At 45.7% G+C, this 144,179-nt stretch overlaps 1 protein-coding gene and 1 long non-coding RNA gene across 2 annotated transcripts; both read right to left on the bottom strand.

Moving 5' to 3' along the window:
* Nucleotides 1-29,104: 29,104 nt before the first annotated feature.
* On the bottom strand, nucleotides 29,105-31,453 carry LOC144692143 (uncharacterized). The gene is made up of 2 exons (XR_013579276.1): nucleotides 30,233-31,453; nucleotides 29,105-30,181 (listed from the first exon to the last, which is right to left on the bottom strand). It is a non-coding gene; the product is annotated as an uncharacterized LOC144692143 (long non-coding RNA).
* A 4,755-nt stretch (nucleotides 31,454-36,208) lies between these two features.
* Nucleotides 36,209-91,189, bottom strand: nat8l (N-acetyltransferase 8-like). Its single transcript, XM_078560721.1, has 4 exons — nucleotides 91,149-91,189; nucleotides 89,433-89,880; nucleotides 85,639-85,803; nucleotides 36,209-39,995 (listed from the first exon to the last, which is right to left on the bottom strand). The coding sequence occupies exons 2-4, from the start codon at nucleotides 89,851-89,853 to the stop codon at nucleotides 39,628-39,630; spliced, it is 954 nt and encodes a 317-aa protein (XP_078416847.1). The 5' UTR covers nucleotides 89,854-89,880; nucleotides 91,149-91,189; the 3' UTR covers nucleotides 36,209-39,627.
* Between the last annotated feature and the right edge of the window lie 52,990 nt (nucleotides 91,190-144,179).

Below are 144,179 nucleotides of genomic sequence, written 5' to 3'. Positions count from 1 at the left end.
GGTTGGTATTTGATTTTATTAAACCGGAAATGAGTTTGCACTGTTTAAATTTTCAGGACATCCCAATGTGCTTTACGGTTAATAATTATTTTTGAAATGGGTTCACTATTTTTGACACTCAAACAGTAAGGTCCTACAATTAGCAAATAAATGGACTTCAACAACAACAACTTATATAGCACCTTTAACATAATGAAACATCCCAAGACACTTCACAGGAGCCTTATAAAACAAAATATGACACCAAGCCACATAAGGAGACATTAGGTCACATAACCAAAGGCTTGGTCAAAGAAGAAGGCTTTAAGAAGTGCCTTAATGAAGGAATGTGAGCTAGAGAGGCAGGAAGGTGTAAAATGCTGTGGTTAACATTCATTTATAAAGCACCTACACAAAATTAAAATGGTTGTTGTTTTCTCGTCTTTTTAATCCTCACTTGGCAAATACTGTGAAGTCATTAGTCAGTAGTGGCTCAGTGCACAGCACTCTCACCTCTGAGTCATAGGTTGTGATCTCAAGTCCCATTTCAGAGACTTGAGCACAAAATCCTAGCTAACTCTCTACTGCAGTACTGAGGGAGTGCTGCACTGTTGAGGGTGCTGTCCTGTGGATGAAATGTTAAACCAAGGCCCCATCTGCCTATTCAGGTGAATGTTAAAGATCCCGTTGCACTATTTGGAAGAAGAGTAGGGGAGTTATCCCCGATGCCCTGGCCAATGTTTATCTCTCATAACCATCATTGTAAAAACAGAGTAGATGACCATTATCACATTGTTGTTTGAGGAGAGCTTGTTGTGCACAAATTGGCTGCTGTATTTCTTACATTACAACAGTGGCTGGACTTCAAAAACTTCCCCGTCTACCAGGCTTTTCACCCAGCGACAATGAAGAAATGGCGATATAGTTCAGGTCAGGTTGGTGTGTCACTTGGAGATGTTGGTGTTTCAACGATTTTGTTGCTTCTCAATGGTGGAGTTCACAGGTTGGGGAGGTGCTGTTGAAGTAAACTTGTTTAGTTGCGCAGTGTATCCTGTCAGTAATGCACACAGCCAGTGATGGAAGAGGTGGGTACTGAGTCCAGTGGCAAAAGCACCAATGATGCAAATTGCTCCGTGCTTGAGATTCTTGAATATACCATCATACTTCTGACTTGAGCCTTATAAATGGTCAAGGGGTTTTAAGAGATCGGGAGATGAGCTACTCCTCACAGAGTACCCAAACTCTGCCCTGTTCTTGCACTTACAATATCAACATGACTGATCCAGTTAAGCTCCATCCATTGGTGACCCCCAGAATGTTAATGATGAGGAACCCAGCAATGTGATGTTATTTAATGACCAGGCGGTCATTAGCTGGGACTTAGTTGGCATGATTGTTAAATGTGCCATGAAAGTATAATAATTTTCATAATATTTTTCCGGTTTATTGTGAAGTAGATTTATGGGGGTAAGTACAGTTGGGTCTGTCTGTGTGTGATTTAATTACATTTGGAGTCAAGTAGACTGTAAGTTTAAATCATCAAAAGCAGCTTGGTGCTTCACATGCTAATGAGTAAACATGGATGCTGGCTTAGCACGTTAGGTGTGAAGGGAATTTGCATTTTTAGATAAATGAATGGATATTTGGATTTCAGAGGGATCTCAGTCTGTTTACAACTAGCCAGATAAGCAAGGCTAAGGAATGTGTTTATTTTTCCCAAAGGTTACTGGAAATAGTAGCAACATGAAAGTTTTTGTATTTTGAGGAAGATGCAGTTTCAAAGACATATGAAACAATAGAATTTACATATTAAAAAGAGAGAAACATATATAAAGGAGAATGAAGGGCTATGTGAGAAGAAAAGGCCAAGTAAGATCTAGCAGGAGTGCGTGAAAAGCATTAATGAAGCCTCCAGCATTTGTGCACAAGTCTGCTGTCTAACGGAACTGAAGTTGGAGGAAAAGCCATTTGGAATTCCACAGTCCAGGGTACTGTGTTAACTTGCTGAGTCTGTTTTAAATCTAAAATATATTTTGGGCAGTTGCCTTAAAGGGAGTGTAACTGGGACTCAGGTTCATTACGAATTTTGGAAGTTATTATAATAGTAATGGTAGCCTTTTGTATGTGCTTGACATCTTTTATTTTGTTAATAAATATTTTAATATATTTTTTAAAAATCTCTAAAGGTTTGGTGGACTTATTACTTCTGAATTCAGAGCACACTTCTTATAATAAATACAAATTGCAAAACCATTGTGGTAGCAACCAAGTTTCCCTCATGGAATTGGTCCACCTGGCACATATTTAGATGTTCACTTGGGTTGCCATAGCCTCCAGGGCTATGAGCCAAGCAATGGAAAATGGGATTAGTGTAGTCAGATCTTTGTTGGCCGGCGCAGACACGATGGGCCGAACGGCCTCCTTCTGTGCTGTAGACGTCTATGAGTCTACATCATCCACCACATCATAACACATGGCACTTGTCAGCCCAAGCTTGGATGTTATCCAAGTTGCCCTATTGTCTGGCCTGGACTGTTTCATTATTGGAACAGTTATGAATGAAGATGAACATAGGGCATCATCAGCAAACATACCCACTTCAGACCTTATGATAAAGGGAAGGTCAACGGTAACCTTAATCAATGATTAAGTTGTGGAGAGAATATAAGGAATCTGCGAAGGGACATAGGTTAAGTGAGTGGGCAAAAAATTGGCAGATGAAGTATAATGTGGGAAAATGTGAACTTGTCCATGTTGATAGGAAGAATAGAAATCGGCATATTATCTAAACTGAGAGAGATTGAAAAACTCTGAGGTACATGGGGATCTGGGTGACTGGTACATGAATCAGGAAAAGTTAGTATTGCAGGCGCAGCAAGTGATTAGGAAGGCAAATGGATGTTGTCATTTATTGCAAGGGGAATGGAATATAAAAGTAGGGATGTTTTGCTACACTTGTAAGGGGCATTTGTGAGACCACATCTGGAGTACTATGTACAGTTTTAGCCTCCTTACTTAAGAAAGGATATAAATACGTTAGAAGCAGTTCAGAGAAGGTTCACTCAGTTGATAGCTGGGATGGGGGGGCTTATCTAATGAGGAAAGGTTAGACAGGGTGGGTCCGTATCCATTGGAGTTTAGAAGATTGAAAGGTGACCTTGTTGAAACATTTAAGATCTGAGGGGACTTGACAGGGTGGATGCTGAAAGGACGTTTCCCCTTGTGAGAGAGACTAGAACTAGGGGACACAGTTTAAAAATAAGGTGCCTCCCACTTAAGACGGAGATGAGAAGAATTTTTTTCTCTCAGAGGGTCGTGAATCTTTGGAACTCTTTTCCCCAGAGAACATTGGAGGCAGGGTCAATTAATATTTTTTAAGGCAGAGGTAGGTAGATTTTTGACCAACAAAGGAGTCAAAAGTATATTGGAGGGTTGGCGAGAATGTAGAGTTGAGGCCACAGTCAAATCAGCAATGATCTAATTGAATGGTGGAGCAGGCTCGAGGGGCCGAATAGCCTACTCCCGTTCCTAATTCATATGTTGGTATGAAACAGCTGAAGATGATTGGGCAAGGATACTACTCAGGAACAGTGATGTCCTAAAACTGGGATAATTTCCTTTATCCTTTGATGGGATGAGGGCATTGATGGCAAGACCAGCATTTGTTGTCCATCCCTAATTGCCCTTGAACTGAGTGGCTTGCTAGGCCATTTCAGAGTGAACCATATTGCTGTGGGTCTGGAGACACATGTAGGTTAGACCAGGTAAGGACAACAGATTTCGTTCTCTAAAAGTACATTAATGAACCAGATGGGTTTTTATGACAATCAATGATTGTTTCATGATCACCATCACTGAGACTAGCTTTCAATTTAATGAATTTGAGTTCCACCAGCTGCCTTGGTGGGATTTGAACTCATGTCCCCAGAGCATTAGCTGGACCTCTGGATTACTAATCCAGTCTCATTACCATGATACCACCATCTCCCCTTATCAGCCTGTGCTGCTTATGGACATGGACTGCTTCAGTATCTGAGGAGTCGCGAATGGTGCTGAACATTGTGCAATCATCAGCGAACATCCCCACTCTGACCTTATGATGGAAGGAAGGTCATTGATGAAACAGCTGAAGATGGTTGGGTCTAGGACACTGCCCTGAGGAACATCAGGACAGAGAAGATTGACCTCTAACAACCATGGCAATCTTCCTTTGTGCTAGGTATGACTCCAACCAGTGGAGAGTTTTCCCCCTGATTCCCATTGACTTCAGCTTTGCTGCGGCTCCTTGATGCCACACTCAGTCAAATGCTGCCTTGATGTCATGTGCAGTCATTCTCACCTCACCTCTTGAATTCAGCTCTTTTGTCCATGTTTGGGCTAAGGCTATAATCAGGTCAGGAGCTGAGTGGCCCTGGCGAAACTCAAACTGAGCATCAGTGAGCAGGTTATTGCTAAGCAAGTGCTGCATGATAGCACTGTTAATGACACTTTCCCACTTTCCAACACTTTGCTGATGATCAAGAGTAGACTGATGGGGCAATAGTTAGTTGGGCTGGATATGTCCTGCTTTTTGTGTACAGGACATGCCTGGGCAATTTTTCACAAAGCCGGGTAGATGCCATTGTTTTAACTGTACTGGAACAGCTTGGCTAGGGGCACAGCTAGTTCTGCAGCACAGAACTATTGCCAGAATGTTGTCAGGACCCATAGCCTTTGCAGTATCCAGTGCCTTCAGCCATTCCTTGATATCACATGGAATAAATTGAATTGGCTGAGAACTGGCATCTGTGATGCTGGGGACCTCAGGAGGAGGCCAAGATAGATCATCCACTCGGCACTTCTGGCTGAATATGGTTGCAAATGATTCAGCCTTATCTTTTGCACTGATGTGCTGGGCTCCCCCTGCATTGAGGTTGAGGATATTTGTGGAGTCTCCTCCTCCTGTTAGTTGTTTAATTATCCACCGCCATTGACGACTGGATGTGGTAGGACTGCAGAGCTTAGATCTGATCTTTTGGTTGTGTGATCGCTTAGCTCTGTCTATCATTTGCTGCTTCTGCTGTTTGTCACGCAAGTAGTCCTGAGTCGTAGCTTCACCAGGTTGACACCTCATTTTTAGGTATCCCTGGTGCTGCTCCTGGCATGCCCCCCTGCACGCTTCATTGAACCAGGGTTGATCCCCTGGCTTGCTGGTAATGGTAGAGTGGGGGATATGCCAGGCCGAGGTTACGGATTGTGGTCAAACACAATTCTGCTGCTGCTGATGGCCCACATCGCTACATGGAAGCTTAGTTTTGAGTTGCTAGATTTGTTCGAAATCTATCCCATTTACCACTTTAGTAGTGCCACACGACACTCAATGTGAAGCCAAGACTTTGTCTCCACCAGGGCTGTGTGGTGGTCACTCCTAGCAATACTGTCATGGACAGATGCATCTGCGGCAGGTAGATTGGTGAGGATGAGGTCAAGTATGTTTTTCCCTTTTGTTGGTTCCTTCACCATCTACCACAGACCCAGTCTAGCAGATATGTCCTTTGGGACTCAACCAGCTTATCAATAGCGGGGCTACTGACTATTGATGGTATTGAAGGCCAATAAATTCCCAGGGCCTGATAATCTACATCCCAGAGTACTTAAGAAATAGTGGATGCATTGGTGTTCATCTTTCGAGACTATAGACTTTGGAACAGTTCCTACAGATTGGAGGGTAGATAATGTAATCCCACTATTTAAAAAGGGAGGTAGAGAGAAAGTAGGGAATTATAGACCAGTCAGCCTGACGTCGGTAGTGAGGAAAATTCTAGAGCCCATCATAGAAGATTTAATAGCTGAGCACTTGGAAAACAGTGGCAGAATCGGACAGAGTCAGCATGGATTTACGAAAGGGAAGTCATGCTTGACAAATCTACTGGAATTTTTCGAGGATGTAACTAGTAGAGTTGATGAGGGGGAGCCAGTGGATGTGGTTTATTTGGACTTTCAGAAGGCTTTCGACAAAGTCCCACGTAAGAGATTAGTGTGTAAAATTAAAGTGCATGGGATTGGGGGTAGTGTATTGAGATGGATAGAAAACTGGTTGGCAGACAGGAAACAAAGAGTAGGAATAAACGGGTCTTTTTCCGAATGGCAGGCAGTGACTAGTGGGGTACCGCAGGGATCGGTGCTGGGACCCCAGCTATTCACAATATATATTAATGATTTATATGAGGGAGCTAAATGTAATATCTCCAAATTTGCAGATGACACAAAGCTGGGTGGGAGGGTGAGCTGTGAGGAGGATGCAGAGATGCTTCAGTGTGATTTGGACAAGCTGAGTGAGTGGGCAAATGCATGGCAGATGCAGTATAATGTGGATAAATGTGAAGTTATCCACTTTGGTAGCAAAAACAGGAAGGCAGATTATTATCTGAATGGTTATAAATTGAGAGAGGGGAATGTACAACGAGACCTGGGTGTCCTCGTACACTAGTCGCTGAAGGTAAGCATGCAGGTGCAGCAGGCGGTAAAGAAGGCAAATGGTATGTTGACCTTCATAGCCAGAGGATTCAAGTACAGGAACAGGGATGTCTTGCTGCAATTGTACAGGGCCTTGGTGAGACCACACCTGGAATATTGTGTGCAGTTTTGGTCTCCTTATCTGAGGAAGGATTTTCCTGCTATAAAGGGAGTGCAGTGATGGTTTAGCAGACTGATTCCTGGGATGGCAGGACTGACATATGAGGAGAGATGAGTCGTTTAGGATTGTATTCGCTGGAGTTCAGAAGAATGAGGGGGAATCTCATAGAAACCTATAAAATTCTAACAGGACTAAACAGGGTAGATGCAGGAAGGATGTTCCCAATGGTGGGGGAGTCCAAAACCAGGGGTCACAGTCTGAGGATACGGGGTAGACCATTTAGAACTGAGATGAGGAGAAATTTCTTCACCCAGAGAGTGGTGAGTCTGTGGAATTCGCTACCACAGAAAGCAGTTGAGGCCAAAACATTGTATGTTTTCAAGAAGGAGTTAGATATAGCTCTTGGGGCGAAAGGGATCAAAGGATATGGGGAGAAAGTGGGTGCAGGTTATTGAGTTGGATGATCAGCCATGATCATAATGAATGGCAGAGCAGGCTCGAGGGGCTGAATGGGCTACTCCTGCTCCTATTTTCCATGCTTCTATGTTTACTGAGTCACTCTTGGTGAAGTACATTGAAGTCCCCCACCCAGATTACATTCTGTGCCCTCTCCATCATGAGTGCTTCCTCCAAGTGGTGTTCAACATGGAGCATGGGCTCACCATCTGAGGGAGGAAGGTAGGTGGTAACCAGCAGGAGACTCCATGGGTCCAGAGTCGATGTTGATGACCCCCCCAGGGCAACTTCTTCCCGACTGTATAGCACTGTGGATCTGTCCTGTCAGTGGGACAGGACACACCCAGGGATGGTGATGCTGGTGTCTAGGACATTATCTGTAAGGTATGATTCCATGGCTATATCAGGCTTTTGCTTGACTAGTCTGTGAGACAGCTCTCCCAGTTTTGGCACTAGCCCCCAGATGTTAGTAAGGAGGACTTTGCAGGGTCGACAAGGCTGGGTTTGCCGTTGTGAAGCCCTGATTTTAACTTGAGAATGAGTGTGGAGTGGCCAGAGGTGGGTTGGGAGGGGAGGGGAATTAGTGGAGAAGGTGGTGGGAGGGGGGGGGAGGGGAAGTGGAGGAGGGATTAGGGTGGGCAGTGGGTTGCCACTGGCCAGCAGCTTAACTGAATGAGGGAGTGACAAACTCGCATGAAGGTGCCATGTGAAGGCCAAGCCGTTTTAACCTCTGGGCCACGTTGCCGTGGCATTGCCATCCACAAGGACTGACGGTTGCATGAACCCGGTGTGAATGATAAGCAGCCTGCCAGGATGGAGCAGGTTTTCAGGCAGCAAGATGCTGTCACTGGGCAGGGCCCTGAGTCAGTGATGCCCCAGTGACTGAGTGGAATGGGAAGGCGGGCAGGAGTAGAAGGTGACAGAGGTAGGAAGAGGGGACAGGGCAGGTGCAAACTTTCTTTACGAGGTCCAGCTCGTCTGGGCCTGTGAGCAAACTGGTAACATTATATATGACTGATTCTCTTCTGGGTCTATTTCCCACCAGCTTTTCCCCAGCAAGTCTGGCGATGTGTGACTTGCATAATCTGAGATTAAAATGCATTGGGGGTGACGAAGAGGTCATCGGACCCCCACTTTTGAAATATTTATGAGACCTTTGATTGCCAGTGGTTCACACTCCTCACAAAACTCAAGTTAAATTGGTGAGAAATGGGATTGTGCTGTGAACAGGGAGTTATATTCACAGGCCTGAGTATTTGTGCCGTTTGATGGGATTATTGATGACTCTCCATCAGTTTATCAATGAATGGGAGAAGGCTGATAAGGCCATCGTTACTGTTTTTATGGATGGGACATATCTGGACAATCATCCAGAGGCCTAGCCCAGTTGGTAGCGTTCTCAACCCTTGAGTCAGAAGATTGTGGTTTTAAATCCCCCTTCAAAGACTTGCGCAGATAATCCAGGCTGAGGGAATGCTCCACTTGTTGGAGGTGCTGTCTTTCAGATGAGACATTAAACCGAGCGCAGGGGGCTGAAATTTTCGCTGAGGGGGCAGGCACGCGTCCGACCTGTTCGAGTGTAATGTGACGCGCCATGACGTTGGGTGAGCATCCCGACATCATTGCGCACGCACGCAATCTTTCAGTCTGCGGGCGTGGGTGGGGGAGTCAGCAGTGCGCCTGCTGACAATTGATAGGTTTATTAAGGCCACCAAAGTAATAATTGAATGAAATTTTTCGCTGCCCCATCCAACCTTATGGTTGGCGGGCAGGCGCAAAGGCCAAGCGGCCTTTGGATTTTTTTAGGAAACCTCATCCGCGTGATTAAAAATTAAATTAAAATTTTCAAATTTCATTTATTACATGTCCTTGCTCATGTGACAGAGTCACACGAGGGGACATGTTTTTAACACTGGTAACTTTTTTATCTTTGAGTTTAAAAATCTTCCGCTCCCAGAGGCAGCTCCGTGCCTCGGGGAGATTTCGTTGCGCGTCACCGCGCACTTCCCTGCTCACCTTCCTCCTTCCCTCCCACCCCGACAGCGCAGAGCGTTGCAGCGCCTGTTTCTTGCCCAGCGTGAAATCAATGTCGGGGCCCGATTGCGGGCGGTGATCGGCTTTGCTACCGCTCCCGGGCCCGCTCGCCGCGCCAGACCGACAAGGTAAAAATCCTGGCCCAAGTCTGCCCTCTCAGGCGGAGGGGAATGATCCAACAGCGCTATTCAAATAACAGCGGTGGGGGGAGCTCACCCAGTGCCCTGGTAAACATTCATCCTTCCAACCCACACAACTTTTCAGCAAGTCCTGTTTTTGTTTGAGATTTCCAGCATCCGCAGTATTTGGTTTTTTTTTTAAAAGAAGCCTGTTTATCTTTCCTGTCATTTATCCTGTTGCTCTCTTGTTGAAGCTTGCTCTGGATAAATGACCTGCTGCCCTCAACAGTGACTTCAGACATGCTTCACTGACTGTGAAAAACTTTGAGATGTTTTGAGGATGTGATAAGTGCTATCTCAAGGCAAGATTTTCTTATTAAGTAGATGCCAGTGATTGGCAGTATTGGGACAGCTTGACTAAGGGAATAGACCTTAGAGTCATTGTAGCACAGACAGAGACCATTGCGCCATTGGGTCCATGTCAGCCTTCTGAGGCTCTGGAGGTAATAGTGTCAGGACCAATGATGGTCAAATATAGGAGAAATTTCTGGTGAGATTCTTGACTTTTGTTTGAGTTTACAGGTTATTTTTCTCTTAGTGTTCACATTTACCACAATAAACACCATTGGTGTTATAAAACATCATCCTCCAAATACCCGTGAGCAGTTTTACAAGAAACCTGCTAGTAATTAATTAAAAATGGACTGTTGACTACCGAGCTGTCACACTTCAGGAGTTATGCTTTATTGCAAGTACGGAAAGCTGTCTAATAGCTAGACACTTTGACCTGCATTTCTACCCATCTGCTTCAAACTGACAGGCACATTCCAATCTGCAAAATGCCCTGACCAAGCAACAATTGAACTCTAGATGACCTGAACCTCAGTTTACTTAACAACGGATTAGATTTTGAGCCTAGTGGTAATATTTCTCCACCTTAGTTGATTTATGTTGTGCGAATCTCACTTGTTTTACACAATGGCATGCTATGCAACTTACAGAGATGCCGATGGGAGATCTGCAAGTGTGTTAAATAATTAATGCTCCTACCATGCAGCATCATTAAAATCAAAATGAATTAAAGAATGGATTTGAGATTATTAGTAAAGCATTGTGGACAGAAGGTTAGAGCTCAAGCAATTGAAATTCACTTGGGAGCCTATTAGTAAGTGGTAGTTTTTCACAAGATATCATTGTTGTGTCTGCTCATTAAGGTGAAGGATGGTAATTAGGGAGCTGGGGCGGGTGGGGAGGTGGAGTGTTGGACAACTGACTCTCGCCAAATTGGCCTGCTGATTCAGCTCAGCTTGCGATGAATTCTGTTCCACACTCCTCATCACACACAATATTTTGCTTTCACATCCCTGCCTCACCCCAATCTTACTCTTGTCAAGAATGAACGTGCAGGGCAGTGAAGCAACATGTTCAAGTGCCTGCCTCTCAACCAGATGGTCATGTGTTCAAGTTGCCAAGGCTGCCCATTACTCAACTCCATCTGTCACTATTGGCTTCGTAACACCCTCCAGTCTACGATTCCTTTACGTATCACTGAATATCCTGACTTTGGATTGAAAATTGAAATTTCAGAATAGTACTGAATGAAGCTTTAGCTATAATAGGAGTGAAAATTTCACAAGTTAAAATTATAGGCAAAGGCAACAGTAAAATGCTTTTAAAATAAGTATTGCCATAATGGAATGTTTGTCAGTGTTTTTTTATTCTTTCATGGGACGTGGGTGTCACTGGCTGGGCCAGCATTTGTTCCCCTTCCCTAATTGCTCTTGAGAAGGTGGTGGTGAGCTGCCTTCTTGAACCGCTGCAGTCCATGTGGTGTAGGTACACCCACAGTGCTGTTAGGGAGGACGTTCCAGGATTGGCAATATAGTCCTAAGTAAGGATGGTGAGTGACTTGGAGGGGGAGTTGCAGCTGGTGGTGTTCCCATGCATCTGCTGCCCTTGTCCTTCTAGGTGGTAGATGTCACGGTTTCGAAGGAGCCTATGTGAGTTCCTGCAGTGCATTTTATATAAAATTCACACTGTTGTCACTGCGCATTGGTGGTGGTGGGAGTGAATGTCAAAGTTGGCAGATGAGGTGCCAATCAAGAGGGCTGTTTTGTCCTGGATGTTGTTGAGCTTGAGTATTGTTGGAACTGCACTCATCCAGGCAAGTGGGGAGTATTCCATCACACTCCTGACTTGTACCTTGCAGATGGTAGACAGGCTTTGGGAAGTCAGGAGGTGAGTTACTCGAAGGTGGTGGTGAGCTGCCTTCTTGAGCCGCTGCAGTCCGTGTCCTTATGATGGACGGAAGGTCACTGGTGAAGCAGCTGAAGATTGTTGGGCCTAGGCCACTAACCTGAGGAACTCCTGCAGTGATGTCCTAGGACTGAGATAATTGGTCTGCAACAACCACAACCATCTTCCATTCTGCTAGGTATGATGCCGGTGTTTAGCTGTACTGGAACAGATTGGCTAGAGGTGCGGCTAGTTCTGGAACACAAGTCTTCAGTGCTACTGCTGGGATGTTGTCAGAGCCCATAGCCTTTGCAGCACCCAGTGTTTCAGCTGTTTCTTGACATCATGTGGAGTGAATCGAATTGGCTGAAGACTGGCATCTGTGATGCTAAGGACCAGTTCGCCCTTCTGGTTGAAAATGGTTGCTAATGCTTCAGCCTTGTCTTTTGCACTGCGGAAGGGATATTTGTGGAACATCCTTCTCCTATTACTTGTTTAATTGTCCACCACCATTCATTTAAATGTATAGATCTAAAACAAAGGTCATCTTATCAAAAAATAGTAACAATAACACTTATTCAAAATAAATGCTTTCATTGTATTCTCCTCATGCTGCGGACGTACAACAATATAGCAAGAGAAAGATGCACCATGTCCAAGTATAAGAAATGATTTCACTGAAATAGGACTATTTTCCAGGAACTGGGAGTCACAGTAGGCTAACACTAATTTAACACTAGGGCATGGTCTTAAATCCAGCCTGAGGCAGATGGCGTGATAGTTCCCCTTCCATCTCTCTACTGGCTTTAATAATTCTACGTGAAATGAGTTTGGGGATCTCAGCACAGTTCATTAATGGGTCCACAGCACAGGGTTTAATAGCCGTTGAATTAACAGTGATTGATGCTAAACAGCAAAATCTCATCCAGAGAACCCTAATGGAGAGAGTTGTAAGAAATGGAATTGTTGCACTGCTGACTGTAAACCTTATTTAGGATATTTAAATTGATTGGCATAGTGCATACTCATGAGTGTGTCACAGACGCTGAGGCTGGAGTAACAAGAAAGACAATTTATATGAAAACGGTAAAGCTATTTTAATGGGGAACGTCAATCATTTGGGAATATTCATGTGGTTCAGACTCTGGTCAATAAACGTAATGCATGACCGCTGTTTGACCCAATGCATCAAGGAAGCACAAGAAGCAATGCACATCTCGACTTGGTAATAATAAATGACCCAAATAAAATAAAGGAATTGGAGGTCACAGCTCTTTAAGGGAGTTGCAACTGCAAAATATTCCATTCAACATGATCTGAGATTCGTAAGTGCTGAGTAGCAGGAGCACATTGTACAATTTTGAAAGGGTTATGTTCACAAAGATGTTCGACGAGATGAAGCAAATTTAATGAGGTGTGGGGACTGTTAAGCAACACTTCAGAGAACAACTGGAACTCCTTTAAAGGCATAATGCTGAATGAATAAGTTCATTCCTAGAAAGTGAACATACTGCATGATTGTGTCTTGACACAGTGCGTCAAGGGAGCAGATGAACACACCATTTTAGGAGCAGGAGTAGGTCATTCAGGCCCTAAAGCCTGCTCCGCCCTTCAATAAGATCATGGCTGATCTGACTGTAAATTCAACTCCACATTCCCACCTGCCCCCATAACCTTTCACCCCCTTGCTTATCAAGAATCTATCTACCTCTGCCTTAAAAATATTCAGACTCCGCTTCCACTGTCTTTTGAGGAAGGCTCACGACCCTCTGAGAGAAAATATTTCTCCTCACCGCTTTCTTAAACGGAAGCTATCGGAACCATACATGTCTTGACCTGGCAATGATGTTACCCAGACTAAATAAAGCGATCAGAATAACAACTCTTTTGGAAGGTAGCGACTATGAAATATCATGTTCAATGTGATCTTGTAAATGCACAGTACCAGGAGAGGTGATTATTATATATTTTTCATCTGAGCAAGCTCAGAAAATGATGGAGCGGTTTAAGCAAATTAAGTGAAATGTGGGAGTTGTTCAACAACGCCTCAGCACAGGACAAATGGAACATCTTTAAAGGCATTGGGTGTGAATTTCTACTGGGCGTCTTCTGATTCTCTGCTGTTTTCACCTTGCATGGTCTTTACACTGAAGCAACAGCAGACATTCAGGCAGAACGGGACAAATACAGATCAGAATTGGCACTCATGGGCTAAACAGATGGATTAACAAATTGATCTGAAGTGAAATATGAAGGAAAAATGACATCTGCAATCCTGTAGGGGGGTCATGCTGGGATGAATAGAGGAACATGTTAAACTTGTGATCAAGGAACAAAGAGTAACCTGAAAATAACAAGTACAAGGCACAACAGTAAGAAATTCTATCAGTAAACTAACAGCAAGAGGCTAGATTGGTGAGATTCCCTAAAAGATGAGCACGAGATAGTTAATTTACTAAAAGATTATTTCCCTAAGGAAGGCATTGGGAAAATGCCCTCCCTAAATAATGATAATCCAAGCAGAATAAATCACTGACTTAAATGACGCAGTAGTTCTAGGCAAGCAAAAAGGAATTGAAACAAACACATTCCCAGGATTTATTTTCAGAATGCTTCGAGAGACAATGGATAAGATTAGTGATGAATCGACTGGATGTTGATAAACACTGAAGACATGCTAGTAGATTGTAAACAGGCTAACATGATATCTGTTTTTAAAAAGGGCAGCCAATCAGACCCACGCATCTCCAAACCCATTAATCTTGCTGAAGTACCAGGGAAAATTATATTATTGGGAGTAATTTCTTCTTAGGCTGTCCCTCAGGGTCAAGGATGATTTGCTTCCACACTAAAAATGAGTTCTCAGGTGACTGAAGAGTCCAATGCACGACCGACAGTCTCTGTCAACGGGTGGGGCAGACAGTGGTAGGGGGAACGGGTGGGTGGGGTGCCCAGTGGTGGGTGGGTTGCCACGTGCTCCTTTTTCTACCGGTGCTTGGCTTCAGCTAGCCCCTGGCGATGAGACTCAAGGTGTTCAACTCCTTCCCGGATGCTTTCCCTCCACTGTGGGTGGTCTTGGGCCAGGGATTCCCAGATGTTGGTGGGGAGGTTGTACTTCTTCAAGGAGGCTTTGAGGGTGCCCTTGAAGTGTTTTCTCTGCCCTCCTGGGGCTCGCTTGCCGTGTCGAAGCTCCGAGTAGGGTGTTTGTTTCGGGAGTCTCGTGTCAGGCACGCGGACGATGTGACCTGCCCAGCGGAGCTGGTCGAGTGTGGTCAGTCTTTCGATGCTGGGGGTGTTGGCCTGAGCGGGAACACTGATGTTGGTGTGTCTATCCTGCCAATGGATTTGCAGGATCTTGCGGAGGCAGCGCTGGTGGTACCTCTCCAGAGTTCTGAGATGCCTGCTGTACATAGCCCACGTCTCTGAGCCATGTAGGAGGGCGGGTATCACTACTGGTCTGTAGACTGTGAACTTGGTGCCGGGTTTGAGGTGCAGGTCTTTAAACACTCTCTCCCTCAGGCGCCTGAAGCCTGTACTGGCACACTGAAGGCGGTGTTGAACCTCATCGTCGATGTCTGCCCTTGTTGACAGTCGGCTCCCAAGGTATGGAAAGTGATCCACGTTGTCCAAGGCCTCATCATGGATTTTGATTACCGGGGGGGTGGTGCTGGGAGGAGTTCTTCAGCCACAGTGGAGGGGGCAGGTTGGTAGAGGACCTTGGTCTTACAGATGTTTAGTGTAAGGCCTATGCTCTCGTACATCTTGGTGAAGGTGTTTACAATGGCTTGGAGCTCAGCCTCCGAGTGTGCACAGACACAAGCATCATCTGCATCCTGTAGTTCAATGACAGAAGATGGGATGTCCTTGGATCTGGCCTACAGGTGGTGGAGGTTGAACAGGTTTCCGCTTGTTCTGTAGTTTAGCTCCACTCCAGCGGGGAGCTTGCTGAGGGTGAGATGGAGCATTGAGGCAAGGAAGATTGAGAAGAGCATCGGTGCAATGACACAGCCTTGCTTGACCCCGGTCTGAATGTGGATTGGGTCTGTGGTGGATCCATTGGTCAGGATCACGGCTTGCCTGTCATTGTGGAGCAGGCGGAGGATGGTAACAAACTTTTGGGGGCAGCCAAAAGACTATAAGATGTAGGAGCTGAAGTAGGCCATTCGGCCCATCAAGTCTGCCCCACCATTCAATGAGATCGTGGCTGATCTGATAATCCTCAATTCCACTTTCCTGCCTTTTCCCCATAACCCTTGATTCCCTTACTGATTAACAATCTGTCTATCTCAGCTTTGAATATACTTAATGACCCAACCGCTACAGCCCTCTGTGGTAAAGAATTCCACAGGTTCACTGCCCTCTATAGTTACCGCAGTCGGACTTGTCACCTTTCCTGAAGATGGTCACGATTACGGTGTCTCTGAGATATCCTGACATGCTCTCCTCCTTCCAGATAAGGGAGGTGAGGCCATGTATTCACACCAATAGTGCTTTTCCGCCATGTGTTAGTGGGTCAGTGGGGATTCCATCTACTCCTGATGCCTTGTTGCTCTTTAGCTGCTGAATGGCCTTTTCTACCTCGTGCTGGGTTGGGGTTGTGCTGAGATGGTGGTGGGTAGCATGCTGCACGATGAAGTTACGGACACTCACATTGAAGACAGAGTCTCTGTTAAGAAGATCTTCAAAGTGCTCCCTCCAGCGGGTGCTGACTGCCTCTCTGTCCTTGATGAGCACCTCTCCATTCTTGGCCAGCAGGGGAGTGGGGCCTTGGGCCATAGGTGGTCTTGACTGCGCTAAAGAAACATCACACATCATGGTTGTCAGCTAACTGTTGGATCTCCTGCGCTTTCTCCACCCACCATCTGTTCTTTAGGTCGTGGGTTTTTTGCTGGACCTCAGCCTCCAGCCGTCTGTTGAGCTGCTTTCTTGCTCTCGAGTTGGGTTTGCTGTTTCAGGTTCAGAAATGCCTTGCGCTTGTGGCTTATCAGCTCCTGGATCTCCTGGTCATTCTCATCGAACCAGTCTTGGTGTTTCCTGGTTGAGTGACCAAGTGTCTCTTCGCAGGTGCTGATGACGGAGGCTTTGAGGGTGGACCAGGCGCTGTGGACACTCTGCGTCTCTGGGTCGCCGGGAGTCACCAGATTGAAAGTGAGGGTCTGGCTGAGTAGGGCTCTCTTATCAGGGTCCTCGAATGCCTCAGTGTTGATTTTCCTGCAGCATTGTTTCTATTGCCACTTTGGGGCTACATTGATGTTGATGACAGCGAATTAGGGGAGGGGGCGGCAATGAAATTGGAATCACAGAAAGTGAGGCATCCTCAGCTTCTTTATGAGAGCAAACTGTACAAAATCCTACAGGGAGGAGTCGGCATGAGGGAATTTAGTATAAGGATTGTACGTCCTAGGCCCACACAGCGGCGTGACGATGTCAGTGTCGAAACGTCTGAGCTCCCAGGCAGATCCAAGGTGGCTCCTGTTAGGCTGTCAGCTTCCTAGGGAGCTCCTCACCATGTCCATCTACCTATAGGCAGCTGCTGCCGTCCCTTGCTGTTTCACCCCTCTCAATCCTCACTTCTGCTGATTAAGTTCCTCTGATTCTAACCGCGGGGGGTTGCATTTTGACACAAACTTTCAAGTTAACTGTTATTTTAAACAGCCCCTGCCTCATGGTTCAAAGCCCATTTCCCCCCAAAGTGAGCTTCGCTACAGATCTGGAAAAGACCTGACCTGCAGATTTTCTCTCAAATCCGGTTTTCAATTCCTCGACTTCATCGGGCATCTAGACCATAATTTTGTGCTGGATTACACTGGGGGAAAAAAGTAAGACCCTGGGAGTAAATATAAATGCGTTGTGTGGTGGCTAAGGCTGGCGGCTCTCTTGTCTCAGAATGGCAAAGTCCTGGGCTCAAGTTCCCCTCCAGGATTTGAGCACATAAATCAAGGCTGACATTCCGGCGTCGTACTGAGGGAGTGCTGCACTGCTGGAAGTGCCACCTTTGGGATGAGACCTTTAATCTGAGGCCCTGTCTGCCTCCTCAGATGGATGTAAAAGATCCCATGGCCTCAGATGGATGTAAAAGATCCCATGGCACTATTCTGAAGAAGTGCAGGGGAGTTATCTCCGGAGTGTCCCCGGACAATAATTATCACTCAATCAGCATCACACAGTTAGATTACCTGGTCACTATCATATTGCTATTTGTGAGAGTTTGCTATGTGCATAAACCGGCTGCTAGTTAGATACAGTCCAACAGTGACTGAACTTCAAAAGTACTTTATTGGCTTTAAAGCTCTTTGAGACATCCAGTGGTCATGTGAAGTGTGATATAAATGTAAGTCTTTTTTTAAACTGATGACCATTGCCTGTACAATAATAATCTGGCGAACAATGATAAAACATGAATTTAGAAGAGAAAGACCCTGGTTGAATCATCTCCTATATTTCTCCGGGCAGTCTGAGAGCATGGATGTCCAAACACATTTGGCAATAAAATAAATACTGGTTAAAATGAAGCCAGTAAGGATTTAGAATGAGATTTGGGACTGGCGAAGGTAATTGGCTGCTGGGAAAGAGAGACCTGTTCAATAAATTATGTCAATGTGGAAGGATGGGAGTTGTGACACTGAGGGCCTCAGGAATCAGCGTTGAAACCATTGTCGATTGTTGTAAAAACCCATCTGGTTCACTAATGCCCTTTACGGAAGGAAATCTGCCGTCCTTACCCGGTCTGGCCTACATGTGACTCCAGACCCACAGCAATATGGTTGGCTCTTAAATGCCCCCTGAACAAGGGCAATTAGGGATAGGCAAGAAATGCTGGCCTAGCCAGCGACACCCACATCCCGTGAAAAAATAGGAAATAATTGTGGCCCCCAGCACTGATCCCTGTGGCACTCCACTAGTTACAGGTTGCCATCCTGAAAATGCCCCCCTTGTCCCAACTCTCTGTCTTCTACAAGATGCTAGACAGCCAATGTAAGTTCCACTTTTTGTTCATTTGAGGGTGTTAACTTTTATGAGTATAATTTGCTGCTTAGTGAACAGGCAGCATTTTGAGATTTTTTTTAATTGCTCATGAGATAGGGGTGTCACAGGCTGGGCCAGCATTTACTATTCTATCTCAATTGCCCTTGAGAACTGAGTAGCTTGCTAGGCCATTTCAGAGTCACATGTAGGCCAGAACAAGTAAGGGTGGCAGATTTCCTTCTCTAAAGGACACTAGCGAACCAGATGGGTTTTTACAACATCCGCAGTTTTTTGCTTTTACCTTAGGGTTTTTACAACAATCCCTACGTGTAAAATGATGGGCGTGTGTCCCGAGGTCACCGCGCGCCATCGCGATATTTGGGAAGGCGGGCGCGCTATGAGTTCGGATGCGCGCCCGCCATCAATTAATGGACCAGTTAAGGCTCTCGAGGCAGGAATTGAACTCGATTTTTCAGGGCCCGGACGATCTTCAGGACATCGCACGGGCGCAACGGGCAGGCGGGTAGGAGACATTTGTATAAACCTCATCCACGGGCAGGGTAAGAGGGGTGAGTGGGGTCGCAATTGTGATCTTTCAGGTATTTAAGTGTGAAAGCTACTTATACTTGCCTGTGTGAGCAGGAATATTTCAAAACTCATACCAGCTGCTAGGACATGAATAAAAACCTTGGTCAGGACTCTACAGTAAAAATCATTTCTGGGGCCTGCAGCCTTCAGGAAGCCTTCCCTTAGCCTGGGAATGGGAGTTGTGCTCTCCACTGGAGGCAGCTCCTCTGAGGAGGAAGGGAGGGCTAGAAGGGGGAGGAGGCCAGGAGTCTACATTCAGCCTCCAGGGGAGCCACCTTTGGGAGGACAGGCGCAGGCACAAGGGGTGCAGAGCCAAGAGGTAATCCAAGGCAGAAGGTGCCGCAGAAGACGCCACTATCCTGCTTCCAGGGTTTACAGGCGGCGAAGCAGCAACCTCAATATGTCTGAGGTGCAGTGCCGAAGGAGACTCCGACTGTCAAGGGAGACAGTCACCTCCATCCATCAGATGATTGGCCCTGTGATCTCCGCAAACTGTGTGGGTGGGCACCCCACCCAGTGGCTCTAAAGGTCACAGCTGCCCTCAACTGCTATGCCTCCAGCTTTTTCCAGGGGTCAGTGGGTGATCTCTGCAGAGTCTCCCAATCAGCTGTCCACACTTATGTCAAGCAGAAGACAGATGCTCTGTTCAGGCATGCATTGACTTTTATCCACCACCGCTGGGACGATGCCAGCCAGACAGAGCGAGCCAGAGACTTCGCGGCCATTGCTGGCTTCCCCCGTGTCCAGGGTGCTATAGACTGTACACATGTGGCCATCAAGGCGCCAGCAGGTGAGCCCGGTGCCTTTGTCAACAGGAAGGGCTTCCACTCAATGAACGTGCAGATAGTGTGTAACCACAGGATGCAGATTCTACAAGTCTGTACAAGGTATCCGTGGAGCTCCCACGATGCCTACATCCTCAGACACTCCCAGGTGCTGGGGCTCTTCAGTGCTCCAGCTCAGCTGGATGGTTGGCTGCTGGGTGACAAGGGCTATCCCCTCAGAAGGTGGCTCATGACGCCTCTCCGCCATCCGGGAACAGAAGCTGAGCAGCGGCACAATAGGAGCCTCCACAAGGGCTATGGTAGAGAGAACCATCAGTCTTCTCAAGATGCGCTTCCGCTACCTGGACCACTCGGGGGGTGCACTCCAATACCCCCAGATCATGTGTCACTGATAGTGATTGCATTCTGCGCTCTCCACAATCTGGCACTGGGAAGGGGTGACGCAGTGGATGAGGAAGACGTAGATGCAGTTGCTCCGGATGCACACGATGAGTCCAGCAGTGAGTCCGAGGATGAGCACACTCAGGAGAATGCTGAAGGGGTAGACGCTGACCCGGGCATACTCCAGGGAGGCAGGGACACCCAGGAGGCTTTAATCCAAAGAACCTTCAGCTGGCCCACCACAGACAGACCTTCAACACAGACCAGGGCTGCAGGCTCCATACTCGATACCTGAGTGCTAAATCTGCCTGGATACTAACATTAATTAAGGCCCTTGTCAATAAAGCTCAATGTCAAACAACTCACTCATAACATCATGGCTTCCCATCCACTTACAGAAGTAAGGAATCACCCTGAGGCATGGCAACATGTCAACATTTATTGAGTGAACAAATGTATCTTCATAAAGCAAAAAACAAACGGTGTTGGACACCACAGCAAGCCTTCCACAAAGTACTATGGGCCAATATAAAGGCACCAGTGAGAACCTGTGGTGTGCCTAAGGTGCCTTAAATGTATGCTTACAGGTGCTACACCTCGGTGCTGTCCCCTCACTGGCACTGGCTTCTGAGACAGCCTGCTTACTGCGCTGTCCTCTTGGCCTCGATGACCTTGGCGGCCGTCCTCTGGCCCGTGGAGCCTTTGCTGGCCCCATCTGGGAGGGAGCGGCCAGTTCCACAGCTGGCATCTCCCCAGTCGCCGCAGCCTCATCGGATGCCACGGTCACTGGGAGAGGGGCAGAAAAGCTGCTGTCCTCATCCGGAGCGCCCTGAGAGGAGCCCGCAGAGACGACAGGCAGCTGCTGCGCGATGTGAGGTCGCTTCGGACCTCCCTGCTCACCGTAGATGGCTCAGCACCGAGCTGGGATACTTGGTGCCCCAAACCATCTTCAACACTGGCACTGACCAGCTGAGGTCAGTGCCGCTGTGAGGGCTTGCAGGTCCGAGCGCAATCCCAGGAGGCCCCGGTTGGTCCCCTGGAGGAGCTTCTACACGAGAGTCGCCACTCTCTCCATGGAGGAAGCACAATGCTCAGCCATGAGGCTCATTGCATCGGTGATGCTCCGCGTGGACTCCTCCAGCACAGGCACCATGCCACGCATAGCCTCATGTATCTCTGCCAGATCCTCCCGCATACCCTGCTGCACTTCCAGCATTCGCTGCCTCACGGACGGCTCCAGAGGCACATCATCAGCCTCAGACCGAGCATGTTCCTGGTCCCCAGCAGCCTTCCGACTGGTGGTGCCCTGGGCACTCTCTGTCTCTGCCTGCACCTCAAGCGAGTGTGAAGTGCCCTCACCGCTTTGCCCTGGGACACTAGCCGAATATCTAATTCCCACCGAAGTGCTAGTATCTGTGTAGTGCCTGCCTGGCAGAGATAGTGTGATGCTGGTGAGTCGATATGTTCTGGGCCCTCAGGTGTGAGAGGTGGCCCCTCTGCCTCCTCCTCCCGGCCCTGCTCCAGTGATGCTGAAAAGAAGAACAAGGACATTTGACTAGTTAAAGTGGAGACAATGTCAATGTGCATGCCTGTCCCCCGGATATGCGCTAATCCTTCCATAATCAATGGTCAACCCATGTTGCAAACTTCAATCACTGAACATTCAGCAGTGCCATGGCTGCTGGGACACACATGGTGACCTCAGTGCTCGGCAAACATAGGTCCCTGTGGCACCCCAGCCTCACCAACACCGGGGGACCTGGGGGCATGGCGCCTCTCCAGATCCATGGCCTGCTGCTCGAAAGGAGTCAAGATGGCCAACTGGGCCTGTCCTCCGCTAGTCCGCATTCGTTCAGAGGTGTTGTGTGTGCAGTCTTCTCCTGAAAAGGAGAGAGGAGCATTAATTAGTTCAGCCTGTACCTGAATTCCCATCGCATCCCTGCCAACCCACCCAGAGTGGGACATTGCAGGACTCCAGTTCTTCGTCACCCTGCAGCTGCCGCACACCCAAACAAGGCTGACCCCACCCTCACCCCCCCAACCCCCACCACCTCCCCCCCCCACACCACCCCCATTGCCCAAACGCTGGCCCTTCACATGTGGCACCACAAGGTGCTAAGCAAGGAGTCACAAGCACGTGGAGCACAAAGACCAGCAGATGGATTGGTGCCCCACCAACTGGAAGCTCCCCTCCCAGCATGTTCGCACCCTGACTTTGACATGCTTCGCAGTTCCAGCACTCGGCCTAGGTGCAGACCCTTGAGTTTACCCCCGATTCTATACTCTGGGTGTCAGTGTCACACATGCTGAGGATGCAGAACACATCATAGCTCAACCCTCTCAGGGTCAACTGGGCATAGGCAATCTCTGCTGGAACACCCAGCGAGGGATACATGCCGTGAGGGATCCAGAGTTGCCAGTGGGGGTGGGGAGCGCAGTTGAGGGGAAAGGGTGACGGCTGCATTAACTGACTTGAGGCAACATGGTACTCACCCTTCCCGAGCGCAGAAGATCATTGAACCTTTAGTGACACTGGAGCCACATCACGGGAGCCAACCCTCTCGGCCGCCTCCTCCCAGGAACATTTGGTCAGGTGGGGAGGCCTCCGCCTCCCGTCCCTTGGAAGAAGGACCTCCCACCGCATCGCCGCCTCCTCCAGGAGGGCAGCTAGGCACTCGTTGGAGAAATGAGGAGCACACTGTCCTGCTGCCCTACCCTCCGGCCCGGCCTGCCCCCATGGCCTACCCTCCGGCCCGGTCTGCCCCGCTGACCTACCCTCCGGCCCGGCCTGCCCCGCTGACCTACCCTCCGGCCCGGCCTGTCCCGCTGACCTACCCTTCGGCCCGGCCTGTCCCGCTGACCTACCCTCCGGCCTGGCCTGTCCCCCAGCCCTACCCTCCGGCCTGGCCTGCCCCACTGTCCTACCCTCCGGCCTGGCCTGCCCCACTGGCCTACCCTCCGGCCTGGCCTGCCCCGCTGGCCTACCCTCCGGCCTGGCCTGTCCCCCAGCCCTACCCTCCGGCCTGGCCTGCCCTGCTGGCCTACCCTCCGGCCTGGTCTGCCCCGCTGACCTACCCTCCGGCCCGGCCTGCCCCGCTGGCCTCCCCTCCGGCCTGGCCTGCCCCAATGGCCTACCCTCCGGACTTGCTTCAGGCACATTGCCCCTCTGATGTGTTCTTCTCCCAGCCATTGTGAGCAGCCTTGCAAAGGCTGCCAGGCCTTCATTTAAACAGGCCTCCGGGTCACCATTGGACCCGGCGGTCTGTGCACGCCCCCCGCCACCCGCCCACTCTCCCGCTATCCACGGGGGTCGTGAACTATGCTGGGCGGGCTTTAATTGGTCCACCCGCATGAAATGGCGGCGCGGACCTGACCGTGTCCGTCCGCTCGACATGGGGGAAATTCTCCCCCATCAGACTTTTAATTCCACTTTATTTTTTTCCACCATCTGCTGTGGTGGGATTCGAGCCCCAATCCCCAGAGCATTACCCTGCATATCTGGATTACTAGTTGAGTGACAATACCACTATGACACTGCCTCTCCCTAATATCCTGTATTTTTTAAGTGATGCATTTACATTAAACTCCCTTTTCCCTACTTTCAGGCACCATAGTGACTGCTTATGCAGGAAATTAACTTCAGCGTTCCACTAACAGAGGAAATTCAGCCCACTGGTCACCGACATGCATTCCCATCCAGGAAGACTGGCCTCTGGTGTCTAATCCATGATCTAGATTTAGAGTTGGTCTGAATGAACTGCAGATCGCAGACAAGTGAGATCAGCCTTAGGCCAGAGATCCATACAGTTTACAGCACAGTAAGAGACCATTCGGCCCACTGTCTCTGTGCTGTCCCTTGTGCTAGCACAATCCGAAAATAAATCCCAAATTCCTGCACTCTCAATAGCCCAGTATCTTCCTCCCCCTGTGAATCATCCCTCTGACTTTACCGTAGAAGGAGGAACAGTCTCTCAACCCTGTGGTAAATCATTCCGCTCTCCAACGCACGGAAAACAAGAATTTCAGACCATCACAAAAATTAGGGGATGGATGGTTACTCGCATTTGATCCTGAAACTTGGCAAGTTTTATCAGTCATCACTGGAGGCTTCAACAGACCATCTTACCGATATTGCAATAATGAACTATGAGCGGCTGAGGTGAATGTTGACCCCCCCCCAGACAACATCCAATCTACTAACTTCACTATGATTCCTAGATGCAAACAACAATAACTTGCATTTATATAGCACCTTTAAGGTAGTAAAATGTCCTGTGGCGCTTCACCAGGGCATTATTCAGGCAAAAAAATTTACACCAGCCACGGATGGGGACATTAGAGCAGGTGGCTAAACCCTTGGTCAAAGCGGTAGGTTTTAAGGAGTGCCCTACGCAAGGAGAGAGTGCGACATACTTAATGGTGTTGGAAACTGATGTTATGCAGATGAGTTCTGAATTCAGCTGATTCGGCAAATGTGAATACTTGGGTTTCTTCCTAATCAGCAACCTGATCTTGTCCTTCACTGTGATGACACAGAATGCTGAATCAGAGGCCAAAGCAGTAAGTGTTATCGGACACGGACAAAAAAAAAATGCATACGCCGGACAAAACCGAAACAGGTTTTGAAACCAGCTTATAGGTTTTGAGTCGTTGGCCTAAGCAGCTCGCTCTGTCCAGAAGACCTCAATTAAGATATCCTTCGGCCAGCCCTTTTCTGGAGAAAAGAGCCCTAGCCTATTCTGGAATGCCCCACTCCAGTGTCTCTAAATCCTTTTTATAATATGGGGAGTAGAACAAATGTTCCCTCTAGGCCACGTGGCTGTGCACACGTCGGCCCCTATAAGGTACCAAGTGTGCAAGCCAGGCAGAAAATTTAAAGGTGCCGCACGCTTAAACTATTTGGCCGCTCACTCCCAATAACATTAGGAGGCAAGTTGCGAAAATTGTGCACTGGACTCCAAGTGTGGTTCTAAGCCAGGGGTTCTCAGCCAGTGATCCAAGGACCCCAGAGGTCTGTGAGAAGTTTTCAAAGGTCCCACCGAAAATAACTCTGGGTTTTTTACCCCTGTACCGGGGTCCCGTGGTCTGGCCCCAATCTAGTCTGAACAGAGGTACACCGAAATACATGAAGCAAAAGAGAGGGCAGAATGCGCATTAAAGAAACAAGTTTCGCACCAAGTGCCAAGCAGGCAATGGCGACAAGAGCTGCCAAATATTCCAGGCTCCCTCTCCCTGTCCTAGACTTAGGGAAATATGGCTGGTTACTGCAATCCACAGGCATGTCCAAACAAAATTCCAGGCATTGTATACTCATTCACCCACTCACTCACTCAAATTAAGTTAAAAAAAATACAAAAGCAAAATACTGGGTTCGCTGGAAATCCAAAATAAAAACAGAAAATGCTGGAAATTCTCAACACTTCAGGCAGTATCTGAGGAGGGAGAAACAAAGTTACTGTTTCAGGTCGATGACCTATCGTCAGAGCTTTTTTAAAATTCATTCACGGGATGTGGGCGTCGCTGGCTGGGCCAGCATTTATTGTCCATCCCTAATTGCCCTTGAGAAGGTGGTAGTGGTGAGCTGGCTTCTTGAACCGCTGCAGTCCATGTGGTGTAGGTACACCCACAGTGCTGTTAGGGAGGGAGTTCCAGGATTTTGACCCAGCGACAGTGAAGGAATGGCGATATATTTCCTAGTCAGGATGGTGAGTGGCTTGGAGGGGAACTTCCAGGTGGTGGTGTTCCCATGTTTCTGCTGCCCTCGTCCTTCTAGATGGTAGTGGTCGTGGGTTTGGAAAGTGCTGTCTAAGCAGCCTTGGTGAACAACGTTAGAGATGTAATATGTTTTAACAAATGAAAGGGGGGGGGTGGGTAGGAAAAAGAAGAGGGAAGTTCTATAGTAGGGTGGAGGGCACGAGAGATTAAATGACTGAAGGTGTCATGGTGGAAGGCCAAGTAAAGAAAGAAAAGATGTGTCTAGAGGAGGTGCGAATGGCGGAATGATGATCAGCTGCTGCCCAAAAGCAAAAATAAGAGAAAAACATGAGTAAAACCCAAAACCTGCAATGAGAAAGGAAACAAAGTGAAGGAAGAGGTTACTGTCTGAGATTGCTGAAATCTGTTGAGCCTGGAAGACTGGAAAGTGCCTAATCGAAAGATGATCTGTGGATACTTGAGCTTCCATCAAGCTGCATTGGAACAGTGTAGGTGGCCAAGGACAGAGAGGTCAGAGTAGGAGCAAGTGGAGAATTAAAATGACAAGAGAGCAGAAGTTTGGGGGGGTCACACGTTCGAACTGAACGAAGGCGTTCCACAAAGCAGTCTGCAATAATATATGTTTAATTGTATAACACAGAAAAAAACACTTGTGTTACGGAGGTCCCTGGTACTTTCATAACACAGAGGGTGGCCTCAGAAGCAAAAAATCTTAAGAACAAGGTTCCTTACTAGTTTAACATAAAGTCTCCACTTTTCAATCCTGTCCTACCTAGAACTAAATCCCAGTGTTTGTTTTGTCCGTAAGAGTTGGTCCAGCTACATTGTTTTGTTTTTAAAAAACTATTAAAACGGCTTCATTAGCTAATAGCTAATACTGATTTAATCTTTGCGGACACAAATTGTGCATTAAGTGATTGAGTCTCACATTTACATATAGCCTTGTGAGTTATGCTGACAGACATGACAATAGAAGCTGAAATAGAAATGTTGACTCCTGTTTAACAAGCTGGAAGACAAGATGTTTAACAAGCTGAATTTCCTGCTGTTTTCAATGGTGATGCAAGTTAGAAATTTATTGCGAGCAAAAACAGAAAACGCCGGAAAAACTCTGGCAGCATCTGGGGAAAGAGAAACAGAGTTAACGTTTTGAGTCCGTATGACTCTTTCGAAGGATCATACGGACTTGAAACGTTAACTCCGTCTTTCTCTCTCCACAGATGCTGTTAGACCTACTGAGTTTTTCCAGCATTTTCTGTTTTTGCTTCAGATTTCCAGCGTCCGCAGTATGTTGCTTTTATCTTGGAAATTTATTCTCCATTTTAATTTCTGTTAGCAGCGTGTAACCTGTGTCACAATTTCCTTCTGTCACCTCTAGTTTCCCCCGACGATTTCCTCATGGACTGAAATTGTAAGCAGGCTTCTTTTTGGTGCCTTAAGCCTTCGATAGAAACAGTAACCAGGTGAAATCTTCCTGCTTTCCTTTTATTATCATAGAATGATATAGCACACTCGGCCCACGACGCGCTTTGAAAGACCTGTCCATTTAGTCTCACTCCTCAGCCCTTTCCCTATAGCCCAGCAATTGTTTCCCCTTCAACTATTTGCCCAATTCCCCTTTGAAAGTTCCTACTGAATCTGCCTTTTCAGGCAGCCCATTCCAGATCACAACTGACCATTGCGAGAAATCTCCTTTCAGATTTGCTGTCTTGAACTTTCAATTCTCCCTCCATCCATCAGGGGAAGGTCTCCATAGACCAAAGCTGCAGCCAGAGACCCCCTGTCAGAAAGGAATACCACTTTCTATAAGGTGACAAATTAAAAACAGTAAACGATGAGGCAGTGGACGGCAGGGGAGTCAGCATCTGAAAGAGAAGAATAGGTTCATATTTTGAGTGGGATCTTTCTTTACAGTATCTGTCATTATGTTGTCCACTTTTACATTTTTGCGGGTAAATTTGAAACATTGACGGATAGACCAGTGAATACAATAGCACAATAAACCAGAGATTATAGTATTGAAATATAACAGCGCTTGTAATATCACAATGAATTAGTGATTGTAATATCACAATAAACCAGAAATTACAATATTAAAATATAAAATGCTTGTCATCACAATGAACCAGTGATTGTAATATCACAATGAACCAGTGATTGTAATATCACAATAAACCAGAAATTACAACATTAAAGAATAACAGTACTTGTAATACCACAATGAATTAGTGATTGTAATATCACAATAAATCAGAGATTGTAATATTACAATATACCAGAGATTATATTATTAAAATATGATAATGATTATAATATCACAATGAATCAGATTGTAATATTATAACATACCAGAGATTGTAATATCACAATGGACCAGTGATTGTAATATCACAATAAACCTGTGATTCTAATATTACAATAAACCAGAAATTACAATATTAAAATATAACAATGATTGTAATATTGCAATGAATCAGAGATTGTAATATTACAATATACCAGAGATTATCATATCACAATGAACCATAAGTTGTAATATTACAATATATCAGTGAATGTAATATCACAATGAACCCGTGGGGATAAAGTTCAATTTTTGCAAGTGCTTAAAACGGGTGTGCTAATCGCATTAAGACAAATGGAAAAGTCAGGTGGGGTCTATAAACAGCAGTCTTTACAATACCTGCTTCTCTCAGAATGACAATACCTGGTTCTCTTTTGGGAAAGAGTTTATAGAAACAGCAGCTGTTAGCTGTGTAATATTATATATGATATAAAATAATAACAGAAAATACAGGAAATACTCAGCAGGTCCAACATCACCTGTGGAGAAAGAAACAGAAGCTGGGGATTTTCTGGTCCTGCCTCTCATGCGACCTTTGTTTTTTTGCCGATTTGTCAAAGTGTCCATCCCGCCCCGCGATGCTTCTCGCCCTGGGTGGGACTGGAAGACCTGGCCAGAGTTTAACGTTGCGGGTCTGTCTGTGACCTTCCATCAGTTCAAACGTTAACCCTGCTTCCCCAGCCCACACAGAGGCTGCTGGACCTGCGGAGTCAATTTCCAGCACGTTCTTGTTTTTATTCCCAGATTTCCAGCCTCTGCTGGTATTTTGCTTTTTGTGCTTAGGCAATATTCTGGGGGAGCAGTACTCCCAAAGCATTTGGTCCCCGTGCAAAAACCGCGCGATTTAATTGGTGTTACAGCATGCAAAACATGAAATCATTCGCAGAACCTTTAATTTGCGTTTATTGATACAATATTTACACAGCATTGCTTCCAGTATACAACTAATCGTCTTTACAGCTTCCCTTATAAATATGCATCGAGAGAACCACGCAGTACAGCAAGTATACGCGAGGTACGACAGCGATCATCTTACAGTTACAGTGGCAACCTGCTGTCCAGTTAAAGTGCCTACAAACCATCAGCCTCAGAACAACACATCCTGCACACGTATTAAATCTTCTTACAACAGAACAGAAAACATTGATCGAGCAAAAACACATGAACACCTGGTATAAGCAGAAGTAATATGAGGCCAACTCCACTAATACTCTGAGCTCTTTAGTTTTTTTTTGGAAATCTTAACATGAGACAGCAATGGGTTGTCCTGTAAAATCCCTCCAATGCTCTCCACCCAACTCCCTCCCCCCCCCCCCACCCCCCCCGCACCCCCTCAAAAAAAATATTGAGTCCTGCTCAACACATCAGACAGCAGTTTCATTGGTAAGGACTGAAAACATTAAATCTATTCTGGAGAAGCTGGTTGCAATTGGAATTTCAGTATGGGAGGACAATTAGTTCCCCCCCCCCCCACCTTTATTCAAGGCTTGATGCTATAATTTGTTTTCTCGATCAGTGGGTTTTTTTTTGGTCGCTCATCACTGACTGTGCACCAACTGAGGACTGACTTGTGGAATGAACAATGCATCACCACAAGCAACAGCCCCGGGATATTCCAGGCAGTTCCAATCACAATGCAAACTTTCCACAGCCAGCCACACAGCACCATGGCACCGGGTTTCAGACTAGACTATGACGCCGAGCTTCAGTCTAGACCATGACACTGGGCATCAGTCTAGACCATGACACTGGGCATCAGTCTAGATGATGACACTGGGCATCAGTTTAGACCATGACAGTGGGCTTCAGTTTAGACCATGACACTTGGCTTCAATCTAGACCATGACACTGGCTTCAGTCTCGACCATGACACTTGGCTTCAGTCTAGACTATGACACTGGGCTTCAGTCTATACTATGACACTGGCTTCAGCCTAGACCATGACACTTGCCTTCAGTCTAGACTTTGACACTGGGCTTCAGTCTAGACCATGACACCAGGTTTCAGTCTAGACTATGACACTGGGCTTCAGACTAGATTATGACACTAGGCTTTGGTCTAAACTCTGACACTGGGCTTCAATCTGGACTATGATACTGAGGATTAGGATGGCCTGTATGGTGGGTGTTGCATGGTAGCTGTGGCTTTTGTGCCTTTGACATATTAGAATTGGTGGTATAAATATTCCACTGGTTGTCAACATGTTCGCTGAGCGTTCTTGTCAACAGCAATACCTTTCAGTTACAGACTTTGAACTGAAACAGTTACAACTGACCAGCAGCAGAAAAAAAGCCTGTAGAACAACAAACTTCTAATGAAAGGGAATGGATACACATCTCACGCCTAGAAAACCAGACATCTTCAATTTGTACAATTGTGCATTTTCACAGAAAGCTTTGATACATTCAGTAAAGAGACTGTACCCCATGTATAGGCATTAAACTGAAGAGTTCTAAACAATTAAAGATAGTTTTTTAAATATTTCTAATATATATATACTATATATAAAACAGCTTAATCACATATTTCATTGCAGCTAATCCATTGAGTTGACACCCTTTACTAATCTGTCACCTCCAGCACCAGTGGGAGGGGTGCATTGCTATTCTGGCGCTGTTAATAGTCTCATGCATCCATTGGTAGAGGGTATCAAACATAGAGGATGATCTGAAATCCTGGCCCTCGGGTCCACAGGAGGAGGAAGAGGAGCTGTTGGGGGTGTATCCAGCCCAGGAAGGGTGTGAAAATTCCAGTCGGACATAAACTCCACAACCACAAAAGTTAACACCAAGCGATTCACTGCCCATTGCACAGCAAACAGGGTGGTAGTTATTACATAACATTTCTTTTGAACAAAGTGGCAGCAACATCTCACCGAAACGAAAACTGCATATTATTAACTGAAAGGGTTTAAACCACATTGTTTATCTAACATTGTGCTGGTGGACGTTGAAAGGCTGAATGTCGTCCAACATCTTATTGGGGCTAACATCAACATATTGACATTCACTGCAGGGGCAGCTCACCTGAGCACTGGATCTTTGACCTTGGGGTTTTGCTGTCATACATTCCATACCCTGGTCTATCAGCACCAGGCCACTGAGAAGCGTGTTGGTCTGATTGTACCACAGGCACCATGTTCTAACCACTATAAGGAGGTTTACTGAGGGGAATTCTCTATCAGCCATAGGCAGTTCAAAACTAAGACTGGAGACCATGACATGGGCATCAATCAAGCAATACAGATTGACATTTCAAATCACTGTGCATCAAACTGAGAAATAATCGCTGCAGTAACAGTAATAATATTCTGATAGGAATAACATGTTAACAGTATTACAAAAGGTCAGAAAGCCATAATCCAGTCTTTATGCAGTGTTAGTGAGATTAATAATTAGATTCTTTCCTCCCCATCTATGATGTCCATTGTCATTGCTGAGGAATTTCGGAATTAAAAATGTGCACTTTGATAACAGCATGGTTTGGTTCATTGACCTGATGTTTGTGTGGAATATTCTGAATTCTGCAAGGGTAATGGGACAAAGCAAGAGAACCCCTTTGCTTCCAAACCCTCCTTTTAGATTAAAAAAATACCCCATTTCAAAGTTGATTTCCCTTTCATGTCTTAAAAAGGGTTCACACACAGTTTGAATTGTTTTACTCTGGTTTACAAGTTATTTCATAAGATTTTACTTGAGAATTTTGTTCAGACAGTTTGAAGAAAAATTGTAACCATGCTTGGGATTATTCTTCCCTCCTCCAAGTGAGATAATAAACTCATATAAGTACAGGGCTATCTAGACTGCAGACCGTATCTGTATCAGCTCAGTCAGCGTGTCCCAGCCCGTATTAATAAAGTATTAGCTAATATGTTAACAGGAGTAGAGGATTGATTGGTTAAAGTTTGGGAACTAGAAAGTAGGATTGGTAGATTGTTAAACAATGGGGTACCGCATGAATCAGTACTTGGGCCTCAGCTATTTACAATCTATAATGACTTAGAAGAAGGGGGCAAGTGTAAAGTGTCCAAATTTGCTGATGACACTAAACTAGGTGGAAAAGTAAGTTGTGAGGAGGACACAAAGGGCCAAATTCTCAAAGTGGGGGTTGGGAACCTGACACCCAGATGAATTTGTCTTGCAATGCTATTTTTAAATGTAAATTCCTCAGTTGGCCAGGAGGTGAGCTCCATTAGTGGCACCGAGCGCCATCTGTCTGGTGCCAGTGGTAAAGGCAGGCAGCAGCCATATTGAGGCAGCTTTTCAGAGGGCCATGGAGGATAAATGATTGCTTAAGAGGGCGACTGGACCAAACCAAGATAATGTGCACATTCCAGCACAGCTTATGCAAGGGCCCAATAAATTTTCCTTTGGCTCTGCCTGCCAGCTTTGCACTAATGTGTTGGGATGCATCGGAATAAACTTTAAAAATTGCATTCTCAATGGCACAGGCCCTTCAACAAGATCCTGAAGGACCGATGATGGGCCAACGATTGGCAGTGAGCAGGTTTCTGTTCCCTCCCTCATCCCCAGCCAGCCCTTTGAAAATTAAAACCTGTCCTGTAGGCGTCAGGATCCTGAGAAGAGCCCAGGGGGCCACAGTTTTTAGATAGCGGGTCCTGACCCCATGGCCACCTGAAGGTTCAGCCCCAAAGGGGCATTGACAGGTTAAGTGAGTGGGCAAGAAGGTGGCAGATGGTGTAAATTATGGAGAAATACACAAGGAAAATAACCAAAAAAAAACCAATCGTTTTTTTAATGTCTAGATGATTTTTCTCCAGGGTCGCATACAGCAGTGTCCTGGAGATTGATCTTCAATTCCTGGAGACTCCAGGGCAATCCTGGAGGGTTGGCAACACTAAAGACACCTGGAGTACTGTTTATAGTTTTGGTCTCCATGTCTAAAGAAGGTTATGCTTTCCAGAGAGGGGATGCCAAAACAGTTAACTAGATTGATTCCTGGGATGAGAGTACGAGGGGAGATTGAATGGAATAGGCCTTTACTCTCTGGAGTTTAGACAAATGAAAGGTGATCTCATTGAAACCACATAAGATTGTAAGGGAGCGTAATGGGGTCTCCTAGCTGGAGAATCTGGAACCATAGGGCATAGTCTTAGGATAAGGGGCTGATCATTTAGAACTGAAAAGAGGAGAAATTTGTTCACTCAAAGGGTGGTGAATCATTGGAATTCTCTACCCCAGAGGGTTGTGGATGCTCCATCATTGAGTATAAATAAGTCAGAGATCGATTGATTTTTGGGAATTAAGGGATATAGGTATCAGGTAGAACAGTGAGGATCAGCCATGATCTTATTAAATTGTAGAACAGGCTTGAGGGGCCAAACGGCCTACTTCTGCTCCTTTTTTTTATGTTCTTATGGTTTGGAGGATGCCCTCTCTGCCTCCTCCAAGCCAAGCCAGGACAGCCCTCAAAAGCTCATGCTAACTGGTATTGTCCTGGTGAATTTCATTGTGGGGAACGGGAGCAATTTTAACCTAATTGGTCAGGCATGGAAGCCATGGGGATTGGGGTGGATCACTCTCCACCAAATTCAATGCAGAATAAAATCAAGCAGGATGTCAACCCAGCTTTGCATGGAATCTTGGGATGGGTTAGGTTAAAATTGCATCCAATGGGTGTGGATGTTTAGGAAAGGACTCTTCTTAACCTCACCGATGGAGAAATCTGAATTCGGAACAGCAACAGCTTGCGATAGCTCCGATGAATGAGAATATGGGTTTGAAAGTTTAATGTGCTGCCAGGGTTTCTTGGTAAACATCCTGTAAGACAGAAAGCCACCCCCATCTCCAGCTCCTGCACCCCCCCCCACCTGGCCCCCTCTCCCGCCCAACTCCCCCTCAAGCTAAGTGAAGCACAGAGTAAGCGGGCAAGGCAAGACTCCCTGCTGATTTTTTTCACCTTTCCTCTGACTGTGAGCCAGGGAAACAGCCCAGGAGAGGGTAACTGTAGGGATGAGGCTACGATCTGAGCTCCAGCCCACCTGAACGCAGCGAGGGAAACTCTTCGTCGAAAGAGCTACTAGCCCACCTGAGGCTTCTGAAATATATGTACAAGTTAAATAGGTCAGCACTCACACATTGCAATGTAGATAGCCCACAAAGGTAACGTCCCTTTAAAGTTTGTATATCGATTCGGTGTACAGATAACATGAAGAACATTTACATGCATAAGTTCAAGTCACAATACAAAATTAATTTTTACTGTTAAGGACACTCAAAAGTTTCTTCATTGAATTGCAACCAGCCTCTGACAGGCTTAAAAGTCAATTATCAAAGTACTTATTATTACTGAAAAAAGGTATACCGTTGGCTGTAGTACTGTTTATTGTCTTCCCCCGATGTCAGTTTATTGCTGAATTGGACGGTTAAGGCTTAAAGGGACAACACAGTGAAACTCAAATTAAAGAGCAACTGGAGGAGTAAAATAAGAAATCAGACTGTGAGAAGACAAAGGTTTGGCATCTGGATGTTATAAATGCCCAGCACATCCTTACAAATTTCCTTCATTCGCTATTTCAGTCATTTATTAGTTTAAAATGTTTTTAAGCAAGTGTTTAAAACAAAATATAAATGATGGGTTGTGTAGCAAACGTAGCTGGAATTATACAGCAGATCCTGGTCTGAGTCGTGAAACAGCAAGCTGCCTTTTCTCTGTCTAGGTGCTGGCTGACTTGCCGGGTATTTCCCAGCATTTTCTTCATTTGAAGACAAGTATTCACATTTGACATGGCTTAGTGCCTCACTGGAATTAGCAAAGGAAGGAAGGATATACCATGGTGCTTAGAGATTGTGCTTCAAATATAATTTCATATGCTGTTAATTTTGTGATCTAATGTTCGCTTGCACAGTAATGCATTTAAAGTAACAAATTGAATGACTTTTCTACAGCTCGTCCCAAAGAAGATTAAGTAACTGCCTCCTCCCCTGCAAGTTTGTCTCTTGCAGGTAGTTAGTTACCAAGTATTCCAATCACTTGTACCGTCTCATCATTGCTCAGGTCTGAGTAACCATAACCGATTTGACCAGGGGTTCAGTTTTTCACGGCTGGGACCCACTCTGTCCTTTACCTGTAACGGCTATAACTCCCAGTACAGGTTGCTGGATAGCAATGAAAAGCTGGGACCTTGGGTGATTGCGTTCTCCCCATACCCTTGTCTAATATGGGGATTTTTCTCTTTATTCACGGGGATGTAGGCTTCGCGGGCAAGGCCAGCATTTATTGCCCCTCCCTAATTGCCTTTGAACCACTCCAGTCCATCTGGTGTGGGTACACCCACAGCGCTGTGAGGAAGGGAGTTCCAAGTCAGGATGGCGTGTGGGCTGGAGGGGAACTTGTGGGTGGTGGTGTTCCCATGCGTCTGCTGCCCTTGTCCTCCTAGGTGGCGGAGGTCGTGGGTTTCAGTCAGAGAGACATTATTCGTTCTTGAGGCCAGGCATTTGACCTGGGATCTTCACAGTCTACTCAACTCAGTACCAGATCATGTGAAACACTGATAACCAGAGAGCTCAATTATTGGCTTTTGAGAGGGCTATCCACCAGCTATTGGCCATGTCTGTTGCTACAAGTTCAGGAAGCTACAAAAATCTCTGCACTATGTCCAGAATGATAGAATTAGAGACTCCCCACTACAAAAATGCAGCACAGAATAATTTAAAGCACTCTTTGGGTGCCTGTGCCACGGCTAGTGAAGACAAACCACAATCTACGTTAGGTGTTACTTATTTGAACACATGAATTGGGAGCAGGAGTAGGCCACTCGGCCCCTCGAGCCTGCTCCGCCATCAATAAGATCCCGGCTGATCTGACTGTAACCTCAACTTCACGTTCCTGCCCACCCCCGTTAACCTTTTACCCCCTTGTTAATCAAAGAATCTATCTAGCTCTACCTTAAAAATATTCAAAGACTCTGCTCCCACCGCATTTTGGGGGAGAGAGTTCCAAAGACTCACGACCCTCAGAGAGAAAACAAATCCTCCTCGTCTCTGCCTTAAATGGGGCATATATACATTACAAAAAATGCATTAGTGTTTCAAAGTCTTATCTTCAAAGTGTGCCAACTAGCATTTAGCTTTTATTGCTTCTATATATAATTGTGAGGAAGGAAGCTGTTTCTGCCTTGCCTCAGTTTTTTTTTTAAAAATACATAAATTGGTAATGGAGCCGGTTTGTATTCTCACGGATGTTAAAACTTTTCTTGGTTCCAGGCTTTTCTGTTTCACTCACCCCTTCACCCTTGTGCATCTTGGTGGTTACATCAAGGCTGGAGACTGAGGGCAGGTTACCTCTCAATGCACTTGAGCAGGGAACCAACTGTGATTGGCCGAGGAGGTGGGGAAAAGACTTTTAAAAAGTCAGGATGAAGCAATAAAAGTGGAGCAACATACCCTCCTTTTTAAAGAAAAAATCTTCAGGTTGGATTTGGAGAGCCAAGGATAGTGGTGCGAATCTGAAAGAACAAGACCCTAAGTCACTCAAACTCTTCAAGCCCAACCTATTGGTTTGAATAGCAGAGCTCGTGTCTTAAAACAAGCACTGAAATCAATTAAAGGTTCACCACCAGGTTGGCAAAAAGTATAACCAGCCAAAAGTGCGGATTCTGAAAGAAGGACATTCAGAATCGAGCATCTTTTTCACATCTCTGAACCTGTTGTGTAATAGCATATTGCACGATGCAACAACTGACCAGATTGAGAGAGATAGCCCCAAGTTAGGACATCCCACAAGATCTATTAACGTTCTCATATCAGGTCTAATTTTAATTCATCTATTGAATGACCAGGCTGATGTAAAGCTAAAGGGTGTTTTAGGGATTCTTGAAAGCGACACACTATCCAATGCAACACCAAAAATAACCCACTTCTACTTAAATTAGAGTCAATTTCTTTTTTTTTTAAATGGAGCTATCTGAGATATACACATATTAACATACTTTATTCTGTAGCAAAAACTAATGATCCCACCACCTGTAGCAAACTGATACCACACTCGTGTTTCAACACTAACACTATGACAGGGGTTGAGACTCAAGTCCCGCTGCCCCCGACAGGCCACTTGAGCTCCTGATCTCGGCCGGGTGTCACCATGGGGAGGCGCCAAAGGTCATTCGACGATCACCCTCTTGCGCCTCCCAGTGGCCATCTTGGGTACAGCCCTGTTAACCGCCAGACCACGATCCAGGGAGACTGAGGAGAAAAACAGAAGAGCCTATTGTTACAAAAATTAACTTGAAAATAAAAATAAATTCATCGAAGTTCCACTAGGAGCGACACACAATAAAACAGTCCTTTCACTCGTGGATTTGGACCGTGCTTGGTTACAAGAGCTGCAGGACCATTGTAGACCAATATTGCGCTAGTTTGAGAACTGCAGCAAACTCACCATCGCCAGCGAGGTACAATCTATGTACAGAAAATGACTTAAAAATAATTTGGACTGATGTGAGAGATTTTCACTACTTCAGATATGCTGCAGCTTGAATGTACATTAAAAGCCAAGAGATATTCATTGCCAGTAAAATATTACTCTTAAAAAAGAAAAATTGGCTTGTGCCAGCTGAACTTCGGTATCTTTCAGGAAACATCAGCGTAACAAAAATAAACAAAGCAACCAATCTTTGTCCTTTAACCAGGAATGACTTTGTGAAAAAGTATCTCTTTTCTTTTTTTACACGCACACACACGCACACACATACACACACACACACGCACACGCACACGCGCGCACGCACACGCACACACACGCACACAGGACACACACAGCATTTCTATTACAAAGTACTGATACTAAAATCCTCCTTTACAAATCATCAAGGATCGGTGTCTCTGAGAAAGTAACTGAAGTGCATTTCCAGAAGTTTTTCTTTTATCTATATATATATATGTAGAACATTTCCATTGTTAAAACTAAAATTCAGCTACCCATTTTTTTTTGTTGTTGTTGTTCAGAATTCAAGACAGACATTCAGCATGCAAAATAAAAATGCTTTTAAAATATACACAGTTTTTATTTCATGTTTAAGGATCTATATCCTTTGTCTTATTGTTCAGGCAGGCACTGTACACATACACTTAGGGTACAGACACATGCCAATTGCATTGCTTCTGCATTCTACCAGTCACAAGGTTGATGTCATTAAAGCAACTACCATAGCAACACTAAGCAAGGCAGCAGAGACCAATCACGACTATTATTAGTAATTCATGATAAGATTTTTTTTTTTGCTTATGGATTTTGTGTTGTGATAGTATATAATCTTTTCATTGTTTGCAAGAGCCGTTCTGGTTCCCTACTTGCTATTTTTGGACTCTGCGTTTATCATTGATATGGTGGGTGGGGGAGGGTAGGGGGGCGGGGGGGGTGGCGAATGCGTTTCCCTAGAAACTGCAGCCTCCATTCTGCTCCAATGACATCATTCAGCTCAAGCAGAAAATAAAAATGAACTGAAAAAACCTAACAGCAGCATAGATACTTCAGTACGCATGCGGATAGTTTACTCACTGTCACCCAGGAGAAGGAACAAACTAAATGCTTATTTTACAATATGCAACATGGGATCAAGAACATCCAAATGACTAAATCTTGCTGGCTTGTGAAGACAATGGAAATAAGAGTCATGTTATTGGATGCACCTTTCTCTGATTCTCTCTCTCTCTCTCTCTCTCACTCTCTAGTTTGGCAGGATGCAGAGCACATCCACATATTAACATTTCCTTTTAGAAAAAAAAAGTGCATGTTGGAATCCGGGTGCGAGTAAATCAGGCCAGGCCAGGCCGGGAGTAATCCTCTCACCATTGCTGCACTTCCTTGGCATGCAAGCAGGGCAAACTGGGTGTGTTTCTTTCTCAAACACCATCATTTGATCTCGAAGCCTGTCACGGTAACACTGGCGATGAAGGGAGCTACATTCACTAGCATGGGAGGGAAGAGTTTGGCAAGGCGGGTGGTAGGGCGGGAAAGGGTACTGATCATTGATCATCACTGGCAGTACATTAAATGCATGTGCAATGATCCATCCCCAATTCAATCCATGCTCTCCTTCAAAAACCCACGCCAATACAGTGACTGTTACCGCATCCATGCTGTGTGACTGATGTACTGATGGAGGTCTAGTTGACGGTAACTTGGGTCGTGCTGAATGTTGACCCCAGCCAGACATGCTGCAGATGGTAAGAATATTAGCTGCAGGCAGGGTTGCTTTGATCACAGGCACCACCACCCGACAGCAAGTCTGGCGCGATCATAACTCCCATCTGCCATGAGAAGTTAAGTGGGGCAGCAGGGTGGGGAAAAAAAGAATCATCAAAGTATTATGAAGCGTTGGGCATTCGATTCCGGTGTTTGTCAGGGGAAGGGGGTGAGGGAGTGGGTAAGAGGTAAGCCGGGAAATGTTTACTCTTCACGGATAAGCAGTCGGTAGCGGTGGTAACGAAGCTGGAAAAACATTTTCTCCAAGACCGAGTGGTTCATCCCCGGGAGCACGTAGTGTTCAGTGATGCCCACGTATCTGAATCCCAAAGACTCGTACAGCTTGTGGGCAGCCGGCTTGACGGCAGTGGTCCCCAGCACCACGGCCGAGTAGTTGTTGAGAACCGCAAACTCCAGGACCTTGCGGCCCAGGGCCTTGGCAATGCCCTTCCCTCGCTGGTCAAAGTCCACAGACATGCGGCGGAGTTCCACTGTGTTATCCTCCTCGTTGCCTCTGGCAGCCACGATGCCCACAACATTCCCGTCCAGAACGGCAACCCAGAAGCAGGAACCTATGGCAAGAAGAAGAGCTGGCTGAGTATTTTGGGTTACCTGGGTTTCTGTTGACAAGGGTAGATCTTGACTGTGCGATTGTGTCCATTGACTTTAACGGACATAAACATCAGACAAATGAGATTTTTAACAGTCGCTGTAGACCTTAATGCGCCAAGTCAAAATCTACCCTGATAATATCTCACTAATGTCAGCAATAAAAACAAAGGAAGATCTTCAAGAGTTAGTCCTACATACCTGTCACTCAAAGTTATTTATGTAAACACAACACGATCCAACATTATGAATTTTATAAGGGATGGGAGCACATAGAAATCAACCCATATGCTTAATAAAACTGGGGTAAAATATTTTGGGTATTTGCGTAAACATCTCCCTCCTTTCCTGATCCACCCACTCTCATTCCCCATCCCCCACCCAATGACAAGCCCCAAACACTTACCCCACCTATTCACGTTTCCATAGGGCAGGATTTTCCTGTCAGTGAGCGGGCGGGCGGGGCCCGTTCGCCAATGCGTCAGATGACGCGTGATGACGTGGGGGGGAACTCCCGATGTCACCGCGCCCCATTTAAATTTTCCGGTAGGCGGGGGCTCAGCAAAATCAGCTGCGTGCCCGCCGACCTGTCAATGGCCAATTGAGGCCATTGACAGATCAATTAAACTAATTAATAGACCTGCCCGTCCAGCCTTAAGGTTGTCGGACAGGCCAGGAGCCCTGGCGGGAATTAGAAAAAGCATCAAACCTCATCCACGGGCGGGATGAGGTTTCATGGAGGTTTTAAAAAATTTAATTAAAGTTTTTTTTAAAATTATGGACATGTCCCAACTCATGTGACAGTGTCACGTGAGAGGACGTGTCAGGGAATTTTTTTTTTCTCTATTTTTGACAGTAGAGGCGATCTCCCTGAGGCAGCACTTAGCCTCAGGGAGATGAGTGCGCTCTTTTGTGCGCATGTGCGAAAGAGCGCACTCTCAGGTTTAGGGATTCCCCCCACCCCGCACAGGGAGAGCATAGCGCTTCTGTGCGGACGTCACACTGGGCGGGCCTTAATTGGCCCATCCACGTAAAATGGCGGCGCGCCCCTGATCAGGGACGCCGATCCGAGCGCCCGCCCTTCAACTTCACCCCTGACGGGGGGAAAGTCCTGCCCATAGTGTGTGAGAGGAGTTAAGATATTGGAAATAAAGATTTTACCCCAATTCTGCAGAGGATTAATTTTGTTTGATCTTGTGAACTGGAGGGTCCAAGATACTCTGCCATATTGAACCTCAAAGTTGCCATCTGCAGTGATCACTCTCCTTAGCCCACCCACATTTCTCAAACATTTCGGCTCTGTTGTTCCTTTACAGATCAGCATTTTTGCAAGTAACGAGTTACACTGATGCGTTTTCCCTTGCTCAACGAGTTCTCTGGGGAAGTTTTGGGAAATAACATTCTTAAACCACTTCAAGTGAGAATATCGCACAATGCAAGGCTTTTAGCACCATTATTTTGCATTCAATTCTCTTAAATATCCGTGAGGAATACAGGTCTAGAGCTGAAATTAACTGAATGAACAAGGATCTTTTCAAACAAATGCAGAGAGTAGAGGTCTTTATCCTGAACAAACTGAACGTTTAAGATGAAGACTTGTATTCAAACTGAACAAGTGCTCAAGCTGAAGATGTTCATGTCTTCACTTCAAACTGAATGAGTACAGGTCTTTACTTCAAACAAACTGAATGTCTGGACAGAGTAGATGGAGAGAAACTGTTATTTTTTTATTCACTCATGGGATGTGGGCACCACTGGCTAGGCCAGCATCTATTGCCCATGCCTAATTGCCCTTGTTCAGAAGGCATTTAAGAGTCAACCACATTACTGTGGATCTAGAGCCACATGTAGGCCAGACCAGGTAAGGACAGCAGATTTCCTCCCCTGAATTAGTGAACCATTGGTCGAAGGATCCGAGAACCAGAGGACACCTGTACAAGGGACTGCAAAAGTGCCAAATGAAGAAAAACTTTATTCCTACAGTGAGTGGTTGGATCTGGAATGCGCTGCCTGAGAAAATGTTGGAAGCAGATTCAACCATGGTTTCACAAGGGAATTCATTGGGGAAGCACCTGAAGAGAAACATTTGCAGGACTGCAGGGGAATGGGACCAGCTAAACTACTCTGACAGAGAGCCAGCAGAGACACGACGGGCCGAGTAGCCTCCTTCTGTGCTTTAACCATTCTTTGATTCCATCAGATCAATCAAACTAAATGAGTACAGTACTAACAATCTGGAAGAGTCCTGTGCATCACCTCATAGAATCATGGAAATTATAGGGCAGACGGTGGTCATTCGGCTCCCAGCACCTGTGCTATACTAATCCCACTCCCCTTTTACCTGTACTATATGAATCCCACCCCCCTTTTATCTGTACTATACTAATCCTACCCTGATTTTACCTGTGTTGTACTAACCCCTCCTTTTAAGTGTCCTATGCTAATACCACCCCCCCATTTTAGCTGCGCTATACTAATCCCACCCACCTTTTACCTGTACTATACTAATACCACCCCCTTGTTACCTGTGCTATATCATAGAGTCATAGAGGTCTGCAGCACAGAAAAAGGCCCTTCGGCCCATCGAGTCTGCGCCGGTCAAACAAGTACCTAACTATTCTAATCCCATTTTCCAGCACTAGGCCCATAGCCTTGTATGCCATGGCATTGCAAGTGCACATCCAAATACTTCATAAATATTATGAGGGTTTCTGCCTCTACCACCCTTTCAGGCAGTGAGTTCCAGATTCCCACCACCCTCTGGGTGAAAAGATTCTTCCTCACATCCCCTCTAAACCTCCTGTCCCTTACCTTAAATCTATGCCTCCTGGTTATTGATCCCTCCACCAAGGGCAGAAGTTCCTTCCTGTCCACCCTATCTATGCCCCTCGTAATTTTATACACCTCAATCATGTCCCCCCTCAATCTCCTCTGCTCCAGGCAAAATAACCCCAGTCTATCCAATCTCTCCTCATAACTAAAACTCTCCAGCCCAGGCATCATCCTGGTAAATCTCCTCTGCACTCTCTCCAGTGCAATCACATCCTTCCTAGAATGCGGATTCCAGAACTGCACGCAATACTCTAGCTGTGGCCTAACCAGCGTTTTATACAGTTCCAGCATAACCTCCCTGCTCTTATATTCTACGCCTCGGCTAATAAAGGCAAGTATCCCATATGCCTTCTTAACCACCTTATCTACCTGTCCCACTGCCTTAAGGGACCGGTGAACATGCACACCAAGGTCCCTCTGATCCTCGGTATTTCCCAGGTACTACCATTCATCGTGTATTCCCGTGCCTTGTTTATCCTGCCCAAGTGCATCACCTCACACTTATCCAGATTAAATTCTATTTGCCACTGATCAGCCCATCTGACCAGCCCGTCTATATCCTCCTGTAATCTAAGGCTATCCTCCTCACTATTCACCACCCCACTAATTTTCATGTCATCCGCGAACTTACTGATCAACCCTCCTACATTCAAGTCTAAATCGTTTATATATACCACAAACAGCAAGGGACCCAACACCGATCCTTGTGGAACCCCACTGGACACAGGCATCCAGTCACAAAAACACCCCTCGACCATCACCCTCTGCTTCCTGCCACTCAGCCAATTCTGGATCCAATTTGCCAAATTGCCTTGGGTCCCATGGGCGCTTACCTTCGTTATCAGTCTCCCATGCAGGACCTTATCAAAAGCCTTGCTGAAGTCCAAGTTGACTATGTCAAATGCATTGCCCTCATCTACACACCTGGTCACTTCTTTGAAAAATTCAATCAAATTGGTCAGACATGACCTCCCCTTAACAAAACCATGCTGACTGTCCTTGATTAATCCCTGCCTCTCCAAGTGGAGATTAATTCTGTCCCTCAGAATTGCTTCCAACAGTTTCCCCACCACTGAGGTTAGACTGACTGGCCTGTAGTTCCCTGGTTTATCCCTTCCTCCCTTCTTGAATAACGGTACCACATTGGCTGTCCTCCTGTCCTCTGGCACCTCTTCTGTGGCCAGACAGGTTTTGAAAATTATTGCCAGTGCCCCTGCTATCTCCTCCCTTGCCTCACTCAACAGCCTGGGATACATTTCATCCGGGCCTGGAGATTTATCTACTTTTAAGGCTGCCAGACCACTTAGAACCTCCTCCCTTGCTATGCTAATTTCTTTAATTATATCACAGTCCTTCTGCCTGATTTCCATACCCACGTCATCCCTCTCACTTGTGAACACCCGACACAAAGTATTCATTTAGAACCCTGCCTACGTCTTCCGGCTCCACACACAAATTACCACTATGGTCCTTAATGGGCCCTACTCTTTCCCTAGTTATCCTCTTACTCTTAATGTACTTGTAAAATAACTTTGGATTTTCCTTTATTTTATCTGCCAATGTTTCTTCGTGCCCCCTTTTAGCTCTCCTAATTTCCTTTTTAAGTTTCCCCCCTACACATTCTATATTCCTCTAGGGCTTCCGCTGTGTTGAGCCCTCGGTATCTGCCATAAGCCTCCCTTTTTCTCTTTATCCAATCCTGCATATCCCTCGACATCCAGTTTTCCCGAGATTTGTTAGTCCCACCCTTTATCTTTACTGGAATATGTTGGCCCTGTACTCTCCCTATTTCCTTCTTGAATGAGTCCCACTGCTCTGACGCAGATTTACCTAAAAGTAGCTGCCCCCAGTCCACTCTGGGCAAATCATATCTGATCTTATTAAAATTGGCCTTCCCCTAATTTAGAACTCTGATTTTTGGCCCATCCTTGTCCTTTTCCATAACAACCTTGCTCCCCCCACTGATACCTCTACCACTTGCCCGGCTTCATTCCCTGAAATTAAGTCCAGGACCACCCCCTCTCTTGTAGGACTTTCTACGTTCTGTCTTAAAAAGCTCTCCTGGATGCATTTTAAGAATTCCGCTCCCTCTAAACCTATCACACTATGACTAACCCAGTTAATGTTGGGGAAATTGAAATCCCCCACTATTACTACCCTATTATTTTTAGACTTCTCTGAAATGTGCCTACATATCTGCTCTTCTATTTTTCTCTGACTGTTTGGGGGCCTATAGTACACTCCCAGCAATGTGATTGCTTCTTTTTTGTTTTTCAGTTCTACCCATAGGGCTTCATTTGAGGAGCCTTCTAAGATGTCATCCCTCCTTACTGCTGTAATTGATTCCTTGATCAATATTGTGATACCCCCTCCTCTTTCACTTCCTTCACTGTCTCACCTGAAGACCCTATATCCTGGAATATTGAGCTGCCAATCCTGCCCCTCTCTCAACCATGTTTCTGTGAAAGCAATGACATCATACTTCCATGTGTTAATTTGTGCCCTGAACTCATCTGCCTTCTTCGTCAGACTCCCTGCATTAAAATAAGTACCACCCAACCTTGCCAAACTCCCTTGTGCCTTAACTGGCCTATAATTTCTATGCCTTCCAGACTCATTTGCTCTTTCTTCTAATTTTGGCTGTGCATCTCCCCCCTCCTTTCAGAATCCCATCCCCCTGCCAAGTTAGTTTAAACCCTCCCCAACAGCACTAGCAAACCTCCCCGCAAGGATGTTGCTCCCATTCCGGTTCAGGTGCAACCCGTCCGCCCTGTACAGGTCCTACCACCCCCAGAAATGGTCCCAATGTCCCAGAAATCTAAAGCCCTCCCTCCTGCACCATCTCTCCAGCTGCGCACTCATCTGGACTAACCTCCTATTCCTATACTCACTAGCGTGTGGCACTGGAAGTAATCCAGAGATTACTACCTTTGAGCTCCTGTTTTTTAATCTGTTTCCTAGCTCCCTAAATGCTGGTTGCAGGACCTCATCCCTCTTTCTGCCTATGTCGTTGGTACCAATATGTACCACGATCTCTGTCTGTTTGCCTCCCACTTTAGAATGCCCTGCAGCCATTCAGTGACATCCTTGACCCTGGCACCAGGGAGGCAACATACCATCCTAGAGTCATGTCTACTGCCGCAGAAATGCCTGTCTGTTCCCCTTAATATCGAGTCTCCTACCACTATTGCTCTTCCCCTCTTTTTCCTCCCCCCCCGCCGTGTAGCTGAGCCACTCACAGTGCCATGAGCGTGGCTGCACTCCCCAGAGGAACCGTCACTCTCACCGTTTTCCAACACAGAAAAACGGTTCTCGAGCGAGATGCATCCTGGGGATTTCCTGACTACCTGCCTGATACCTTTCTTCTGACTGATGGTCACCCATTCCCTCTCTATCTGCACTTCTGTAAGCTGTGGGTGATCACGTCTAAAAACGTGCTATCCAATCCCCCTTTACCTGTATTATACTAATCACCCTGCTTTTACCTGTACTATACTAATCCCACCCGTCCTTTTACCTGTACTATACTAATCCCACCCGTCCTTTTACCTGTACTATACTAATCCCACCCGTCCTTTTACCTGTACTATACTAATCCCACCCGTCCTTTTACCTGTACTATACTAATCCCACCTGTCCTTTTACCTGTACTATACTAATCCCACCCGTCCTTTTACCCGCACTATACTAATCCCACCCGTCCTTTTACCTGTACTATACTAATCCCACCCGTCCTTTTACCCATACTATACGAATCCCACCCGTCCTTTTACCCGTACTATACTAATCCCACCCTTTTATCTGTACTAAAATAATCCCAACCCCCTTTACCTACACTATACTAATCCCACCCCTTTTACCTGTACTATACTAATCCCATCCACCTTTTTACCTGCTCTATACTAATCCCACCCGTCCTTTTACCCGTACTATACTAATCCCACCCGTCCTTTTACCCGTACTATACTAATCCCACCCGTCCTTTTACCTGTACTACACTAATCCCACCCGTCCTTTTACCTGTACTATACTAATCCCACCCTTTTATCTGTACTAAGCTAATCCTAACCCCCTTTACCTATACTATACTAATCCCACCCCTTTTACCTGTACTACACTAATCCCATCCACCTTTTTACCTGTTCTATACTATTCCCACCCCACTCGTACCTGTAATATACTAATCCCGCCCCCTTTTACCTGTAGTGTACTAATCCCACCCACCTTTTACCTGTGCTATACTCAACCCACTCCCTTTTACCTGTACTATACAAATCCCACCCTCCCTTTAACCTGTACTATTCTAATCCCACCCCCTTTACCAGTGCAGTACTCATTCCACCCCCTTTTACCTGTACTATACTAACCCCACCCCTTTTACCTGTACTATACTAACCCCACCCCTTTTACCTGTGCTATACTAATCCCACCGCCTTTTAACTGTGCTGTACTAATCCACCCCCTTTTACCTGTACTAAACTAATCCCACCCATGCTTTTCAGAATCACAGAATCATATAGTGCAGAAGATGCCCTTCAGCCTATTGAGTCTGCACCGACACGTGAGAAACACCTGACCTACCTACCTAATCCCATTTAACAGCACTTGGCCCATAGCCTTGAATGTTATGACGTGCCAAGTGCTCATCCAGGTACTTTTTAAAGAATGTGAGGCAACCCACCTCCACCACCCTCCCAGGCAATGCATTCCGGACCATCACCACCCACTGGGTAAAAAGATTTTTCCTCACATCCCCCTTAAACCTCCTGCCCCTCACCTTGAACTTATGTCCCCTTGTGACTGACCCTCCAACTAAGGGGAACAGCTGCTCCCTATCCACCTTGACCATGCCCCTCATAATCTTGTACACCTCCATCAGGTCGCCCCTCAGTCTTCTCTGCTCCAACGAAAACAACCCAAGTCTATCCAACCTCTCTTCATAACTTAAATGTTTCATCCCAGGCAACCTCCTGCTGAATCTCCTCTGCACCCCGTCCAGTGCAATCACATCCTCCCTATAATGTGGCGACCGGAACAGCACACAGTACTCCAGCTGTGGCCTCGCCAAGGTTCTATACAACTCCAACATGACCTCCCTACTTTTGTAATCTATGCCTCGATTGATAAAGGCAAGTATCCCATATGCCTTTTTCACCACCCCACTAACATGCCCCTCTGCCTTCAGAGATCTATGGACACACACGCCAAGGTCCCTTTGTTCTTCAGAACTTCCTAGTGTCATGCTGTTCATTGAATACTTCCTTGTCAAATTACTCCTTCCAAAGTGCATGACCTCACACTTTTCAGGGTTAAATTCCATCTGCCACTTATCTGCCCATTTGACCATCCTGTCTATAACTTCCTGTAGCCCAAGACACTCAACCTCACTGTTAACCACCTGGTCAATCTTTTACCCGTGCTATACCTATCCCACCCCCTTTTAACTGTGCTGTACTAATCCCACCTCTTTTACCTGAACAATACAAATCCCACCACCCTCCACCATCCACCCCTTCCCAGTGCATTTCACTGTAACTCTTCAAGTTTCACATCCTTAAGTATCTGCCCAATTCCCTTTTAAAATTATTTATGGAATCAGCTCCCACTATCTTTTCATCTGGAGCGTTCCTGATCCCGTCAACTCTCGGTGAAAAACAGGCCTCTTCATCTCTCCTGTCAATTTTTTCCAATGATTTTAAATCTCTGATCTCTAGTTATTGACCCACTCGCCAAAGGGAATAGGTTTTTCCCTAGTCACTAAGTTAAAGCCTCTCATCATCTTAAAAGTTTCTATTAAGTTACCTCTCTGTCCCTTTGGAACATAAGAAATAGGAGCAGGAGTAGGACATTCAGCCCCTCGAGCCTGCTCCACCATTCACCTAATCATGGCTGATCTGCTACCTCAATGCCATTTTCCCGCACTATCCCCTTATTCCTTGATGTCTTTAATGTCTAGAAATCTATCGATCTCAGTCTTGAGCATACTCGATGACTTTCCACAGTTCTCATTTTTCCAACCTCCCCTCATAACTGAAGTCCATCTTCCCCGGTAAACCTCCTCTGTACCCTCTCCGAGGCTCTTACGCCTCTCCTGAAGGGTGGTGCCCAGAATTGCACACAATACTGCAGCTGCGGCCAAATCAGTGAAGTTCCAGAACACGACTTATCTGCTTTATTCCTCCATTTCTCAAACCAACAAACCCATTTGTTTTTCTAAACACAGTCTCAATTTGCCTTGTCACCTCTAAGGATTTGTGTGAATGGACACCAAGGTTCCTCTGCTCATTTACACTTTTCAAAATCATGCTATTTACAGTAATGCTGTCCTTCCATATTAATCTTCCTCAATGGCATCACTTTGCACTTCTCCACATCTACCATGCTTCTGCCCATCTCGCCATTATCACCAAACACTACTTTTCCGTATCCAGTATCACTTTCAAACTTAAAAGATGCTGCTCTTTACCGCCGAGTCTAGGTCGTTTTAATAAAACTGCGGAGAGAAGTGAAACCAAAGCTCCTAATTTTCTGCCTTCCATTTCCAGCTTTTTCAAAAATGTATTCCTTCATGGGCGTCACCGGCAAGGTCAGCATTTGTTACCCATCCCTAATTGCCCTTGAACTGGGTGACTTGCTAGGGCCATTTCAGAGGGGCAGTTAAGAGTCAACCACATTGCTGTGGGTCTGGAGTCACATGTAGGCCAGACCAGGTAAGGACGGCAGATTTCCTTCCCTACAAGGACATTAGTGAACCGGATGGGTTCCCACGACAATCGTTTCATGGTCACCATTACTGAGGCTAGCTTTCAATTCCAGATTTTTTTAATTAATTGAATTTATTCAAACCCGTGTCCCCAGGGCATTAGCCTGGGCCTCTACTAGGTCAGCGACATTACCACTACACCACCACCTCCCCCAATAAGAAGCTTTGCTTCCCTCTCTTTTGAATGTTTAAAAATAAGTTTAAAAATAAGGGGCTGTCCATTTAAAACAGAGATGAGGTGAAACTTTTTCACTCAGAGGGTCGTGAGTCTTTGGAACTCTCTTCCTGAAAAGGTGGTGGAAGCAGAGCCTTTGAATATTTTTATGGCAAAGATGGTTAGATTCTTGTTAAGCAAGGGAGTGATAGGTTATCAGGGGTGGGTGGGATGCAGATTTCAGATTACTGTCAGATCAGCCATGATCTTATTAAATGGTGGAGCAGGCTCGAGGGGCTGAATGGCCTCCTCCTGTGCCTTGTGTGTATGTTCGTATGAATCTACACTATGGTTCCCATCTCCCTACCAAGTTGGTTTAAATGCTTCCTAACAGGACTAACAAACCTCCCCCCATAGTGATAACGGTCCAGGTTCCGTTGCCCAGATCCCATCTCCCCCAGAACTGGTCCCAGTGTCTCAGGAATCTAAAGCCCTCCCTCCTGTGCCGTCTCTCCAGCCGTGCATTTAGCTGCTTTGTCCTCCAGTTTCCATACTCGCTAGCTCACGGCACCGGGAACGATCTTATTAATCTTTCCTGGCTCCCTAAAATCAGCCTCCAGGACCTCATCCTTCATTCTACCGACGTCATTGGCACCGATGTGGGCCACAGCCTCTGGCTGTTCACCCCCCTCCCTCAGAATGTCCTGCAGCTGCTCAGTGACATTCTTGATCCTGGCACCAGGGAGGCAAGACACCATCCTGGAATCATGTCTGCGGCTGCAGATACTCCTGCCTATTCCCCTATCAAAACCCCTATTGCTATTGCTTTCCTGACCTCTCTCCATCCCACACTGCACAGCTGTGCCTCCCATGCTGTGGTGGAGCTAGCTCTTACTGTATCCCTCCCAAAGGAACCATCACGCTCACCAGTCAATAACAGTTTGAAAGACGCAAGATGCAGGCAGGGGCTTCCTGCATTGCCTTGCTGGTCTTAATCTTAGACAAACTGATTACTACCAGCAAACGGAATGAGTATAGATCATCACTACCAGCCATGGCTCAGGCGATAGCACTGTTAGAAGGTTCTGGGTTCAAACCCCACTCCAGAGACTTGCAGACACTAACTAAGGCTGACACATCTAGTGTAGTGCTGAGGGACTACTGCACTGTCGGAGATACTGTCTTTTGAATGAGATGTTAGGCTGAGGATCTGTCTGTCTGTTCGGGTGGATGTAAAAGATCCACTGGTGTGACTTTGAAGAAAAGCAGGAGGGCTATCCTTGCTCTCCTAACCGATACTTACACATTCATTAATCACTAAAACAGATTGCTTGATCATTATCAGATTGTTGTTTGTGGGAGTTTGCTGTGCGCAAACTGACTCCGATATTTCCTACTTCACACAATCAGTACACTTCAAAAGCACTTAATTGGCTGTAAAGCACTTTGGGGCATTGGGAGATCATTAAAGTCGCTATATAAATGCACGTTTTTCTTTTCTGTCACTACAAACTAATTGAACGAGTGAATCCATTGCTTCCGTTCAGAGCAACTGAATGCGAATATATGTCTTCAGTTAATGAGACAAAGTGAAGTCTTACACATCTTCACTGACAATCTTTTGAATCCTTTTATTTTTAGGGGTGAAAATAAATCTTGAAATTGTCCACAAGGACTAGGGGACACAGCTTTAATGTTTTGGGTAAGAGATGCAGGGGAATGAGGGCGAATTTTTTTTTTTACACAGCAACTGGTAATGACCTGGCCCTCGCTGCCTATGTGGGTGCTGGAATCTGAGAAGGTTAATCTTTTCAAAAGGAATTTGAACGGGCATTTGAGGGAAACTAACCTGCAGGGCTAGGGGTATAGAATGGGATTGACTGGAATGCTCTACAGAGAGCCAACGTGGATTAAATGGACCAAATGGCCTCCTCCTGTGCTGTAATGACTCTATTATGGCAAAGAGCATTACAGACTTTGTACTCGAGTGAGTATTGGGCTGGGAGCTAACTTAACAAAACAGCGTCTATCTGGACTTACTGCCGAATGGAAAAGCAGGAAGATTGGACATCAGGCCACTGCCCTTCAATATGACCATCAACAAGTGAAGACCAGCGAACTGGGAAGGGCCCAGGTTTTGCTGCAGCGCTGAGTGAATAACAACTACACAAAATACCTGTAGACCGATGACAAAAGACAAGAATCAGGCTGCAGAACTTGTTCCATTGGAGACACCAGTTCTGTCACGGGAAGAGTCCTTTTAGGTGGGGAGGTGTTGGTGGTTTTCCGCTCCTGTGCTCGCCAACCTCTCATTTTCCACCCATCTGTTTTAAAGGACAGGGATCAGGGGGCTGCAAGCACAGAATCAGAAAACCTTTGTCAGCTTGTTCCGAGTCACACATGAAATTGGTTTAATTTTCACCAACTCCACTTTTAAGCCCATAACTATATGCAGACCATCTGGCCATTTGTTTAATCGTGGGATCTCACTGTGTACAAGTTGGCTGCCGTGTTTCCCCTGCACAACAGCGACTCCGGCCGGAATTTTCCAGCCCCCTCAAGCTGACGGGATCTTCCGGTCCCAGCGATGTCGGACGGAGACATCAATGGCTCGGCGCAGCTGGAAAATCCCGGCCTACATTTCAGAACGTTCTTTACCGGCTGTAAAGCGCTTTGGGATGTCCCTACGCCCATTTAATGGCAAGCGTAAGTCTGTTACGCTTTAGAAACGGCAACGCAACAATCCTTCCCCGCTTTTATTTTGCTTCAGTTTCATTTGCTCCCTTTCCCCAACTCCACCAGCCTTAGGAAATCCACTGCTACCTGAACTGAGGGGGGTCAACGTGAGATATGGGCCAAGGATCATCGTGAGGGTCTGGCCCAGTCTCGTCACAGCTTATCAGTGGGACCTTGAAAATTCAGGTCAATGCTCTCCTCCAACAGGCCCATCCTCAAGTTGACAGAACCCTTGTTCATAATCCCTCGAGCTGTACTCCACCACCATCAACGCCACGTGCGCCTTTGTGTTTTAGTTTCAGTTGGGTCACCCTTCTCCTAGTCGGATGAACAAAATAAGCCAGAGGTTTCTGCACCATTCTGGGCAATGGCCCTCTGGGACCACCTGACAAGAGCAGACGACATGGCTAGACAGCCTATGCTGCATTTAATTCCCTGCAGCGGAGGGAAATAATGATATAGAATTCACAGCACACAAGCAGGCCATTCGGCCCAACGTGACTATGCTGGTGTTTACGCTCCACATGAGCCTCCTCCCACCCCTCTTCATCAATCCTATCAATTTATCCTTCCATTCCTCTCTGTCCTCATGCATTTACCTAGACTCCCATTAAATGTATCAATGCTATTCGCCTCAACCAGTCCCTGTGGTACCACATTCTCACCGCTCTCTCTCTCTTTGGTAAGGAAGTCTTTCCTGCATTCCTCATTGGATTTATTAGTGACCGTCTTATATTTATGGCTTCTCCTGGTCTCCCCAACAGGTGGAAACACCTTCCCTACATCTACCCTTTCACAATCGCCCAGGTCAGCCTCCAGCCTTCACTTTCCACAGCTTATTCTGCCTTTCCTGACAAGTTAAAACATTTTTTTGCAGCTTTTTCACTGCCTCTGTATCCTTTTTACAACATGGAGCCCAGGACTCAGCACAACTCACGCCCACCAGGATGCATTCCATCTGCCAGACCGACCAAGAACCATTGCAAATGTGACTGGCATCGGCACGTAATGAGGAATTCACCAAAACAGCTCAAATTCACAGAGTTTGCAAGCTAGCTACTCCACTGAGAAGATCAGCAAGTCGACACGGACTGTTGCCTATCTTTATCTTTGGTTTGTTGGGAGTTGGAAAATGTTTGATCACCAGGCTTGCACATTCAGGAAAATACTGGAGCATGTGAACAGGAGCCGATCATCCCTCTGTTCTGCCACTCAAGTAGATCACAGCTGATCTTTATCTCAACCCCATTTATTTTGGCTCCCTATCCAATAACGCAAAGTGGGAAACAGTATTTGATTTAGAGTCTGTTACATCCAGGGTCTATACTATACAGTATTTATTCTGTTTGAGATTTCACACACACCTGGTGATCTCCTGCTTTAACAAACAATAAGGGCCAATTTTAACATATTGTAAATGGGCTTTGAGTGAGTTTCAAGTTGGCAAACTGTAACTAATGGAGTGCCACGGGGATCAGTGCCTGGGACTCAACCATCTATATTCATGACAGTCGCTGGGTCAAAATCCTGGAACTCCCTTCCTAACAGCACTTTGGACGTACCCACACCATATGGACTGCAGCGATTCAAGAAGACCACAAGCTTCTGAAGGGCAATTAGGGATGGGCAATAAACGTTGGCCCAGCCAGCGAAGCCCACATCCCATAAATGAATTAAAAAATGTGCAAAAAAGGATGAAGGGTCCAACTGGATTGTAGGTAAATTCACTGACGATACAAAGATAGGTAGGAAAGAGATGCGGAGGGCAGAAAGAGTCTGTAAAGGGATATAGGGAGGTTGCGTGAGTGGCCTTAAAAATGGCAGATGGAATATAATGTGGGGAAATATGAGGTTGTCCACTTTGGCAGGAAGATTAGAAAACAGATTATTGCTTACATGGAGAGAGACTGCAGAACGGCTGTGGTACAGAGGGATCTGGGTGTCCTTGTACATGAATCACAAAATGTCAGCATGTGGGTACAGCAAATAATGAAGAGGGCAAATGGAATGTTGGGTTTTATTGTAAGAGGCGGGTGGAGTATAAAAGTAGGGAAGTCTTGCTCCAATTGTACAGGGCATTGGTTACTTAAGGACGGATATACTCAACCTAGAGAGGGTTCTCTCGTCTGATTGCTGAGGTGAAGGGTTGTGTTATGAGGAAAAGTTGAGCAGGTTGGGCCTGGACACATTGGAGTTTAGAAGAATGAGAGGTGATCATATTGAAACATAAAAGATACTGAGGGGACTTGGGGGCGAATGCTGAAAGGATGTTTCCTCTTGTAAAGAAATCTAGAACTAGGACGCACAGCTTAAAAATAAGGGATCTCCCATTTAAGATGGAGATGAAGAGGAATTTCTTTGTCAAAGGGTCGTTAGTCTTTGGAATTCTTTCCCACAGAGAGCAGTGGAGGCAGAGTCACTGAATATGTTCAGGGCTGGGTTAGACAGATTTATGATCTACCTGGGGAGTGAAAGGTTATGGGGTGCAGGCAAGAAAGAGGTGGTAAGGTGACAATCAGTTCAGCCATGATCGTATTGAATGGTGGGGCAAACTTGATGGTTTAAATGACCTATTCCTGCTCCTATTTCATATGATCGAAGAATCTTATAGCATCATAGAATTGTAAACAGGAAGCGATCTGGCAGCTCATTATACACCCCAGCTGATTTTCTCTTCAAATTACGTCAATAAAAAGGAATAAAGAGCAGGATGTATACCAGGTTTATCATGAACCGGGTGCATAGCGGGTGTATCATGAACAGGGTTTATAATGAACTAGGTGTATACCGGGTTTATCATGAACTGGGTGTATATCAGCTTTATAATGAACCAGGTGTATATTGGGTTTGTAATGAACCAGATGTATATTGGGTTTGTAATGAACCGGGTGCGTATTGGGTTTGTAATGAACTGGGTGCGTATTGGGTTTGTAATGAACCGGGTGCATATCAGGTTTATAATGAACCAGGTGTATATTGGGTTTGTAATGAACCAGGTGTATATTGGGTTTGTAATGAACCAGGTGTATATTGGGTTTGTAATGAACCGGGTGCATATTGGGTTTGTAATGAACTGGGTGTATATTGGGTTTGTAATGAACCGGGTGCATATTGGGTTTGTAATGGACCGGGTGCATATTGGGTTTGTAATGAACCGGGTGCATATCAGGTTTATAATGAACCAGGTGTATATCGGGTTTGTAATGAACCAGGTGTATATTGGGTTTGTAATGAACCAGGTGCATATTGGGTTTGTAATGAACCGGGTGCATATTGGGTTTGTAATGAACCGGGTGCATATTGGGTTTGTAATGAATCGGGTGCAAGGGGAGGTGGTGGCACAGTGGTATTGTCACTGGGTTGGTAATCCAGAGAGCCAGGGTGATGCTCTGGGGACCTGGGTTTGAATCTCACCACAACAGACAGTGGAATTTGAATTCAATAAAAAAAGAATTCTGGAATGGAAAGTCTAATGATGGCCATGAAACCACTGCCAATTGTTGTAAAAACCCGTCTGGTTCACTAATGTCCTTTAGGGAAGGAAACCTGTCGTCCTTATCTGGTCTGACCTACATGTGACTCCAGACCAACAGTAATGTGGTTGACTCTTAAAATGCCCTCTGAACAAGGGCAATTAGGGATGGGCAATAAATACTGGCCTAGCCAGTGATACCACATCCCAAGAACGAATACTAAAAAAAAGGTTTATATTGGGTATATATCAGGTTCATAATGAACCAGGTGCGTATTACGTTTATAGTGAACCGGGTGCATATTGGGTTTATAACGAACCGGGTGTATACTGAACCATGTGTATCTTGGGTTTATAATGGAATGGGTGTATCTCGGGTGTATAATGAACAAGGTTTATAATGAACCAGATGCATATCGGGTGTATAATGAACCGGGTGTATATTGGGTTTATAATGAACCACATGTATATCGGATTTATCATGAACGTGTATATTGGTTGTGTAATGAACCGGGTGTATATCGGGTGTGTAATGAACCGCGTGTTTATCGGATTTATAATGAACCACGTGTATATCGGGTGTGTAATGAACCGCGTGTATATCGGGTTTATAATGAACTGCATGTATATCGGGTTTATAATGAACCTCGTGTCTATTGGGTGTATAATGAACCGCGTGTATATCGGGTGTGTAATGAACCGCGTGTATATCAGATGTATAAAGAACCACGTATATATCAGGTGTATAATGAACCGTGTGTATATCGGGTTTATAATGAACTGCATGTATATCGGGCGTGTAATGAACCGGGTGTATATCGGGTTTATAATGAACTGCGTGTATATCGGGTTTATAATGAACTGCGTGTATATCGGGTTTATAATGAACTGCGTTTATATCGGGTGTATAATGAACCGCGTGTATATCGGGTGTGTAATGAACCGGGTGTATATTGGGTGTGTAATGAACTGCGTGTATATCGGGTGTGTAATGAACCGCGTGTATATCGGATTTATAATGAGCCGCGTGTATATCGGGCGTGTAATAAACCGGGTGTGTAATGAACTGCGTGTATATCGGGTTTATAATGAACTGCGTGTATATCGGGTGTGTAATGAACCACATCTATAATGAACCGCGTGTATATCGGGTTTATAATGAACCGCATGTATAACGAACCACGTGTATATCGGGTGTATAATGAGCCGCGTGTATATTGGGTGTATAATGAACCGCGTGTATATCGGGTTTATAATGAACCGTGTGTATGTCGGGTGTGTAATGAACCACGTGTATATCGGGTGTATAGTGAACCGTGTGTATAATGAACTGCGTGTATATCGGGTGTATAATGAACCACGTGTAAATCGGATGTATGATGAACTGCGTGTATATCGGGTGTATAATGTACCCCGTGTATATCGGGTGTATAATGAACCGCGTGTATATCGGGTGTATAATGGACCGCATGTATATCCGGTGTATAATGAACCGCGTGTATATCGGGTGTATAATGGACCGCATGTATATCCGGTGTATAATGAACCGCGTGTATATCGGGTGTATAATGAACCGCGTGTATATCGGGTGTATAATGAATCGGGTGTATGATGAACTGCGTGTATATCGGGTGTATAATGAACCACGTGTATATCGGGTTTATAGTGAACCGGGTGTATATCGGGTGTATAATGAACCGGGTGTATATCAGGTTTATGATGAACCGGGTGTGCATCAGGTGTATAATGAACCGCGTGTATATCAGGTGTATAATGAACCGCGTGTATATCGGGTGTATAATGAACCGCGTGTATATCAGATGTATAAAGAACCGTGTGTATATTGGGTGAAAATTGAACCGTGTGTGTATAATGAACCACGTGTATATCGGATTTATAATGAGCCGCGTATATATTGGGTGTATAATGAACCGGGTGTATATTGGGTGTATAATGAACCGGGTGTATATCGGGTGTATAACGAACCGGGTGTATATCGGGTGTATAACGAACCGCGCGTATATCGGGTGTATAACGAACCGCGCGTATATCGGGTGTATAACGAACCGCGCGTATATCGGGTGTATAACGAACCGCGCGTATATCGGGTGTATAACGAACTGCGCGTATATCGGGTGTATAACGAACCGCGTGTATATCGGGTGTATAATGAACCGCGTGTATATCGGGCTTATAATGAACCGTGTGTATATTGGGTGTATAATGAACCGTGTGTATATTGGGTGTATAATGAACCGCGTGTATATCGGGTGTATAATGGACAATCGCTCCTGCCCGTTTGATATCTTTGCCATCTATGCTTGTGTGGGTGTAACTACCTTCTCCTCCCTTCTCTAAATTTGCATTTATACAGCTCCTTTAACCGAAGGAATTTCAGATGAAATTTAACACTGAGAGACAAACATATCAGAGCAAGTGACAAAACACTAGAGAAATAGAGTTAGAGAGTCTTAAAGGAGGAGAGTGAGGTAGAGAGACAGAGACGGAGAGATTTAGGGAGGGAATTCCAGAGCTTAGGGCCTCAGGAGTTGAAGGCATTGATGGAATGGTGTTTATCGGGAAAGCTCAAGATATTTAAATGTAACGTGCTCAAGTAAGTTATCCTTCTTAAAAAAATAAAATATTTTAGTGAATGATGCCATAATGCGCATTAGAAGTAGAGAACTCGAGTATTGGGTTATACTGGCTTAACCTTCCACACTAAATATCTTATTTGTGTTCCTGTGTCTCAATTATTCGGTAAACGTGAAATGATACAGCACAGAGAGGGAGACCATTCAGCCTGCCATGTCTGTGCCAGCTCTATGATAGAGCTATTCAATTAGTCCCACTCCTGTGCCCTTTCCCTGCAGCACTGAACAATTTCTCCTTCAAACATTTATCCAATTCCCTTCTGAAAGTTTGTTTTGCCACCCTTTCAGGCAGCGCGCTCCGGATCACAAGTCAGGTAATATTTTTTGCTTACACTGCCACTGTTCCTCCTTTACTTGCAATTTACTTGCTGCAGATGTTTAATATCATTATGTAGTGGAGTAAACCTTTCCCTCTGTCCCCCTGTGACTGCCCCTCTGCACTTTGCCACATTCATTCTGGCACGCATTGGCACTGCAGCCGGTCGCTGTGTGGGTTGTGCGGCTTATCAGCACTTTTGTCCTTCCCAAGTTACTGCCGATGTCCAGAAATTCCAGCAAAGTAACATAAGCTACAGCGCAGTTAGGAGGCTGATCTCGACTGAGCGCCGGTTAGGAGGAGTTCTCACACAGTGCTGTGAAATGACTTCACTGATAAAACACCTCTATGTCATAATCCTGAAATACATGTCTACTGAGAAGGCAACAGAGAAACAGGCCACCAGCTTGGTTATCTTCAAATTAAATTTTACACAGTGATTTGATAGACGCGTTCAAAACCATGAGGGGTCTGGACTGAGTCAATAGGGAAAAACTGTTCCCATTGGTGGAAGAATCGAGCATGAGGGGGCACAGATTTAAGGTGATTGGTAAAAGGGGCAATGGTGACAAGAGGAAAAACATTTTCATGCAGCGAGGGGTTAGGATCTGGAATGAAATGCCTGAGCGTGTGGTGGAGGCAGCTTCAAGAGGCAACGGGATTATTATCTGAAAAGCAAGAATGCACAGGGTTACGGAGAGTGGGTGAGGGGGTGGCACCAGGTGAACTGTTTATTCAGAGAGTCGGTGCAGACACGATGGGCCGAATGGCCTCCTTCTGAACTGGTAACAATTCTATGATTCCATGGTCAGCAAACGAACTTAGAGCTCATCAGTGTGAGAATAACTTTGTATTCTCCTAAAATGGATCCGATAGTTTTGCCTGTGCTTAACCCAAAGATTGTCTGGTGGCAATGCAGAGTAATAATGCAGAGTAATAATGCAGAGTAATAATGCAGAGTAATAATGCAGAGTAATGCAGGTTCAAATCTCACATTGTTTTGAGAATTTGAAGGCAATGTTTAAAAAAGGGAAACGAAAAGCTGGTATTGATAAAATTGCCCAAGAAGCTGTTGGATTGTCATTAAAAACTCGACAGTTCACTGCATGTCCTTTGGGGAAGGAAAAGCTGCTATGTTTACCTGGGCTGACCTGCATGTGTGACTCCATTCCCACGCCAACATGGCTGACCCTGAAGCGTCTGAGTTGTATCACACTGCAGTGATTCAAGGTGGCTGACCACTAGGGAGAGGCAGTGGCCTAGTGATATTGTCACTGGACTAGCTTTTCAAAGACGCTGGGTATGGCTTTGGGGTTCAACTCCCACTAATGGTGAAATTTGAATTCAATAAAAGTCTGATGATGACCACAAAACCATTGTTATAAAATCCCATCTGGTTCCCTAACGTCCTTTCGGGAAAGAAATCTGCTGTCCTCACCCGGTCTGTCCAACATGTGACTCCAGACCTACAGCAAAGTGGTTGACTCTTAATTGCCCTCTGAATAAGGGCAATTTGGGATAGGCAATAAATGCTGGCATCGCCCACAAATTTAAAAAAGCCATCTTCTCAGTCAATTTAGTTTTCATTCTTAAGGTGAGTTTGCTGTTTAATCGCTCAGCTCTTTCAACCTCTACACAGTTGCTAAATTATCAGGCTGCTTATTGGGCGAGCAGAAACTTCCTACAATATTGGGAAGACTGAAGCCATTGTTTTCAGTCTGCAGCCCAAACTCCATTCCCTGCAAACAGACACTACCCCTCACCCTGCCAACAGCCCGGGACTAAACTAGTCTGTTCGCAACCTTGGTGTCACATAACACCCCAAGATGAGCTTCCGAATCTCCGAATCTTTTTTATTCACTTACGGGATGTGGGTGTCGCTGGCTGGGCCAGCATTTATTGCCCATCCCTAATTGCCCTTGAGAAGGTGTTGGTGAGCTGCCTCCTTGAACCGCTGTAGTCCCTGTGGTGTAGGTACACCCATAGTGCTGTTAGGGAGGGAGTTCCAGGATTTTGACCCAGCGACAGTGAAGGAACGGTGATATATTTCCAAGTCAGGGTGGTGAGTGACTTGGAGGGGAACTTCCAGGTGGTGGTGTTCTCATGTGTTTGATGCCCTTGTCCTTCTAGGTGGTAGCAGTTATAGGTTTGGAAGGTGCTGCCTAAGGAGCCTTGGTGAGTTTCTGCAGTGCGGCTTGTAGATGGTACACACTGCTAACACTGTTTGTCAGTGGTGGAGGGAGCGAATGTTTGTGAATGTGGTGCCAATCAAGCGGGCTGCTTTGTCCTGGATGGTGTCAAGCTTCTTGAGTGTTGGAACTGCACTCATCCAGGCAACTGGGGAATATTCCATCATAATCCTGACTTGTGCCTTGTAGATGGTGAATTTGGTGAGTCAGGAGGTGAGTTACTCATCACAGGGTCCCTAGCCTCTGACCTGCTCTTGCCTGGATATTGTCCAGGTCTTGCTGCATTTGGACATGGACTGCTTCAGTATCTGAGGAGTCGCAAATGGTGCTGAACATGGTGCAATCATCAGCAAACATCCCCACTTCTGACCTTATGATGGAAGGAAGGTCATTGATGAAGCAGCTGAAGGTGGTTGGGTCGAGGACACTACCCTGAGGAACTCCTGCAGTGATGTCCTGGAACTGAGGTGATTGCCCTTCAACAACCACAACTATCTTCCTTCGTGCTAGGTATGACTCTAACCAACGAGAGTTTTCCCCCTGATTCCCATTGACTCCAGTTTTGCTAGGGCTCCTTGATGCCACACTCGGTCAAATGCTGCTTTGATGTCAAGGGCAGTCACTCTCACCTTACCGATTACATATTCCTACTATCAAGAAGACTGTCTATTTCCAGCTCCATAATTTTGCTCACCTTCACTTCTGTCGCAGCTCATCTGCTGCTGAAACCCTCATTTATGTCTTTGTTATCTCTAGACTCGTCTATTCCAACACATTTCTGGCATGTTTCCCATATTCTAACCTCTATGAACTTGAAGTCATCCAAAACTCTGGTGCCCGTGCCTTAACTCACACCAAGTCCAGGTCCCCTATTACTAATCCGTGCTCACTAATCTACACTGGCTCCTGTTCAAGCCCATGTCTTGATTTTAAAATTCTCATCCTTGCTTTCAAATCCCTCCCTGGCCTTGCCCTTCCTGCAATCCCCTATCTCTGTAATCTCCTCCAGCGCCACAACACTCGATGATATCTGCACTCCTCTAATTCTGGCCCCCTGAGCAAACTGATTTTAATCGCTCCACTATTGTGGGCTGTGGCTTCAGCTGCCTGGCCCCAAGCTCTGCAATTCCCTCTCTAAAGCCTCTCAATCTCATTTTCCTCCTTTAAGGTGCTCCTTAAAACCTACTTTCTTTCTTTGCCAAGGTTTTAGTCATCTGACCTGCCATCTCCTTAGGTGACAAAGTGTCATGTCTTGTTTTATAATGCTCCTGTGAAGCACCTTGGGACATTTTATTTTGTTAAAGGCGCTATGTAATTTTTAAAATCCTTTCATGGGATGTGGGGGGTCGCTGGCTGGGCCAGCATTTATTGTCCATCCCTAATTGCCCTTGAGAAGGTGGTGGTGAGCCAGCGTCCTGTAGGGTAGAGGTACAACCACAGTGCTGCTTGTTATTGCTGCTGCTGCTGCTTTTATGTTTGACAGTGGGTTGGGGAATTAAGTTATGCTGCATAAAACTTCCCAAGTCAAGGTTGATCTCATTTCGAGTTGTCTCGACCGTGTACAGTTCAAGAGAACATGCCTCCTCCAACCGTCGTGTCCCAGTTTGCAGTGATGTGCTCCCGACATCAGAGCGAGATTGAACACGTTGAAAGCTGTGGCTATGAACTCCCTCCCACTAGGAGATTCCCAATCCTGGGAAAGCCTGGGGCTAATCCCAGTGCTGGGATCAGAGGTAAATGGACAGAATGCATCCCTGGAACCTTTTCGAGTGAATCTTTTCTGCATCCTCTCTAATGCCTTCACATCCTTCCTAAAGTGTGGTGCCCAGCAACGGGTGCAATACTCCAGCTGAGGACAAACCAGAGTTTTATACAAGTTTAACATAATTTTCTTGCTTTTGTACTCTATGGCCTTATTAATAAAGTTTAGGGTGGCGTACGTTTTATTAAACGCTCTCTCAACCTGTCCTGCCACCTCCTTCTGTACCGAGATGCTGATTCCCTCCTGGGATCTGGTCATCTTCCAGTGTCTCCAATAAGACTCAGCCATTTCTCCATCACCATCACACCGCTCCCCTACCCCCCATCCACACACACACACACACACACACACACCCCCACCGCCTCCCCTCCACCCCATCACACTATCAACTTGCTGGGGCTCACCACTGACTGGAGGCTGAACTGGACCAGCCATGTGCCTATAACAGCAAAGCTCTATGATGTGTGGCTCGCCTCCTGACTTCTGAAAGCCTCTCCACCTCTACAAAGCTCAAATCAGGAGCGTTATGAAGTGCTCAACATTTGACCAATAGGAGCAGCTGCAAAAAAAAAAAATCACAAGAAGCTCAACACCATTCAGGGCAGAGAGTTCACTCAATCGACAGTGAGATGACTAAGCAACAAGAGAACTCTGGCTCATTAGGCTCACTGGATAGCATTCTCACTCCCGCTTCAGAAAGAGGGGAGGGAGGGGCATGGTCATAGACCCACTCCAGAGACTTGAGTGCAAAAATCAAGGCTGATTGAGGGCAGTAGTGAGGGAAGTGCTGCACTGCCAGAGAATCTGTCTTTCTGATGAGACTAACTAAGATCCTGACCACTCTCTCAGGTGAATAGAAAATATCCTAGGCACTGTTGCGAACAAGGGCAGGGGAGTTCTCCCCGGTGTCCTGGCCAATATTTATCCCTGAAGCTACATCACAAAAACAGATGATCTGGTCATCACCACATTGCTGTTTGAGGGAGCTTGCTGCGCGCAAATTGGCTGCTGCATTTCCTACATTCCAACAGCGATCACACTTGAGGTCATGCAAGGTGCTATATAAATGTAATTATTTTTTAATTTCCTTTTCTTTTTTTAAAGGGTAGCAGAAATCTGGAACTCTCTCCCCAAAAAAAGATGTTGAGGTTGGAGGTGTTGGGGGAAGAGATGGGGGGTGGGTGGTGCTCAACCGAATATTTCTAAACTGAGATTGATAGATTTTTGTTGGGTAAAGGAATTAAGGGTTATTGAACTAAGGCTTGTGGATGGGGTTAAGACAAGATCAGTGATGATTTCACTGAGAGATGACACGGACCCAAGGGGTCGAATAGCCTCCTCCTGTTCTACCCCAACAGGGGCTCAACAAACTTGCCTCATAATGAAAGTCTACGCTAAACAAATCACCCCAGGATGAGGTCTTAACTGTAAAATCTCGGCAGGTCTCAAACCCGTGCTGCTGGTACCTGTAACGCTCAGGGAATATTCCTTTTAGATTCAAAATGAGCAGGTAACAGGATTTGCTAATAACTTAATTGCCTTGCTCGCATCTACATGGCCCTGGCCTGCTACCATTTTTTTGAAAATGCGCACAATGGAATTCGGAATCGTTTGAAGATAAAAACACGACAAAGCAGCCAAGGGAAAATAGAGTCAAGCTGCCAAAGGTTAATTTACAAAAGCCTTTGAACCTTTTGGCCATTTTAAATGCTAAGCAGTGTGATTGCAAATTCAAAGTAGGAGTTAAATATTGGCAGGAATCGTCTTTCCTTTGCACTGACCTAACCTTCAGTTCGCAAAATGGAACTGATTTTGCTCACATTCCTATGCCATTTTTGTGCTGTTTATTGTTCTGAATTATCCAGTACAATTGCCTTGCGGGTGAGACCTTAAACCGAGGCCATAACTGCCCCCTGGGGTGGACCTAAAGGATCCCATGGCACTAGTTTGAAGAAGGGCGGTGGAGTGAAGGGCACTGGACTAATATTCATCCCTCACTCAGCATCGCCAAAACAAACTAACTGGCCATTTTCATATTGATGTTTGTGGGGATCTCACTGTGTGCAAATCTCCTGCATTACAACAGTGCCCATACTTCAGAAGTACTTCATTGGCTTTGTAAAGTAACCTTTGGCAGCTTGACTCTATCTTTCCTTGGCTGTTTTGTCATGTTTTTATCTTCAGTGCCCATGCCTCAAAAGTACTTCATTGGCTGTAAAGTGTTTCGGGATATCCTGAGGTCATGAAGGATGCTATATAAACGCAGGTCTTTCTTAATGCTGTTACAGTAAGGGACGGCAATGATGCACGGACATGGAGCAGCTCAGAACTGATCTGACGGGCAGAGCACTGGGATAACAATAGGTGAAACCAAAGTGCTCACAGTTTTAATTTAGGTTATTTTCAGACCTCATGCTACAGCCTCAAATGATCACAAAGATTAATCAGTACAGCTGTGGGAGGTCATCTGGTCCATTTAGTTTAAACATGCATTGAAATCTCTAGTCTCACTACCACAGCCAGTGGGTGACTCTTCTTTGCCACTACTGTCCTATCCTGAGCCCAATCCAGCTGTTGATTACTCTCTACTTGCATTTATATAGCACCATTAACAAAGCAAAACGTCCCAGGAGCATTAGCTAGAAAGTCTTACACTGAGCCATGTTGGGAGGTATTAGGACATGACCAAGAGCTTGGTCAAAGAGGTAGTTTTTTAGAAGCTCCTGACAGGAGTGGAGATCGATAGAGGTGGAGAGGTGTAGAGAGGGAATTCCAGAGCTTAGGGTCTGCAGTTGAAGGCATGGATGCCAAAGTTGAGGCAACGAAAATCAGAGATTCATCAGAGGCCAGTCCGCATCGATATACAGCAAGGCCCGGACAATATCCAGGCTTGGGCTGACAAGTGGCAAGTAACATTTGCACCAGACAAGGCAATGACCATCTCCAACATGAGAGAATCTAACCATCACCCCTTGACATTCAATGGCATTACCATCACTGAATCTCCCACTATCAACATCCTGGGGGTTACCATTGACCAGAAGCTGAACTGGACTAGCCATATAAATACAGTGGCTACAAGACCAGGTCAGAGGCTGGGAATCCTGCGACGAATAACTGACTCCCCAAAGCCTGTCCATCATCTACAAGGCACAAGTCAGGAGTGTGATGGAATACTCCCCACTTGCCTGGATGAGTACAGCTCCAGCTACACTCAAGAAGCTCGACACCATCCAGGACAAAGCAGCCCCGCTTGATTGGCACCCCATTCATAAACATTCACTCCCTCCACCACTGACGCACAATGGCAGCAGTGTGTACCATCTACAAGATGCCCAGCACATTCCAAACCCACAACCTCTACCATCTAGAAGGACAAGGGCAGCAGACAGATGGGAACACCACCACCTGGAATTCCCCTCCAAGCCACTCACCATCCTGACTTGGAAATATATCCCCGTTCCTTCGCTGTCGCTGGACAAAATCCTGGAACTCCTATCCTAACAGCATGGTGGGTGTACCTACACTACATGGACTGCAGCGATTCAAGAAGGCAGCTCACTACCACCTTCTCAAGGGCAACTAGGGATGGGCAATAAATGCTGGCCCAGCCAGCAATGCCCACACCCTGTGCATAAAAAGAAATGGAGGAATGCAGAGATCCACAACTTTATACCAGCTCCCACCTTTGACCCGGGATCTTGGTTTAACTTACATGTGCATTCCAGATTTGCACTTTTTTATATGCCCAGTATCCTGCAGTCCTGTCTGGGATCCCCCTCTCCTCCAGCTCCTTTGAAGGCTGAGAGCTATTGAGCTTCCCAAGCCCATATCCATACCTTAGTTTTCAAAGGCATCAGTGTCAACTGTGGCTCAGCGGTTGGGGACTTTTGACTCTGAATCAGAAGGGTCAGTGTTTCAAATCTGGCTCTGGAGCCAACGCCTCAGTGCAGGACTGAGGGAATGCTGCACTGGCTGAGGTGCTGTCTTTCAGAAGAGGCATTAACCAGGGTCTTGGCTTTCCCCTTAATTGTACGTGAAAGACCTCTAACCTCGATTTTGAAAAGGAATCCTAGGGAACGCGAAGGAAAATGTTTGATGGAAGGAGGAGCCTTTACGATTAAAGATAAAATCACTTCAATGGTAAGAAGGGATGTATCAAGAGGTGAGCGGGATGGATGGAATGAAGAAATGGGAAAGGATTTAAGACTTGTGCATAGGTCCCCTGTTAGCACCTGTGAAGTGGTAGATTGTAGAAATGAATGATAATTGTGTTGATTTTGATATCTCTTGCAAGGTTTTTTTCCTAATCCTTTTTGTAACTCTTGCCATCGGTTTTACTGTTCTCTATATCTCTCCCGCTTGTCAGGGTCTGTGCTATTTTCTGTATTTTTGTATGTTTCTTATCTTAGTTTTATGTTGTCTCATCTCTTTAGTCATCCAGGGTTTTAATGATAGATTTTAACTTTCACTTAGATTGAGATAAACAAACTGGCCCATGTCGGAGGGGTGGGGGTGGGGGTGGGTGTGGGGGTGGGGAGTGGGGAGTGGGGATGGGGAGTGGGGAGTGGGGGTGGGGGTGGGGAGTGGGGGTGGGGAGTGGGGAGTGTGGGTGGGGGTGGGGAGTGGGGGTGGGGAGTGGGGAGTGGGGAGTGGGGGTGGGGAGTGGGGGTGGGGAGTGGGGGTGGGGAGTGGGGGTGGCGGTGGGGAGTGGGGGTGGGGAGTGGGAGTGGGGAGTGGGGGTGGGGAGTGGGGATGGGGAGTGGGGGTGGGGAGTGGGGAGTGGGGGTGGGGAGTGGGGGTGGGGAGTGGGGAGTGGGGGTGGGGAGTGGGGAGTGGGGGTGGGGAGTGGGGATGGGGAGTGGGGGTGGGGAGTGGGGGTGGGGAGTGGGGATGGGGAGTGGGGGTGGGGAGTGGGGAGTGGGGGTGGGGAGTGGGGGTGGGGAGTGGGGGGTGGGGAGTGGGGGTGGGGAGTGGGGTTGGGGAGTGGGGAGTGGGGAGTGGGGAGTGGGGGTGGGGCGTGGGGGTGGGGAGTGGGGGTGGGGAGTGGGGGTGGGGAGTGGGGGGTGGGGAGTGGGGTTAGGCCATCTTAGTAATGAGTAATGGGCCAGGTTTAGTTAACAGCCCGAACAGGATCCATCAAATAGCAATCAGCATAATGTTTGAAATGCAACACAGCTACTGAGGCCAGAATTTTCCAGCCCTGGTGACGTCGGTGGTCTTGGCAGGTGGGGATTGGGGGAACAATATGGTGAGAAGACCAAAAATCGGTTTCACGCCGTCGTGAAACCAGTTTGCGATTGTCCGCTCCACCCGTCGATGGCGGGGCTGCGTTTCCCACCACCGCACGTTGGGAACCTCATTTCAATACTTTAGCATCTCATCGTAGGCCCTGCTCACCGGAATCATCCCCCTCCCCCCCCACCCCCCAAGCTGGATCATCCGAGCACCACACCAACCTGTTTCACAACAGCATTTCAGTGACACGCACCTGCTGAGCTGCACTTCACTCAGGGCTTCGAGGAGGCCTTGCAGACGGCACCACATCACCTTTAGCGGGGGTTCACGGGCAGGTCTCTACCTTACCAACCAGCCGTAAGGCGGGGGTGGCTTTTCAATGGCTGCAGGGTGAGGGCTTGCTTGGGGAAGGGGGAGAAGTGGCCTCAGGCAAGGGAAGAGGCTGCAGGATGAGAGCTGTATTGGGGAAGGAGGGTATCCCAGGGTGTGTGTTGGGGGCACATGTTGATCTGTGCAAGTGGCCTCAAGATGGTGAGGGCTGAGGAGGCAGCCTCCAGAGGAGATGTGAGGGTGTGGGTGAGAGAGTGAGTGGTGATGTCCCTTGAGCTGGCAGTGAGTGAGATGCCAGTGAATGTGTGATGGGTTTGTGAGTGTGGGAGTGATGAGATGGTTGCCCTACCCATGCAGCACGGATGAGATCAGTCATCAGTTTTCTGCACTGCTTCTGCCACTGCCTCCCGCAGCCAGAGCGGTGAGGCTGATGAGCCTCCTGCAGCCAGAGCGGTGAGGCTGATGAGCCTCCTGCAGCCAGAGCGGTGAGGCTGATGAGCCTCCCGCAGCCAGAGCGGTGAGGCTGATGAGCCTCCTGCAGCCAGAGCGGTGAGGCTGATGAGCCTCCTGCAGCCAGAGCGGTGAGGCTGATGAGCCTCCTGCAGCCAGAGCGGTGAGGCTGATGAGCCTCCTGCAGCCAGAGCGGGGGTAGGGGACATTGCGGTGGGCCTCCACACCATCCAAAAGACACCCCAGAGATGTGTCGCCGAATCTTCTTGGCTTTTGGGGCCATGTCTTCACCGGAGCAGTCCTGGGCTGCAGGCATTGAGAAGTGCGCGTGTGGCTGCAGTTTAAACATGGCGCCTGGCCTGAGGAAGCAGCGAGATGATGGCGCGGTGGGCAGATTGAAGACTGTCCGCCAGCGAGACAGGGTGTTCCCTGTGGATGCATAATTAATGAGGCGGGAATGGGACAGTACAGCGCGAAAACCCGCCATTGCGGCTGGCGGGTTAAAACAACCTTTTTCCCGCCCACTACCGCACTTTGTGCAAATCTGGGACAATTCCGCCCTAAATTTCTAGATTTAGGCAATGCTGACTTCAATGGGATGAAACAAAGCTTTACCCACAGTAAACTGGGCAAATCCGTTTATGGATAAAATGACAGAAGATCAGTGGGAGGTGTTCAAGAAAGAATTTATTGTGGTACAGAACCACAGAACCTAAGTGGACAGCGACCTTTCATCAACACTCCCATCTCCCGCTCTTTCTCCATGTCCTATTCCTCCGATAGACTCTGTAACCAGGAATTTTTTTTAATTCATTCACGGGATGTGGGCTTCACTGGCTGGGCCAGCATTTATTGTCCATCCCTAGTTGCCCTTGAGAAGGTGGTGGTGAGCTGCCTTCTTGAACCACTGCAGTCCATGTGGTGTAGGTACACCCACAGTGCTGTTAGGGAGGGAGTTCCAGGATTTTGACCCAGTGACAGTGAAGGAACGGCGATATATTTCCAAGTCAGGATGGTGAGTGGCTTGGAGGGGAACTTCCAGGTGGTGGTGTTCCCATCTGTCTGCTGCCCTTGTCCTTCTAGATGGTAGTGGTCGTGGGTTTGGAAGGTGCTGTCTAAGGAGCCTTGGTGTATTCCTGCAGTGCATCTTGTAGGTGGTACACACTGCTGCCACTGTGCGTCGGTGGTGGAGGGAGTGAATGTTTGTGAACGGGGTGCCAATCAAGCGGGCTGCTTTGTCCTGGGTGGTGTCGAGCTTCTTGAGTGTTGTAGGAGCTGCACTCATCCAGGAATGTTGAGTTCCTATTCCTGTCCTTGTTTGAACCAGGTCTCTGTTATTCATGTCTCTGGATACAGATGTATTTTAAACAAATGGGTGTGCCCAGTAAATGTAAATTATGCAGCATTGCTCACTTTCTTATCACAAGATGTCACACGATCTTCTGAGGAAGCAGGACTGACACGGACCAGGAATGTTGGGCTGGATTTTCATCCTCCAGGCTCTGCCCGCCTACCTCAGGAGAAAGTGCCAGCAAAGACAGGGCTTTTGTTTCTCATTCCGGCTGGGGGGGGGGTTTTGGGGGGGTGGGGGAGGGTGGATGCGGAGGGGAAGGTGCTAACTGGAGTTGGGCCCGGAAAGAGTTCAGAGGCAGCCCCAGAGGCTGCTAGTGCAGAACAAGTTCCCACAACCAGCGAGGACCACATCATACCTTTCAGTGATGTTGATTGAGGGATAAATGTTGGCCAGGACCTCAGGGAAAACCCTTCGGAATGTAAGAACAGGAGGAGGCCATTTAACCCCTTGAGCCTGTCCCTCCATTGAATGAGATCGTGGCCAATCTGCGACCTAGCTCCATATACCCACCTTAATATCCATATCCCTTAACATCTTTGGTTAACAAAAATCAACCATCTAGTTTTAAAATTAATTACGAATTTAAAAGGCCTGCCTCAGTGGTCTGGGAATTCGCCCCAGTTGTAATAATGACAGCAAAACAAAGAACAGCCCTCTAGCCCTCAACCCTCACACCCCCTCACCTCCCCACACACCCGCCATGTCCATCCATGCCAACTAATGCCCTCCACCCACCCCCAGCCCCATGCCAAGCTATGGCACTTATGGCCTATTCAACCATTATACACTCTGAACAGTATAATAATAGGATGTGAAAAAGCTTTTAAAAAAAATAGTCATTCATTCATAACTTTCTATTTTCTTAAAAAGTACTCCTTTCATTACAGCCCAATAAAAATGTCATTCATCCGGACCCTTTAAAGTATCAATAGCAGAAACTGCAAACACTTGAAACCTTTTTATCTTATGTAAACAAACATTGCACAATTGACAGAATAGATCACAGAGCGAGAGCTGTCAATTAAGCAATGTAAAAACCCATCTGGTTCACTAATGTCCTCTAGGAAAGGAAATCTGCCATCCTTACCTGCTCTGGCCTACATGTGGCTCTAGTCGCACAATGGTATAAAATTGACCCTTAACAGCCCCTGAAGTGGTCTTTCAAGTGACTCAGTAGCAACAAAAATCAGGACAAAGAGCTGAAGACCATCACCGCCACCTCAGGCAGCTAGGAGAGATGGGCAATAAATGTCAGCCTTGCCAGCGACACCCACATCCTGAGAATGAATTCAAAAAGCTCACAACTGATGATCTGTATGGGAGATGATCTGTATTTTTAAATTTGTGAATTGACTCATTTGTGGTTTTGCTTCATGCTCTGTATGGCATCATGCAGTTGGAAATGCATCTGTGATCCTTCAAAGATAAATGTAATTTCAGTTTTGCTTTCTTGTCCCTGTACATGCTGAGCAGCAAGGATTCCTCTTACATTGTCGAGCTCCAGTACAACAGCCACAATGACAATCTTCAAGAGCATAGACAGCAGAAACGTTGTGTGCTCTTAATGTCACGCACATATTACTACCCTTACATTGGCTTTCCCTGCACGTGGTGTAGGTATTTTTGACTTTGGGTGATAGGAATATAGCAACAGGAGGAGACCATTCAACCCCTCATGCCTATTCCAACATTCAGTCAAATCATAACTCTTAATACTTTTGCCTAATAAAAATCTATCAGTCTCAAAATTAGAAGTTTCAGTTGAATCCTCAGACTCTCATCAGCATTGTGGGGCTGAGAGTTCCCCTAGGTTTCCACTACCTCTGTGTGAAGAAGTGCTTCCTGACATCACCCCTGAACAGCCTAACTCCAGTTTCGAGATTATTCCTCTTGTTCTGGATTCCCCAACCAGAGGGAACAGTTTCTCAGTAGCTACAATATCAAACCCTTTAATCAACTTAAACTCATCGAGCAGCTCACCCCTTAATCTCCCATATTCGAAGGAATACAAGATCAGTCTAAGCAACCTGCCCTCATAATTTAACCCTGTTGACCCAGTAGCGTTCTAGCTAGTGACGATCGGCAGGTGGTAAAAAGAATACAAAAGCTTGCATTTATAAAGCGCCTTCCACAACCAAACATCCCAAGGTGCTTTACAGCCAATTAAGTGTAGGCAGTGTTATAATGTAGGAAATGCAGCAGCCAATTATCGCACAGCAAGCTCCCACAATCAGCAATGTGATAATGACTGGATTATCCATTTCAGCGATGTTGGTTGAAGAATAAATATTGGGCAGAACTCCTCTGTTCTTCCTTGAAGTATTGGCTCAGGAACTTTGACGTCAATTTGAGAGGCAGCCAGGGCCTCGGTTTAATATGTCATCCAAAAGGCAACAGTGCAGCACTCTCTCAGTACTGCATTGGGAGCGTCTACCTTGCTTTTTTGAGCTCAAGTCTCTGGAGTGGGACTTGAACCTACAACCTTCTGGCTCAGGGGTAAAAAAAAGCTCCCCCCCACTACCAATAAAGCACAGCTGACACTGTGGATACCTGGAAGGAATTCTTCATATCAGCTATCACAGTTGGGAACTGGAATCAAGTTCCATTCACAGTGAATGGTGCTGATAATCTGTAGAAAGACGGGGAAGTTATTGAAAGAATGGAGGCAGTTTTGACTTTGGATTATAGTGTGAAACAAGTTATGTCAATCCTGATATACATCTCTCCCCATTTTAATTTCAAATTGTCAGTTTGGTGTCACACAAAGTCAAAAATATCTCCCAGATTTTCAGGAACTCCCCAAGTGGCAGAACACAGTTTACTGTGTGATGGAATATTAGGACGGAGATTCGACTGTCTGTTATCAGTTCCTGATTTTGCCCGGCTCCCACCGCGATGGTGGTAAAGTGGAGGAGTGAAGAACTTCGACACAACAGTAGAAGATTGAAGAGCGAGTCAATCTGAGTCTCCGTGGGCGGTAAGAGATTAGCATCGGAACAGACCAAGGGAAAATTCAAACATCTCAGGCCGTGATATGTTCATCGTAGGATGGCGCTCAAAACAAAGCGAGTGAAAAAGAAACATAAACCGAAAGCCAACAGAATAATTGTCGACTGGCCCAATGACAGCTCGTTGGAATTGCACTCCCCCCACTTCCTTTCCCCCCCGCACCCCCACCCCACAGGCAACCAAAGATACTGGTGTGGGAACCCACTGAAGAATTAAAGTCATGGACTTCATCCTAAATTCATCAGTTTAAAAATAAAGTGTCTCCCGCTTAAGACGAAGAAGAGGAGGAATTTCTTCTCTCGAGGGTTGATACAGTCTTTGGGGTTGTCTTCTACAGAGAGCAGTGGAAGCTGGGTCATTAAATATATTCGAGGCTGAGTTAGACAGATTTTTGATCGACAAGGGAGTCAAGGGTTAAGGGGCACAGACAGGAAAGTGGAGTAGAGGCCACAATTATTGAATGGCAGAGCAGGCTCGATGGGCTGAATGGCCTACCCCTGCTCCTATTTTTTTTATCACCTTATGATTTAATCCTAGATACTCTGGTGGGGTCAGGTGTGGAGGTCACCTCCGTAACATCGTCAGACTTTATCCTGGTCTCAATTCATTTTCTTTTGAAACCCTCATTCATGCCTCCGTTACCTCTGCACTCGATTATCCCAACACAGTCCTGGCTGTCTCTCAAATTCTACACCCGTGTACTCACTGACCCATATTGGCTCCTGGTCAAGCAGCATCTTGATCTTAAAATTCTCATCCTTGTTTTCAAATCCCTCCACGGCCTCATCTCTTCCTATCTCTGTAATCTCCTCCAGCCCCACAACTCTCTGAGACACCTGCACTCCCCTAATTCTGGCCCCATGAGCATCCTGGATTTTAACCGTTCCACCGTTGGTGGCTGCCAAAGCCCTAAGCTCTGGAATTCCCACCCAAAAACCTCTCCTTCCCTCCTTTAAGTCTTCCCTTACAAACGGACTCTTTGACCAAGTTTTTGGCCATCTGCCCTAGTATTGCCTTGGGAGGTTTCTATTACATTAAAGGCGCTGTGTTGTTGCAGGTACACCCTGCTCCAGCACATTTAAACTGGAGAGTTTCTCAGGCACTATACTGAGTTTAAACTTCCTTCACTCATGAAAAGTGCATAAGTAGAACATAAATAGGTGTTAGCTTGGCTGGCATGAGAATGTGCAGTAAACATAGTGATTTCGGAGTAAATCCTGTAAAGGATTTGGGAAGGACCTGTCAGGGTTTCAGCAGTGTTCAGAGTTGAAACGTGAGCAGTGGGTCAGTGGTCTGTTACACAGCACGCACTGAACATCCTTCCACTTACTAAACATCAGCCGCACTGGAACCTGTGTGAAACGGTCTCTTTAAACCAAAATTAAAAGGCTTTTTAAAAAATAAATATAAAGGTTATAAATGTGTTCAGACTACTTGCTGTATTTTTTGTTCATATGCTGTGGGCTTCGCTGACTAGGCCAGCATTTATCACCCATCCCTAGTTGCCCTTGAGAAGGTGGTGGTGGTGAGCTGCCTTCTTGAGCCGCTGCAGTCCGTGTGGTGTAGGTACACCCCCAGTGCTGTTAGGGAGGGAGTTCCAGGATTTTGACCCAGCGACAGCGAAGGAACAGTGATATATTTCCAAGTCAGGGTGGTGAGTGACTTGGAGGGGAACTTCCAGGTGGCGGCGTTCCCATGTGTCTGCTGCCCTTGTCCTTCTAGATGGTAGCAGTCATGGGTTTGGTAGGTGATGTCAAAGGAGCCTTGGTGAGTTGTTGCTTGTAGATGGTACACACTGCTGCCACTGTGTGTCGGTGGTGGGGGGAGCGGATGTTGAAGGTGGTGACAGGGTGCCAATCAAGTGGGCTGCTCTACACCAGGATGGTGTTGAGCATCTTGAGTGTTGTTGGGGTCACATGTAGGCCAGACCAGGTAAGGATGGTAATGTCCTGCAAGACATTAGTGAGCCAGATGGGTTTTTACTACAATCACTGATAGTCTAAACGTTCACCCTTATAGAGGCTTGTTTTCAATTCCAGATTTTTTTATTAATTAAATATAAATTCCACTAGCCACTGTACTGGGATTTCAATCCATGCCCCTGAAACATTATGCTAAGCCTCTGGATTACTAGTCCAGCAACATTCCTATTGTGCCACTGTCTCCCCTTAAACACTTAAAAGGTCACTATCAGGTGGATGGGTAGAGGCGGGTGTCTATGTTCAAATCAACCTGGCCTGCATTTCCCCGATTTGAGCATTGCCTACATTAGGGGGAGATGGTGGTATAGTGCTAATGTTGCTGGATTAGATTCTAGAAGCCTAGGCTAAATGGTTTGATGACATGGGTTCAAATCCCACCACAACAATATATGGCATTTAAATGCAATCAATAAATGTGGAATATAAAGCACTAGGAGCAGGGATAGGCCATGTGGTCCATTGAGTCTGCCCTGCCTTTCAATATGATATCCCAGAGAGACCAAAAATCTGTCTATCCCAGCCTTAAATGTATTCAATGGTGGAGCATCCACAACCCTCTGGAGTAGAGAATCCCAACAATTCACAACCCTTTGAGTGAAGAAATTTCTCCTCATCTCAGCCTAAATGATTGGCTCCTGAGTCTGTGCCTGTGTTTTAGATTCCCCAGTCAGCAGAAACAATCTCTCAGCATGCACCCTATCAAGCCCCTTCAGAATTTTGTAGGTTTCAATGAGATCGCCTCTCATTCTTCTAAACTCCAGAGAATAAAAACCCGATTTACAATGCCTTCCAACCTAGGACAACCCCCTCATCCCAGGGACCAATTTCATGAACCTTCGCTGTACCGTCTCCAATGCAAGTACTGCACGCAGTATTCCAGATGTGGTGTCACCAAAACCCTGTACAATTATAACAAGAATTCTTTATTCCTGTTCTCCAATCCTCTTGCAATAAAGGCCAACATGCTGTTTGCCTTCCCAATTACTTGCTGCACCTGCCTGCTAACTTTCTGTGTTCCTTGTCCAAGACACCCAAGTCTCTTTGAACATCAGCACTTACAAGTTTCACACCTTTTTAAAAATATTCTGCTTTTTTATTCTTACGGCCAAAGTGAATAACTTCACATTTCCCTACATTATACTCCATCTGCCATCTTGTTTCCCTCTCACCTAACCTGTCTATATCACTTTGCAGCCTAAGCAAACTTTGATACATTACTCTGACTCTCCGTCTAAGTCATTAATAAATTGTTAGTAGTTGAGGCCCCATCACTGATCCTTGCAGCACTCCACTATTCACTGCCTGTCAACTTGAAAAAGCTCAGTTCACCCCCAACTCCATGAGCCCTTATCTTGCCTATTAATATTTTGTGCGGTACCTTATCGAATGCCTTTTGGAAATCCACCTACTGCTTCCCCTTTACCTACCCTACTAGTTACATCCTCAAGAAACTCTAATAAATTTGTCAAACAGGATTTCCCTTTAGTAAATGGGGTAAAAGGGATCAAAGGATATGGGGAGAAAGCGGGAGCAGGCTATTGAGTTGATCATATCATGATCATAATGAATGGCGGAGCAGGCTCGAAGGGCTGAATGGCCTACTCCTGCTCCTATTTTCTATGTAAAACCATGTTGGCTTGTTCTAATCATACTATGCTTTTCTAAGTGCATTGTTAAGATTTCCTTAATAATAGATTCCAACAACTGATGTTAGGCTAACTGGCCTATAGTTCAGTTTTCTCTCTCCCTCAATCTAATGGGATCGCTCCCAAATCTAAGGAATTTTGGAATATCACAGCTAGCACATCCACTATCCCTGCAGCTATCTCTTTTAGCACCCTAGGGTGTAGGCCCCAGGTCCCAGGGATTTGTTGCATTTTATTCAGCTATGTTTCTCCAATATATTATCTCTGTTGATATTAATTTCCCTAATTTCCTCACTCTTTTTAGCCTCTAGGTTATTGTCTATTTCTGGTATGGAACTTGTGTCTTCCACTGGGAAGACAGAGACAAAATATTTGTTCAATGCCTCCATCATTTCCTAATTCCCCATGGTAGTTTCAGGGTTACCATGATTGAAATCATCAATTGTTGTCAAAACCCATCTGGTTCACTAACGTCCTTTAGGGAAGGAAATCTGCTATCCTTACCTGGTCTGGCCTGCATGTGCCTCCAGACCCACAGCAATGTGACGATGCGTGGAAAAAATATGTTTTTCAAAAGTTCCAAAACTCGATTTCTCTGCTGAAGGTGTTTTGCAACATTTTCGAAAGTTAAAGCATAACATGTTTTTGAGCCCTGAATAGCCATTTTATCCCAGGTTGAGAATAATGTCGAACAGTAGTTTTAAGATATTACGGAGAAATTATCGAAAGGCTGTGAGTCACAGACTGAGTATGATAGCAAAGCAATCATAGAAACATACACTACAGAGGGAGGCTATTCAGCCCATCTTGTCTGTGTTGGCTCTTTAAAAGGACTAATCCAATTAGTCCCACTCCCCTGCTGGTTGCCCAGAGATTTGCACATTTCTCCCCGACAAGTGTTCATCCAACCCCCTTTTGAAAGTTATTATTGAATCTGTTTCCAGCAAATTTCCAGGCAGTGCATTTCAGATCATAACAACTCGCTGTGTGAAAATAATTCTCCTACCTCCCTCTTGGATTTTTGCCCAACGTCTTAAATCCAAGCCCTCTGGTTATTGTCCCTCCTGCCAGCGGGAACAGTTTCTCCTTGTTTACTCTCTATCAAAACCCCTCAAAACTTTGAACACCTCTATAAAATCTCCTGCCCACCTGTGACAAGTCAGCTGTGGCTCAGCTGGTCGCACTCTTACCCCTGAGTCACAAGGTTCTAGGTTCAAAACCCACTCCAGGATTTGAACGTGCAAGTCAAGGATACTGGGGGACTGTAGGTGGTCTTAACTTTCGAATGAGCTATGGAGTCATGCCCCTGTCCACCTTCTTGTATGGAAGAGAAGAACAGGGCGTTAACCCTGGTCTCCTAGTCAATCTTTATCTACCACTCAACACCACAATAATATGATCACATTGCTGTTTGAGGGAGCTTGCGATATGCAATTGGCTGCTGTCTTTCCTACATTACAGCAGTGACAATACTTCATTGGGTTGTAAAGTGTTTTTGGGTGTCTGTGAAAGGTGCTATATAAATGCAAGTCTTTCTTTTCTAAGGAGGAGATCTCAATGAGGCAAATAAGGAAATATGGAATAAGCCTATTTATGGATTGTAGCAATGTGTTTGATGTGAAGTTACATACTATATACATGATCTATATTATATACTATATATCCTCAGAGACTATGGACTGATTTCAGTTGAATTTGAGTGGAGAAATTAAAATTTCATTGTGAAATCTAGAGTGCCGGTGCTAATTATTTTACCGCTGGATGATGTAGGATTAGGTTACTAATTAACTGATGGAATATTCACTCAATTATCACAGGAAAATAATAGTTTAATTATCTTGAATGGGGTGAAGTGAGATTCAATCCAATTCTTTATGTATCTAGGACAAGGAAAGGTCATCAGGCCCATAGAGACTGATTGTCATGATTCATCAACAACTCCATTATTGTTATAACAAGTGACAAGCAGAATTGTAGAAGGGGAATTAGATGGACCTTAGTCCTTCTTCAGCTGGAAACTACTATAGCTCTGTACATGGAGTTCAGGGGCGATGGCGCTGTAGTGGTATTGTCCTAATAGTAATCCAGAGGCCCCGGCTAATGCTCTGGGGACATGGGTTCGAACGGCAGCCGCTGGTATTTAAACTCAATTCATAAATCTGGAATTTTAACAAAAATGCTAGTCTCAGTAATGGTGACTACGAAACCATTGCTGATTGTCATAAAAACCCATCTGGTTCACTAATGCCCTTTAGGGAAGGAAATCTGCTGTCCTCACCTGGTCTGGCCTACATGTGACTCCAGTTTTAACTGCCCTCAGAAATGGCCGAGCAAGCCCATTCAGTTCAAGGGCAATTAGGGATGGGCAACATTGCCAGCAACGCCAACATCCCATGAAAGAATAAAGTATAAAAAATAGCACAGGAACAGCCCATTCTCCACATATGAGCCTCCTTTCACTGCTCTTCCTTTAACCCTATCAGTATGACCTTCTCTTCCTTTCCCCCTCATGTAGTTACCCATCTTCCATTTAAATGCGCCCATGCTATTTGACTTCATGTGGCAGCAGCCTCTAGTTTCGAACCCTTTTCTGGGTGAAGAGATTTTTCCCCAAATTCCTTATTGGTGACTATTTTATATTTTGGTCTCTCCTATAAATGGAAACATCTTCTCTATGTACACCCTTGATCATAAAGGTACCTATTAGGACACCCCTCAGCTTTCTCTTTTCTAGAGAAAAGATATCCAACTGTTCATCCTTTCATGATTAATATATAATCCTCTCAGTTCCAGAATTATCCTTGTGAATCATTGTCTCACCTTCACCTCTGCCTCTATATCCATTTTATAATGTGGAGCCCAGAACTGTGCACAGTAACTCCAAGTGTGGTACAGGGATCAATCCTGGGGCCTTAACTACTTACAATCTATATTAATGACTTGGATGAAAGGATTGACTGTATTGTAGCCAAATTTGCTGATGATAGATAGGAAAGCAAGTTGTGAGGAGGATACAAAGAGTCTGCAAAGGGACCTGCAAAGGGACAGGTTAAATGAATGGGCAGAAATTTGACAGATGGAGTACAATGTGGGCAAGTGTGAGATTATCCACTTTGGTAGGAAAAATAGAAAACAGAATATTATTTAAATTGAGAGAAACTGCAGAATGCTGTGGTACAGAGGATCTGGGTGTCCTCTTACATGAAGCACAAAAGTTAGCATGTAGGTACAAAAAGGAATCAGGAAGGCAAATTGAATATTGGCCTTTATTACAAAGGGGATGGAATATAAAAGGAGGGAAGTTTGCTACACCTAGAGACCACACCTAGAGCACTGTGTGCCATTTTGATCCCTTTATTTAAGGAGGGATATACTTACACTGGAAGCAGTTCAGAGAAGGTTCACTAGGCTGGTTCCTAGGATGAGAGGTTTGTCTTTTGAGGAAAGGTCAAGCAGGTTGGGCCTATACCCACTGGAGTTTAGAAGAACGAGAGATGATCTTATTGAAACATATAAGACCCTGGGTAGGGGGCTTGACAGGGTGGGTGCTGAGACGATGTTTCCCCTCGTGGGGGAATCTAGAACTAGGGGACACAGTTTCAAAATAAGGGATCTCCCATTTAAGACTTAGGTAAGGAGTAATTGCTTCTCACGGGGCCTTTCAACTTTGAAATTCTCTACTCCAAAGAGCAGTGGAGACTGGATCATTGAGTCTATTCAAGGCTGAGTTAGACAGATTCACTATAGATGATTCAAGAGTTATGCAGAACAGGCAGGAAAGTGGAGTTGAGGCTAAGATCAGATCAGCCATGATCTCAGTGAATGGCAGAGCTGGCCTGAGGACCATATGGCCTACTCCTGCCCCTGTTTCTTATGCCCTTATAGGGGAGGTGGTGGCATAGTAGTATTGTCACTGGACTAGTAATCCAGACAAACCTGTGTAATGCTCTGGGGAGCAGGGTTTGAATCTGACCACGGCAGATGGTGGCATTTGAGTTCAATAAAAATCTGGAATTAAAAGTCTAATGATGACCACCAAACCATTGTCAATTGTTGTAAAAACCCATCTGGTTCACTAATGTCCCTTTCGGAAAGGAAATCTGCCGTCCTTACCCGGTCTGGCCTACATGTGACTCCAGACCCATAGTAATGTGGTTGACTCTTAACTGCCCTCTGAACAATTAGGGATGGGCAATAAATGCCAGTGATGCCCACATTCCATGAACAAATGAATTAAAGGAGGCCATTGCGTCCATGCCAGTTTGCTGAAAAAGCAACTAATTTAGTCCAGCTGCCTCACCTTCTGCCCGTAGCTCTGCACATTTTTTCTCTTCAGGTAATGATCTAATTTTATTTTCAAAGCCATGATTGAATCTGCCTCTCGGGCAGTACATTCCAGATCCTAAACACTCGCTGCTTAAAAAAATTTTCACATGTTGCCATTGCTTTGGTTCTCATTGAAACTTACAAAATTCCTACATGGTGTGACAGGGAAGATGTGGATCCCCTGGCTGGTGAGTCGAGAACCAGGGGACACAGTCTCAGAGTAAGGGGCAGGTCACTTAAGGCTGAGATGAGGAGGAATTTCTTCAGAGGGTGATGGATCTTTGGAATTCTCTAGCCCAGAGGGGCTATGGAGGCTCAATCATTGAGCATGTTGAAGGCAGAAATCGATAGACTTCTGGATACTTATGACATCAAGGGATATGGGGATAGCATGGGAAGGTGGCATTGAGGTCGGTGATCAGCCATGATATAATTGAATGGTGGAGCAGGCTCGATGGGCCGTATGGCCCACTCCTGTGTCTCTGTTTCTTTTGCCAATCACCTTAAATCGGTGTCCTCTTGTTCTTGATCCTTCCACCAATCCCTACCCACTCTATCCAGACCTCTCAATTTTAAACACCTCTCCTCTCAATCTTCTCCAAGGGGAACAGCCCCAGTTTCTCCCTCCCTGGAACCATTGTCATGAACCCTTTCTACATTCTCTCTAATGCCTTCACATTCTTCCATATGTGTGGTGCCCAGACCTGTACATAGGCTGAACCATTGTTTTATAGAGGTTCATCATAACTTCCTTGCTTTTGCACTCTATACCCCTATTTATAAAGCCTAGAATCCCAGCTGCTTTATTAACCGCGCTCTCACCCTGTCTCACCATCTTCAATCATTTATGCACATATACCCCAGGCCCCTCTGCTCCTGAACCCCCTTTAGAATTGTACCCTTAATTTTATATTGTCTCTCAATGTTCTTCCTACCAGAGTAAATCATTTCACACTTGCCCGCAGTACATTTTACCAGCAGTTTGACTGCCCATTGCACCAGCCTGTATCTGTTCCCCTGAGCTCTATCACTATCATCCTCACAGTTCTCAATGTTTCCAAGTTTTGTGTAATCCGCAAATTCTGAAATTGAGTCCTGTAATCCTGTCTCGATCAAAATGCATATCAGGAAAAGCCAGGTCCTAGTGCCCATATCTTCCTCAACAACTCTGAAAACCAACCATTTTTATTTTCTTACATGTGGTCTAATCAAGATTTGATAAAAGTCTAACATTACTTCTCTGTGTTATAGGCTCAATACCATCCTTTATCTCATTCCATGCCTCTGCATCACTCATCTCCCACACCTCCTGGGAGAGACAAAGAACCATATTACAGGGAGATGATGTTTACCTATATAAGGTAAATAATACCCAGCGAGGGAAGAACCTGCACTGAGACATCCTAGCAAATGCTGCCCCAGAATTAATGACAAAATGGTTTCCTCAGTTCCCTGTAGCTAGAACTCTGAATCTGCAAAGTACCTGCCATCTTACTGCACAGCAAGTTGTAAAAAGGCTGAAGAGTTAACTCTTTCTCTCGCCCTGCAGATGCTGCCTGAACTGTTAAGTGTTTACAGCATTTTTTCTGTTTTTATTATCACAAGCATTTCTTTCAACATTTACTACAGTAACGATTACCGTCTCAATTCACTTTATCACTCATGGGTCCGTGATTTAGCATCACTGGCTATTGTAAAAGTGAATGTGTGGTTTTCAACCTGCGTCAATGACTTTTACAATTAGCCTGTGCTATGATGCTATGACCTAGAAATATTTTCACCATCGCACATGCTTATAATCATGCCTATCCAGTTTTTAAAATGCTTTTTCTATAAATTATATATATATATATATATATATATATATAAGAGGACATACTATTTTATATCAATACATACGTTAGTAGTAAAGTGTGACTGGGACAATGTGCCCAAAAATAAGTGGAAGATCACACTATAGGTGAGATTTTGATATATTATAGATGGTTAAATTTATGGTCTATTCTTCGTCACCTAATTCAAATTAGCTTATAAATCAAAAAGCAACAGCATTACATTTCTAATTTTGCTGCATTGTTTTGTCTTATTTAAAACGGCGCAATAATTCATTTTTGTGTAGGGAAAAGGACTGAGTTATGATGAATAGACTGCAGACATGTTCTACATAAAGTCACATCTCAGTATAACGTTAAACTAAAATATATACACAATCACTGTATCAGCTGCAGCCAGAGGCATGGTTTAAAACACAAGTGACAACATTCTTACAGAAGGAGCGATATTTTGGATGGTTAAGCATGCAGGAACACTTGGGATTTTCTTCAAAAGTTAGAAGTTTATTCACTTCTTAACAAGACATGAGGTTGCATTCATTGAAATGTTAGGGTGGAGGAGTTCAAGTTAAGGTGGTAAACCTGCTGCAACCCCGCCAGGTGAATAGGATTGGGTCTTCACAAGACAATATTTCCAGCTCTATTTGAAATGGGAGGAGCAGCGATGAAGTTTGTTCTGCTAAACAGGTCAGGCTGTTTGCCAAATAAATATCAACATGGCTTCAAAGGTAGAACTCAGCTGTCCTTCACCACTGCCCCCTACCCCTCCCATTACCCCCCACCCCCACCGCCCAGTTTATTTATTTTCTCCCTCTGCCATTGGTTCACACGCGTATCATTCACTATTCCCTGACTGAGAGTAGCTAGCACGTGCACCTGGCAGAACCAGGGTTCATTCCTCCTTCTGCTAATCAGCATTTGCAAAAATGAGGAATTGTGTTGGGGTGAGGTGGGTGAGGGGGGTGAGGTGGGTGAGAGGGGTGAGGTGGGTGAGGGGGGTGAGGTGGGTGAGGGGGGTGAGGTGGGTGAGAGGGGTGAGGGGGTGAGGTGGGTGAGGGGGTGAGGTGGGTGAGGGGGGTGAGAGGGGTGAGGGGGGTGAGGTGGGTGAGGGGGGTGAGGTGGGTGAGGGGGGTGAGGTGGGTGAGGGGGTGAGGTGGGTGAGGGGGGTGAGGTGGGTGAGAGGGGTGAGGTGGGTGAGGGGGGTGAGGTGGGTGAGGGGGGTGAGGTGGGTGAGAGGGGTGAGGGGGTGAGGTGGGTGAGGGGGGTGAGGTGGGTGAGGGGGGTGAGAGGGGTGAGGGGGGTGAGGTGGGTGAGGGGGGTGAGGTGGGTGAGGGGGGTGAGGTGGGTGAGAGGGGTGAGCTGTTGAGGGCGACACACAGATACATAGACACAGGAGTAGACTATTTGACCCCTTGATTACACTCGTCCATCCAATCTGAACCTCAACTCATTTACCTGTCTTTGTTCCATATCCCTCAATACCTTTAGCCAGCAAAAGTCTATCAATCTCAGTCTTCAACTAATCCCCAGTGCCCACGACTTCTTGGGGAAAGCAAATGATCGCTACCCTTTGTATGAAAAATTACAAACCCAAGTCTCTTAATTCTATAGCACAGGGAGCCAAAACCTGAGGTGTCCTTTGAACCAAGTGCATACTGCATTATTTCACAAGTTTCAATGCAAAACTCCTCACATGCAAACATTGCTTTCCACTTAATCACTGAAAGCATCCCACACAACACACCTTTAATTCAGAGATTGCAAAAGAGCAAAGAACCAAAGTAAACAGAAAATAATCCCAGCCCACTCACTGACATTGCAAACCCCCCTCCCCCACCCCCATCATCCACACCCCCTCCCCCCACCATCCACACCCCCCCACCATCCACAGCCCCTCCCCCCACCATCCACACACCCTCCCCCCACCATCCACACACCCTCCCACCACCATCCACACACCCTCCCACCACCATCCACACACCCTCCCCCCCACCATCCACACACCCTCCCCTCACCATCCACACACTCTCCCCCCACCATCCACACACCCTCCCCCCACCATCCACACACCCTCCCCCCACCATCCACACACCCTCCCACCACCATCCACACACCCTCCCACCACCATCCACACACCCTCCCCCCCACCATCCACACACCCTCCCCCCCACCATCCACACCCCCTCCCCCACCCACCATCCACACCCCCTCCCCCACCATCCACACACCCTCCCCCCTCGTCATCCACACACCCTCCCCCCCACCATCCACACACCCTCCCCCCTCGTCATCCACACACCCTCCCCCCACCATCCACACACCCCCCACCATCCACACACCCTCCCCCCTCACACCCATCCACCATCTCCCACTTCACACCCATCCACACACACCCCCACCCCATTCACACACCCACCCTCCTCCCCCACACCTATCCACGCACCCACTCCCCCCCACCACACACCCTTCACCACCCCCCGCACACCCACTAACCCCGCCCCCCCCCACACCCTCCACCCCCCCTCCCCTCCACTGAAGGTTTCCGAAAATTGAGAACTCACCTGCAGGTTTCATGTAATACTGCTCTATATCTGACATATCGGTTTGTAGTACACACTCAAGATAGCTGAGGATAACTTTCCTACTGTAGTAATATCTCGCGCCCAATAGTAAGGTGGGCACACAGCAGGTCAGCAGCACGGACTTGGTCAGATAAAAGCACATTACTATGGAGACAAGGGAGAGAAATAAACGATACCTGTCAGAAAAGAGAATGGAGTGTTTATTTCGGAACAACCCCAGAGGAGAGACACACACATATATATAAAAATATATACACATTTACTGCCTATTTTGAAAAGTAATAATTCCTATATATATATGTATATACTTACATAACTTTGTTGTCTCAACTGCAGGAGATGTTCGCAAGATTTCCCAAACACAGTTATAGTCTGTGTTTTTTTTTTAACCTGTCTCCCATCAAAACTGACCACATCATTTAAACAAACAGTTTGGTCAAATTGTTAACACAGGGTACCCACTGTAAACAGTGTGACACCTTCTAACAGAACATCCTTACCTCAATACACACTGTGTCTCCACCTTTAACATTACACAGCAAACTGCTCACAAGCCTAATATTGTTCAAAAGAAGAGTCTGGAGTGGAACTAGGTACAATCTTTGGTAGTATTTTAAAATTCTTTTTTAAAAAAAAGGGTCTGTTCACCATCTATGGGGCTATTTTCTCCTCCCAATCCCTCCTCCAGCCGGTGGCTGCTTGCTGGCTAGAGCGCGCAGCGCGTTCTCCCTCTCCCTCTGTGTATCTCGTGAACGTGCTGCGCGTGCACGTGGGTCACAGGAACGCGCCGCGGGCTGGCTCGAGAACTGCGGGGGCGCGGAGGGCATGTCTCACAGGAAAGGAAGGCGCATGTTGAAAAGGTCCATGTCTCCTTTAGTGGGACATAGGAGAAGGTGCAGATTTCCATTGGGGCTGTTCCCTATCTGTGTGTGTGTGTGTGGGTGGGGTGGATCTCGGGTCATACAGAGAACAGTAAACACTATCCGCTGGGGATATTCCCTGTCTGTGTGCATGGGGTGTAATCTCACTGCATGCCAGAGTGTGTGAGGGATATAACACAGCAAATGCCGAAAAGCCAACTAGACAGAAAATCGAGAGAGATAAAGAGCGGTCTCACCAGGCACCCATGTGAAAAGGGGAATCTGGATAAGAATACCACATAGCATGTTAGTGATAACCTGGGCAAAGCCATCCCACGTAAAGGGTACCATGGGTAAGGTACATTGGTAGAAGTAACCATGTTATAAGTAATCTGCGTAAGGGTACGTGGGTACGTGTGTAAAGTACATCTGTAAAGGGTACCTGGATAAGGTACATAGATAGGTAAGGGGTGCATGGGTAAGGGTACATAGGAAAGGGGTACATGGGTAAAATACATAGGTAAGATGTACATGGGTATGGGCACATGGGCAAAGGTACATGGGAAAGGGGTACTTGGGTAAGGGGTACATGATAAGGTACGTGGGTATGGGTACATGGGTAAGGGTACATGGGTATGGGTACATGGGTAAGGGTACATGGGTAAGGGTACATGGGTATGGGTACATGGGTAAGGGTACATGGGTATGGGTACATGGGTAAGGGTACATGGGTAAGGGGAAACTGGATAATGGTACATAGATAAAATACATTGGTAAGGGTGTCATGTTGAAGATGCATGAGTAAGGGGAATCGTATGGGTACATGGGTAGGGATAACGTGGGTAAACATACTTGTTATGAGTAAGATTAATGGATAAGGTTACATGAGTGAGCATGCATGGTTGAGGTGCCATATAAAGTGTACATGGGTTAAAGAGCAACGGTAATGTGGGTAAAAATACCATGTTAAGGTTTCATGGGTGAGGCTATTTATATAAGGGTTATCAGATTATCCCTACTAAAGTATCCTTAACATGGTAACTTTATCCAGGTGAGGGTAAACTGTGTAATCTGGGTAAGGGTAAACTGGATAAGGGTAAACTGGATAAAGGTAAACTGGGTAAGGGTAATCTGGGTAATCTGGATAAGGGTAAACTGGGTGAGGGTAATCTGGGTAATCTGGATAAGGGTAAACTGGGTAAAGGTAAACTGGGTGAGGGTAAACTGGATAAGGGTAAACTGGGTAAAGGTAATCTGGGTAAGGGTAATCTGGGTAAGCGTAAACTGGGTAAGGGTAAACTGGGTAAAGGTAATCTGGGTAAGGGTAAACTGGGTAAGGGTAAACTGGGTAAAGGTAATCTGGGTAAAAGTAAACTGGGTAAAGGTAATCTGGGTAAGGGTAAACTGGGTTAGGGTAATCTGGGTGAGGGTAATCTGGGTAAACGTAACCTGGGTAAGGGTAAACTGGGTAAAGGTAATCTGGGTAAAAGTAAACTGGGTAAAGGTAATCTGGGTAAGGGTAATCTGGGTAAAGGTAAACTGGGTAAAGGTAATCTGGGTAAAGGTAATCTGGGTAAGAGTAAACTGGGTAAGGGTAAACTGGGTAAGGGTAAACTGAGTAAAGGTAATCTGGGTAAGGGTAAACTGGGTATGGGTAACATGGGTAAGGGTAAACTGGGTAAAGGTAAACTGGGTATGGGTAACATGGGTAAGGGTAAACTGGGTAAAGGTAAACTGGGTAAGGGTAAACTGGGTAAAGGTAATCTGGGTAAGAGTAAACTTGGTAAAGGTAATCTGGGTAAGGGTAATCTGGGTAAGAGTAAATTGGGTAAAGGTAAACTGGGTAAGGGTAAACTGGGTAGGGGTAATCTGGGTAAGGGTAACTGGGTAAGCGTAACTGGGTAAGGGTAAACTGGGTAAGGGTAAACTGGGTAAAGGTAACTGGGTAAGCGTAACTGGGTAAGGGTAAACTGGGTAAGGGTAAACTGGGTAAAGGTAACTGGGTAAGTGTAACTGGGTAAGGGTAAACTGGGTAAGCGTAACTGGGTAAGGGTAAACTGGGTAAGGGTAACTGGGTAAGGGTAAACTGGGTAAGGGTAACTGGGTAAGGGTAAACTGGGTAAGGGTAAACTGGGTGAGGGTAATCTGGGTAAAGGTAAACTGGGTGAGGGTAATCTGGGTAAGCGTAACTGGGTAAAGTAATCTGAGTAAGGGTAAACTGGGTAAAATAAACTGGCAGGATATCAGGAGACCTGCTCCGCATTGCCCGGACTATTCCAGTTTGCCATACCCCCAAACACAGCCGGAGCTCTGTGGGTTGACGCGCCTGTGGGTCTCTGCCGGAGACCCGAGTGGTAGCCGCTGTGGAGTGAGGGCCACCCGGGCCGCTTTCCAGCTGCCACACTCTCTCTCCCACCTACCCCCCACCCTCCAACCCCACCCCCCCCCCCCAAACTCTCCGCGCACCGCCTGTCAGTATAGCGCCCGTCCATCAGCATTAAGCTGAGCTCCACTTACATTGGCAATGCAGTTTCGCGATCGTCTGTGTTTTTTTCTCATTTTTCAAATGATTTCAGACTGAAAACTCTTAAAAGATTAAAATGACCGCCATATTAAGTGCCTTTTTTTTGTTCTAAAATAAAAAATAATAATTAAATAATACAATTTGCACACAGTGGTATATATTTTGTTTTTTTTTTAAAAAAAAAGTAATTTAAATTAAGGGTTGCTTTTAAGTCCATCACGTTTTGCTGCGTAGAAAAACACACACACACACACACACAACACAAATATATATATATATATATTCCTGGTAATAACATGGGTGCAAAATGCATCTTAAAGTGGGCTATAGTGGGGTGTAAATACATTTTCCCGTGCAGGTTAAAAACCGGTGATAGAAATTCCGCTCACCGGTCAGACAGGAGTAAAAGAGGAGCATCTTCGGCTGTTGTTTTAAGCCCCTGAGCGCCGTGTTGGGGATCCGCTCCATGATCCCTTCGTAAAAGATGCGGCAGGCGCTCGCCTGGTCCCCGGGCTGAAACTCCCGAATGAAGACGGCTTCGGGCTTCGGCTGCTGGGGCTGTTGGGGTTGGGGTTGTTGGGGCTGTTGTTGGGGCGGCGGCAGCAGCAGCAGCTCGGCTGCCTCGGGCTCCTCCGGCGGGAGCGATCCAGAGGAAGGGGATCCAGCGGCCACTGGCGGCGGCGGGGACCCCGGCGCCGGCCACATCTGGCTGGAGGAGACGACCATCGCGTCGCCCTTATTCGAGCCCGGCATCTCCTCGTCCGCCACGATCTTGGTTTCGCAGACCATGCTGGCGGGCAAAAACTGCATAAAAAAGAGCTGGCGGACCTTCCTCCTCTGCCAAAGCCAAACAGACACACAAAAAATAAAAATAAAAAATAAAATAATAAAAATATATATAATGTGGGTGGGTGGGTGGGTAGGAGAGAGAGAGGGAGGGGGGAGAGAGAGAGAGAGAGAGAGAGTGTGGGGAAGGGGAGGGAAGGTGGAGAGATGGTGGAAAATGAAGGGGGAGAGAGAGAGAGAGAGAACCCCCTCCCCTGATCTCTCCTACCTCCTGCAGCAATATCTGAAATGACTGAGTTACTGCGCTCCTACCCTCCCCGGCCCCCCCATTTATAAGGGACTGAGCTCACGCTGCCAATCCAGCCGGCTCTTTTCAGTTGGCCGGGGAAGGTGCCTCATGTGGTCTAGAGGGAGGTGTGTGTGGGTGTGGGGGTGGGAGAGAGGGTGGAGGGAGGGAGGGAGGAGGGCATTTCTCCATGAAACAACTCGCCCCTCTCTTTCCCATTTGCAAGTACTGTCACATTTTCTATCGCATCGAAGGGCGCTGATGTCTGCACATATACATACACACACATACATATACATATACACACACATACACATACATACATACACACACATACATATACATACACATACATACATACACACACATACACACACATACATATACATACACATACATACACACACATACACACACACACATACACACACATACACACACATACATACACACACACATACATACACACACATACACACACATACACATACATACATACACACACATACACACATACATACACACACATACACACACATACATATACATACATACACACACACATACATACACACACATACACACACATACACATACATACACACACATACACACACATACATACACACACATACACACACATACATACACACATACACACATATATACACACATACATACACACACACATATATACCAAAAAAAGAAGCAAAAATTAATAAAGGGTCAGTCAGCGATCAATCAGCGCACATCAACCGTGAGGGAGAGAGAGGGAGAGAGAGAGAAGGGCAAAATTCACCATTTTATTTACTTCCCTATTTAATGTCATCTTTTTGTCTCTATTTCTCCCCCCCCCCCCTCCACCCCCACTCCAAAGATGATAATCTCTGCTGTTCACTCCCTCCAAACCCCACCCCCCCCCCAAAAAAAAAATACTGCCTGTGTACCAGTAACCGGTTTAAATCCAACTATTTTTTTTTTGGAAGGGGGAGTTTTAAGATAAAGGGGTTTAAGGAGTGAATATTTACCCTACCGCAGGATTTCATCCGATCGCCCTCCATCATTCTCTGTTCCACCCCTCTCTGACAGCATTCAGTCCTGAATATCAGTCTCCCAAATCCCTAGCAGCGTTTATACAAGACATCGGCCATGTCTGCCTCTAGACCATTCCTTGAGTGCACTGTATTTACTGTTCCACTCGCACACACACACACACACACACCATTTTAAACACACTCACCACACACACATATACACACACACACACACTTTAGCCGGATTGTCTAATCTCCACTGGACTGGAACAAGGGCAGAACATTGAGAATTAACCTTGGTAACAACACCGAGCGCGCAATCTTCAGCCCGTTTCTTATCAATAATACGTTTGTTTTAAAAATAAATAAATAAATAAAATAACCATCTTTTATTTGGTGAGAGATTGACACTGATGTCACAACGATCGCCAACGCAGCTTCTGCTTTGAAACTGGGCTAACATTACAAATTGGATAAACAGCGAGGCGTTAGGCTAGGGACGTCATCAAAGATTGAGAGAGGAAAAAGTATCTTATTGGCGAATTTATTCGGTGCATATTCGGTACATAACGATGAATGACTGGATTTCGACCCTAATTGATCATTAGTATTCAGTAAAATGTGATTTCATGGAGGAAGAGGGGGGTGGGTGATACCTGATTAGATTCGGATTCAATAAAATTGGTGCAAAGATGGAAGGAAGGGTTTTTTTTTAAAAAATGAATCTTTCTTCACTATAAAAGCCCCCGCCCCCGGCGGGATCCAGGCTTCTATCGTCTTATCAGGGTTGTTTGTGCTTGGAGTGAGGTCCCTCTCGAGGAGAGGGTCACAGCGGTGATTTAAAATGACAATTATTTGGTGTCTGTGTGTGTGTCGAGGGTGGTCTCTGTTTAAGATATATTAAAAAAAACAGGACCTGTTTCTTGCCTCTTTGTGAAGGCGACATGTTGTATTTGGAGGGAATGGGGATTGTTTCAGATTCCGAATTGTAGGATTGGAGATCTGAGAGGGAGGGAGGGAGAGAGAGATAGAGGGGGGGAGTGTGGGGGGAGATCTGGGCACTCCCGGGCTGTGTCATCGATCGGAGGACAATTTTCAGGGAAAAGCTGAATGCTCACACTATTATTATTTTTTCTCCCCCTGGTCACATTTAGTAAACGCGTTTTAAGGTGTTTTTTTTTAATTTTCAATTGGGGGGGAAATAATGACGCGAGAGGTTTAATTTTTACTCCTAGGTGCTTGAGTTGGAATAGCGAGCTGGGTATTAATGGAAGGGGCTTTGTGGCGGGTCCTGAATCTCGAATCTTCTTGTAGCTGATCAGCAGAAACTGGGGCGGGGGAGCTGGGGGGAGTTGGGGAGTGGTGGTGGGGTGGGGGTAATGCTATTTGAAGTTTAAGTTGGGTCACTGGACAATATTTAACCCTGGGGGGTGCTGATTGGCCGAATATTGTCTGGTGTTAAGCAGGACGGATGTAAAGAGGAGGTGAGACAATTCCTCACCAAATTCTGAACAGTCGAATTTTAGTTTCTATATATATTTTTTAAAAGGGTTTGTTCTCCCCGATGTTATTGTGAAACTCGCCCATTAATAAGCCTCGTTGATTGGGACAATAATCAGCATTTGGTGTTCACTCTCCCCACTCTCCGTTCTGGGTTTGGAAAAGACGTATCCAAGTGTGTGTGTGTGTGTGTGTGAGAGAGAGAGAGAGAGAAAAGGATGTTTTATTTCAAAGGGCCGACACGGGCGCGATGGGCCGAACGGCCTGGTTCTTTGGCGCTCCTCAGACATCCTCCAGCGCCAGACCCTTCGCTGCTTATAAGCGAGCAGCTCCTTGAGCGTTGGTTGGGTCGCCCCAGGCAGTTACTGACACACACACACAATGTCGAGGTTTGAAAGATTTTAACCACGCCACAATAAACCTTGGCTGGGAGGCGAATTACTCCTCTAAATCCCAACCACCGCCCCCACCTGCTCACATTTCAGTCCAGACCATATTAGTTTATAGCCCACAACTGCCTGATGTCGATGATGATTCTGGGCAGAGCCCAGCATGTTGTAGAAATAAATGAGACATCGCATTGGCTTACTTAGCTCTCCCATCTCCCCCTGTTTACCCACTCACACTCACACACGGTGGCTCTGGAATAAAAGTTAGGCTTAACATAGTATTGTTGTGGCTGCTTTTGCAGCTTGTTAAGCGATGTGCGATGTTGGTTGGGGAGTGGGGGGAGTGGTGTGTGTGTGTGAGCCAAGGTCCCGACTGCCTGGTTCTCAGTTGGGAGATCGGAAGAGGACTGCAGTGCGGGTGAATCCAGACAAAACAAAACCCGAGCCCGCCTCTCTCCATCTCCCTCAACACATTTTCAGTGTGGCTGTTATGAGTCAATTTCTTCACTCCCCCCCACCCCCCCTCCCCACCTCTACCCTGAAGGTGTTGCAAAGTTTGCACTGGATAACTTGAGTTGTGCTGGGCAGACTGGACACCGGGTGTCTAAGTTGGGGGTAGGGGGGGTGCTGAACTTTGCCAAGGAACGTACCCAATGGGAATCTGCTCCCTGCTCCCAGTGAGTTTGCCAACTCTCCAGAGCTGCCCCGGAATCTCCAGGAATGAAAGGTTCCATCTCCCTCAGCTGCTTTGTACAAACCCAGGAGAAACATGAATGTAAGAAAAAAAAAATGACTTCTGTCAATAGATAAAAGCAAAAAAAAACTGTGGATGCTGGAAATCCAAAACAAAAACAGAAACAGAAATACTTGGGAAAAACTCAGCAGGTCTGGCAGCATCGGTGGAGGAGAGCACAGTTGACGTTTCGGGTCCTCATGACCCTTCAACAGAACTAGTTGACGTTTTGAGTCCTCATGACCCTTCAACAGAATTAGTTGACGTTTCGAGTCCTCATGACCCTTCAACAGAACTAGTTGACGTTTCGAGTCCTCATGACCCTTCAACAGAACTAGTTGATGTTTTGAGTCCTCATGACCCTTCAACAGAACTAGTTGAAGAGGACTTGAAACGTCAACTTTGCTCTTCTCCGCCGATGCTGCCAGACCTGCTGAGTTTTTTCAGGTATTTCTGTTTCTGTTTTTGTTTTTGACTTCTGTCAATTTTCTTTAAACACTTTCCTTTAGTTCAAAAATGATTGGAGATGGTGGGGGGGGGTTGGAGGGGGTTACAAGGTTGTTCAGCTGCCAATAATCACTCAATCAGGTGACAGAGCCTGGTTGCTCTTCGATTGGCAAGGGCAGATGGTGTGTGAGGAGGATGGGTGACCAGTGGCATAAATGCGAGATGAAGAGGAATGAGAGGGGCCTTGTGTGGGGCATAATGGACCAACAGGACGGAATAGCCATAGACAACAACAACTTGTATTTATATAGCACCTTTAACTTGATTAAACACCCCCTATTCAGTTCTCAGGAGCATTATGAAGCAAAGTTAGGCACCGAGCAACACAAGGAGATGTTACGTCAGATAGCCAAAAGCTTGGTCAAAGAGGTAGCTTCTTGAAGGAGTACCTTAAAGGAGAAAAGCGAGGTAGAGAGGCAGACTGGTGAAGGGAGGGAATTCCAGAGCTCAGGGCCCAGTCAGATGTAGGTGTGGCCACCAATAGTAGAACAATTAAAATCAGGGGATGCCCAAGAGGTCAGAATCAGATGACCTCATGCTTATGGGTCAATGTAATTCTATATTATGCAATGTGAGGGAGGGAGAGGTTGGAGGCTGGTGGTTAAGTGGTGAACAGTTCAGGATCAATCAGATGAGCAAGCCTTGCACCAAGGGGATGGCCATATTGGGAGTTGAGATTGCTTACTTCTCTTTCCCTGTCTGATCCAATACTGGCTATAGTCACCACTCCTCTTGCTCCACCATTAATGCCACCCCTGCTTGAACTCAGCTGATGCAACTTGTACCAAGGATTAAAAGGGATGGACTCAGGGGTGGAAAATTTAGGAGTCAGAATACAGAAAAAAAGTGGGGGAAAATCCAGCATTTGGCCAAATTTTTCACAGAATCACAGAATTTAAGCGGCACTGAAGGAGGCCATTTGGCCCATTGTGTCTGCACCGGCTCTCCAAATGAGCATTATAACCTAGTGCCATTGCCCTGCCTTTTCCCCGTACCCTTGCACATTGTTTCTATTCAAATAATCATCTGATGCCCTCTTGAATGCCTCAATTGAACCTGCCTGCACCACACTTCCAGGCAGCGCATTCCAGACCCGAACCACTTGAAATGTGGAAAAGTCTTCTCTCACGTCACATTTACTTCTTTTGCAAATCACTTTAAATCTGTGCCCTCTTGTTGTTGATTCTTTTACGAGCAGGAATAGCTTCTCCCTATCTACTCTGTCCAGCCCCCTCATGATTTTGAACATCTCTATCAAATCTCCTCTTAGCCTTCTCCTCTCCAGGGAAAACAGTCCCAACTTCTCCAATCTGTTCTCATAGCTGAAGTTTCTCATCCCTGGGACCATTCTTGTAAACCTCTTCTGTACTCTCTCCAATGTGTTCACATCCTTCCTATAATGTGGCACCCAGAACCATACACAATACTCCAGCTGAGGTCTAATGAGTGTCTTATATAAATTCAGCATAACCTCCTTGTTCTTGTACTCTCTGCTCCTATTAATAAAGCCCAGGATACTCTATGCTTTATTAACTGCTCTCTCCACCTGTCCTGCCACTCTCAGAGATCTATACACATATACACCCAGGTCTTTCTGCTCCTACACACCCTTTAAAATTTCACCCCTTATTTTATATTGTCTGTCCATGTTCTTCCTACCAAAATGCCTCACGCTTCTCACACTTGAACTTCATCTGCTCCCTATCTGCCCACTCCACCAACTTGTCTTTGTCCATTTGTAGTTCTACACTGTCCTCCTCGCAGTTTACAACACTCCCAAGCTTCGTATCATCCACAAACTTTGAAATTGTCCCCTGCACACCAAGATCTAGATCATTAATATACATCAGGAAAAGCAAGGGGCCTAATACCGACCCCTGGGGAACTCCACTACAAACCTTCCTCCAGCCTGAAAAATATCCATTGCCCATTACTCTCTGCTTCCTATTTTTCAGCCAATTTTGTATCCATGTTGCTACTGTCCCTTTTATTCCATGAGCAATAACTTATCTCACAGGTCTGTTATGTGGCACTGTGTCAAATGCCTTTTGAAAGCCCATGTACACCACATCAACAGCATTACCCTCATCGACCTTTTCTGTTACCTCTTCAAAAAACTCCAGCAAGTTAGTTAAACACAATCTCCCCTTTAGAAATCCATGCTGGCTCTTCCTTATTAACCCATATTTTTCCATGCAACTACTAAGTCTATCCTGAATAATTGTTTCTGTAATCATGCACATCACTGAAGTTAAACTCAGAGATAAAAACAAAAAACTGCGGATGCTGGAAATCCAAAACAAAAACAGAAATACCTGGAAAAACTCAGCAGGTCTGGCAGCATCGGCGGAGAAGAACAAAGTTGACGTTTCGAGTCCTCATGACCCTTCAACAGAACTAAGTAAAAATAGGAGAGGGGTGAAATATAAGCTGGTTTAAGGTGGGGGGGGTGTGGGGGGAGAGAAGTTGGGGGGGGGGGTGGTTGTAGGGACAAGCAAGCAGTGATAGGAGCAGATAATCAAAAGATGTCACAGACAAAAGAAAAAAGAGGTGTTGAAGGTGGTGATATTATCTAAAAGAATGTGCTAATTAAGAATGGATGGCAGGACACGCAAGGTACAGCTCTAGTGGGTGTGGGGTGAAATAAGACTAAAAGGGCATAAAAGGTATAGATTTAAAAATAATGGAAATAGGTGGGAAAAGAAAAATCTACATAAATTATTGGAAAAAACAAAAGGGAGGGCGAAGAAACAGAAAGGGGGTGGGGATGGAGGAGAGAGTTCACGATCTAAAATTGTTGAATTCAATATTCAGCCCGGAAGGCTGTAAAGTGCCTAGTCGGAAGATGAGGTGCTGTTCCTCCAGTTTGCGTTGAGCTTCACTGGAACAATGCAGCAGGCCAAGGACAGACATGTGGGCAAGAGAGCAGGGTGGAGTTTTAAAATGGCAAGCGACAGGGAGGTCTGGGTCATTCTTGCGGACAGACCGAAGGTGTTCTGCAAAGTGGCCGCCCAGTCTGCGTTTGGTCTCTCCAATGTAGAGGAGACCGCATTGGGAGCAACGAATGCAGTAGACTAAGTTGGGGGAAATGCAAGTGAAATGCTGCTTCACTTGAAAGGAGTGTTTGGGCCCTTTGACGGTGAGGAGAGAGGAAGTGAAGGGGCAGGTGTTCCATATTTTGCGTATGCATGGGGAGGTGCCATAGGTGGGGGTTGAGGAGTAGGGGGTGATGGAGGAGTGGACCAGGGTGTCACGGAGGGAACGATTCCTACGGAATGCCGCCGGGGGGGTGAAGGGAAGATGTGTTTGGTGGTGGCATCATGCTGGAGTTGAAGTTAAACTGACTGGTCTGTAATTGCTGAGATTATCCTTACAGCCTTTCTTGAACAAGGGCGTAATGTTTGTATATCTCCAGTCCTCTGGCACCACCCTTGAGGGAAGACTGAAAGATTATGGCCAGTGCCCCTGCAATTTCTACTCTCACTTCCTTCAATATCCTTGGATGCATCTTGTCCGGTCCCGGTGCCTTGTCAACTTTAAGTACCAACAGTTTATTCAACACTTCCCCCTTATCAATTTTGAACCCTTCTAGTGACAGAGTTTCCTCGTCTGTCACCATGGCCTGGGTAGTATCTACCTCCTTGGTAAAGACGTATGCAAAGTATTCATTTAATACCTCAGCCATGGCTCCTTCATCCATGTGTAAATTTCCTTTTAGGTCTCTAATCGGCCCTACTCCTTTTACCACCCTTTTGCTATTTATATGCCTATAGAAGACTTTGGGATTGCCCTTTATGTTGGCCGCCAGTCTTTACTCATAATCCCTCTTCACTTCTCTAATATGCTTTTTCACCTCTCCTCTGAACCTTCTATATTCCTCTTGGTTCGCAATTGTATTTTCTACCTGACACCTGTCACAAGCGCACTTTTCCTTCTTTACCTTAATTTCTACTTCCTTTTTCATCCAGGGAGTTCTGGATTTGTTTGCCCTACCTCTCCCTTTCGATGGAATATACCGTGACTGTGCCCAAACCAATTATTTTTTGAAGGTAGCCCATTGTTCAGCTACAGTTTTTCCCACCAATCTTTCTTTCCAGTCTATCTGACCCAGCTCCGTTCTTGCCCCATTGAAGTCGGCTCTTGTCCAGTTAATTATTCTTACCCTGGATTGCCTATCATCCTTTTCTATCATCATCCTAAAACGTACAATACAATGATCACTGTCTCCTAAATGTTCCCCCACTGACACTTGATTGGCTCATCTCATTTCCAAGAACCAGGTCCTGGTCTTTTCTTGTTGGATTAGACACATGCTGCTGTAGAAAATTCTCCTGAACACAATCTAGGAACCTTTGCCCCTCTCCACCCTTTACACTAGCACTGTCCCAGTCTACATTCGGGTAATTTAAGACCCCCATTATAACTACGCTACAATGCCTGCATCTCTCTGTAATTTCCCTGCGAATTTATTCTCCTATGTCCTTCTCACTAGTTGGCGGTCTATAGACTACACTGAGCAATGTAATCACACACTTTTTGTTGCTTAGCTCTAGCCAAATTGATTCTGTTCTTGAACCCTCTGGGACATCCTCTTTCTCCAGCACTGCAATGCTCTCCTTAACCAATACCACCATCCCTCCCCCTTTCCTTCCTTTCCTATCTTTTCTGAACACCTTGTACCCAGGAATGTTTAACACCCAGTTCTGCCCTTCCTTGAGCCAGGTCTCTGTTATCGCCACAACATCATATTTCCACATGGCAATCTGCGCCTGTAACTCCCCAATCTTATTTACTATACTCCGTGCATTCACATACATGCATAGTAACCCTGATTTAGATTTTGTTACTTTCTCCCTCACCCCGACTTCACCTATTAATTTATTATTCTCTATTCTGGTGTTATCTGTCTCTTCCAATGTTTTGTGCACTCTGGTATCCCTCTCTAATATTCTCCCCTGGTTCCCACACCCCTGCTGAGTTAGTTTAAAGCCCTCCCAGCAGCACTAGCAAAACACCCGCAAGGAACTCAGTCCCAGCTCTGTTCAGGTGCAACCCGTCCGGCTTGTACAAGTGCCATCTCTCCCAGAGCCAGTCCCAGTGTCCCAGGAATCTAAAGCCCTCCCTCCTGAACCATCTTTCCAGCCACGCAATTGTCTGCCTTATCTTCCTATTCCTGTACTCACTGGCACATGGCACTGGGAGTAATCTGGAGATTACTACATTTGAGGTCCTGCTTGTTAATTTTCTACCTAGCTCCCAGTTCTTGTCACACTGAGATTCCTGAGGAAGGTGAAAATAACACCAGGAAACCTTGTGCCGGTTACAGAAGAGATTGAAAGTGATTTTGCCTGAGGCTAGCACATTCACAGTACAGCATTAGAGTTGACGCATTCACTTAACCTCCAACCTTAACCTGTAAACAGAAACAATAAAGGAAACAGGATTGAGCCAGATCGGATGTAAGCATAGCACTTCGTGATGTATACTGATCCCCTACCACCCCAAGGCAATTAACCGAAGCTGTGTATGCTATGGCAGCACGAAAGTTCAGCAGCTGAAATGTTTGGAAACCTATCGCGATTTTCAAGAGCTTCCGAGCCAAAACGTGAAAAGAAAACCAGAGGTTTTGTATTTCCAGAGTAGAGTTCACAATGTCTCAAAGTGTTCCCGAGCTAATGGCGCACTTTTGAAGTGTAGCCACTGTTGTAATGTAGGAAACATGGCAGCCAATTTGCACGCAGCAAGATCTCACAAACAGCATTGAGAGTCAACAGATACCTCCTGTTGGTTGAGGGACATCAGAGAGAATTCCCCTGTTCTTCGAAATAACGCCGTGGGCTCTTTTAATGTGTACCTGAGAGAACCTCGGGGTAACTTCTCATCTGAAGCATCAAAGAGCATCAGCACAAGTGGAAAGAGACAAGACTTAGGGACCCCAAGTGTCTGTATGTATACTGCCAGTGTTTATCCAGCCACAATTCTTTTTTTAAGCAGATCTTCACACATACTCTGAGGAATAGTGGGGAGGTGATGGAAGGGTCCCCAGACTGGTTATCAGCCCGTTGAACCTCACCATGAACACTCCTTCCATGGTCAGCAAGCCCTGGTGTGGGACTTAAACCCAGAGCTTTGGGCACGGAGGGAGGGACTGTACCACTGCATCACAAGACCCCTTCACCACTGCCTATTGAATGGACACCACCTGATCTGTAAGAGCATTGATTGTGGAGTGATGTGTTGCTGACCCCCAGAGACCCTCGAGGTCTCATCACTCATCAACCAGCATTATTAAAGAACAACAGCAACTTGTATGTGTATAGCACCTTTAAATAATAATAATAAATAATGAAACATCCCAAGGTGCTTCATAGGAGCATAATAAACAAAATTTGACCGTGAGCCACATAAGGAGATATTGGGCAGGATTTTACACCCCAGCTCATTGACGTATAAAATGACTCGGGATGACGTGGGGCGGAACTCCCAACCTCACCCCGCCCCATTTAAATTTTCAGGAATGTGGGCCCGCAGCAAAATCTGCTGTCCGCCCGCCGACCTGCCAATTGAGGCCACTGACAGGGTCAATTATGTAATTAAAGGACCTGCCCGTCCAGCCTTAATGTTGTCGGACAGGCCAGGAGCCCTGGCGGGAATTAGAAAAACCATGAAACCTCATCCACGGGCGGGACGAGGTTTGATGTAGCTTCTTAAAAAATTTTAATAAAGATTTTGTGAAAATTATGGACAGGTCCCAAGTCATGTGACATGAGGGGACATGTTAGGGAAATCTTATTTTTCTATTTTTATCTATTTTACATTTAGAGCCGATCTCCCTGAGGCAGCACTTAGCCTCAGGGAGATGAGTGCGCTCTTTCGTGTGCATGCGTGAAAGAGCACACTCTCAGGTTTAGGGATTTCCCCCCCCCCCATCACCCACACAGGAAGTGCATAGCGCTTCGCGCTCACCATTCAACTTCCCCCCCGATAGGGGGAAAATTCAGCCCATTAGGTTAGATGACCAAAAACTTGGTCAAAGACGTAGGTTATCAGGACTGTCTCAAAGGAGGAAAATGAGGTGGAGAAGTGGAGAGGTGTAGGGAGGGTATTCCAGAGCTTGAGGCCTAGGCAACTGAAAGGATGGTCATCACTGATGGAGTCAGGGATGCTCGAGAGGCTGGAATTGGAGGAGTGCAGATATCTTGTAGGGTTATATATGGAGGTAGATCAGGCCATGGAGAGATTTGACAATAAGGATGAGAATTTTAAAATTGAGGTACTGTTTAACTGGGAGCCAATGTAAGTGAGCACAGGAGTGAAAGATGAACATATTTGGCACATGACATAGCAGAGTTTTGGATGACCTCAAGTTTACGGAGGGTGGAATGTGGGAATCTGGTCAGGAGTGCCTTGGAATAGTCATGTCTGGAGGTAACAAGCGCATGAATGAGGGCTTCACCAGCAGAAGACCTAAGATGAGGCAGCGTCAGGCGATGTTGCAGAGGTGGAAATAGGCAGTTTTAGGGCGGATAAAAGGTTGAAAGCTCATCTTGGGGGCAAATATGACACAGAGGTTGTGAACAGCCTGGTTGAGCATCAGATAGTTGACAGCGAGAGGGATGGGGTCGGTAGTTAGGGAACAAGTTTTGGAGCAGGGACTGTAAACAATAGCTTCAGCCTTCCCAATATTTACTTGGAGGAAATTTTTGCTCATCCTGTACTGGATGTTTTTTTTTTACTCATTGATGGGATGTGGATGTCACTGGCCAGGCCAGTGTTTATTGCTCACCCCTAATTGCCCTTGAGAAGGTAGTGGTGAGCTGCCTTGTTGAACCGCTGCAGTCCATAAGCAGCCTGATAAATTAGGCACAGTAGAGGGGTCGAGAGAAGAGGCGGAGAGCTGGGGTCATCAGCGTACACATGGAAACTGATGTTGTATTTTCAAATGATGGGACCCAGGGCCAGCGTGCAGATGAGGAGTAGAAGGCAGCCAAGGATTAATCCTTGGGGGGTTAGCTGTGCAGAAATGGAAGGAGGGGCCAATACAAGTGATTCACTGGCTACAATTGGAAGAATAAGAATAGAAGCAGCTGAGAGCAGCTGGACGACAGTGGGGAGGTGATGGAGGAGGGTGGTGTGGTCAACCATGTCAAAGGCTGCAGACAGGCCGAGGAGGACAAGAAGGGAAAGTTTACCTTTGTCACAGTCACATAGGTTTTCTTTTATTCATTCATGGGATGTGGGCTTCGCTGGCTGGGCCAGCATTTATTGCCCATCCCTAGTTGCCCTTGAGAAGGTGGTGGTGAGTTGCCTTCTTGAACTGCTGCAGTCCGTGTGGTGTAGGTACACCCATAGTGCTGTTAGGGAGGGAGTCCCAGGATTTTGACCCAGCGACAGTGAGGGAACGGTGATATATTTCCAAGTCAGGGTGGTGAGTGACTTGGAGGGGAGCTTCCAGGTGGTGGTGTTCCCATCTATCTGCTGCCCTTGTCCTTCTGGATGGTAGTGTTTCTGGGTTTGGAAGGTGCTGTATGAGGAGCCTTGGTGGATTCCTGCAGTGCATCTTGTAGATGGTACACACGGCTGCTACTGTGCATCGGTGGTGGAGGGAGTAAATTTGTGGATGTGGTGCCATCAAGTGGCTGCTTTGTCCTGGATGGTGTCGAGCTTCTTGAGTGTTGTAGGAGCTGCACTCATCCAGGCAAGTGGGGAGTATTCCATCACACTACTGACTTGTGCCTTGTAGATGGTGGACAGGCTTTGGGGAGTCAGGAGGTAACTACTCGTTACACGATTCCCAGCCTCTGACCTGCTCTTGTAGCCACAGCATTTATATGGCTAGCCCAGTTCAGTTTCTGGTCAATGGTAATCCCCCAGGATTTTGATAGTGGGGGATTCAGTGATGTTAATGCCATTGAACATCAAGGGGCGATGGTTGGACTCTCTCTTGTTGGAGATGGTTAATTGCCTGACACTTGTGTGGCGTGAATGTTACTTGCCACTTGTCAGCCCAAGCCTGGATATTGTCCAGGTCTTGCTGCATTCGGACATGGACTGCTTCAGTATCTGAGGAATAGTGAATGGTGCTGAACATTGTGCAACCATCAGCGAACATCCCCACTTCTGACCTTATGATGAAAGGAAGGTCATTGATGAAGCAGCTGAAGATGGTTGGGCCTGGGACACTACCCTGAGGAACTCCTGCAGTGATGTCCTGGGACTGAGATGACTGACCTCCAACAATCACAACCATCTTCCTTTGTGCTAGATATGACTCCAACCAGTGGAGAGCTTTCCCCCTGATTCCCATTGACTCCAGTTTTGCTAGGGCTCCTTGATGCCACACTCGGCCAAATGCTGCCTTGGTGTCAAGGGCAGTCACTCTCACCTCACCTCGGGAGTTCAGCTCTTTTGTCCATGTTTGAATCAAGGCTGTAATGAGGTCAGGAGCTGAGTGGCCCTGGCGGAACCCAAACTGGGCATCAATGAGCAGGTTATTGCTAAGCAAGTGCTGCTTGATAGCATTGTTGATGACCCCTGGCATTACTTTACTGATGATGGAGAGTAGACTGATGGGGCGGTAATTGGCCAGGTTGGATTTGTCCTGCTTTTTGTTTAAAAGACATACCTGGGCAATTTTCTACGTAGCCGGGTAGATGCCAGTGTTGTAGCTGTACTGGAACATCTTGGCTAGGGGCGCGGCAAGTTCTGGAGCACAAGTCTTCAGTACTATTGCCGGAATATTGTCAGGGCCCATAGCCTCTGCAGCATCCAGTGCCTTCAGCTGTGTCTTGATATCACGTGGAGTGAATCGAATTGGCTGAAGACTGGCACCTGTGACTCTGGGAACCTCCGGAGGAGGCTGAGATGTGATTTGTGACCTTGGTAAGAGTTGTTTTGATACTCTAACAGGGAAGGAAACTTGATTGGAGGGATTCAAACATGGAGTTCCGGGAAAGTTGGGCATGGATTTGGGAGGCGAAAACACATTCAAGGATTTTGGAGATGAAAGGGAGGTTGGTGATGGGACGATAGTTTGCAAGGAGGGTGGGGTCAAGAGTTAAAGGAGAGAGGGACAGTTGCTGATGACACAAGGATAGATAAGAAAATAAATTGTGAAGAGGACATAAGCAGCCTACAAATGGATATAGATGGGTTAAGTGAATGGGGAAAAATTTGGCGGACGGAGTATAATGTGGGAAAAGTGAACTTGTCCACTTTGGTGAGAAGAATCGAAAAGCAGTGCACTATTTAAATGGAGAGAGATTGCAGAACTTCATGGTACAGAGGGATCTGGGCGTCCTGGTATATGAATCACAAAAGGATAGCATGCAGGTGCAGCAAGTGATTAGAAAGGCAAATGGAATGTTAGCATTTATTACAAGGGGAGTGGAATATAAAAGTAGGGAAGTTTTACTGCAGCTGTACAGGGCCTTGGTGAGACCACATCTGGAGATTTGTGTACAGTTTTGTTCCCCTGACAAAAAAGGAATTAGAATTGACGTAGAATTAGGAACTAATTAGAATTAGGAATTAACTGCATTAGAAGCAGTTCAGAGAGGGTTCACTTGACTGATTGCTGGGAAGAAGGGGTTATCTAATGAAGAAAGGTTGAAAAAGTTGAGCCTGTATCCATTGGAGTTTAAAAGATTGAGGGGTGATCTTATTGAAACATATAAGATCCTGAGGGGGCTTGACAGGGTGGATGCTGACAGGATGTTTCCCCTCGTGGGAGAGGTTAAAACTAGGGGACATAGTTTAAAAATTAGGATCTCCCATTTAAGACGGAGATGAGGAGAATGTTTTTCTCTGAGTGTCGTTAGTCCGTGGAATTCTCTTCCATAGAGAGCAATGGAGGCAGGGTCATTGGATATATTCAAGGTTGAGTTGGATAGATTTTTGATCGTCAAGGGAGTCGAGGGTTATGGAATGTGGAGTTGAGGCCACAGTCAGATCTGCCATGATCTCATTGAATGGCAGAGCTGTCTCGAGGGGCTGAATGGCCTACTCCTGTTCCTAATTCCTGTGTTCTTGTGTCAGAAGTTGTGGGGTTAGTAATTTAGTCAGAATAGGGTCGTGAGAACAGGAGGTGGATCTCCTGGCCAAGATGAGATTGCAAAGGCGGTGAGTGGAAATAGGAGAGAAACTAAAGATGCAAACAAGTTCAGGGCAACGCCAGGAGGTCGGGGGGCAGCGTTAGAGAAAGTGTAGCTCAATGGGCTGTGAGAATAAGGGTAAGTCAGCTGATTAGATTGTCTCGGTCTTCATCACAAAGAAGTCCATGAGCTCCTTGCAATTCTCGTTGGAGGTGAGGGTGGAGGAGACAGGGAGAAGGGTTTAAGAAGATGACTTACAGTAAAGAGAAGAAATCGGGAGTTACCATTAGTAATTCAGGATGATCCTGGAACATTGAACAGTTTTCACAGTGAGAGCAGGACCCAATAGAGCTTTATAGGATCATCCTCCACCATTTCCGCCAACTCCAGCATGATGCCACCACCAAACACATCTTCTCCTCAAACCCTGTCAGCATTCTGTAGGGACCATTCCCTCCGGGACACCCTGGTCCACTCCTCCATCACCCCCAACACCTCATCCCCCTCCCACGGCATCTTTCCATGCAATCGCAGAATGTGCAACACTTGTCCCTTTACCTCCTACCTCCTTGACATCCAAGGGCCCAAACACTCCTTTCAGGTGAAGCAGCATTTCACTTGCACCTCCTTCAATTTGGTCTCTTGCATTTGTGGCTCCCAATGCGGTTTCCTCTAAACTGGGGAGACTGAACGCAGACTGGGTGACCGCTTTGCGGAACACCTTCACTCAGTCGACAAACATGACCCAGACCTCCCTGTCACTTGCCATTTCAACACACCACCCTGCTCTCTTGCCCACATGTCCGTCCTTGGCCTGCTGCAATATTCCAGTGAAGCTCAACACAAACTGGAGGAACAGCACCTCATCTTCCGATTAGGCACTTTACAGCCTTCCGGACTGAATATTGAGTTCAATAACTTCAGACCATGAATTCTCTCCTCCATCTTGACCTCTTTTTAAAATCTATTTGTTTATTTATTTATTTTTGTTTTACTCTTATTTATTTGTTCTTTTTTTGATCCTTTTTCTGCAACCGGCCCCCCCACAGGGCCATCTGTCACTTGTTTCTATGTTGTTCTTTCACAGAGCGCTGACCCTTGTTCTTCTATTAACACCTTCTGCTTTCTTACCTTTATGCCACTATCAGCACCTTCTTTACTCTTTACCACTACCATTAATACTCCCTTCATCTGGCATCCATGGCATCTTTGTCAATCTCTCCTTAGCCCCCACCTATCCCTGACCTTCTATCTTGCTCCACCTGCTCCACCTCCTCATAAACTGTATAAAATTCATCAGATCACATTTCTACTTCTCTTTAGCTCTGAAGAAGACTCGAAACGTTAACTCTGATGCTGCCAGACCTGCTGAGTGTTACCAGCACTTTTGTTTTTAATCCCAATGGAGCTTTATGTGACCCAGCAGGTCGGATGGTGAATAGATAACCCTGTTGTCCACCATATTCATTTCAATCTGCATCCCCTGGACTTAAGATTGCAGAGGTGAGGGTTGAACTAGGGGAGTGGCCAGCATGAGAGAGCATGGGGCATCAAAGGTGAAGGTGAGGGCGCAGCTGAGCATGTCGCTAGCTCCCCCTTGGAGGGAACTTGCAGGAGGTAGTGTTCCCATGTGTCTGCTGCCCTTGTCCTTCTCAGTGGAAGAGGTCACAGGTTTGGAAGGTGCTGTTGAAGGAGGCTTGGTGAATTGCTGCAGTGCATCTTGTAGATGCTACACACTGCTGCCATTGTGGAGCTGGTCATTGGGCTATTCTGTGTAGAGTAGGTGACAGGTCTGCTCTGCTCGGGTTATCTAGATATGTCTTGTCAGCGGGATGGGGGTGGTGGGTCGGGGGGGGTGGGATGGTGGAGGCATAGCGAAGATTGAGTTTAATTTTTTTAATACATTTGTATAGAGCCAGGAAAAGCAGGACTGTTTATCAGGTAGTGCCAGCCATATCTCAGTTGGCAACACAATGGGTTCAGGTCCCACTCCAGAGACTTGAGCACAAAATCCAGACTTTCAGTCTAACCTCAGTGGTGGGGAAACTGTTGGAAGCAATTCTGAGGGACAGAATTAATCTACACTTGGAGAGGCAGGGATTAATCAAGGACAGTCAGCATGGTTTTGTTAAGGGGAGGTCATGTCTGACCAATGTGGTTGAATTTTTCAAAGAGGTGACCAGGTGTGTAGATGAGGGCAATGCATTTGACATAGTCTACTTGGACTTCAGCAAGGCTTTTGATTAGGTCCTGCATGGGAGACTGATAACGAAGGTAAGAGCCCATGGGATCCAAGGCAATTTGGCAAATTGGATCCAGAATTGGCTGAGTGGCAGGAAGCAGAGGGTGATGGTCGAGGGGTGTTTTTGTCACTGGATACCTGTGTCCAGTGGGGTTCCACAGGGATTGGTGTTGGGTCCCTTGCTGTTTGTGGTATAAACGATTTAGATTTGAATGTAGGGGGGTTGATCAGTAAGTTCATGGATGACAATAAAATTGGTAGGGTGGTAAATAGTGAGGAGGATAGCCTTAGATTACAGGAGGATATAGACGGGCTGGTCAGATGGGCTGATCAGTGGTAAATGGAATTTAATCCGGATAAGTGTGAGGTGATGCACTTGGGCAGGACAAACAAGGCACGGGAATATACGATGAATGGTAGGACCCTGGGAAGTACCGAGGATCAGAGGGACCTTGGTGTGCATGTCCACCGGTCCCTTAAGGTGGCGGGACAGGTAGATAAGATGGTTAAGAAGGCTTATGGGATACTTGCCTTTATTAGCTGAGGCATAGAATATAAGGGCAGGGAGGTTATGCTGGAACTGTATAAAATGCTGGTTAGGCCACAGCTAGAGTATTGTGTGCAGTTCTGGAATCCGCATTATAGGAAGGATATGATTGCACTAGAGAGAGTGCAGGGGAAATTTACCAGGATGTTGCCTGGGCTGGAGAGTTTTAGTTATGAGGAGAGATTGGATATACTGGGGTTATTTTCCCTGGAGCAGAGGAGATTGAGGGGGGACATGATTGAGGTGTATAAAATTATGAGGGGCATAGATAGGGTAGACAGGAAGGAACTTTTCCCCTTGGTGGAGGGATCAATAACCAAGGGACATAGATTTAAGGTAATGGGCAGGAGGTTTAGAAGGGACGTGAGGAAGAATTTTTTCACCCAGAGGGTGGTGGGAATCTGGAACTCACTGCCTGAAAGGGTGGTAGAGGCAGAAACCCTCATAACATTTAAGAAGTATTTGGATGTGCACTTGCGATGCCATGGCATACAAGGCTGTGGGCCTAGTGCTGGAAAATGGGATTAGAATAGTTAGGTACTTGTTTGACTGGCGCAGACTCAATGGGCTGAAGGGCCTTTTTCTGTGCTGTAGACCCCTATGACTCTATGACTCTATGACTAACCCTCCCAGTGAGGGAATGCTGCATTGTTGAAGGTGCCGATGTTAAACTGAAGCCCCTGCTTGCCCTGGATGTAAAAGATCCCATTGGCATGATATTGAAGGAGGGCACGAAAATTCTCCTTGGTGTCCTGGCCAACATTTATCCTTAACCAATATCACTTTTAAAATAAAAGGTTGTCTGGCAATAATTACATTGCTGTTATTAGCATTTTTAAAGTTTATTTTTCCATGGGATGTGGGTGTCACTGGCAAGGCCAGCATTTGTTGCCCATTCCTAGTTGCCCTTGAACTGAATGGTTTTCTAGGCCATTTAAGGGTGACTTGTAGGGCAGACCAGGTAAGCATAGCAGATTTCCTTCCCTAAAGGGCATTAGTGAATAGGCTTTTATAACAATCAATATTTGTCATGGTCACCATTACTGAGACAAGCCTTATACTTCAAATTTATTATTGAATTCAAACTTCACCAGCTGCTATGGTGGGATTTGAACTTATGTCTCCATGTCTTTGGATTACTAGCCTACTGACATTTCCACTATACAACCATCTGCCTCAGCGATGCAGCATTATAACAGTGGCTACAGCTCACAAGTACTACTGTTGACAGCAAAGCATTTTAGTACATCCCGAGGTCACGAATGGTGCCAGGGAGATGCGAGTGTTTACTATCTCCCTGAGTGATAACATAACCCCGGATTTGTAAGAATATAATCCCACTTTGTCATACACTCTACATTCTGTGTTTAATCATCACTGCGGTGAGATGAATGCAAAGTGAAGAATCTGGTTTGTCTTTGCTTGAGCACACTTGAGTGAACAGAATAGTGTTTCCAGGTTATTTTTTGTTAACTTTTTCGATGGAATGGTTACAGCACAGGAGGGCCCATGCTGCTTTTTGGCAAGGGTAACCCAGCTAGTCCCACACTGTTGCCCCTTTCCCCAGGGTCCTGCTTTATCCAATTCCCTTTTGAAAGCCATGATTGAGTCTGCCCCCACCACACTCTCGGGCAGTGCCAGACCTTAACCACTCCCTCCCTAAAGAGGTTGTCTTTCTCAGGCCGCCTCTGTTCCTTTTGCCATTTACCCTAAATTGGTGTCCTTTAGTTCTCGATCCTTCCGCCAACAGGAACAGCTTTTCCCTATCGACCTGTCCAAACTCCTCATGGTTTTGAATACCTCTGTTAAATTCCCCCCTCAATCTTTTCTTTTCTAAGAAGAACGGTCCCAGCTTCTCCAATCTACCTTCACTTGGAGATTGATTGTCATGATTTTTTTTTTTACTCATTCATGGAATGTGGGTGTTGCCGACTGGACCAGCATTTATTGCCCATCCCTAATTGCCCTTGAGAAGGTGGTGGTGAGCTGCCTTCTTGAACCGCTGCAGTCCGTGTGGTGTAGGTACACCCATAGTGCTGTTAGGAAGGGAGTTCCAGGATTTTGACCCAGCGACAGTGAAGGAACGGCGATATATTTCCAAGTCAGGATGGTGAGTGATTCCAGGTGGTGGTGTTCCCACCTTCCTGCTGCCCTTGTCCTTCTATGGTAGTGGGCATGGGTTTGAAAGGTGCTGTCTAAGGAGCCTTGGTGAATTCCTGCAGTGCGTCTTGTAGATGGTACACACTGCTGCTACTGTGCGTTGGTGGTGGAGGGAGTGAATGTTTGTGGATGTGGTGCCAATCAAGCGGGTTGCTTTGTCCTGGACGGTGTTAAGCTTCTTGAGTGCTGTTGGAGCTGCACTCATCCAGGCAACTGGAGGGTATTCAATCACACTCCTGACTTGTGCTTTGTAGATGATGGACAGGCTTTGGGGAGTCAGGAGGTGAGTTCCTTGCTGCAGGCTCTGACCTGCTCTTGTAGCCACAGCATTTTCATGTCTAGTCCAGTTCATTTTCTGGTCAATGTTGACCGTGGGGGATTCAGTGATGGTAATGCCATTGAACATCAAGGGGCGATGGTTACATTCTCTCTCGTTTGAGATGGTTGTTGCCTGACACTTGTGTGGCACAAATGTAAATTTCCTCTTGTCAGCCCAAGCCTTGATTTTGTCCAGGCCTTGCTGCATTTAGACATGGACTGCTTCAGTACCTGAAGAGTCATGAATAGTGCTGGACATTGTACAATCATCAGTGGACATCCCCACTTCTGACCTTATGATGGAAGGAAGGTCATTGAAGAAGCAGCTGAAGAAGGTTGGGCCTAGGACACTACCCTGAGGAACTCCTGCAGTGATGTCCTGGAGCTGAGATGACTGACGTCCAACAACCACAACCATCTTCCTTTGTGCTAGGTATGACTCCAACCAGTGGAGAGTTTTCCCCCTGACTCCCATTGACTCCAGTTTTGTGAGGGCTCCTTGATTAGTCAACAACTCCATTATTGATGTCTCATGTGACTACCAGGATGGGAGAAACTCTTTTGAGTTATCTACAGTCACAGATTGCAACTCTTTCGAGTACAATCACAGTTCTTGGTTTCCGGGAGTGGGACATGAACCCACAACCCTCTGATTCAAAGGCGAGGGTGCTATGAACTGAGCCACAGCTGACACCTCACCAGGATGGGAGAAGGTGGACAAGATCGATCTTACTCTTTTTTTATCCAGCAAATCCTCAGTCCCTATTTATTGCCCATTTCTAGTCGCCCTGAGTTTGATACAACATAATGATTTAATTAGTCACAAGTGAGGACAATTAAGTGTGGGACTGGAGTCAGGTATAGATTAGACCAAATAAGGCAGCTAGTGGAATTTAAATTCAATTAATTCATAAATCTGGAATTTAGAGCTAATCTCAGCAATGATGACCATGATGACCATCACTGATTGCCTGAAAAGCCCATCTGGTTCACTAACGCCCTGTAGGGAAGGAAATCTGCCATCCTTACCTGGTCTGGCCTACATGTGACTCCAGACCCACAGCAATGTGGTTGACTCTTAATTGTCTTCTGAAATGGCCTAGCAAGCCACTCACTTGTACCAAACTGCTGCAGAAAAGTCGTACCACGTGGACTGCAGCAGTTCAAGAAGGCAGCTCACCACCACCTTCTCAAGGATAGTTAGGGATGGGCAATACATGTTGACTTTGCCAGCGGCGCCCACATTCCATGAAAGAATATATTTTTTAAAATCTGCGTAATCGGTGTGGCCTGTTATGGATTTTTAGCGTGATGGCTGAGATAGTCAGATGTGTGAAGTCACTTTTACGTAAGCCTTAAATCACCTGAAACTCCCTCTTCTTTAATGTTAAGTGGGGAAATCTGAAAAAGAATTGAGCATGTCACAAGCAGGCATGGTGAATTCCCTCATTTAGCAGCTTAATTCTGCGTTTTAAGGCCCGTGACTTCAGTACTCATATTCACACACTCAGTTTGTAAAGATTCTATATATCTGTTGTTAAGACAGTAACACTGACTGAATTGCTGCACAGAGAGCTGGCATGGACTTAATGGGCTGAATGGCCTCCTTCTGTGCCACAATTTCTTTATGACTCCATGACTAAAATGCAAGTGTTTTTTTGATCATTGCTGGTGATGGTTGTTAAAGAAGGGGTGGTGGTATAGAGGTATGGTCACTGGGCCAGAGACACTCCAGAGACCCAGGGTAACATGCTGCGGGGACCCCAGGTTTGAATCCCACCACGGCAGATGGTGAAATTTGAATCCAATAAAAATCTAGAATTAGAAGTCAGATCTGGTTGTCATTTAAAAATCCATTTGACTTACTAATGTCCTTTAGGGAAGGAAATCTGCCGTCCTTACCTGGTCTGGCCTACATGTGACTCCAGGCCCACAGCAATGTGGTTGACTCTAAAAAATGCCCCCTGAGCAAGGGCAATAAATGTTGGCCTAGCCAGTGATGCCCACATCCCATGAACCAATAAAAACAAATTATATAGTGTCTTTTACAACCTCAGGGCACCCTATAATGCATCACAGCCAATGAAATGTAGCATTGTTGTAAAGTAGGAAATGCGGCAGCCCATTTGTGCACAGCAAGCTCCCACAAATTGAATTAAGAAAATGGCCAGGAAACCTGTTTTTGCGATGTTGGTTGAGGGATAAATACTGTCCAAGACACCAAGGGGAACTCAGCTGCCCTGCTGCACTCACTCAGCATGGCACGAGAGCGTCAACTTGGATTTTATGCTCAGTCTCTGGATCCATGGCCAACTGCTATAGAGGTTAGAGTGCCTCCTACTGTAGGAAAGTGTTAGGTCATGCACTTCGGTAGGAAGAATCAAAGGGCAGACTATTATTTAAATGGAGAGAGATTCCAAAAAAGTGCAGCACAGAGGGATCTGGGTGTTCTTGTGCATGAAACACAAAATGTTAGCATGTAGGTGCAGCAAGTAATTACGAAGACAAATAGAATTTTGGCCTGTATTGCTGGGGAGTTAGAGTTTAAAAAGAGGGAAGTCTTGTTACAACTGTACAGGGTGTTGGTGAGGCCGCACCTGGAGTACTGAGTACAGATTTGGCCCCCATATTTAAGAAAGGATATACTGGCATTGGAAAAAATTCGAAAGAGACTCACTAGGCTGATTCCTGGGATGAAGGGGTTGATTTATCAAGAATGGATAAACAGGTTAGGCTTTTATTCATTAGAGTTTAGAAGAATGAGGGGTGATCTTATGGAAACGTACAACATTCTGAGGGGGCTTGACAAGGTAAATGTAGAGAAGATGTTTCCACCAGTGGGGGAATCTCGAACTAGGGGGCATAGTTACAGAATTAGGGGACACTCATCTAAAACTGAGATGCGAAGGAATTTCTTCTCTCAGAGAGCAGTGAATGTCTGGAATTCTCTACCCCAGAGAGTTGTGGAGGCTATATCACTGAAAGCATTTAAAGAGAAGGTAGGTAGATTTTTGAAATATCGGGGAGTTGACGGCTATGAGGAGCTGGCACAAAAGAGGAGTTGAGGCCTGGGGCAGATCAGCCATGATCTTATTGAATGGTGGGGCAGGCTTGAGGGGCCGAATGGCCTACTCCTGCTCCTATTTCTTACGTGTTTATGTTCTTATCGCACAAGATGGATGACGGTTCAGAAAGGCCAATAGGCTATATATTCTGAGCCCTCTCTACGGCCGTGAAGTGTTATTCACAAATCGAAAAAGAAATATTATCGATTATTTTTGGAGTAAAAAAAATTCCATCAGCCTGTACATGGCTGACACTTTACTTTAGTACCTGATCACAAACTGCTCTTGGGTCTGTTTAAGTGAAGAAAAAGCAATCCCTCCCTTGGCTTCTGCAAGAATTCAAAGATGGCTTTGATTTTAACAGCATATGAATATATTTTTATGCACAGACCAGGGATGCATATAGACAATGCAGATGCCCTAAGTCACTTTCCTTTGCAGGAGAGCACTGAACATGCTCCAACTCACCAAGGGATCATATTAGTGATGAATTTCCTGGATTCTTCACCAGTCTGCGCAAGACAAATAAGAAACTGGATAAACCATGATTCAGTCTCGTCTGGAGTACAAGACCAAGTATTGAAAGGATGGTCCCAGGAACCAGTCCCTGAAGAATTGAAGTCATTCTTCACTCGAAGGAGTGAATTGAGTAGTCAGGATGGTATTCTATTATGGGGTTCACAAGTCATCGTTCCTTCTCAAGGAAGGGAACTGCTCTTAACCTGGTTACACAGCGCACAACCTGGAACTCCCAAAATGGAATGTTGACCTTTATTTCAAAGGGAACGGAGCATAAAAATAGGGAAGTCTTGCTAAAACTATACAAGGCACTAGTTAGACCACACCTAGAATACTGTGCACAATTTTGGTCCCCCTATCTAAGGAAAGATATTGGCATTGGAGGCAGCCCAGAGAAGGTTCACTAGGTTGATCCCGAGTATGGAGGGATTTTCTTATGAGGAGAGGTTGAGTAGGTTGGGCCTGTACTCATTGGAGCTTAGAAGAATGAAAGGCAACCTTATTGAAACATATAAGATTCTTAGGGGGCTTGACAGGGTAGATGCTGAGAGGTTATTTCCCCTTGTGGGAGAGTCTGGGACCAGAGGGCATAATCTCAGAGTAAGGGGTCGTCCATTTAAGACAGAGATGAGGAGGAATTTCTTCTCTCAGAGGGTAGTGAATCTGTGGAATTCTTTACCGCAGAGGGCTGCAGATGCTGGGTCGTTAAGTATATTCAAGGCGGAGATGGACAGATTTTTAATCAGTAAGGGAATCAAGGGTTATGGGGAAAAGGCAGGAAAGTGGAGTTGAGGATTATCAGATCAGCCATGATCTCATTGAATGGCAGAGCAGACTCGATGGGCCAAATGGCCTACTTCTGCTCCTACATCTTATGGGCTTATGGTCAAGTGCGACTATAGAAAGGTTACACCAAAGATTTTCTATGCATGGATTGCCAGAAGTCATTGTCTCGGACAATAGTACTGCATTTACTCAGGCTGAATTTCAAATATTTGTGAGCCTAAATGGTATCAAACACGTAAAGACAGCACCGTATCATCCACCGTCTAACGGATTGGCCGAAAGAACAGTACAAAGTTTTAAAGTTGAGATGAAAATATTGTCGGTAGGATCATTGGAGACGAAACTTTCACTATAGAACGAGCCCCGACACGATGACAGGTTCAACACCTATGAAGCGCCACATTCATGCCAGATTAAGCCTGGTACTTCCCAATTTGGAGTGGAACATAAGAACATAAGAACTAGGAACCGGAGTAGGCAATTCAGCCCCTCGAGCCTGCCCCGCCATTCAATACGAAAGGTAGCGAACAACCAAGGGAATCAAAAAGTGACTCATGATTTGCATAGTCGATAGCGAGAATTTACTGTTGGTGAAAGAGTATTTATATGAAATTTCGGTGGTGGATTGAATTGGTTACCTGGTGTAACAGTTTCTGTGACCGGACCGCTGTCGTACCATGTAGAAGTGGAGGGGCAAATCACCCACAAACACGTGGATCATTTGAGAAGAAGGGAGGTACCCTATCAAACCGATGTTCCACCTGTAACCCTTGTAGAACCTGTGGTCCCCGTTGTGATTGGTCAGCCAAGGATAGACATACCAGATGTCTCTGTCGGAGGGGATAACACTGAACTGCCTGGGCCTGAGGAGGTACCTGATGTTGCTGCAATTCCAAAAAGGAAGATTCAGTAAGAGATTCGAAAGTCGTGGAGCTACGACATTCCACCCGGATCAGGAAACCACCCGAGAGACTGAATTTATAATCTCATAACCCGTGTATATATTTGTAATGTCATGAATGTAGTTGTTCTTGTAAATACAAATTGTAGAAAAAGAATTTAAATGGGGAGGAATGTAGTAGCTGTAGCTTTATGGAATGTAGTGACTGTAGCTTTAAGACTTCTTGTACTGTGTAGTATCACGTGACAGTGTGAACAAATCAGCCCGAAGTGTGGGGAACCTTATGGGTGGAGTTTGTGTCTGGTTGTGGTTCTTGATGGAAGTATGTAACTGCTGCTGAAGGCCTGTAAATAAAGTTCACTGTTTCTTATGAGAAGCCTGTCTGGAAAATCAAGTCTATAACAGTCTTAGAGAGGGTGCAGAGTGAATTGACTAGAATGGTACCAGGGTTGTGGGATTAGGAATCTGAAGAGGCTGGAAAAGCTGGGGTTGTTCTCCTGAGAGCAGAGATGGTCAAGAGGAGATTTGAAAGAGGTAACCCCAGGTAGACTATCCTGGAGCTCGGAAGTTATGGCCCTATGTATAAGATAGTTAAAGAGTAAGTATGTTTCTCCTGAGTGCAGAATGTTCCATCCTCTCTCCTGGGAGTTTAGCAGTGATACATCATCATCGACATCACTCATTAGCATATCTACTCTAGTAACCCATTACACTACGAGGTTCCTGTCGAACAGCTAGCATGAGTGTAGTGGGCTGAATGGCCTCCTCAAATGTTGTGAGTTTGGGAAGTGAAATGGCTTCTGAAGAGTAGTTGGTGTGTAGTATCTAAGAGAACTTATTTTACAATCCATTTGACAGGATCCCAACCGCCTAGCACAATATGGCTGATAATCAGCCCTCATCTGTTGGTCCTGATGACTCTGAACACCTGCACCATTTGGAGAAGGAAAGGGTTTTGTACAGGTACCAGAAAATGTACCTTTCTAGTGAATCTAACCTGAAAACCCTTAGATTATTTTCTAAATGGGGAGAGAATTCAGAAATCTGGAGTGCAAAGACACTTGGGAGTCCTAGTCCAGGATTCTCTTAAGGTTAACTGGCAGGTTGAGTCAGTAGTTAGGAAGGCAAATGCAATATTGGCATTTATTTCGAGAGGACTAGAATATAAAAGCAGGGATGTGCTGCTGAGGCTTTATAAGGCTCTGGTCAGACCACATTTAGAATATTGTGAGCAATTTTGGGCCCCGTATCTCAGGAAGGATGTGCTGGCCCTGGAGAGGGTCCAGAGGAGGTTCACGAGAACGATCCCAGGAATGAAAGGCTTAACATATGAGGACTCTGGGTCTATATTCGATGGAGTTTAGAAGGATGAGGGGGGATCTGATTGAAACTTACAGAATACTGAGAGGCCTGGATAGTGTGGACGTGGGGAAAATGTTTCCATTAGTAGGAGAGACTAGGACCCAAGGGCACAACCTCAGAGTAAAGGGAAGACCTTTTAGAACAGAGATGAGGAGAAACTTCTTTAGCCAGAGAGTGGTGAATCTATGGAATTCATTGCCACAGAAGGCTGTGGAGGCCAGGTCATTGAGTGTATTTAAGACGGAGATAGATAGGTTCTTGATTGGTAAGGGGATCAAAGGTTACGGGGCGAAGGCGGGAGAATGGGGTTGAGAAACTTATCAGCCATGATTGAATGGCGGAGCAGATTCGATGGGCCGAATGGCCTAATTTCTGCTCCTATGTCTTATGGTCTTATGGTCTTATGGTCTAAACTAGAGCCCTTTCAATGTGACCCCATGGCCCAGCTGGTAACGTTCTCACCTCTGAGTCAGAGGTTCGAGAGGTGCACCATGGCTTCAGATATCACTAACCCCTCCAACTCCAGAGATGTGAGTAAAAAATGATCAAGCGCTGCACTGTCAGGGATGCAATGCCTGTATTGAGGGAGTACTGCATTGTCAGAGGTGATGCATTGAGGGAATGTTGCACTGTCAGAGGTGCAGTGCTTGTACTGAGGGAGTGCTGCACTGTTGGAGGTTATGTACTGAAAGAGTGCTGCACTGTCAGAGGTGATGCACTGAGGGAGTGCTGCACTGTCAGAGTTGATGTACTGAGGGAGTGTTGCATTGTCAGAGGTGATGCACTGAGGGAATGCTGTGCTGTCAGAGGTGCAGTACCTGTACTGAGGGAGGGCTGCACTGTTGGAGGTGATGTAATGAAAGAGTGCTGCACTGTCAAAGGTGATGCACTGAGGGGGTGCTGCACTGTCAAAGGTGATGTACTGAGGGAGTGCTGCACTGTCAGAGGTGATGCACTGAGGGAGTGCTGCACTGTCAGAGGTGATGCACTGAGGGAGTGCTGCACTGTCAGAGGTGATGCACTGAGGGAGTGCTGCACTGTCAAAGGTGATGTACTGAGGGAGTGCTGCACTGTCAAAGGTGATGTACTGAGGGAATACTGCACTGTCAGAGTTGATGTACTGAGGGAGTGCTGCACTGTCAGATATGATGTACTGAGGGAGTGCTGCACTGTCAGAGGGGCAGTACTTGCACTGTGGGAGCACTGCACTCTCAAAGGTGCAGTACTGAGAGATACTGCACTGACAGAGGTGTCATCTTTTGGATGAGGCATTAAACCAAGGTTCCATCTGTCGTCTCAGGTGAATGTGAAGGATCCCTTGGCACTCTTCAAAGAATAGCAGGGGAGTTCTCCATGGTGTCCTGGTCAATATTCATCCCTCAAAAGTATCATTAAAGCAGACAAATTGAGCGAAGACTTGGAGGTTGGTGAGAGGGGAGTGTTCGGTGTTCATTTTATTCTAAAGTTTTCCTCTGAAATGAAAATATAATAACTTTGATAATATTGTTGTGGTTTATTGTAAAGGAAGGTTAATCATGGGGTTTGGATTAGTTGCTCTGTGTGGATGTATTTGTGTGATGGATTTAATTGGATTGAAGACAGTTAGTCTGGAGCTTTTGAGTGTTCAAAAGGGAAGCTAGGTTTAAAATGCTAAATATATAAACATGGCTGAGGTTTTAGAATGTGAGGTATGAGGAACATTTGCATTTTTAGATAAACCAGAGTAGTGAATTTCAAAGAGATGGTAAGGTGTTGCACCTAGCCAACAGAGGCTAAGCCAAACAGTGTGTTTATATTTCCCAAGGGTTACTGATAATATTAGCACCATGAAATGATTTATATTATGAGAAAGGTGAAGTTCCAAAGGCATATGGAAACAATGGGATTTACATTCAAAAGAAGAAACATATAAAAAGGAGAATGAGGCTATGTGTCAGGGAGGGCATTGCGAGATCTAACAGAAGTGTGAAAAGCCTCCAGTATTTGTAAATTAAGCCAGAAACTGAGCCTGGGAAAAGCCACTTTGAATTCTACTGTCCAGGGTATTGTGTTGACTTGCCTGGATCCATTTAAGTCTACTTTTTACTGTTGCCTTAATGGGGGTGTAACTGGAAGCCAGGCTAATTAGGGGCTTTAGGAGTTATTACGGTAGTAATTTGTAAACCTATGTATGTGCTTGAATTCTTTTCTTTTGTTAATAAATGTTTAATTTAGTTTTCTAAAAAAGTCTCTAAAGCCTTGATGGACTTATTACTTCTGAATTCAGGGCACCCATCTCGAAATAAAATACAAATTGCAAAACCACTGTGACTGCAGGATCAAGTTCCCCTTGTGTGTTTGACCTGCCTGGCGCACATCATCTGCTGCATCATAACAACTGATTGAGAAATAAAAATTGGCCAGGACACCAGGGATAACCCCCCTGCTCTTCTCTGAAATAGTGTCATGGGATCTTATACATCCAGTTGGCAGATGGTTTAAGCCTCATCTGAAACACCGCACTTCTGACATCTACAAAGCAGAAGACAGGAGTGTGATGGAATACTTTCTACTTGACTGGATGACTGCAGCTCCAACAACACTCAAGAGGCTTGACACCATCCAGGACACAGAGGCCACTAGGTTGGCACCCCATCCACAAACATTCACTCCCTCCACCACCGACGCACAGTAGCAGCAGTGTGTACCATCTACAAGATGCACTGCAGGAATTCACCAGGGCTCCTTAGGCATCACCTTCCAAACCCACGACCACTACCACCTAGAAGGACAAGGGCAGCAGACACATGGGAACACTACCACCTGGAAGTTCCCCTCCAAGCCACACATCCTGACTTGGAAATATATCACCGTTCCTTCACTGTCGCTGGGTCAAAATCCTGGAACTCCCTCCCTAACAGCACTATGGGTGTACCTACACCACATGGACTGCAGCCTTTCAAGAATGCAGCTCACCACCACCTTCTCATGGGAAACTAAAGGTGGGCAATAAATGCTGGTCCAGCCAGTGAAGCCCACATCCTGTTGTTGAATGAAAAAAAAAGCCCAGTGGCAAACATTTAAAGGGATATTTCAGAATATACAGATTGGATACATTCCGAGGAGAAAGAAAAATTCCACAGGGAGGGCCCACCATCTGTGGCTGTCCTGCTATCCTTAATGCGTTTTAAATAATTACTTAACCATATTAATCACTTACTTATGTTGCCTTCTTATATATTTTATTAACATTACCAAACAATTGTCCTTCCTACCCTTCTCCCCCAACCGCCATCTCCCCCTATCACCAAGTCTTCACTCAGTTAGTCGGCTGCCCTCCATTTGCCAAGGCTGCACTAAAGAATCCTGAATTCATAGTAAACTGAACTGAAGCTACAATTACCAGATTCAACCAATTAGCTAATTAATACCAGACCCAGAGTCTCCTTTTCAATCCTCAAGTATCTTCTTTGTTGTACATTCAACGTTCATGAAAAATATCCTATCAGTTTCTCAATTCCAGTTTCATCTTCTTGAAACAGTACAGCCCCAATGCCTATATCGCTTGCATCAGTGGCCAACTTAAATTGTTTGGCATAGTTGGGTACTGCCAAAACCTATGTGGTAGTCAATACAGCTTTCAAACTGTCAAATGCCTCCTGACACTCCTGTGTCCATTGAAACTTCTTGTTCTTTTTCAATAGTTCAGTCAATGGAACAACCACATTGGTAAAATTTGGTACAAATTTCTGGTAAAGCCCACTCTTGCCCAGAAATCTTGAAACTTCTTGTTTTGTTGTGGACACGAGGAAATCCACAACAGCTTTGACTTTCACATCCCTCGGAGCCATTTGCCATGTCCAATGCTATGGCCCAGATATGTAACTTGCGCTTTTGCAAATTCACTTTTAGCCAAGTTCATTGCCAAATTAGCTCCTTGCAGTCAACTAAATAATTCCTCCAGATGTTGTAAATATTCTTCCCACCTTTGACTGAAAACTATCAAGACGTCAATACAAACAGCACAAATGCTCAGTCCTGCAATTACTTTGTGTGCCAGTCTTTGACTTGTTGCGGCCTTGGTTCAAACATGGACAAAAAAGCTGAACTCCCGAGGTGAGGTGAGAGCGACTACCCTTGACATCAAGGGCACATTTGACCGAGCATGGCATCAAGGAGCCCGAGAAAAACTGAAGTCAATGGGAATCAAGGGGAAAATTCTCCACTGGTTGGAGTCATACCGAGCACAAAGGAAGATGATTCTGGTTGTTGGAGGACAATCATCTCAGCTCCAGGACATCACTGCAGGAGTTCCTCAAGGTAGTGTCCTCAGCCTAACCATCTTCAGCTGCTTCATCAATGACCTTCCTTCAGGTCAGAAGTGGGGATGTTCGCTGATGATTGCACAATGTTCAGCACTATTTGCGACTATTCAGATGCTGAAGCAGTCCATGTCCAAATGCCGCAAGACCTGGACAATATCCAGGCTTGGGCTGGTGAATTATAAGTAACATTCATGCCACACAAGTGCCAGGCAATGACCATCTCCAACAAGAAAGAATCTAACCATTGCCCCTTGTCGTTCAATGGCATCACTGAATCTCCCACTATCAACATCCTGGGGGTTACCATTGACCAGAAACTGAACTGGACTAGTCATATAAATACTGTGGCTACAAGTCAGTCATGTGATGGAATACTCCCCAGTTGCCTGGGTGAGTGCAGCTCCTACAATACTCAAGAAACTTGGTACCACCCAGGACAAAGCAGCCCACTTGATAGGCACCACATCCACAAACATTCACTCCCTCCACCACCGACGCACAGTAGCAGCTGTGTGTACCATCTACAAGATGCACTGCAGGAATTCACCAAGGCTCCTCAGATAGCCACCTTCCAAAACCACGATCACTGCCATCTAGAAGGACAAGGGCAGCAGATAGATGGGAACACCACCATCTGGAAGTTCCCCTCCAAGCCACTCACCATCCTGACTTGGAAATATATCACTGTTCCTTCACTGTCGCTGGGTCAAAATCCTGGAACTCCCTCCCTCACAGCACTGTGGGTGCACCTACACCACACGGACTGCAGCAATTCAAGAAGGCAGCTCACCACCACCTTCTCAAGAGCAATTAGGGATGGGCAAGACATGCTGGCCTTGACAGTGATGCCTACATCCCTTGAAAGAATTAACAAAAAGTCTCCTTTGAATAAGTGCTGTGGGTTCCTGAGAGGAATTTTAGTTTTAAGTCACATTTAAAATCCAAGACATCGACATTCTTTCAGTACTGCACTGGGAGTATCACTCTAGATTTTGTTCCCAACTACTTGAATTGGGATTTGAACCAGAACCTTCTAACTCAGAAGCCTGAACGAAGCAATGTCTGACAGCTGGGAGCTCCCTGATCTGCCCATCTCAAAGCTGGAGGCTATAAGGCTGTATTTACTCACAGAGTTATGAGGGGAGCCTGTTGATCAAGGTTGTAATCTTCATAGCACTGTGTACAGTTTTGGTCTCCTTACTTAAGGAGGGATATACTTACATTGGAGCAGTTCAGATTCCTGGGATGAAGGCATCATCCTTATATGATGAAAGATTGAGCAGGTTGGGCCTGTATCCATCGGAGTTTAGAAGAATGAGAGGTGATTTTATTGAAGCATATAAGATCCTGTGGGAGGGCTTGACAGGGTGGGTGCTGAGAGGATGTTTCCTCTTGTGGGGGGGGATCTAGAACTAGGGGGCACGGATTAAAATTAAGGGATCTCCCATTTAAGATGAGGAGTAATTTCTTCTCTCAGAGGGTTGTTAGTCTTTGTAATTCTCTCCCCCAGCGAGCAGTCAGGTTGGGCTACTGAATATATTCAAGGCGGAGTTGGACAGATTTTTGATGGACAAGGGTTATTGGGGGGAATACAGGGAAGTAGAGTTAAGGCCGCAATCAGATCAGCCTTTTGATGGCAGAGCAGACTCGATAGGCTCCTATTTCTTATAATCTTATATCAACCATTTCCTTTTCATCCCGGTTCTTCTTTTCTCTAATCATCCATATGGTTCATCAGCCTCTTCAGAAAGTGTCCAGGGTCCACCCTGCCCTCCATTGGGTACAGAAGCACAATCTACTCCTTTCTCTCCCATGCACCTGAGGTCAAATGTTACAGTCAGATCAGACCCGAATATATCCCACCTCACACTTCTACATACTGAAGTTCACTTGTCAATGACATGCCCGTGCTACCACTTAATTATTATTTCCCTGTGTGTGTATATAGGTATTAATATCTATTAGAACTATTCACTAAGAATGATGCTTTATTTTATTTCCAGATGTGATTTATACAGCTGTTCTCGCTCACTAAAGTAATTAGCTGTTAGTAATGTCATATTTGCCATTTTAATGCTTGACTGAAGCTATGCCAATGCGATCAAGCATGTTGGAAATGGATGTGTTAACCCCAGATTACTAAACACTTTAACAACATTACGAGATGTAGCTGGGGTGTTAACACTGATTTCCTGATAAGCTGCTTTCACACTGGTGATCCCCAGAGATCTGCATCCAGGAGTTGGCCTCGTGCTAGTGAATCTAACATAGAAACATAGAAAATAGGAGCAGGAGTAGGCCATTCGGCCCTTCAAGCCTGCTCCGCCATCCATCATGATCATGGCTGATGATCCAACTCAATACCCTGCTTCCGCTTTCTCCTTTGATCCTTTTCACCCCAAGAGCTATATCTAACTCCTTCTTGAAAACATGCAATGTTTTGGCCTCAACTACTTTCTGTGGTAGCCAATTCCCACAGGCTCACCACTCTCTGGGTGAAGAAATTTCTCCTCATCTCAGTCCTAAATGGTCTACCCCGTATCCTCAGACTGTGACCCCTGGTTCTGAATCTCTGTCCCATGAAGCAGACTCGTGGTCTCACTGAACCAGTCCTGCTATGATAAAATGGATGCATGATGGTGGGATGCTCATTTTAAAAAATTCTTTCATGGAAAGTGAGCATCACTGACAAGGCTAGCATTTATTGCCCATCCCTAGCTGCCATTGAGAAGGTGGTGGTGAGCTGCCATCTTGAACCGCTGCAGTCCATGTGGTGTAGAAAGGGGATTCCAGGATTTTGACCCAGCAAAGGTGAAGGAACAGTGAAATATTTCCAAATCAGGATAGTCTGAGGCTTGGAGGGGAACTTCCAGGTGGTGGTATTCCCATGTGTCTGCTGCCCTTGTCCTTTTAGGTGGTGGTGGTCGTGGGTTTGGAAGGTGCTATCTAAGGAGTCTTGGTGAATTCCTGCAGTACATCTTGTAGATGGCACACACTGCTGCTACTGTGCGTCGGTGGTGGAGGGAATGAATGTTTGTGGATGTGGGGCCAATCAAGTGGGCTGCTTTGTCCTGGATGGTGTCAAGCTTCTTGAGTGTTTTGGGAGCTGCACTCATCCAGGCAAGTGGGGAGTATTCCATCACACTCCTGCCTTTTGCCTTGTAGATGATGGACAGGCTTTGGGGAGTCAGGAGGTGAGTTACTCATCTCAGGATTCCTAGCCTTTACCTGCTCTTGAAGCCACAGTATTTATATGACAAGTCCAGTTCAGTTTCTGGTCAATGGAAACCCTCAGGATGTTGGTAGTTGGGGATTCAGCGATGGTAATGCCACTGAATGTCAAGTGGACTTGGTTAGACTCTCTCTTGTTGGAGGTGGTCATTGCTTGGCACTTGTGTAATGTGAATTGCCACTTATCAGACTGAATTTGAATGTTGTCCAGGTTTTGCTGCATTTGGACATAGACAGCTTCAGTATCTGAGGAGTTGCAATCATCAGAGAACTTCTGGCCTTATATTGAAGGAATAATATATTTGGAATATAAATGTGGTGATCTGACTCAAGCACACTGGTATCTCATGTTCAAAACAAGCATCATTACATGAAATGGTTATAGGCAGGCATTAGAAATGGAGGAACAGGAGGAAAATGTAAGAACATAAGAAATAGGAACAGGAGTGGACCATTCAGCCCCTTGAGCCTGCTCTGCCAGTCAATAAGATCATGGCTGATCTCCTCGTGTTTCAATTTCCACATTCCCATTTACCTTCAGTAACCTTTGATTCCCTTGCCTAACAGCAATCTATCTACCTCTGCTTTAAAAATGTTCTATGACCCCGCCTCCACCACCTTCTGAGGCAGAGAGTTCCAAAGCTGCACAACCCTCTGAGAGGCACTCAGTCTCTCGAGCCTACTCTGCCACTCAGTTAGATCATGGCCGATCTGCACCTCAACTCCATTTACCTGCCTTTGTTCCATATCCCTCAACATCCTGTCCCAACTAAAATTAGTTAGCAATTATCTCTGCCTTGAAAACTACAATTGCACTCCAGCAACCACAGCCTTTTTATGAGCGCATATTCCAGATTGCCATACCCTTTTGCGTGAAAGAGTGATTCCTGATTTCCCGATTTCATCTTTTGAATGGCTTCGCTTGAATTATAATATTACCTCCCCTTGCTCTCGACTGCCCCACCAGGGGGAATAGTTCCACTGTCTCTACTCTTTCAAACCCTTTTCACCTTGATCAGATCACACCTCGATCTTCAACATGCAAAGTGCAAGCCCACGTTATGCCCTGATCATTTAATTCTCTAAGCGCCAGTGAGTGCATGATTCCAGGTGGACCATGAACAAGGCTGTTTACAACTAGAATCCTCTGTCACAGACGCTGTCGGACCTGTGGACCGTGTCCAGCACTTTCTATTCTTCTTCCAAATTTCCAGCATTTGCAGCAATTTTGCTTTAACTTTTCATCCCAATCTCTGCGTCTTTGACCTAACCTTCTTTCCATATTACATAATTAGATCTTAAATTCCAGGTTCTTCTGTTTTCAGATAAAATTCCTGAAAATGCCTCCTACTTTGGTCACCTGGGAAGCACCATGTCGGAGCAGAAGATGTTTCTAGAATTTTAAAACTACCAAAAGTTTTCTTAAATTCCTTTTCCTTTTATATCCATTTTATTGCCTTATTTTAAAATGTATTGTGATACAGGGATAATTGATCCCTCTTGTCGCTCTTGTCCTGAGTTGCACTTCTGCTACAGCTTTGTGATATATTTTTTTCATCATTATTTCTTGGCTCAGCGCTGCTCTCAATGTCCCTTCTCCGCTGCAGTTACACTGTGCTGTAGGATCTGACTCTTTAAACCCCTTCGTAATGCTGTTAAGGCGTTAACTGTGGCTCAGAGGGTAGAGCTTTTTGCCTCTGTTATCAGAAGGTCATGGGTTTAAGTCCCACTCCAAAGGTGCATAGCATGTGACCTGTTTCTTCCAGGCAGTACTAAGGGAGTGCTGCAGTGTCAGGCTTCTACTTGAGGTGTTGAATTGTGGCCCTGCCTGCTTGTGGGGATATGAGAGATCCTACGGTGCTATCTGAAGAGGAGCAAGGCAGTTTTCTCTGGTGTCCTGGCCAATATTTATCCCTTAAGCTGCATCACTAAGTCAAATTATCTGGCCATTAACACATTTCTGTCGTGGGAGCTTGCTGTGTGCAAATTGGTTGTTTTATTTCCTCTCTTGCAACAATGGCTGCACTTCAAAAGTACTTCACTGTAGACAGCTTTGGGGTTTCCTGAGGCTGTAAAAGGCATTATAGAAGTATAAAATACTAACTTTCTGGATCTGCCCAACCCTCTCTGCTTTCCCATTTCCCTGCTTTCTTTATGCTTTGAATACCCGAACACTGACGTTAATTGATGCCTTCTCGTTGCTTTGCTCCTGTTCCATTCGGCCCATCGTGCCTGCGTCAACCCTTCGAAAGAGCCAGCCAATTAGTCCCGTTGCTCTGCCTTTTCCCCAGGACCCTGAAAATGTCTCTCCTTTTGACTAACATAGGGAATGCATCGAGCAATATTCATTTCACTACAGACACATCCAAGACAACACTAATGATCCTAGGTCCCACTCCAAAGGTGCATAGCATGTGACCTAGCTAAAGCAAGCCATTAGATTATCTGTGATCAGTTCAGTTTTAACAAGTGTTGCAGAACTGAAAGGCTATAGCAGTAATGAGAGCACTAAGTGGAAGAAGCATAGAATACCAGCAAGATTTGTGTACCTGCTTTGAAAAAGCTATTATGCAAAACGAGCTTTCGACCAGGTGAACTGACAAAAACTGTTGTAAGTGCTGGAGAAAATTAGAGTTGACTGGAGAGAAAAAAGAATAATTGTAGCTCTGTACATTTTTCTTTTATTCTTTCAAGGGGCATGGGTGTCGCTGGCTGGGCCAGCGTTTGTTACCCATCCCTAATTGCCCTTGTGAAGGTGGTGGTGAGTTGCCTTCTTGAACCGCTGCAGTCCATGTGGTTTAGGTACACCCACAGTGCTGTTAGGAAGGGAGTTCAGGATTTTGACCCAGCGACAGCGAAGGAACGCCGATATATTTCCAAGTCAGGATGGTGTGTCGCTTGGAGAGGAACTTTCAGATGGTAGTGTTCCCATCTATCTGCTGTCCTTGTCCTAGGTGGTAGTGGTCGTGGGTTTGGAAGGTGCTGTTGAAAGAGGTTTGGTGAGTTGTTGCAGTGCATCTTGTAGATGGTACACACTGCTGCTACTGAGCGTTGGTGCTGGAGGGAGTGGATGTTGGAAATGGCGGATGGGATTCCAATGTCCTGGATGATGTCAAGCTTCTTGAGTGTTGTTGGAGCTGCACTCATCCAGGCAAGTGGGGGGTATTCCATCACACTCCTGACTTGTGCCTTGTTGATGGTGGACAGTCTTTGGGGAGTCAGGAGGTGAGTTACTCCCCACAAATTCCCAGCCTCTGACCTGCTCTTGTAGCCACAGTATTTATATGGCTAGTCCAGTTCAGTTTCTGGTCAATGGTAACCCCCCAGGATGTTGATAGTGGGGGATTCGGTTATGGTAATGTCATTGAATGTCAAGGGAAGTGGGACTGAAAGACTGCAACAATCAGGACAGTATTTGGTGAAACTGAACCTGGTGTAATAAGGTTCAGGGTGAGACATGGTCATCTGCTATCACCATTCGCTTTAACATCTCTCTGGGAGGTATGACAATGAAGCTCAGTGAGGTGTCTCAGTAGGAGGCTAATTGGTGAAGGGGGTGAGATTTACAGATGATCAGGTCCTTGTGGCTAGCACAGCAGGAAGATCTAATGGATAGAATGAACAAAATGGTGAAAGCCTACAGAATAAAACTTAGTGTAAAAAAGATGAGAGTTATGAAGATAGGAAGAAATGATGATGAGAAAGCAGAGGTAAATGGTCAACAGTTGGAACGGGTACCCCAATTTAAATCCCTGGGAAGGATCTTGTCAGGAGATGGTCATTGCCAGAAAGAAATCAGAGCTAGAACAGCAATGGCAAAAATTCACCAAACATAAAGAATTTCTCAGTATAAGAAGGAGTAGGGGTTGTACGAAATGAATGATCAAGACTGTGATTTGGAGTGTCTTGTTATGTGGGGCTGAAACATGGACCATAAGAAACACAGACATTGAAAGTTGTGAAACGTTGTTCTGGAGAAGGATGGAGTGGGTCAGTTGGAGAGAACACAAGAACAACGAAGAAGTTCTCAGGATGATGAAGGAGGAAAGATGGTTAGTGAATATCATCAAGAAAAGGCAACAAGGTTTGATTGGCCACATCCGAAAGCCCAAGAGCTTGCTGAAGGAGGTGATTGAAGGAAGATTAGAGGGATGGAGACCAAGAGAGAGAAAGAGACTGATGACGTTAGACAACCTGAAAATGACAGCGGGAGGCTCCTACGAGCAACCGAAGAGGAAAGTGCAAGATGGTGAGATATGGAGAAATGAGCAGAGGACGTGCCCTTAGACAGATCACCTCTACAGATACTAATGTTACAACCCCCATGGGGATCTGTAAACCAAAATACAAAATTTACCGAATGACCGGCATAAAGGAATTACCAGACAATATTTCACTTTTTGTAACTTTTACTTTAATGCGAGTCAAGTTCAACGTAAATTAGACATAAATTAACAGGCAAATCACAGTCAGTATGAACAAATGGATTAGCAGATACAACAGAGACTATCTCACAAAATTAGCCCACTCCGCCTGCATCGTCCCAATTTTAACTTCTTCCTAGCAGAATATCAGTTCCTTTCCTTCAAGGACTGAGCCAAATCTCCACAGGCAGCAGCTTCCACATTAATAGGGTTACGCGCATGCAATTTTCCCTTTATATGGCACACTTCTTTCCAGAAGAACTCTCAAATTTCAGTTTCCATCAGTCATGGAGGCATGAATCCAGTAGAACTGCCTTTACCTGTGCACAGTATGGCTGATTCTGAGCATTCAATCAATTGGAAGTGAGAGAAACATCAGCAGCAGTCCTAAACATGCATTTGCCCCACTCTCCAGCTCTTATTTTCTGTCTGCCACATGGATTCCATATTTTAACTTCCTTCATCTCGGCACTGTTTCCAGGTCAAGGGTCATCAAGTCACATGGACCAGTATGTCTTCTAATCCAGAAATTACAATTGATTGTTTTACAATTGATACAAACTCGTAAAAGTCATTTTCAAATTTTTTTTAAAAAAAATTACGGATTCCCAAACATTTTAAAGCATTTAAAGCAGCGGTCCAAGAAGGCAGCTCACCACTACCTCCTCAAGGGCAACTAGGGATGGGCAATAAATGCTGGCCCAGCCAGCAAAGCCCAAATCCTGTGAATGAATAAAAAAGATTACAAATTTTCCTTACCGTTACAGCTTCCGGGCCAAAGCCCTTCACATTTCAATGGGTTTTGAATATCGTTTCCCCATAGATATCAGATCACATGGGCATGTCTCTGAGTGGTGTTTAAATCAGAATTCTCTGTTTTATTTTAAGTTAAAGGTATATTTCAAAACACAACAATCTTGTAAAGTTCAGTGACACTACACATTCGTTTGAAAGTTGGTTCCCTACCCAAAAGGCACAATCAGTGAAATTACCCTTCAATACCCACCTGCAACTGTCCAAAACCAACAGTAAAGAAAGCGAAAACTGATTTCTCCAACAATCTTGACCTCCAGCTGATTTGACTAAAGATTTTAGTCTCACTTCCAAATGAACCAAGTGAAACAATAAGTTAACGTTCCTCGTGGAATGCCAATAAACTGACTCCTGGGTTGAAACTCTGTAAGTTTGAGTCTGACATATGCCATGGTCCTTCATCTCAGATTCTCAATACAAGTAGAGTTAAGGCTCTTCAGCCCATCAATCCTGTTCCATCCCCAGTCCATGTTGGAGTCTGTTTCCCCACTGGTCACCAATCACCTTGCAGGATCCCATCAAAACATCCTTAGTTTACTTTGAGACATTGAGTGTCAAGAGGCTATTCAACTACAGGAAGCACAACAGATGATTTCAATCTTGTGCTCAACCATAGTCAACAAATCTAGGATTACATAGAATTTTACAGCATAGAAACAGGCCTTTTGGCCCTAAAGCTATTTGCCTCAACTATTCCCTGTGGCAGTAAATTCCACATTCTAGCACTCTCTGGATAAAGTTATTGTTTAATACATTCTCAGGTTGTGGCATCTTTGGCAAAGCCAGCACTTATTGTCCTTCCCTTGACATGTGACTTACTTGCTGGGCTGTTTGAGAATCAGCCACATTGTTGTGGGTGGAGTCACTTATAGATCAGGTTCCAGTGACAGATTTCCTTCCCCTTGGGAGATTGGTGAACCAGATGGGTTTTTTTTTACATCAATCCAGTACTTTTATGGTCATAATCACAGAATCACTGCATGGTGTCATGTCAATAAGACATGAAAAGTAATCAAAACTGTGTATATCAAAATTGTTTTCTTTTTTTGTTATTTTTAATAATTGACTTTGCTGAACCACAAGATGGCTGCCACAGGTCACATGACTCACAAGATTGGCCATCTGTTCTAGAAGCTTCCAACAGAGACTACAAGAACAAACCTTGTGGAACATCAAACCTCATTGTAAGGCCACAATCATGAATCCAGACGACTAACAGACAACTGACTCCCCGCAGCCGGGATGATAAAGGCAGAGACGTTGAAACTCGTTATACCCAAAGAAGTATTAACAGCCACCATTTCACCCCTAAGGGAAACAACGGATTATGGCCAGAAACTGCTTGTGAGGCTGCAATTAACTCATTAATAGGCCATGTCATATGGCCCCATGCTTCTAGCCTTTTGGGCCATTTTACTATTACATTTCGAGCCTCACAGCTCAGTCTGCTGATTTAACACCAACCGGAGAGAACTCCAGCAGGTCTCCTGGCTGACCAAAGAGGAGTTGAGAGGCCACCACCTCTCAACTCCTTTAAGCCTGTTTGATTAAAAAAGTCTCTGATCATTGCCTGCAAAATGGTATAAGCGCAGAAACACATCATGCTGCAGCGTCATTCGTTTCAAGGGTTTTCTTGATGCTGTCTCCAGCAGGAACTCACCTGGATTGAACTTTGCCAAGAAGGAAACACCCTCTGGACTTAGACTTTGTTGTTATCCATAGATGCAAAAACTTCCTCTTTTCTATTCCCCCTTACTGTATATGTGTGTGTGTGTATATATGTGTGTGTGTGTGTGTGTGTGTGTATGTGTGTGTCTGTGTGTATATGTGTGTGTGTGTGTGTGTGTATATGTGTGTGAGTGTGTATATGTGTGTGTGTGTATGTGTGTGTGTATATGTGTGTGTGTGTATATGTGTGTGAGTGTATATGTGTGTGTCTGTGTGTATATGTGTGTGTGTATATGTGTGTGTGTGTGTATATGTGTGTGTGTGTATATGTGTGTGTCTGTGTGTATATGTGTGTGTGTGTATATATGTGTGTGTGTGTCTGTGTGTATATGTGTGTGTGTGTCTATATGTGTGTGTGTGTGTATATGCGTGTGTGGGTGTGTGTGTGTGTGTGTATATGTCTGTGTGTGTGTGTGTGTGTGTGTATGTATGTGTGTGTGTGTGTGTGTGTGTGTGTGCGTAGTTGCAAACAATCTCCACGCTCCCCCACCCCACCCCACCGCCCCCAGCTTTGAATGTGACATAAACTAACCTTCTGAGTAAAGTGAGTTTGGTCCATGTTACCTACGAAATTGGACCACACAATTGGGGAAAACATGCCACAGCCTATTTTAAAAATAAATCAAAAACACCCCTGCTTATGGACAGATGGGGAGAGGATAAAGAAGTTCAGTTTGTCTCTCTCCTGTGCGTAACAATCATAACAGCACAGAAGGAGGCCATTCGGCCCATTGCGCTGGCTCTCCAAAGCAGCAGTTCACCTAGTGCTGCTTCATCTTGGGTTCAGGGTCTTGGTAGGGTTTCTTTCAGGATTGCTTTTTACCCTAAGAATGCCACCATAGACTGTTACTTGTTAAAAAAAACATTCTTGTTTATTTACAGATCTTTATATAGCTCAGTACTCTACACGAGACTGGACTTCTGCTTCCCACCAGATTGCAGACATTTAGTCATGTGACATTGCATCATTATTACATCAGCATCAGGTGAACCCTTGACTCTACAAGTGCCACTCACCAGCCTTCTCCCCCACAGGTAACAATCCAATTCCCCTCCGAATGCTCCGATTGAACCTTCCCTCCCCCACACTCTCAGGCAGTGCATTCCAAACCCTAACCTCTCGCTGCGTGAAAACATTTCCCTTCATGTCGCCACTTTAGAGACTAGGGTTTTATTCCCAGGTTTATTGAATTTCTCACCTTCTACACTGGGATGTGAATTTACGCCCTTGGTGTATTAGCCCATGTCTCTGGATTATTAATCCAGTAACATTATCATGATGCTATAGTATCCTCAAAGATGTTACTGTTGATATCATATTCATAAAACCCAGTGCCATTTGAAAGGTCCTCAGCTTTTTTTTTATAAATGCAATGACAAAAACAGAGGGTAAACGTTAGGAGCACTCCCGGTGAGTCCCTTGTTGACCTCGGATGATCGATCAGTGACTTAACCCCATCCTGACTGGATACTTTGTTCATCCTCACTTCCCATTCAAAACCTTCAGGAGCTTTCATTATCTGACATCAGGAGAGAACTAGATCTTAAATATCTTAAATATTCACATTTACTTCACGACTTTATAGCACGGGAGGTCAGAATGAGTGCAGCAGATTTTCAAAAGAGCTTTATCTCGTTTCATTAAAGTGGATTTACCAGAACATAAGAACAGGACTAAGCCTTTCAGCTCCTTGAGTCTGATCCACCGTTCAATTAAATCATAGTTTATCTGTACCTCAATTCCATCTACCTTGCTTTTGTTCTGTAACCCTTAACACTCTTCCCCAACAAAAGCCTAATAACCTCAGTTTTGACATTTTCAATTGAGACCCAGCTTTAACCTTTTGGAGGAGAGAGTTCTGGATTCTTACCACCCCTTGTGTGAGAAAGTGTCACACTGAACAGCCGAACTCTAATTCTAAGATTCTGCCTCTTGTTCTGTACTCTCACCTACCAGAGGAAATTGTTTCTCTCAATCAGTGCTATCAGCTCCTCTAATTATCTTAAACACCTCAACTATAATTACCCCTTATTCTTCTATATTCAAGGCTTACAAGCCTAATCTATGTAACCTGTCCTGATAATGTAACCCATTTAGCCCTGGTTTCAGTCTGGCCCTCTGCCCCTCCAAGGCTAATATACCCTTCCTGAGGTGCAGTTCACTGCACCCATCCTTTTTTGCACATCATGTCCTACAGAAAAAAAAACAATATCCCATTAGCTTCAGAAATTATTTTTGTATCTGTCTGTTAAATTTTAGCCATTTCTGTTCTTGGACCTATTAACCCCGCAGTGCCTAGCTTCCTACCATTGAGAAAGTACTTTGATCTGTCTTTCTGAGGCCTAAAGGAAATGGTCTCACATTTTCCCCACATTGATCTCCATATGTCATAGTTCTTCCTATTCATTTAATCAATGTTCCTTTGCAACATCCTGCTCCCATCTCCCATCTCCACTGTTCACTGTGTCATCTAAATTGGTGTCATCAGTAAACTTGCATATACTGCTTCTTATTCCTTCATTAAAGCCACTTAGGGTTAGGGTTAAGGTTAGTAAAATGCAAAGCTGAGACCCAGGTACCCAGACCCCAATGGCCCCTTGGAACACCACATGCTACCAATTGGAGTACACCCCATTATCCTTACTCTCTGTCTTCTACCTCCTGTCCAATTCCCTACCAGTTCTGACCACCAGTTCCTCTATTACAATGGTGACTACTGGTTTTTCATTGGATGGAAAGTGCTTTTGGACATCTTGAGGTGGTAAAGGAGTTGTGTTAATGCAAATCTTCCTCTCTTTTTATCAGCTGCTCTTAACAATTTTCTGCATATTAGTACACATCTCATGATGATACTGCCAAGTCCTTGGGTGTCTACGGAAGGGACATTAAAAATGTAAAGTACTGGATATTGAAATAATGGCTGCCACAGGCAGACAGACACAAAGCCTCTAGGAAATACCCGATGGGTGAACTATTTTAAGGCAAGGCTGCCAACCCATTAGAGAGATTGTAAGTGATACAGGCCATGTAAAGAAATTCTTCAGCAGAGGAGACAGGCTGAAGGCTGCTCTTGCTCCCTCTCTCTCTTTCGGAATAAGCGTATTGCCCGGCTTTTGGTGTTGATTTGGCCTAGAAGACAAAATCTAAATAACCTTAAGTGAGATGCTTCAGTGCATCCTATGGAGGGGATATATTAAAAGAAAGACAGACTTACATTTATATAGTGCTTTTTTTGACCACAGGATGTTTCAAAGCCCCTTACAGCCAATGAAGCACTTCTGAAGTACAGTCACTGTTGTAATGTGGGAAATGCAGCAACCAAGTTGTGCACAGCATTCGATAATGATAAGATCATTTGGATGTTGATTAAAAGATAAATATTGACCAGGTCATCAAGAAGAACTCTCCCACTAATCCTTGATACAGTGCCATAGGATCTTTTACATCCACACTGACCGACAGATGGGGCCTCGGTTTAATGTCTCATTCAAAAGACAGCACCTCTAACAGTGCAGCATTCCCCCAGGACCGCACTGCAGTGTCAGCCATGAGATTTGTGCTTAAGCCCTGGAGTGGGATTAGAACCCAGAATCTTGTGACTTAGAGGCAAGAGTGCTACCAGCTGAGGTGGTGGTATAGTGGTATTGTTGCTGAGCTGGTATTCTAGTGACCCAGGGTAATCCTCTGGGGACCTGGGTTCGAATCCCATCATGGCTGATGGTATGAAACCATTATTGGTTGTTGTAAAGACCCACCTGGTTCACTAATGCCCTTTAGGGAAGAAAATCTGCTGTCCTTACCTGGTCTGGCCTACATGTGTATTCCAGACCCACAACAATGTGGTTGACTCTTAAAATGCCCTCTGAACAAGGGCAATTAGGGATGGGAAATAAATGCTGGCCTAGCCAGTGATACCCACATCCCATGAACCAATTAAAAAAAAAAGCCATGGCTGACACTGTGAGTCACTAGCTGGGAACAGTTGATATTGAGCCCAGTACAATGGGCCACCCCTGAATGATACTGAAGTTCTTGAGTGTTGTTATGGCTGCTCACGTCCATGTGAGTGGTACGGCTGACACATTCCCCAGATGGGACTTCTGACTAGCTGTCCCTGTTCCGGTTCAGGCCGACTCCTCCCATGTTTAGCTTCTTGTTCTGGCTGCTCTTGCTAATCTCAAATTCATTCCAGACATCATGGGCAGGGTTTTCCCCCCATTGGGGGCGAAGTTGAAGAGCGGGCGGGCTTCCGATCGGCGCCCCCGATTGGGGGCACGCTGCCATTTTACGTGGGCGGGCCAGTTAAGGCCCGCCCAGCGTGACGTCCGCACAGAAGCGCTATGCGCTCCCAGTGCGGGCGGAGAGGGGGATTCCTAAAATCGAGAGTGCGCTCTTTCACCCATGCGCATGAAAAAGCGCACATCTACCTGAGGCTAAGTGCAGCCTCAGGGAGATTGGCTCTAATTGTAAAAAAGCTAAAAATAGAATAATAAAATTTCCCTAACATGTCCCCTCATGTGACACTGTCACATGAGTTGGGACATGTCCATCATTTTTACAAAAATTTTTAAAAAATTTTTAAAAACCTACATGAAACCTCATCCCGCCGGTGGATGAGGTTTGATGGTTTTTCTAATTCCCGCCGGGGCTCCTGGCCTGCCCAACAACCTTAAGGCTGGACGGGCAGGTCCTTTAATTACTTAATTCATTCTGTCACTGGCCTCAATTGGCCAGTGACAGATCGGCGGGTGCACAGCTGACATCACCGACATCACCGCGCCTGCCTGAAAATTTAAATGTGGCGCGGTGATGTCGGGAGTACCGCCCGACCTCACCGGGCATCATTTTACGCGTCGGCGAGCGGGCCCCACCCCCACTTGCCGACGGTAAAATCCTGCCCCATGTAAAGATTTACATCTTAGTTCAACAAAAATTTCCTAGATGCTGTTTGCAAAATCTCTCAGGCTTCCTTCTCTAAGCATGTGAATTGAGTAAATGTTATTCTTTTATGAAAAGTACATCAGCAGACTCCTGTGAATTTGTTCAGTAACTTACCTCCACATTTCTAAAGAAAAAAGGTTATGCTCTATCAAGACAGGTTTCACTCCGGTATCTGACTTGTCCAGTACGAACTAACGGCTGGGATCATAACAATACTCTTTGGGGTTCTGAAGAATAAGATATGGTCTCATTGAAAGATACAGGATTCTGAGGGGGCTTGACAGGGTGGACACTGAGAGGTTGTTTCCCCTGCTTGGGGAATCTAGAACACGGGGGCACAGATTCTGGATAAGGGGCTGAAAATTTTGGACTGACTCGAGGAGAGGTTCCTTTGCACAAAGGGGGCTGTGAATCTTTGGAATTCTCTATCCCAGAGGCTTTTGGATGCTGAGTTGCTGAATAGATTCAAGATGGGGCTTGATGCACTTTTTCACCATGGAGAAGAATCCAAGAGATTCTGGGGAAAGTGTAAGAAAATGGAGCTGCTGTAAAAAATCAGCCATGATCTTATTGAACAGCAGAGCTCTTTAAAATGGTCATATGACCTACCCCTACTTCTATTTCTGTTGTTCTTATGTGGTATTTAAAAGCAATTCCATCTTTAAACATGAGCTAGCTCTGTACAATTTTCTTTTACAGAATCTCACGCACTGTGGTGATTTTCTAATCTTTGGGAATATCAGTTCACATTTCCAACACCTGCATGTTTTTATCACACTGATGGAATGATTTATTGACTCCGCACTGGAACAGGTGGAGGCCATTCTGCCCCTCGAGCCTGGTCCACTATGCAGTTAGATCATGAATAATCTGTATCTTAACTCTATTTTCCCACATTTGCTCCATATCCTTTGATACTCTTCCCCTACAAAAGCCTATTTCGGTCTTGAAAATTGTAATTAACCCACTGCCTTTTGGGAGAGGGAGTTCCACAAGCCATTGTGTGAAAAGGTGCCTCCTGATTTCACTGCGGAACAGACCAGTTTGAAGATTGTGTCCCATTCCTCTGAATTCCTAACCACAGGAAACAGCTTCAAAGGTTACGGGGAGAAGGCGGGAGAATGGGGTTGAGAAACTTATCAGCCATGATTGAATGGCGGAGCAGACTCGATGGGCCGATTGGCCTAATTTCTGCTCCTATGTCTTATGGTCTTCTCTCCCCTCCCAATATCTCTTAAATATTTTAAACACCATCAGTTATATCACTTCGCCTCAACCTTCCACATTCAGGTAAGCTAGGTTTATGCAACCTGTTCTAATAATTTAACCCAGCATCATTCTGGTAAACATGTGCTGCACCCTGTCCAAGGTAAATATATTGATTGAAACGTATAAGATCCTGAGGGGCCTTGACAGGGAGGATGTGGAGAGGATGTTTCCACTTGTGGAAGAATCTAGAACTAGGGGGCCACTGTTTAAAAATAAGGGGTCGCCCATTTAAAACAGAGATGAGGTGAAATTTTTTCACTCAGAGGGTCATGAGTCTTTGGAACTCTCTTCCTGAAAAGGTGGTGGAAGCAGAGCCTTTGAATATTTTTAAGGCAGAGATGGTTAGATTCTTGTTAAGCAAGGGAGTGATAGGTTATCAGGGGTAGGTGGGATGCAGATTTCAGGTTACTATCAGTTCACCCATGGTCTTATTAAGTGGTGGAGCAGGCTCGAGGGGCTGAATGGCCTACTCCTGCTGCTAGTTTGTATGTTCCTATATTCGGATGTTCATATATCCTGCCTGAGGTACACTGCCCAGAACTGAATGTTAACAGGATCCAAGACGGCTGGTGAAGCTGAAACCAAGACACACAGCTTTTGTTTTATTGGGAGAGTTTATTAACTTGCTCAGTCTCATAGATCCCCACCTCCCACACAGCCCAGTGTCTCAGCTGTCCCCTATTTATACGTGCACAAAGACAACTAATACCCATCACCTGTTTTTCTTAACCTTAACAATGTTTGAGATGACATTAACAAACCTTAACTGTTACAATCCCAGCTGATGTTAATATTGGACAAGTCAGATTCCAGAGCGAAACCTGAATTGATAGGTCCTGACCTTTTAGAAACCGTAGATGTCAGATACTGAACACATTCACAAGAGTCTGCCAGTGAACTTTTAACACACAGAATAAAATGGTTTATTAAACAAGAAAAAGGAACTATATTACACTATACAAAAAGGTTGGAAAAATTTCAATACAAACACTAGGAAATGATTCAAACTCACACTGCTTCTTTTATCCCAGCAATCCCCTTTCAGACACAAAACCGCAGTGAAGATTTACAACTATCTCAACACCAAGGCTTTTTGCTTAGGCTGGTTCAGTTGTAAATGGTTTTTCTCCAGCAGATTTCTGAGCATTCACTCGATGCTTCATCTCAGCTCGTACCTCTCCCTGAGACCCCTAAAACCACAATCGAAACTCACTGTAACTTCAACTTCAAAGCAAACCAACGAGCTCCCTAAACTCAGTTCCCCAGCATTCTTGTAGAGTTTCTCACTAGAGGGCTTAGAACTTCTGACTTTACTCTCTGGTAGACACACATTTATTGACTGCGCTTCTGTTTTTCCCTGTGTCTCTGTGTGTCCAAGGGCCCCTGCCTTTAGGCAACAGCACAGTTTTTTCCACTTCATGGTTTTTTAAACTAAATTCACTAAACCACTAACCTCTTTGCAACCCATCTCTTCACTTCAAGGGTTATAAAACCTTATTAAAAATGCATGTATACAAACAGGGCCTCCAGACTACCCAACATTCGGCTCACAAAAAACTCTAAATGAAACTAAAACCAGGTTTCACCTTTCTTAACCCACAAATACAAATATAAGTTAAACTTAAAGTTACAGAGGTGCACAAGATTATGAGGGGCATGGACAGGGTGGATAGGGAGCAGCTGTCCCCCTTAGCTGAAGGGTCAGTCACATGGGGACACAAGTTCAAGGTGAGGGGCAGGATGTTTAGGGGGGGATGTGAGGAAAAACTTTTTTACCCAGAGGGTGGTGACGGTCTGGAATGCGCTGCCTGGGAGGGTGGTGGAGGCGGGTTGCCTCACACCCTTTAAAAAGTACCTGGATGAGCACTTGGCACGTCATAACATTCAAGGCTATGGGCCAAGTGCTGGTAAATGGGATTCGGTAGGTAGGTCAGCTGTTTCTCACATGTCGGTGCAGACTCGATGGGCCGAAGGGCCTCTTCTGCACTGTGATTCTGTGATTCTGTTATACGTTGTTCCTAACATGACAATGTAATTAAGAAGGCAATAACACTGAGCACCGTTGCTCCAGCTGGAGGCTGACCAAAGCCCTGTATAGCCAAAGCATCCCGTCCTCCCCTTTCTAATGGAGCCCCATTGAGATGAAGGCTAACATTCCAATTACCTTTACGATCCCTCTTTGCATGATGATTGAGACACTTGCTGGTGTTCCCAAGCTCGATGGAATGGCTTACTGACCTTCGTGGAAAGTATGATGACAGGGATGAAATGGTTGAGCGCCTAATGCACTGGCCAGATGTGGACGCTGAAGCGGGTGTGAAGACTTCCTTCGACCAGCAGAAAGTAGGCCAGGAAGTTGGGTGTGGATGCACAGAGAGCTGGAGTTTGACACTGGATTGATTTCCCTCTACTTCCCGCTGCTGGTGGCCTGTTTTGCACTTTACAAGGATTGGGCAGGAGTGGAAAGCCTATTTAGATGGACAATTAAATAGATTCACTGGTGCATAGATGTTGGGAAATAGGTAATGCCACACTACCATCTAGTGGCTGAAGAGTAACAGTGATTGACTGTAAAGGCTTCACAAGGCCCAGGTTCAGGGGCTATTTTTAAAACGGGGAGTTAGAAAGGGGATAGTTTCAATAAAGCAAACTTTATCACTTAGACCCGATTGACTCAGATTTCACAATCTCAATGAGCAAGGAGCCAGGGCTGAATAGGAACAGAATGTACCCGCCATAAGAGAAAGCAACAAGGAATGAAAATGATCATTGTGATAAAACAGCCAATCAAAACTCATGGCTTCAATCACCAGAAGCGAGGTGCTAGAAGTTCAGGGTTAACCCTCTCACTCCTAAGTTCCAAATGATTTGATTTGACCCACCTTGGTGACAGTGATTATATATTTTATTCAGTATAAGTGAGATTTGACAGCAGTGTCTGGGCGCTGGTTTATAGGGTGTACTTGTGGGTTATATTATGTGTTTTCACCTGGGTAGAAGGTCGTGACCTTTGCCCCGGTTGCCTCCGTCCGATCTTTGTAACGTGTGTGGGATATCTCCATTAGCCCATTCTCTATCCTTGGCTCTGTCTACAAACATATGAAATTAGGAGCAGGAGTAGGTCAATTGGCCCCTCGAGCCTGCTCCACCATTCATTAAGATCCTGGCTGATCTGTTTGTGTTTCTAATTCCACATTCCCATCTAACCCCAATAACCTTTGATCCCCTTGCCTAACAAAAATCTATCTACCTCTGCTTTAAAAATATTCAATGACCCCACCTCCACCACCTTCTGAGGCAGAGAGTTCTAAAGTCGCACAACCCTCTGAGAGAAAAAAATTCTCCTCATCTCTGTCCTAAAAGGGTGACCCCTAATTTTAAAACAGTGCCCCCTAGTTCTGGACTCACCCACAAGAGGAAACATCATTTCCGTGTCCACCTTGTCAAGGTCATTCAGGATCTTGTATACTTCAATCAAATCACCCCTCACTCTTCTAAACTCCAGTGGAAACAAGCCCAGTCTGTCCAACTTTTCCTCATAAGACAACCCACTCATTCCAGGTATCAATCCAGTAAACCTCCTCTGAACCATCTCCAATGCGCTTACCTCCTTCCTTAAATAAGGAGACCAAATCTGCACACAGTATCGAGGTGTGGTTTCACCAATGCCCTGTATAACTGAAGCATAACATCCTTACTTTTATGTTCAATCCCTCTCGTAATAAAGGATAACATTCTATTAGCCTTCTTAATTATTTGCTGTACCTGCATACTAACTTTTTGTGATTCATGCGCTAGAACATCTAGGTTCCTCTGCACCTCAGAATTCTGCAGCTGTTCTCCATTTAAGTAATACTCTGCTTTTTTATTCTTCCTGCCAAAGTGAACAACTTCACATTTTCCCACATTATACTCCATCTGCCAGATTTTTGCCCACTCACTCAACCTATCTACCTCCGTCTGAAACCTTCTTATGTCCTCTTCATGACGTACTTCCCTGCCATCTGCAAATTTAGCCACCACGCCTTCGCTCCCCTCATCTAAGTCATTGTTATAAATTGTAAAAAGTTGAGGCCCCAGTACAGACCCCTGTGGGACTACACTCGTCACATCCTGCCAATCAGAAAATGACCCATTTATGCATACTCTCTGTTTTTTGCCAGCCAGCCAATCTCCTTTCCATGATAATATGTTACCCTCTACACCATGAGCTTTTATTTTCCGCAATAACCTTTGACCTGACACCTTATCAAATGCCTTCTGAAAATCCAAATACGGTATGTCTCCAGGCTCCCCTTTATCCACTGCGTAAGTTATTCCTTTGTAAGAACTCCAGTAAATTGTTTAAACATGATTTCCCTTTCAGAAAACCATGCTGACTCTTCCCAATGGCCTTAAGTTGTTCTAAGTGTTCAGTTATAACCTCTTTAATGATCGATTCTAGCACCTTCCCAAGAACAGACTTCAGGCTAACTGGTCTATAGTTTCCTGTTTTCTGCCTCTGTCACTGATGGATGGTTCCTGATGGAATACCTCTACAACCTTGGTGCTCGGGGGGGAGGGGGATTCCTCAGCTTATACGTACCCTACACAGTGAAGCCTATTGAGGGCAGTTTAGCCGAGCCTTGATCTCCCTCATCCAATTACAAAGATGCCGCAAGCCCCACATTCCTCATTGGTCAGGATTGCATGACCCCTGATACTATCTGTAGTCCACTCCTGGACTACTACCAGTGCAGCTGTAGCAATACAAAAGAGGCACCTTTTAAACGTTTGGGTTGAGTTTTCTGGGCCTGAGAAAAGGGGTGGGGCTGGGGTGGTTAGGAGGTGGGGCTGGGAGCAAAAATGCAAAATAGTGCCTCGGGTAGCCAAGCCAACTCATGGCCACCTCCAAGTGATCTTGCTGGAGGTTGGGTCGCTGCAGTAGTGCTGGGTCGCTAATAAGGCTCATTAATTGGCAAATTAGGGGAATGTTGATGGCGCTGCCTGGATTTTCCTGATGGCAGACTGACCCCCACCTCCCCACTCCCACAGGAGCCCACTGGAGGCTGCACCTGGCAACAGACCGGATCCATTGACACCTCCTCTCAGTCACCTCAGCACCAAGCTGCTGGGATGTGGGATAACAGCTGCAGCTACTGGCCATGCTGCGGAGAGAGAGAGGCCCCCTCTTCACAAAGATGTTGTGACAGCTGTGGCCAATGCTGCACAGAGTGCCTTCATTTTGAGTTGCCCTCCTAATCTCCAGCCTGCCTCAGCAGCGCTCGCTACTCCTGGTGGCTGTCACCAAGGGCCCTCTTATTGGGCCTCCCATTTCCATGATCTGCCTGCCATCCTTAATTGGATGCTGCTCCCAGACGCAGCGTCTTAATTGGCCGTCTCCGGGAAGATCGTTGCTGATATCCCACCATGGCCATTTCCGGATTCCCAATCTGGAATTGAGGCCAAGGTCAAGACTGCAACCTGACCAGTAAGCCCCTAGTGTTCCCGATGGCCTAATGGCTCTGCATTTTGATCTTCCAAACCAAGATAATTTCTCACTACCGTACTGATCTTGTCCTATATTAACAAAGCTGCCCCAGTTTCTTTTCCTTTCTTCCTGTCCTTCTGAAATGACAAACGCCCTTGAATATCCAAGTTCCAGCCCTGGTCACTCTGTGACCATGGGCAGAATTTTAAGCTACGTGGGCGGGCGGGCGCGCGCCGGCCTGATCGGGTGTAAAATAATGTGAGGAATCGTCGGGAGAGCGTCCTGATGTCATCACGCACACGCGCAATCTTCAGGTCGTGGGGCGCGCTCAGAACTCGGAGCCGCGCTCGCCATCAATTAAGAGGCCGTTTAAGACCATCAAAAACCCAACTGAAGCTGGTTTGACATTGTCCGTGTCATTTCGCGCATGTCGCACGGGCAAACCAGGCAGCCCACATTTCACAAAACCTCATCCAAGGGCGGGATAAAAAGGTTCAGCAGCATTGCCCGCGTGAGTCGTGAGGAGTTTTGGAGATAGTTTGCTGCTGATTGCTTGTTTGAACTTGATAGCTTCAGGAGTTAGAGTTAGATATAGCTCTGGGGGCGAAAGGGATCAAAGGGTATGGGGAGAAAGCGGGAGCAGGCTGTTGAGTTGGATGATCAGCCATGAATGAATGGCGGAGCAGGCTCGAAGGGCCGAATGGCCTACTCCTGCTACTAGTTTCTA

The sequence above is a fragment of the Cetorhinus maximus genome, chromosome 2, assembly GCF_964194155.1.
Source record: "Cetorhinus maximus chromosome 2, sCetMax3.hap1.1, whole genome shotgun sequence".
In the NCBI taxonomy this organism is placed as follows: domain Eukaryota; kingdom Metazoa; phylum Chordata; class Chondrichthyes; order Lamniformes; family Cetorhinidae; genus Cetorhinus; species Cetorhinus maximus.
The sequence above is the reverse complement of the archived record's forward strand: the minus strand, read 5'-3'. Positions and strand labels throughout refer to the sequence as shown.

Excerpts from the sequence above, each read along its gene's own strand:
- nat8l (XM_078560721.1), bottom strand. The coding sequence starts at position 89,853 with ATGCAGTTTTTGCCCGCCAGCATGGTCTGCGAAACCAAGATCGTGGCG. Across the intron at positions 85,804-89,432 it reads CTTTTACTCCTGTCTGACCG|TAATGTGCTTTTATCTGACC; the intron begins GTGAGCGGAATT and ends TTGTCTCCATAG. Across the intron at positions 39,996-85,638 it reads GTATTACATGAAACCTGCAG|GTTCCTGCTTCTGGGTTGCC; the intron begins GTGAGTTCTCAA and ends TTCTTGCCATAG.